The sequence below is a fragment of the Notechis scutatus genome, chromosome 1 (genome assembly GCF_049901735.1).
Source record: "Notechis scutatus isolate UNSWTSFEM ecotype Mainland chromosome 1, rNotScu1.2, whole genome shotgun sequence".
In the NCBI taxonomy this organism is placed as follows: domain Eukaryota; kingdom Metazoa; phylum Chordata; class Lepidosauria; order Squamata; family Elapidae; genus Notechis; species Notechis scutatus.
Genome location: NC_142009.1, coordinates 77,916,396 through 78,060,574, shown reverse-complemented (window position 1 = coordinate 78,060,574; position 144,179 = coordinate 77,916,396). Strand labels below are relative to the sequence as shown.

Sequence of the window (144,179 nt, the reverse complement as noted above, 5' to 3'; positions counted from 1 at the left end):
GATGTTACTTAAGAGAAATCAAATGAAGATTTTATGTAAGTGAACTGCAAAAGTACAATCTGTATATTCCCCACAACTTTTAAGTCAACCTTGCAGAAGGATGGTGGCTAAGTAGCAAAACATGTACATTTTATGCTAAAATCCTGGTTCATTCCTCCAGCTTCTGTAAGCCTTAAAATCTATTGGCAAGCTGTGACAACAGTTCTGAGCTACATTAGACAATTTATTATAAGGTCACTTCTTTTGTTCCATGTGAAGCTTTATTCGATTGGCAGCTATCAGAAGTCAACCACAGGGAGCACCTGTGCCACTGATTCTAGGACATCTGTCCTTAGCCACAGCAGTAGAGGAGCACAGGAGAATGAGGAATAATACATTTCCCAAAGTTGTGCAGAAGTTGCATAGTTATATGCAACCTTGCTGATGATGATAAATAATTGACATCTGTCACTAACTCCAGTCAGCATTAAGTTTAGGTCTGAACAACATAAGCCCAACAACTTTATTGTTGAGGGCAACACACTGACTCTGTAAACCACTAAGAGAGGGCTGTAAAGTATTATGTGTTAGCCAGGGGTGGGATTCAAAAATCACAACAACCAGTTCACTGCCTGGTTGCTGGGTGGGTGTGGCCACGGTGGGTGTGGCCTACCGGAACTTCCTGTTTCTGGCTTCTGGTGGGTCTCCAGAACCCGGGGAGGCTGTTTTCGCCCTCCCAAGGGTCTGGAGGCCTCCCCCGGGCTTTGGGAGGGCGAAAACAGCCTCCCCCAGGCTCTGGAGGCCCCCCGGAAGCCAGAAACAGGCCCATTTCCAGAAGGACCATTCCCCCCCCCCCGAGCCTCCACGCGGACCCTGCACTTACCTTCATCGCATGGAGACTCCTGGGATGCTGACACTGTGAAGCAGTATGTAAGTCTAAGTGCTAGTGCTGTTACATTACTGTTCTGTTTGGTGACAAAGATACTTTGGATAGCTTGGGTCCATTGACCAGCCATTCAGCTTTGAGTTAATCAACATGTTAGAGACTGATTCTGTTATTTATTTATTTATTTAATTTGGTTTGTCAATTGCTTACAAGATAATAGGTATATGTAAAAACATAGTTATGAATACATGGATACATATAAGAAAAATAAAAGAAACAATAGGACAGGGACGGTAGGCACGTTGGTGCGCTTATGCACGCCCCCTAAAGACCTCTTAGGAAGGGGGTGAGGTCAATAGTAGACAGTCTAAGGTTAAAGTTTTTGGGGTTTGGGGAAGAAACCACAGAGTCAGGTAGAGTATTCCAGACATTGACCACTCTGTTGCTGAACTCGTATTTCCTGCAATCAAGTTTGGTGCGATTAACCTTGAGTTTGTATCTATTGTGTGCTCTTGTATTGTTATGGTTGAAGCTGAAGTATTCATTGACAGATAGGACATTGCAATGTATGATTTTATATACCATACTTAGATTGGACCGAAAGCGGTGTAATTCAAGGTTTTCTAGGTCTAGAATTTCAAGTCTGGTGGCATAAGGTATTCTGCAACGAGTAGAGGAGTGGAGAACTTTTCTTGTGAAATATTTCTGGACTTTCTCAATTGTGTTAATATCAGATACGTAATGTGGGTTCCACGCTGATGAGCTGTATTCGAGTATTGGTCTAGCAAATGTTTTGTATGCTCTAGTTAGTAGTGTGATATTACCAGAGAAAAAGCTACATAAGATTAGGTTAACAACTCTTAACGCCTTTTTGGCTATGTAGTTACAGTGGGCTCTAGCACTTAGGTCATTAGAGATGAGTACTCCAAGATCCTTGACAGAGTTTGGATCATCAACAAGGTCTTGATTATTCAGCCTGTATTTTATTTTCTGATTTATTTATTTTTTGCCAATATGTAAGACAGAGCATATATATGTAAGCCACATGGGCTTGAGTTCATCTTTTGCCTCTGACATAGGTAATATTACCGTATTTTGCTTACATTCATAAAAACATGAGTTATGATTCAAGGGGTGCACAACTATTTTTTATCCCTGAGCCTGGTTGTTTTGTTGCAGATCTTTCATTATCCAAGCTAGGAAACACCATCAGTGCTGTCCTTAGCACTGATGATATTACCTAGTTTGGGTAATGAAATGTCTGTAAGAAAACAACCATGAGCTAGCTATGGAACCATTTTTGTACTGAAATAGCTGAGTGCTGAACTAAATGAGACTTGAAAAGTGTGAGCACAATTAAACGGTATGAGCACATTCTGAAGGAGGAGATCATTTTTCTTTCTTTTGCCATGGTCTGGAAGGTGATGCCTACCTGAAACTGGTTTTCAAGGGAAGTTTGGGTAAGCAACTGTTATTTAGAGCAGGCTGAGAATTCCTCAAATTGTACAGATTTTTATTCATGTAATAAACATTGCATTTAATGTGGTTCTAGCTAAAGACCTGAAATACATTTAAAAGGCTCTCCAAAGAGATCTGGACAATGCATTGATGACAAGAAACCCTCTATTTGCTCATAGCACACTGTATAGCCTTTCCCCAAATTGGTACACAATGTGAATTCCCAAAATTCTAAACCATCACAGTCTACGAGTCCATGCACATAGGCTGAGGAAAATGCTCTAAATTGTAAGATAGGCATGACTCCAAAATATTATTTTAAATGCTTCATGTTATATTTATTAATAAAAGTTGCACTTCTAAAGTCATGCCAAGGAACCTTAAGTAAAATGTTGAAGTTATGATTCCATTATCCTATTTTGAACTTTGTAACATCAAAATATCCCTAACATCTGCATATCCTTTGTGCCATTTAGTTTAAACTGGCAAACTTTATATTGTCATGCTTTCAGTAAGTAACACAGTAAACTTTAGTAAACTTTCTTTGGATGTTTTTATTGCTTTTTTTTATTGTTTTATAATTTTAGAATTGTTAGCTGCTCAGGGTCACTTGGCTGAGACGGGTGACTATAAAACATGAATAAATAAATAAGTAGACTCTTAGAATGATAACAAGAGTGGCATCAAGCTAATTTAAGACAAATTGTTTGAACACATTCACTAATTAAAGCAATTTAGCATTGTAGGCTAATCTATTTTCTGACTGGAGCAAAATCAAAGAAAGGCAGAGAAGTATATAGGAGCTTTGATGAAACTTTGATGGTTTAAACCTGGAATAATGAGGTGAAATCAATCATACCCTTAAAATGGACATTTATTGATAAAAAATCTGGAAAGTGCTATTTTTTCATATTAAAAACATTATTGTATGTATTCAAAATCAGTTTAAAAATCCTTATTCTACTTAATGTCTGCCAGTAATGGAAGTAGTAGTCAGTGAACTACTTTTAATGAAGAATCACATATACATCCTTTAAGTAAATAACAAAATAACAAAAATAAAAGGATTTCATTTGCTTTACAAGGAATTCTGGTGATAATTTATAAGGAATTTCATGATAAATGATGTCATTACTGGGAAAACTGAAGGTCAAAGGGCAATTTTAACATCCTATTAAATCATAGATCACCTCACAACCAAATATAACAAACTCAAACATAGGCAAGTCCTGAGTTGTATCTATAATATCACAGAAGAAATATATGCCATTCTATCATGATTAGAAATCTCCTTCATGATTAGAAATTGCTGAATTTGCTTATGAGGAAATTGGGGAACAATTGGGGAATTGGAGAACAATGAAGAATAAAAAAAATAGGATATTATGACTGTAATAGAGAGATGCCAGCCTTGTTCCCCATCCAAGGCATGCCTCAAGCTTGGACAGACATCCTTTTGTGTTCTCTGCCCAAATGGGCACAAATGACTTCATTCCTCCAGTTGACCACAGAGAATAAAAATGGAGTTCACAGTCACAAGGAGATCATATGCAAAGTCTAGGAGTAACAATAATGCTGTCTATTGTATATGACACTGTGTGTTTGTGTGTGCCCACATGCGTGCATGTAAAACTTTTAAAACAGGTTGGTGGGTGAGAATGCTTCAAAGCTTAGAGAAAGTAAAGAAATGGTTAGACTGAGATTAGCATTTCTTTTTGATGCACTCCTAGTTGTCCCAAAATATATTAGGGAGTACTAGTATCACTCCACTTGATATTGCTTGATAGAGAGATATGCTGGAAGATGGTAGGGAGTCAACCAAGGAAGGGTTGGAATAGCAAATAGACTTATACATCACTTCAGTGTTTTACAGCCCTCTCTAAGCAGTTTACAGAGTCAGCCTATTAGGGTTAACCCTAAACACTGTGGGCCTGATTGACTAACACATCTGAACTAGCTTTCATACAGTACTACTCCCACCAATGGCCCATTTAAATGTGTTTTGTAAAACAGGACCCGTGTGCTTTAGAATTAGATGGTGTCCATATATGGTAGAAAAAGAAAAAAATGAGAAAATGGAGGAAAAAAATGAACTGGAGTGTGGGATAAGAGATGATATTTGTGGAATGGACAATTGTGCACAAAAACGATTGGCTCGACAAAGCAGATTTGGGTTTTGCAACTTGGATTCTGCCTTTTCCTTATATGGTGTTTTTTTAGTGCAAATTAGTTCCCTCTTTACATGATTACTTTGTGTTTCTGTGAAATCGATGCAATGATCACATTATCTCAAAATCCCAAATGTGCCCATTAGACCCAAAATGTTATCAGCACTTTCTTTGTAGAAAAAAAAACAGTGAAAAATTTGAAACGTGCTGTACAGTGACAGAAACTAAATCTCGGACAACAAAGGCTTTAGCCATATCTGTATTTCAGTTTTGCTTATACCAAGTATCTAAAGCATAAAACTGTCAGCTTGACAGAGAGGCACAGCTAAATTGCACAAGAACGTCTATACCGAAGTGCTCAGATATAAATCCTTGGGTTGCATGACCAAGCAGCCATCCAGATGGCATCACACCAAAGAACAAGAACAACGCATTCACTGGCTTAAGATGTTTTTTTCCTCTTTACAATATGTCAAGACAAGAAACAAAAGAACTGTTGTTGCTTTTGCCATTGAAAAAGTTGACGAAACCTTTGTTCTTTAGATCTACATCAGTAGGAACCCACACTGGAAAATAGCTGCTATTATTACAGTTCTAATGTTAATCAAATGCAAAAGTTTACTGAAAGACAGCTTCATTGCCATCTAGCTACATAAACAAACTAGACAATTGGAATATATATTCTTGTCTATAAAAATGAAAGCGATTTGAATGTTATGGGGTTGTTTCTTTACTGCCATCTACAAAGAGTCGGTAGATTATACTGAAGTCCAGCACTGCCTACCTGACAACTAAACAGGCACTGTGTGTAAAAAGAATTAAACTACTATTCCTTCCCACAGCAACCCCGTGACCGTCCACATTTACCTCACAGGATGAGTCTAAAATAGAAATCAGGCAGGTAAATGGACAAAAAAGGATAAACATTAAGGATGTGCAGCAATCAGATCTGAAGGGTAAGCTATAATGAAGTAGTCATGGATGCCCATATTGTATCTGTTGGGGACATCTTAAAATGACTGCCCTTGAAAGCTGCTCTGTGATTTCTGGAAAATATGCATTTGATTTAAGGTCAATATAATGTAGGATTTAATAAACATGTAATATTTAACAAATAAGGGCATAGCTGAATTGAGTTGAATTCTGGTCCTGCTTAGCTTTTCAAGGAACCCTCATATATGACCTGTGAAGTATAGCAGGAAGTGAGCTCAGTGCAACTGAAGGACTACTTGAAATATGTTGTTCAACTTATATTATCATTTTATAATTGTCATATTTACACAGCTAGGATAATACAGAGTAAGATATTGATTCAGGCACATAATTTGGGCAGGATATCGTTAGATGTTGTGTTTCAAGTGTCAGATCAAATTTGCTCTTGGCAGCAGTGGTAGCAGAGAAGGGAGGTTCCATCGGTAGCTTTGGCAGCAGCAAAATGACAACCATTTGTATGCCGGAGTGAAGACAGATTAATCACCTTGGGAATTATTAATATAAACATCACCCATAGTGATCTTGAGCACTAATCATTCTAAGTAGGGGGAAAGAACCAGTGGAAACAGTGGGGACAATCTATTGGGAGTCTAGAGGGATTCCTTGTGAAATTGTTGACCACTGGATTAGATAGGTGGTGGGATCTGATCCAGCAGGACATTGCTTATATTATGATGTATTGAAAGATTTTTCTATCTGCATTGGGTGCTTTAGAAATCTCTGAAATTTTAGACATATTTTAATGAATACCTCGAGATGGATATTCCAGGCTCAGGATTAATTGACATGGGAAACCTTCTGGTTCCTGATTTATACTTTACACTTTACCACAGAACCAGAAAGGTAATAAGCAGTCCTAAGGAAATTGGCAACCATAAAGGAAGTTCCTTATGCCCATCATCTCTTAGAATAAATGGAGTTCTACTCCAGTCTGCTATGTAGAGTGTATCTAAGGTGGATATTTTTAAATGGGACACCAGAAGGTGGATTTACAAATCACCTACAAAGGTTCTTTGAAGAGACAAGCAGGACCAAACCTTGTTAGCACTTGGATGAAAGGCCACCAGGAAATATTTGAGCTGGAAAGTAACACAGTAACACAGAGGAAGCTAAAGCTACCAGCATACCCTTGCCAGGAAAATTACAGGGGCATGTAGTCTGTCCTATTTAACTGACTGAGAAATAGTATACAAAGAGGCAACAATATTCTGGTTTCTCTTCAAGTTGTGCAAATCGTTTACATCATGCAAAGACCTCCCTCCCTGGAGAAGGCTCTAATGCTGGAAAAAGTGAAGAGGGTGACCTGCATCGAGGTGGATGGACGAACGGAAGGACCAGGGAAGAGCTGTGGTGGGCAGTGGTTAGAATGCAGTACTGCAGGCTACTTCTGTTGACTGCTGGCTGCCAGCAGTTTGGCAGTTCAAGTCTCACCGGCTCAAGGTTGACTCTTCCTTAGAGTGCCTATTTCTGCCCTAAGTCATCACATGAATTGCTTGGCTTGTGGCTTAGTGCCATGCACGAATCCATCTAGAAGCCTTTGTCAATTTTCTGTCCTCTAGCTCCATATGCTTGCAAGTACTGTGGAGTTTTGTTTTCTGCTTGTGTAGCTCTCAAGGCTCTACCTACTACTCTTGTTCCTTCATACATGTTGCTAAGTGATTGCACTTGAAACCTTGATCTGTACACATACAACAGCCGGGGCTGCTTTCATTTCCTTCTCCCGACATCTTCTCTCCCCCTTCTTGAGGCACTCAAGATGATCCTTTAAAGGAAGAATGGTATACAACTTTAAAATACAAAAATGTAAGCCATGGGTTTGAGAAAATCTAGCTTGTTCGACATCTATTTCTATTAATCAGACAATCAATTCTATGCCAATGTCAACTTTCCCAATAGGAAATAGCTTATTATCTGCAATGTTCAATACCTGTAACTTTATGAAGCTGTTGAAAGATTTGACTATATAAACAATACATTTCAACACAGCAAAGACAAATAAATTAGAATAACTATAGGACTCACAGAACTTTATTTCATTTCCTGTACTCCCATCTTTGTGTATATCAATATATTGATACAGACACACACACTATTCCAGGTAGCACACAAGCAAGTACATGTGAAAGTCATATTCTTTATGGTTATGAGTATGACTCATTAAGGAAATTACAGGTCGCTTTTGCTACTTTACTCCACTTTAAGGATTTGTTTGCCTTCTGCCTATTCCTTTATTAACCTGATGCAGAGGAAAGATTAAAGAGCAGATCTTCATTGATGTAGCATGTTCTACTTGCTGTTTTTAAGGGACAAGGTCATGGTGCCACCTCCGTTTTATCCCTAGGCTGGAAGTAGCCTAGAGCTGTCGTTCATTGTTCCAATTTGGAAGTGGTGTTTTCTGTTTTGACACAAAATTTCCCCTGTGAGCAATTTCAGGTGCCCCAGGACAAGTTTGGAGATGATGCAGTCAAGGATAACAATTCGTTCAGTTCCGTTTGGCCTGGTAAATCAGTTGTGGAAATTTGTCTTCGCTGGAAAAAAAAAAAAGAGGTGGAAACTTGCCTTCATAAGAATAGAAGAGATGGATCCACAACACTTCTGCTTTCCTGTTCACCTAGCTAGGTTACAAGTATTCAACCACATCAAAAGGCCTATTTTTATCTTCATAATTTATTTATGCATAAATACTGACTGCTTTTATGGAAATTTTTCCAGGGCAATTAAGCTTTGTGTGGCATTTAAAAAGATAAATATTACAATGATATATGATCCAAACCTGATAGCACAATTATTACATTCACAGATAATCCAGCATGTTATTCTGCATGTTAGTTCTTTCATGAATCTGAATAGGTGTCTGGCATTTGTGCTTCTGATACATGCATCATGATAAATCCTGTCAGAGTAAAGCATTGTTTTTATCTCTTGGTGTGCCCACAGGTTTTTGACTTTTCCTTTTCTGATTCTTGGGTCCTGCTATGAGAATTTTAAATTTCTATTTGTTTGCTTTCGTGGGAAATAGCTGTGAACTAGAAATGGAGAGAGAACTGTGGCAAAGATATAAACCCATGGAAAAATACAGAAAAAGGACATTTAATATCAGGTGAGAAAAGGGAGGGTTAGCAAGACAGAATCACAGAGTTGGAATAACTGTTTAAACTACTGAGTCCAACTTCCTGCTAAATGCAGAAAAATTGTAGGAAGCTGATTGTCCAGCCACTGCCAGAAAAAGGGAAATTCTATTATTGTTTTCCAAAAGTAAGTTGCTTCATATAAAGAATAAAAAGGCAAATCACTAAAAAGAACAATGAGGCAATAAAAATAGAAAATTAATTCATGAAACATTGTATTAAACTTTTTTTATAATACTAATAAAGTATAAATAGACTCCAGAAGATGGTAGAGGACAGGAAGGCATCCCAAAATCCCCAAAAAAGTTTGCACGAAAATTCCCCACCCTGTTTTCCTACTGATCATTCTTTGCTTGGGATCACAGGATACTGCCTCCAGCTCCCTTCTCAGCAGGAGAGAGAGAGAGAGACTTTTGACTTCATGCAAGGAAAGCAGCAGAAGTAGCAGAAGTCTTCCTTTCTCTCCCCCAAATTCTGCCAGAAATGAGTCTTTGTGAGACTTGTTGCGCTGGCGCAGCCTCTTGGAGCAGGATGCCTTGCAGGGTCCCAAAGACTCATTTCTGGCAGAGTTTGGGGGAGAGAAAGAAAGACTTTTGCTGCTTTCTTTGTGTGCAGCTAAAAGCAGAAGAAGAAAGAAGCGGAAAGAAGCAGCCAGGCGAGGCATGTGGGGTGATTGGGGCAAGTTCCCCCCCTCTGCCCTTTCCCCCCTCCCCTCACTACCTCATGTTGTTTGCAATGTAAGCGACCAAGTCTTGTGTTCCTGAGGGCCATGTGGGCAGCGCAGCCTTGTGTTCCCATGCAGCCTGGACTAATTGCTTTGGGGAGTGCTCTGGGGGTGACATTTCTCTGCGGACCACCAGTGGTCCCCAGCCCTCTGGTTGGCGACCACTGGTCCATGGGGTCACCAACCAGAGTCAGACACGACTTCGCAACTAACAACAACAAAAACAGTATCAGAATGTGTTTTCATCTTCACTTGTGCAATTTTCTAAACTAAACCATGACTGTGTTATTGATTCGGAAAACAGCCAGATGTAACCTGAAACCCTGAACATCTTTGCAGTCATCATAAGGCCACACACAATATGAAGCTTTACATTAATCAATATGAGTTTTCTGAGTTGGTTTCATTGTGTTCTCCCTCACTGAGGAGCCTTGAAAGAAAAGAATCAATGGATGATGAAGTGTTAATCACAACCTGAGTAAGTAATAAATGCTAATGCAAATTATGTAATGAAAGAGAAAATGACCTTTTGTTGCAATGTATGTTTGTAGAAAATAAAATGCAAAGGCATATATATATGATTGCAACTCTGATATAATCCACATCTTTAACAAGTATATAATTCAAGAATATAGAAAGTTTGTTTACTGGGTTTTATAGAAACTGTATATAAGAAAAGGCTATCATAACCTTTCCTGTTAACTGGAATGATGCACATGTTTGGTTTATTTAAGGATTATTCTGGAAATATGTTTCAGTTTGTTCCAGAATTATGTTGTCAGTTGAAGGAAAGCAACTGCCTCAGTGAGGCATGTTGCTATCAAGTCAGGAGTAGCAATCTATAAGTAGTAACTCATTTTTTATCATTTAGAAAAATGGCAAGAAAACTTGTAAATGTGTTTGCTCCAGGTTCTCATGCTGAAGTTAAAACATGGTCCAAGAAATAAACCAAACCAAAAAAAAGTTTGCATATTGTTATATTTAACATTTTTATTTTATTTTAATCTTGCCTTTATTATTTTTATAAATAACTGAACATACCAAGTATCTTTCCTCTTCCTCTTTTCCTCACGACAAGTTTCTAGCCTGGGGCCTTAACCAATAGACCAAACTGGCACTCTCATTAACATGACTGGATTTAGCTTTTACAAGGGATGAACGATATTGATGTCCTTATACTTTTACTTCTAAGTAATAGTGCACTGTATTCAGTATTAAGTCATTGGATTCATATCTGATAATAAATGGTGAACTTATTGACAGCTTTTGCAGAGCATTTTTCTTTGAGCACCATGCAATATTCTACAATACATTAAACAGTATCTAGAACCAATAATTACTGTACCTCCCCAAATAGTTATGTAATAAAATCTGAGGTATTTTTGTATCTTCAACTACATGAATCAGCCTTAATGCACGCTATATTATAGATTTAGCATTGTCCTTCTTAGTCAGTTTTCCATGATATTGTCAAGTAAGAGAGAGAAAAACGGTCCCTATGTATTTACAGGTATCACCTACAGCAGGGATCCCCAACCTTTTTGACGCCGCGGCCCGGTACCGGCATCAGCTGGGCGCCGCGGTCGGTACCGGCATCAACTGGGCGCCACCATCTTTTTTGGCGAAAAAGTGCTTCGGTGACCTCACCGGAAGCACTTTTCATCAAAAAGATGGCGGCGCCAGCGCTCGTGAGCTTTTTCGGGTAGAAATGGCTTTCTACCCGAAAAGCTCACGAGCATGCGCCACTCAACTTTTGATGAAAAAGTGCTTCCGGTGAGCTTTCTACCGGAAAAGCTCACCGGAAGCACTTTTACCAAAAAGATGGCGGCGCCAGCAACCAGCGGCCCGGTAAGAGTTGTTCCGCGGACCGGTATCAGTCCGCGGACCGGCGGTTGGGGACCCCTGACCTACAGCTTCTGGATGGCCACCTCAGGAAAAGCCTTTTCAGCTGAAAATTTGCCTTCATTCTTTCTGACTTGCTTAAGATGGTAAATCTGGCATTTTAAACAGCTGCATCTTCTCAATTCTCATTCATAAAATCAGTTCATAATAAAAGTAAAGATATGTAAAGCAGACAAACAGAATAAAAATCTTGCCCTTTTTATGTCTTCAGACTTTTAGATGAATCTAATTATTTGAAATAGACCTATTAAATATAGACTTTTAATATTTGTCCTACACTTTAGAAGTAATCAGTTACCCAAGAAGGTTGTAAAATTGGAGATTTTGTTACACAGATGGAGAGCATGTTAGAATAGAATAACAGAGTTGGAAGGGACCTTGTAGGTCATCTAGTTCAACCACCACCACCACCACCCCCGCCTAAGCAGGAAACCCTACACCAGTGGTGGGATTCAAATTCTTTTACTACCAGTTCTGTGGGGGTGGCTTGGTGAGGGTGGCAGGAGAAGGATACTGTAAATTCTCCAGTCAGAGGTGGTATTTGTCAGTTTTCTGAACTTGTCAAAATTTCCACTACTGGAACTGGTCAGAACCTGCTGAATACCACCTCTGGTTTATAAGTATAAATACCAAAATCTTTCCTGCAATTGTGATATAGTCACAATTAGGCATGGTGTGGCTTGGTGGGCATAGCAGGGGAAGGATACAGTAAAATCTCTATTCCCTCCCTACTCCTGGGGGAAGATTACTGCAAAATCCCCATTCCCTCCTCACCCCACTAACCTGCTTTCCAGCTCCGTTCTCCTGTGCAGAGCAACAAAAGAAGACCCAGCCAATCAGCTGGGACTTGGGAGGCAGAGAATAGATGGGGGCAGGGGCAGTCAGAGGTGGTATTTGTCGGTTCTCAGAACTACTCAAAATTTCTGCTACCAGTTCTCCAGAACTGGTCAGAATCTGCTGAATTCCACCTCTGCCCTACACCATTTCTGACAAATGGCAGTCCAGTCTATTCTTGAAAGCTTCCAGTGATGAAGCTTCCACAACTTTTGAAGGCAAACTGTTCCATTGGTTGATTGTTCTTACTGTCAGAAAATGTCTCCTTATTTCTAGGTTGAATTTCTCCTTTATCAGTTTCCATCCATTATTTGTTGTCTGGCTTTCAGGTGCTTTGGAAAATAGGTTGACTCCCTCCTCCTTCCTCTCAAATATTGGAACACTGCTATCATGTCTCCCCTGGTCCTTCTCTTTACTAGAGTAGCTATGTCCAGTTTCTGTAATCATTCTTCATATGTTTTAACCTTCAGTCTCCTAATCATCTTTGTTGCTCCTTGCTGTTCTCTTTCTAGATTCTCAACATCTTTTTTATAGTGTGATGACCAAAACTGAATGCAGTATTCTGGGTGTGGTCTTACTAAGGCTTTATAGAGTGGTATTAATACCTCATGTGATCTTGATTGAATCCCTCTGTTAATGCAATTTAGGATTGCATTGGCTTTTTTGGCTGCTGTTGCACATTGTTCGCTCGTATTTAATTGATTGTCCACTAAGATTCCAAGATCCTTCTCACAGTTATTACTGTTAAGCCTGGTTTCTCCCAATCTATATGTGTACTTTGGTTTTTCTTTTAGTTTGTTATAAGACTAAAAATAATACATTTAAAGATTTTCTAAGAAGGTTTTGATTGGCCTATTAAAGCAAACTCATTTGATTTTATTGAAATTCTGGGTCAGCAAAGGAAGATTAGTGAAAAATTATGGAAAAAGTAGGTTTTTGTGGGTGCTAAATCTCTTTGATATTTATCATGTCTAATTAAACCCCACATCATAATAAAACTTGTCAAAGAAAAATTCCATTTGGAAGGTATTTATTTTAACTAGAACAAAAAGAGGAAAATTATCACAAACAAGGCTGACATCTGCAGTATGTATAAACATTACATTTCTTTTTGTAAATACATGTCTGTTTTTGTATCTAGTACTGCCAGTCTGAGGAAAGATAGCTGTTTATATGCTATAAAGCTACTATTATGGTCATTAACAGAACAACTTTTCACTTTATTATGGATACCAAGAAAGATGGTTATAAGAACATAGAACAAGTCTACTAGATATGGAATAAAGGAAAGAAAGAAATCATCTGCAGTGATATATGGGAAAATAACATCAGTTTCAGAAATCAAATTCTATGGTTTTATTGAGAAATCTATCTACATAAAAGAACACGCTATATAACATAATCTTATTGGCGAGACATGCTGTACTTTAATATTCTGTCTTAGTGGAACTTAATTGAATTGGAATCATCAAAGATACATTTTTTACTTTAGCTTGGCATTTCAACTAGTGCATTTTCACAGTAGGCAGTATTGTGAGCTTCAATATCACTTCACACAATAAACAACCATTAGGAACAAAGGTTAACTTTAATTTCAATCTGTAACGAATAGTTTCCCTTTAACTATATCATGTGGTTCACCTATTACATTAAGTCATGATGTTCTTAATCAATGTTTGCTGATTACATCTTCCTTCCACATCATAAGCAAAACACACCAAACCATAATGTATGAATTATAAAATATAATAACTTACTATGACTAGTACATTAAGAAGCTTCATAACAGAGATTTATAGAATCATACAACCAATGCTATGGTGATGTACTACTAATGCAGGCAGGCCTTATATCAACAAAGTGATATAAGTAATGCTGCTGGTTGCAGGCATGGAAGTTCTCTGAAGCAAGACCAAGTAAACCACATTGTAGTTTAGCAAAATGTACAAGTCTATAACAGGGGTGTCAAATTCGCAGCCCGTGGGCTGGATGCGTCATGTGTTGGCCACACCCACACCCGGTTTAGCAAAGAAGGGAAAAGTCACAGTGCGTCATGATGTGCGTCATGATGATGTGAGTTTGACACCCCTGGTCTACAAGCTCCTGATAGCTTCTCACTATCACATGTGATTAGTGTCTATGATAACTGAAGAACAGAATTCCTGGATTTTAATGGTAGTTCAAAAGAGATATTTCAGTCAGCAGGTTATCATTTTTAGGGCTGGGGAAAATCTGTACTACCAAAATTCCAACTTGTGTGCATTTATTAAAAGCTTACGACAATTTCCTTTTGTGTGCTCACCTTCCATCTGGATGTGTGCTTCTAAGGCTCTGCTGTAAAAATAAAATAACAGCCAAAAGATTTTAGCAACTTTGTCCTTTACTGTTCTATCCAAGACCAACCCAGTTAATATGGCAGAGTTTCCAAATACAGCAAGTTCTTTGGCCTTCTTACACAGATTTGTACAGTAATTAAGAATATCAGTCATGTCCATTTAGCTGCACACATTTAACTGGTGGATAGCTGCATAGAGATTCTGTGATATCTCAATGGACCTTCTCGTTTACGTCTTCCACAGCCTTTTAAAAATGGGGTTAAGCTGGGATTTGTATCTGAATAATTTGTATATCAATGTGATGAGCTAGATGCACGGTGAAGGGCTCCTTGTACCAACAAAAGGCTTTTAATTTACCACAGTGTTTTTTTTTTTTTTTGTCTAAACAGGGGAGTAGGGAATCTTCAATCTCCAATGTTCACCCAAAAAGCTATTCCAGAATGTCACAAACAGTAGACAACTCCACATTGACAGCATTTCCATTCCGCAGTCCTTCAAAAACAATTAGAGGTGAACCACAGTTGTCTTCCCTGCTGTCAGTCTCACAACGGGAAAGACAAGGAGCAGAGGAACATTAACCAATTGCTCTAAATCCTGTAGAAATTCCCTTCTCCCCATTCCATATATAATGAAGACACACACAAAAATTACTCACATGGATAACACACAAACTTATACATTTGTTACTTAATATTGTGGGCATCTGTTTGCTTACATGTTTAAAAAAATGGAAAGACTGAGAGGTAGAAGAATCCTCAGTAGAAGAGGATTCTACTGAGAGGTAGCTGTAAACCATCAAAAATAATTAAAGTTCACTGAAGCAATCAGTGATAAACAAAGAAATAAATAAACAAGCTTTACTGCAGTTTCAAGTACAAGTAGTCTTTGCTTAACAACTACATGTTCAGCGACCATTCAAAGTTATGTTGGCACTGAATAAGCGTGACTTATAATCAGCCCTCAACGTTGTGGTCATCACAGCTTCCCCATGCTTATATTGGTTATATAACCTCGCTTTGGGCACTTGGTGATCAATAACGCCCACAAGCAGACTAAGCAGGATTTACTTAACAACAGCAATTAGAACAGTCACATGATTTCTGCTTTATGACTGCATTGGTCAGCAACAGAGTTGCCAATCTCAATTTTGGTCATTAAGCAAAGATTACCTATAAATCATAGGAAAACCCAAAATAAACCATACCATCTATAAAACATAGCCCATGTCTATGATAGGGTCAGAAAAGTCAGAACCAGGGATGAATTTGTTCACTGTCCTTGTGAGGAAATGGCCAAAGGAGAACATTGCAGTGGTAGAGAAAAACAACAAAAATAGTTATTCTTTTTTTTTTCCTATGAAAGCATTCTGACCCTGGTGTCAACAGAGAAAAGGTGAACTTTAATGCTACTTTTTAACTGGATATCTGTTGATCTACTGAAACTACTTGATTTCTGGAAAAAAAACATACAAGTATCAAACAAGTGTCCTATCAAAAGCATATGTTCCTCTTCCTCCCAAGGTGGCTTCTGGTCCCAAGGCAAGGGTTACATACTTTCCCCCATCTTGAAAACTTAAGCAATCTTTTCTTAATGCCTTTCCATAAGTGTCAAGTGCAAAGCAATCAGGAGATCCAAGTAGTTCAAATGAGTACCGTATTTACCGGACTATAGAGCGCATCGGAATATAAGCCGCACCCACTAAATTTTAAAAGAAAAAAATATTTTTACATATATTAGCCTCACCAGACTATAAGCCGCAGATATATACATTGTGAAATGAGATATTTACACAGAAAGAGAAGAATGCTCTTTGCATGCGGCCAGATGTCTCCAACGTCTCACCATTGATTCATTAATGCCAAGCTTACGTGCAGCAGCTCTATTTCCTTCCTGGATAGACAGATCGATTGCTTTCAACTTAAAAGCTGCATCATATGCTTTTCTTCGTGTACTTTCCATGATGAGGGTGCGAAAAATATTTTGCGCTCGTCCGTGTCATGCTGCTTGCGTCGAGTGTGCCAAAAACTACCGGAAGCGTCTTCTTCTTTGCATTGACCTCTTGCGTCTGTCACGTTTTTGCGCCCCCTGATGGCAGTTAGTGAAGAAAAATCTATAGATAAGCCGCATTGTTGTACAAGCCGCAGGGTTCAAAGCGTGGGAAAAAAGTAGTGGCTTATAGTCCGGTAAATACCGTATAAAGATTTAATGCAAGCTTAAACTCTCTACAAGAATCTAAACTTCTAACGGTCCAAGCAAACTGGTGGTAGAAATGAATCACAGGAATTCAAGGTTGGCTGGACCTAGATCTCTTGTGGGTATGAAGGAACTCATAACTGATGAGTCTGAACTCCTCCCTCGGGCTCCCCTGTTCACCTCCTGCAGTAAGTTTTGTTTAGCATTAGCTCCCACTCTAAGAGCACATCTGCATTCTCTGCTTGGCACATCCCTAGTATGGGCCACCCATTGCTTCCTCACTGAAGAAGTGGATGACATAGCCCTCCTCCACACCAAGCTTTGTGGCAAGGCTTGTAGTGGTACTGAGCAGGAATACATACATACAAGGTGGGATTCAAAAATCCCAACAACCAGTTTGCCATGGTGAGCATGGCCTAATAGAACTTCTGGTTCGGCCATTTTTTGCCTTCCCCAGAGTCCGGAGGCTTCCCTTGGGCCTCTGGGAGGGCAAAAATGGCCTCCCCGGATCCGGAGGCCCTCCAGAAGGCAAAAACGGGCCCATTTCTGGACTTCCAGAACTTCCGGGTGTCAGCATTCCAGAAAACTTCAACTCCAACAAAACTCTGAGACAGACATGTTCTCAAAGTTTCCTTTTATTAGAGTAGTAAACTGGCACATCTGGGAAATTCCAAATCTGAAAGTTCTGTGTTTCCCTCCAATAAGTAAAAAATTACAAATCCACCCCCTGCACCCATCATTCCATCACATGCCCCAAACACCATCCGTTCCAACTTGAGACATCCCTTCTACTACTCATCAGCCAGGTGCAGAAATAACATGACCTTGACTTTAAAGAAGAATGCTGTTATGTCTAGCCACATACGCTCCATAAAATTCCCCCCTCCCATCTTCCCATGCTCAAGAAAGGGGCAGTGTGGAAGCTTATGGTGCTAATATGGCTTCCAAAGCTGGCACTGGGAGGGCCGTTTTTCACCTTCCGCAGGGTACAGAGGCTTCCTGAGGGCCTCTGGGAGGGTGAAAACGGCCCCCCCTGGGGTCCTGAGGCCCTCTGGAAGCCGGAAATAGGCTCGTTTCTGGACAGCCCATTTTTCGCCCTCCCAGAGCCTCCGTGCGGACCCTAAACTTACTTGCATCCAAAACGGGCCACGTGGAGACTCCTGGGAGGGGAGGGCTGTGCGGGGCCAGCCAGTCGGTTCAACTACCGGTTTGGTGAACCAGATGAAAATTTAATATCCAGTTCACCCGAACCGGTCTGAACCGGTAGAATCCCACCCCTGAATACACATTGCAAAAGGAATAGAGTGTTTAGAAGCAATTCATTTGCAGCACAACTTGTGAAAATGTCAGGAAGGCTTATCTGGAGAGTTGGCAATAGAGTGGGCAGGAAAGGAGGTAACAGAGGAGGAGATGGGGAAACAAGAGAAAGAATAAGCACGTGCATGACTATTTATTAGAAGCTGAGAAGGAGTAATCCAAGTCAGTCTGTAATCGAATACCACAAAATAGGTTGAAAAGTACTGAGGGATGAGCCAGAGACTTGGTTAGGAACACACCAAAGTCAAAACAAGGCAGGAGACAAGAGCAAGCATTCACAAACTTCAAAGCCAGATGCCAAAGTTGCTTCCACCCAGCATGCAATGCTGAAGCTTTCCATGCTCAGCAGTTGCCAATAATGAGACAAAGAACCTGCTTGCCGATTCAGCATCTTGCCACTTGCTTGCGAGGCAATTACTTTGCTGAGCTGCAGGATTCTCGGGAGGAGGGGTTGCCTTGCTTCTTGGCACCTTCATTAGCTAAAGAAGGATCACTGCTCGCTGAGGAGATCTGAAAAGGGTATCAGCGTTGGATTCAGTGGTGTTGAAACACTAAGCACAGCACCGAGTGGGACCTGATTCGCATCTTGGAGACTGGCTCTGAATCCATGACATCTAATGCAAATGCATCCTATGCGTCCATGTTCCAGTTTTAAAGTACTGGTTCCCGCTTAAGCTGTTTTAAGCCCTTCAGTGTGAATGACCTCCCTTGCTTCATTTTGATCTATTCTAGTACCAAGCCAAATCCAATTGACTGCAGGATCTGAATACATCTCCCCTCCAGCAGCTAGTTACTACCCTGAGCTAACATTTTGTCTTGGACTACAAGACTCTTAAGTTCTCTGCTGGTCATCAGCTCCCCCCACCCCACCCTCTTTCCACCCCTTCCCCAATAATCTTACAATTGAGCCAACCTGAGGTCATCTTAAATCAATCTTTCTCAGTCTTGGCAACTCAAAGATGTGTGGAGTTCAACTTCCAGAATTCTCCAGCCAGCCATGGAAAACTTAGGAAATTCCTCCAGCAGGAGGTATATACAAAAACCATTTATGTTAATCATGCATAATGAATAGCAATTTTTGCATATTATGGCAATGCATAATCTTTTTTTTTTCTGAAAAATATTGAGTCTGTAAACAATCTTGTCAAAGTCTTTTGCTGAATCTGATAGCCTTTGGTCCTGTTGAGCTTTTTAATAAGTATTTATTCAGTTTAATAAATATGGGAAAACCTTATTAAAAAACAAGCCCACATTTTACAAGGACATATGTTCATTCTTAATATAGTATTAACAAACTTTCAAATTTGCTAGTTCAGATCAAAAGCCTATTTAATTTAGCAATGGCCATCAGGAGACTTTTAGAAAAGGAATCTATGAGTCATGGCTCTCTTCCCCCTCCCCCTTATGCTTTCCAATAACTGGCTCTGAGAATCATGCTTTTTTTTTCTGATCATAAAGGTAATATATAGCTTGATATTTACTGACATTCATAGGAGACACTGATTTTTTTTTAATGCTGTTCAATTTAGGATACATCGCTATATCTTATTTAGTTATACTGTATATAAATTCTTTACTTTCATCACAGTATAATACTGTGCATCGCTATATCTTATTTGTCCTTGAGCTTCCATCATTCAGCTTCTCTACCAAAACAGCAAAGAGACTTTATGTACTTTAAAGACTAATATTCCTACTAATACATAAGCTTTCATGGGAAACACTTCATTTTTTTCAGATGCATAAAATCTAGTCATAAGAAAAGATTATTCTAACCCTTTTCCCCTAAACTTGCATAATTCCACTCATCTTTATCATGCCTATTCTATTCTATTTCCATTATGGTGACTAGAGATGCATTAAGGATTCTGAGTGTCATTGCACCATAGATTTGTACAAAAACATGAAGACAATCGTCATTTTTATTCTTATTGTTCTCTAAGTTATTTCCATCGCAGACTTTGTCTTTTATATACCAGCTGCACATTGGGCTGACATTTTCATCAAACTATCTCCCCAAATCTCATGATCCCTTAACTCTTAGTCACTCGCTTCAAATAATTTCCTTATGAAATCCTGGAAGTTTTTGTAATTAAAAAAATCGTTCCTACACGTATCTATGAAAATTATGCATATTGTCCACAGGTATTCATGACATTCTATTGAAGAATTCCATAGCATTACAATATTGATATGCAAATAGAATTCACAAGACACACTAGGATCTTCCATGAAACTATATATTTCACAGCCACAGTGCATACATTTAGTAATAAACATGTGCCATAAACAGCCTAAACCTCTCTATATCTAAGGGGAATCTTTTAACAGCCTGGCAAGCAGATTAAATTTAGGTCTACAAAATAGTAAGGTACTAAAAGCACAAAACTAATATTTATCCTAATTATTAATAAATATTTCTATGTTATGCATTACCCAACCTTAATGCAAAATACAGCATGTTCTAAAATAGGTAAGGGCTGTATTCCCCTCATATATGAGTGAGACCCTGTATGTACACAAAAGCAATAACAACAGCTCTTAGACAGTACTCTCCAAGCAGTTTTCAGAATCTGTATATTTTCCTCAACAACCCGAGTCCTCATTTTACTGACCTCAGAAGGATGGAAGGCTGAGTCAATTTTGAGGTGGTCAGGATCAAATTCCTGGCTGTGGGGAGAGTTAGCCTGCAATACTGCATTCTGACCACCGCATCACCATGGTTCATGCATGAGATATACATCATTATAATTTTTGTCTTTACCAATGTATTCATAATCAGTTACTTAATTCATTAATTGAAAATATTTTAGGTTGTCCTTGAGGGATTTCTTTTTTTAAAAAAACATTCTAACTGTTCCAACTAAAACCTTTCCTTTGATGTTATCTTCATTGCCAGTAACCATAGTCTCTACATTGATGTATTTCGGTTGTATGGCTTTAATAGGATTAATAATGATTTATTTATTTATTACATTTTTGACAACTATAGGCTCCCTTTGTATAACTCAGAAGCAAATATTGTAATGGAGAGAAGAACCACAGCATTTTTCCAGGCTTTTGCTGACATTTTTTTTTTTACAGATTCTATGTAGATTGACTCCACAAGTAGTATTTTCCAAACGTATTAGCACTGTAACTCCCAGATGTCTATGTAAAAGATCTTAATATTATGAAGACACGTATATTAAAAGCCTCCTGACATTACTTTGTTCTCCTTTCCACTACTATCCTCTAACACACAATGTTATGTACAGCATTCTATGTAACTACATGATCAGGACTTTCATATAAGCAGAGAGTCAATGTAGTGTAATAAAGAAGTTACTTGAGTGGCACAGGGGAAACTCAGGTCCACCAACTCTGCCTTTTGCCTTGAATGACTTTGGTCCTTTCTCTCTCAGGCTAACCTACTTCACAAGTTTATTGTTGGGAGGACGGAATTCTATGTATGATGTCTTGAACTGCTGGACAAAGGCAAGATATTTTTTTTTTTGTTTCATAACCTGGATTAAATAAATACATAAATCTTAAGGTTAGAATTGCATGACAAGTTTAGATAATTAAATAGCTGTTACCTCAAGAATTTTTAACTTGGACACTTGAAAAGCTTTTAGGAAACAGCATAACTGATCTAGGTTTATATTGTGTGTTAGCACGCAATTTCCCACCCGGTGTAATTTCTTAGTAGTGAATGAACTGGTCCCTGAGGGGAAAACCACATGTTTTGTGTTTGCTTGCTATATAATCAGATGGAAATGTACAGAATTGGAAAGATTGTAAATAATTCACAGAGGTGGGCCATTATGCATTTGTTACTTCTCCTTTGCCCGTTGGGTGTCCTCTTTTAGAATGTGGAATAACATCCGAAATTTTACATCCAGACAATTTGATTTCCCAAGTCTGGTGTGGTCACCCTTGTTAGTCTAATCAAGTCACTTTGCTTATTATGGGTTCAATAATATGGTGGAAAAGGTGGATAGTTTGCCGGATAAAATTAACCCAAACAAATCATTACACATCTGTTACTTATTAAACAACTGTTGGTGTTGTCAGTGAACATGACCAAGCAAGATGCTAATTTTCCCCATAGCAGAGTTCAAATTACCAGCCAGAGTAATTGAATCTCATTTTGGTATATATTCGTTTGGCATCCTTCTACCTTTGTTAGAATTGTCACTATATCATTTTACTTGATGAGGGATAAGAACATATAAGGAGGAAGAAATGAATTGTATACTTCGTAAAAAGATAGTTTTTTTTAGATAGAGTCTACCAAATGAATTCTGCTTCAAGCGTAATGATTGAATAACACATGGCTCTTATTTATTATTTCTATTCTGCCATTAGCTCTTGTTGTTTTGTTTTTCTCATCACAGCTTGTCCTTCTAATATAAAAGAGTACCTGTTTTTGGCAGAACGGTGATGCATCTGTTTTCTGTACAGCAATTGGACAACCCTGCTATTAAATTAATTTAAATGATGAGCTCCAGCAACAGCTGATTCAGTATCTCTTGTTTGGCTCTCTCAGTTTTAGGAAAAATAAATCAAGATTAAGGCTGTCCCAGGAATATATTTATGTGAAGTACTAAGTTCCAAAACTACAGTACTAATCAAATCTTCAAGTCTTTTCTATCTCATTTGACAATGTCTATGAGCTTCAGAACAAAATAGCTTATTTTTAAAAAAACCTCTGTGTGTCAGTGGTAATAAACAGTCCTTCAGTTTTCATGAATGGGAGTTTTTTCCACTTCCAATATAACACTGCACGTAAGCAAAACAAAGATATATTTGAAAACACAGTACGTAGGTGTTCTACGTGGGCACAGCTTTGTGGCATGAGCTTAAGCTCATGCAACATTCTGAACATGAATAGATGCGGCTCATAATACACTGAGAGCAAGGTCTAGGAAGAGTTATAGCCCAAAAACATAGCTCAGCTTGATGGCAACTGTTGTGAACAAAAGAAATGTAACTAATAAAGATTCATTTGCATAGCAGGATCGTAATCCTGCACTTCCTATTGGCCCTTATAATGGCAAGTTATGATTGGTTAATTCCGAGCAATCTGACTGGCTGTTGGCGGGCCGAGTCCCATTGGACGAGGTTCAGACCCGATAATAACATCCATTGGTCATCCGGATAGCAGTCACTCTATAAAAGGGCGGCCGCTATCCGGGAGTTTTTTGTCTCTGTTATCATGCTGAAGTTCACAAGAAGCAGTTTCGTCTCCGTTTCTACGCCCATGCCTCATACTTAACACTGGCGACGAGGATGGGATGCGGAGACAATAGAGCTGGCTAAACCCTACAGAGCACCAACCGAAGCACGTGGCTGAGAGCGCACCTACATCGACAGGATGTCAGGCGGTGCTATACCACCCGCTCATTTTGACCCAGACAAAGAAGACTGGGAGTCATATATGGAACGTTTCCAGATATTCTTGGAAACCAACAATTTAGAGGACGTGTCCACCAGCAAGAAAAGAGCGGTGTTTTTGACGTACTGCGGGCCTGCCGTATTCCGGGTGGCTAAAGCAATCGCAAAACCGGCTGTAGTAACAGAAATGGGTTGGGACACCCTCGCACCCCTCCTTCAGGCTCATTATGCATCCACAGCTTCAACACTAGCCCGAAGACACGAGTGTTACCAGAGGGAACAACAGCAAAGCCGTATCTGCCCAGTTCCGGGATTAGATGCACGACACGGGCATAGAAGGCCTATGAAGAAAGACAACGTCAGCTTTCCAAAGGCCGTCACCTATGCTACTGCAGCAGAAGAAACCAGGAAGTCGGCTGCTCGAAGGCACCGCAACCACGCACGCCTCGTCAACTCGCCCATGACACTTCACCAGGTTTAGAGAAGTTTCCGGCAACAAAAAATCGCAAACCGAAGAGTGATGAAGAAGAAGTCATCAGGATTCGGGACAATCAGAGTCCATGAATTCTAAGGACTCCGCACAAATGCAAATTCCGCTACGCACTCTGCCAAAGTTGTGGAGCCAACCATAAGAGAAGCAACTGCAAATTCCACTACGCACTCTGCCACACCTGTGGGAAGAGAGGCCACATCGCACGGGCCTGCAGAAGCAAGAGAGAGTCCAACCCAAGCCGAAGGGAGAACACCCTCCGACAAACCGCAAGAAATGTTCTTGTAAACCGGCATCGCTTGGGTAACCAAGAAAACAACCACTCCTACAGAAACAGAGCACTGGCTCTTCAAGCACAACGGGAAGAGGCACACCAAACGACAACCATCGGCCATGCTTCGCTACTTGACGCTCAGAAAATCCGAGTGAGAGTCGCCCTAGAAAACCAACCTTGCCAGATGGAAGTCGATTCGGGATCGTCCCTCTCAATGGTCTCCTGGAAGACCCTCAAACAACTCATCCCGACCATCCGCCGTCAGGACCTCAGCATCCAGAGGATCGTCCTCAGGGATTACCAGGGGAACACGATTCCAGTCGCTGGCTTGACTCAAGTCCGAGTAACTTTCAAAAATCATAGTGCAGCACTCCCATTGACTGTTGTCGACGGAAACCGGCCCAGTTTGCTAGGCCTACAATGGTTCGCCCCACTAGGGATTGAGTTAGCCAGCATTCACCATGCCCAGAGCAACGACTGGGAAGAAGGCATCGTCCAGGAATTCCAGGACATCTTTTCGGACAACTTAGGCAAGTACAAAGGGACCCCTATATCATTTAACCTCAACCCAGAAATAGCCCCTATCCGCCTTAAGCCTCGTCGGGTACCATTCGCCCTTAAACCCAAGATCGACGAGCAACTTGATAAGTTAATAGCCCAAGGGGTGTTGGAGCCTATTGATCATGCCCGATGGGAGACCCCAATCATAACCCCCATCAAACCGGATGGGTCGATCAGAATTTGTGGAGACTACCATGCCACCCTGAACCACGCCCTCCAACAGAGCGCTTATCCGGTGCCGGTGGTTCAACATCTTCTCCACTCCCTGGGGGGCGGGAAGATCTTCGCAAAGTTAGACTTAGCGCAAGCGTATCAACAACTACCCGTTGATACAGAAACCGCAGAGGCACAGACTATCGTTACACACCAAGGTGCCTTTAAATGCAACAGACTCCAGTTCGGAGTGAGTGTAGCTCCCGGGATATTTCAGAGTCTAATGGAGAGACTTTTGCAAGGCATAAAGGGGGTTGTGCCGTATTTTGATGATGTTTTAATTGCTGCCCCTAATAAAGAAGAGCTCGAACAACGTCTCAAACTAGTTCTACATAGATTCAAAGACGCCGGCCTCAAGGTGAAAAAGAATAAGTGTCAACTGTGTACTGAGCGGGTGGAGTTTCTTGGGTATCTCCTCGATAAACAAGGAATCCACCCCACCGAGACCAAACTCAAAGCAATTAAAAACGCCCCAAGACCTAAAAATAAGGCTGATCTCCAGCCCTTCTTGGGACTCATCAATTTTTATAACATCTTCTTGCCTCACAAAGCAACTGTAGCCGAACCCTTACATCGACTTCTCGACAAGAAAGCTATTTGGGTTTGGGGTCACAGAGAAGAACAGTCTTTTAGAAAGGTTAAAGACTTATTAACTTCCGACACTGTGCTAATGCAGTACAACGAGACTTTGCCATTAAACATTACTTCCGACGCATCACCATTTGGGGTTGGAGCCATTTTGAGCCACGTGTTACCAAATGGGAATGAGGCTCCTATAGCTTACTTTTCCCGCACGTTATCAAAGGCTGAACGAAACTATAGCCAACTTGACAAAGAGGCTCTTGCTATTGTATCGGCCGTGAAATGATTTCACAAATATGTCTACGGGCGGCCCTTTACTCTAGTCACAGACCACAAGCCTTTACTTGGCATTTTAGCAGGTGATAAACCAACGCCGCATATATTATCACCTAGAATGACTCACTGGTCAGAATTCCTAGCAGCCTACAACTACGTACTACAGCATCGCCCAGGGAAAGCCATTCCCCACGCTGACGCTTTGAGACGTTCCCCACTTCCGGAAACCGTCAGCGACCCAGCTCCGACCCTCAATATGCTGCAAATTGAAACCCTCAACTCGCCGCCACTAACGGCAAGGGATATCGCCACCGACACAAAACGGGACGCTATCCTCGCAAAAGTTCTCAGTTGGGTCGAACGCGGCTGGCCAGTCGAAGAAACTCCCGCCACTTTTGTACCGTTCAAAAACCGCCAAACGGAACTATTCTCCCAGAAGGGCTGCATCCTATGGGGAGATAGAGTCATCGTGCCAGAGAGACTACAGCGACTCGTGTTGCAAACCCTCCACGAAGGACATCCGGGCATCGTCCGCATGAAGGCTCTCGCTCGAAGCTACGCGTGGTGGCCAGGCATTGATAAACAAATTGAAGCCTGGGTAACCACGTGTAGAAACTGCCAAGAAGTCAGCAACGCCCCACCGACAGCAACCCCCACTGAATGGGAAACGCCTCGAGGCCCGTGGTCCCGCATCCACATTGATTTTGCGGGACCTACGAAGGGACACACTTTTCTCCTAACCGTGGATGCTTACTCTAACTGGCTCGAAATCCACAAGATGAAAAGCACGACTACTGACTCCGTTATTAAAATACTAGATAAATTATGCACAACACACGGTTTCCCGGACGTTCTAGTTTCCGACAACGGACCCCAATTTACTGCTCTCACCTTCAAACAATACTTGGCGGACCGAGGCATCCGCCATGCCTTAACTTCGCCAGCTCACCCTGCGGCATACGGTAGAGCGGAACGAATGGTCCAATTCCTTAAAAGGACACTCCAAAAAATGGATCCGGGGGACATCAATGCTAGATTGAACAAAATACTCTTACTACAACACATTACCCCCCACAGTGTCACCAACAAGACTCCAGCCGAACTTTTAATGGGGCGGAAGCTTCGCTCCCCACCTCGACCGATTACACCCATCTTATGCGCCAGAGAAACCTTGCGGATCCAGCGGAACGTATCGCCAATTCAAGGTAGGCGACTTGGTATACGCTAAAAACCTTTCCGGCGAACCGTTGTGGGTCCCTGCCACCGTAGTCTACCTCACTGGCCCTAGATCTTACCGCCTTAAGACAACAGACAGCAAGATATGGAAACGCCACATAGACCAACTTCGATCTCGTTTACAACCAAATATCCGCGACCCTCCGGACTTCCAAACTCAGGGGGGAGGGAGTGCCGAGGGGGACGAGGGCCGTGTAGACGACGACGTCATCGAGGACAGGCAGCCGCTAAACCGAGTACTCACGCCACCTGAAGGAAGTCCGGGATTGGGGCCATCCTCCCCGCAGAGGAACACCATAGCGGAAACAGGCCCACCTGATCCAGGAATGGACTTAAGGGACTCTGATAGTATCGCGGAAGCAACCCCGGGCGGAAACGAGCCTCGCGTTCCACCGGAACCGAACTTTAAACAAAAACCGGTGGAACAGCGGAAATCAACTAGGCAGGTAAAACAACCTGCATACCTGCGAGATTACGTCACCATGGCCGTCAAACGGAACCCAGGGGGGAGGGGTGTGAACTAAAGAAATGTAACTAATAAAGATTCATTTGCATAGCAGGATTGTAATCCTGCACTTCCTATTGGCCCTTATAATGGCAAGTTATGATTGGTTAATTCCGAGCAATCTGACTGGCTGTTGGCGGGCCGAGTCCCATTGGACGAGGTTCAGACCCGATAACAACATCCATTGGTCATCCGGATAGCAGTCACTCTATAAAAGGGCGGCCGCTATCCGGGGGTTTTTTGTCTCTGTTATCATGCTTTAAATAAAGAGCTGAAGTTCACAAGAAGCAGTTTCGTCTCCGTTTCTACGCCCATGCCTCATACTTAACAGCAACAATTTTCAACACTGTACTTGTTGAACAAATGTTGAAAATTGCATTAAGATGTACCTGTAAACCATTTCAATTAAACATATCAGTTAGTATTCTTCATTGGATAACATTTATGATCCTTATTACCTTAGTTTGCCAACAGTTTTCTACACTTTGAAGGTGAAATTAATCTTATTAACATCTGCATTTTTGCATAAAGTGTTTTGAGATTCCTGAGAGTGTTGATTTTATACACACACACACATACACACACACACTCACACAATGGGTACCTATTTTACTGTAATACTATAAAACAAATGGATATGCTGTTCACTGCTCGAATATAATTTCACCCAAACAGGCTGCAATGCTATTCAATAAGACCTATTTCTCCACCTTGCATTCACTGAGTATATCTCTTATCCATTGTTAACATTAATCTAAACTCAGTACAAACATGATTGAAGATCAGTCCTGGAGATTTTCTTCTCTTCAATGTCATCATGTTTTATATTTGATTATGTACACACAGGTATACCCACATGTACACTCTGAGAAAGGACAAGCATGAACTAAAAACAATCATTCACTTAATAAGGACTGATTAAAATTAATCACCTGTAAAATAAGGGATGTGATTAAATTAATAATAATTAAATTGCTGTATAACTTGACCAAACAAGATGATGAAGAATGGGAGGAAGGCAGGGAATGGAAAGGTGCATTGGATGATGTGAAAGAAGAAAAGGGGGACAAGATTGATGGACAGGATGGGAAGGAAGGACAAACTGAACAGGGAGACAAACAACACAGAGAAACGGGTCTTTTTCTTCTTTTTAGACCTTACAGAAATGGTTAACATTGAGCAAAAAAAAACCTAGCTTCCTTCCAAACAAAGACAAATCTTTAAAAGAATCCATATTTTTTCAATCATGGAAACCGGCTATATGCTCATTTGTCCATTTCTTTGTTTTAACAGCTGAATTCTCTTAAGGCCACTCATCCAACCCTAAATTAATTTGAGGGAAAAGAAAACCTGGTATCCGGCAAACATGGTAGTAAAATCTCCGCTGCAGGTGTATTTGCAGACAATGCAATATGTAACAAATACAAAGCTATGGCCTCCCATAAGAAAAAGGGGATACTGGAAATGGAAGTGAAAGCACCTAGCTGCATTAAGAATCAGGTCGTAAATAGCATTACTGCAAAATTTGTGTGGGACTGATACTCTCTCTCTCTCTCTGTGTGTGTGTGTCTGTTTGTGTGTGTGTGTGTGTGGTGTTTAAAAATGGTCATCAAAACACATTTTTATTTATTTATTTATTTGATTGATTGATTGATTGATTTATATTGCCGTCTATTCGCCCATGGCAACTCAAGGCGGCTTACACAATGTAAAATCATATTTAAAACAAAAAACAAAAATAAAAACAATAAGAACTAACAAAAAGAATCAAATAAATTAGTAAAGTACAATAGAACAAAATTTGGGAAAACAAAAAACAAAACAAAAACAAAAACAAACTCCAGGTCACAAGAACAGCAGGTCACACTTCATTTAAAAACAAATGAAGAGAAAGTATCAAGGGGAAGTTATTAAGAAAACTTTATTATTGCTTACCTTACATGCTAGCTTAATGTTACATCAAAACATTATCATTTAAATGGCATAAATAAAATATTACTCCTTTACCTTTGCACGGAGAAGCCATGGAAATTCTGCTCCACAACTTGTCACAAAGGCCTTGATTGATTCCCCCCCCCCCCCCAGGTCATTGCATCCTGACTTCAAGAGTGACAAAACCTCAAAGATTCTATAGATCTTACAGTTGCCACTGGACTGTGGCAAAGTAATGGGGAAAAACGCACCTAAACACCAATATAACTAAGGATGAGCCAAGCCTGTCTCACTTGTAGAACAGGATAAAAGCAGTATTATGGAAATGTCTATTGTAATTAGGGGCGAGTACAGGAAGACTTTCAGTATAAAGACATCAACATATATTCTCCTGGGAGCCAGCAACTGGAGACTGAACCAATTAACACTGTAGTTAACGGTACCATAATTACACTAAGTTACAGCTCCACTTTGAACAGTCATTTAAAAGGGGCAATATTTCCTTCTTTTATGATTACCATACAAACTCATATTTCTAAACACAACTAGTTTCGGAACACTAAAAATTAAACACAAAGCATTAGAAAAAGGTGTTTTGCAAAGTCTATTGATGTGAGTAAAGCACTGCTCTTCAAAGCTTTAAAATAATTTGCTGAAGATCTGAATGGTTGTTTTGAAGGCTGATGTTAGGGTCCCTATGCCTCTTTTTGAGTTGCCAGCTGACTTAGATGCCTGTATGTCAGCCACCCCAATGGTTATGACTATGCATACATAAAACTGTTCAAATCAGTTTTGGAAGCAACCACACAAATAATTCAAAAGATGTAGGTGCTTTAATGCTTCACGGCACACTAATATAATTTCCAAAGCATTTCTTTCAAAAACTTTGCACTGTGCTAAGAGTAGTGATTCATTATGAGAAAATTAGCAATAAATGGAATGTTATTTTGCTGTTCAAGCCTACTGAAAAGAACAGAAATAAAAGATTTAATCGAGACCTGACAGGATGTCTTGTTTTTCTCGTATAGTTTTAAGGACCATCATAGAAATTAATGTACATTTAAAGAGAATTAGAGGCTTTAAATACGTTTGGAAGCTTTGTTCTCCTGATCAGGGAATGGCATGCTATCAAACTTTCAATGCTGGTTTCCCAAGCTCTTCTCATGTCAATGTTATATTATTTTTAAATGTTTTTTTTTTGAACAAATTTTATTAATTTTTAAAAACATACAAAACATAAACACACAGAAACACAAAACATAAAAACATAAAAAACCTCTTTGATGTATTTTACAATGAATTGGACTATGTATTCACCAATTTAAAGCCTTTTGACATAGGAAATAGCAGGAAAATGGATAATTAAGGAAGAAAGGTCTACAGGTTTGAGCCTTGCATGCAATTCTCAAAATAAGCGAAATAGTCAGAAAAAACTTATTTGGAGTTCTCACTCTGCTGAAAATATAAGCCATGAATTAATGGTGCTCTGTTTATAAGTAATTCAACTGTATTTTGTAATGTCATTCCACATCACAAACTAGCATTTCATATTATAAGGCGACATCGTCTCCACTGAGATGAGGATGCATAGCCTAAAAGTACAGATGAAAGTCCGAAGGCTGAATGAAGTATCCAAAAGACTTAGTGTGGCTCCAGAGACCTTAAAACCCTATTAGAATGTAATTTTTAAACATCTTAAAATCCATAAATTCTCCCCATATTTTGATTAGTTATGCATGGCTAATGAAGTCATAATTTATTTGCCCAAAAGAAGTTAAAGCAAAACACTGGCAATTTAGAAAACTCTGCATTAAATAGATATTCCATCTAGATTCAAATCTAGAGTTTGTCTGCATGGCTGCAACAATAGTACAGAGCAAAAGGAAGGAAACAAGTGTATACCTTCAAAAAAGGAGGGACAGGAAAGCAATATAGGAGGCAAGAGAAGGATCAGAGATATAAGGATCAAGATAAATTGAATTATAACTTCTTTCCCACCATCCCCAGTTCCAATTATAAACAGAGATTAGGAAAATAGCCAGAACTAAAATATCTTATTACCATAAATAAGCACTGAAATGATATAGCTGAGAGAACCCAGGAATAAATTGCCTGAGAATCTCTGCTGAGCACCTTTTTCATTCTGTTGTAAACACCAGGCTGCAATGAGGTGCAGTTGCTTTCTGGGGCATGAAAGCTGGAGAAGAAAACTAAGAAAAAAAGGTAAAATAGCTCTAAAAACCTGTGATCTGCACAATCTATCATTCCTGTTACAACTATTAGTAAACAGCTATTATACGCTATTAGTAAACAGTATATACAATCCCCGTATAAATAAGATGCAGAAATGTTAATCAGCCAAATCTCAAAAGACCCATGAACATTTTAAAATGTAAACCATACTAAAGTTGTTTGTCTGTAGTATCTTAATCAGAGCAGTGCATTTCACTTTTCTCCCATGCTAGTAGAAAGTAGAAATATTGTATATATTGCTGGTAGAAATATTGCACAGTCCCCTCATTCTTAATGTCTAAGGACAGATTGATTGCCCTGGTCAGAATGAAGGGAAGAGGACAAAGACTAAAGAGTGTGGGTCAGGGAGAGGGAGGGAGGGAGATAAATTGTAGGGCACGGGGAATTGGCTTGCAGTGTAGCAAAAAAGCTTGTTGGCTCATATTTTAGGGACTCAACTGTGCAGGTGTATGTGTGTGTGTGTGTGTGTGTGTGCCTTTCTCTTTTGAAGTGTGGAAGTGGATTCCCAATTTAGTTTAGAAATGTCCTAAAATGATAATCTCAAACTATTTCACTATCTAGGCTTCTTCCACAAAGCCCATGCTTTGGGCATTTTTGATTAACTGGGGAAATGGGTTGTGATGAGGGGAAAGAAGAAAAAATAATTAAACTTTATTTCGACCTTACAAGAAATTAAAATAATAGTAATGGAGTTCGGAGTGGATAAATGGGCCACCATCAAAATTATGAAAGCTGAAGGAATCAAAATACATTATGAAAATAACGTCAAGAGTTTGGATGAAGACAATCACTACAAATACCGGGACAAGTTGATAACTTCAAGCACACTGAAGTCAAAAAGAAAGCTAGAAAGTGAATACATCATGAAAGTGAAGAAGATCTTAATGTCCAAATGCACTGGATGAAATGTCAAGGCAATTAACACTTGGGCAATTCCAATCATATAGCTAGAATAGTGTGGGCTGGACTCAAGCAGAACTAAAAGCCCTCAACAAAAAATAATAATGACAATAATAGCAATAGCACTTAGACTTACATATCGCTTCAAGAGTAAGCATATTGCCTCAAACAATCGAGGTCTTCGTTTTACCAACCTTGGAAGGATGGAAGGCTGAGTCAACCTTGAGCCTAGTGAGAGTTGAACTGCCAATTGCAGGCAGCCACAAAGTGATGTTGATAGAATTTGCTTAGCAAGGAAAATGGGTGGTTGTGGAATGTTACAAGTATACCAAGGTTGCAAGTTGAAGAAGAAAAAAGAAGCACCAAAGCTAGGACCCCATAAAGGCTTATTGAATACTAAGGAGAGCAAACTTGTCCACAAGGAAGACCAAACGAAAACTAGAAAAGAGACATGGCAAGGCAAAATATTACAACCCCAGTACATAAAAAAATAGCAGGCAAAGGAGATAACATCAAGATTTGGTAATGGCTAAGAGCAGGAAAATTGATGAATGATGAAAGAAAGAAAAAAAATGGTTTTATTTTTCTCTCTTTTCTAATTTCTCCTTTCTCATAAATTAATGACTGATGTTTTCTCTAAGGACAAACGTTTCCACTAATAATAGTCACAGACAAAATGCAGACCTTTTTATAAGCAATATCCAAACAATATTACATCTTTGTATTATTTCAGAAGAAAAAAATATCAAGTACCACCACATAAATGCAAATGAGATATGATAGTCAACCATACACGTTTCTCCTTATCTTCTATGATTTACAATGAAGAAAATACTCTGAGGGATTATGGCCTTCTGGTGAAGCACAAGCTTTGCACACACAGTAGTTTTCAAATTCAGTCACTGGGAGATGATGAAGCCTTGGAAAGCCGCTGCCAATAATTGTGGCCTCTACAGATCAGTGCTGGATTTTATTTTTATTTTTGTATAAGGAGCTTTAATTGCTCATCATTTCTAATGTTAGTCACGTCTAAGTGCTCTTTACTAGCTTTTTAAAAAAGATTTCCTGTTCTGGTTGTAATGCATGTACAGTTTATAAAAAGCAGAAACAACAGATAAAGAGTATTTCCTTTTTTTATATTTCTGTGATGAGTCAGAACAGCATTGTATTGAAGGTACACAATCATTCCACGGCTCCAGGTGGCCACTGTCTTGAAGCATGAAAAAAAAATCTATGGACACAATCTTTCGGGATGCCAAAAGGAATGATAACAACTGAGAAAATAAGACCTTCTTCTTAAAGAGGAGGAGGAGGAGGAGGAGGAGGAGGAGGGGAAGGGGAGGGGAAGAGAAAGGAGAAGGGAAAAAGAAAAAGAAGAAGAAGAGGAGGAGGAGGAGGAGGAGGAGGAGGAGGAGGAGGGGAAGGGGAGGGGAAGAAAGGAAGGGAAAAAGAAAAAGAAGAAGAAGAGAGAAGGAGGAGGGAAGGGAAAAAGAAAAGAAAAGAGGAGGAAGGAGGAGGAAGAGGAGAAAGGGAGGGAAGAAGAGGAGGAGGAGGAGGAGGAGGAGGAGGAGGAGGAGGGGAAGGGGGAGGGGAAGAGAAAGGAGAAGGGAAAAAGAAAAGAAGAGAAGAGGAGGAGGAGGAGGAGGAGGAGGAGGAGGAGGGAGGGAGGAGGAGGGAAAAAGAAGGAGGAGGAGGAGGAGGAGGAGGAGGAGGGGAAGAGAAAGGAGAAGAAAGGAGAAGGGAAAGAAGAAGAAGAAGAGAGGAGGAGGAGGAGGAGGAGGAGGGGAAGGGGAGGAAATAATAGTAGTAGTAAGGTAGCAATTGTCTACCTAGTAATCATAGTCATTATCTCTTGGCTAAATTATTACTACTCCCACTATTTTATTCACTGAACAATTACCCATATCTGTTTGTTTGTTTGTTTGAGCCCTTTCTGCACATGCTTGTAAACTTAAGCCACAAACGCCCATGGCTTTAAATGCATTTTGCTCCTACTATAAGTATTTCTGTACAGTACAAATCTTTAACAGTAATTAGACTTTCCCGTTTTTTTTTTATTTTCTGTCTTCAATATAAAATATTTTAGTCTATGAGTAAATGACCAAATACATTTTTCTTCTAACCCATTAGTATGATTAACCTATTTTAAGTCAAGATTAGAATTACTGGGTGCCTGTAAGACAATGTGAGAAATTTTAGTAGGATAAGAACCAGAGAAATTATTTATCTTTAGTGTGATTCATCATCATTATTCCTGCAACAATCTTATTTCACACACACATAGCAAATAATTTTGATTGGAAAAACATTTTGGGTAAAAGCCAAATCCAATATACCTTATTGCAATCACTGAATAATATTTAATGAAGTAAAATACAATATAGCATTTGCAACACATGGATCTATTGGTAGCTCTTGATGCAACCTTTCGATCATTAAACATTAGTTTAATGATCGGTTACAATGTCACTAAAAATAGTGATTTACAACTGGTCCTCGCATGTACAACCATCCGCATACTCATGTGATCAAAATTCGAACACTTGGCAACCAGAATGTAATTACGATGGTTGCTGTATCCTGAGGTCATGTAATCACTATTTGTGACCATTCTAACCACTTCCAACAAGGAAAGTCAATGGGGAAAGTCAGTTTCGCTTAACAATCACATGATTCACTTAACAACTGCAGTGATTTGTTTAACGAACATGACAAAAAGTAATAAAATCAGGCATGACTCCCTTAGTAACCACCTTGCTGGAAATTCTGGTCACAGTTGAAGACTGCCTATATGCAGAGATAGGTTACAGAAAAGCAAAGTTCCAATTACATTACACTGCCTTATGTTATATCTCCTGAGTAAGTTCAGTTATAGGTTTGTTAATAGGAACAGTTAATAGTTAATAGAATACTTGGAATTGAACAGTAATTGGATGCGGATAAGTGTGAATTTGTCTACAATGAATATTGTTCCAAAATTCTTGTCTGACAGAAGGTGATACACATAGAATTCATCAGGTTGTCTGAGGAACAGAGAAGAAATGACATGAGAATGTTATTAGAGTTTCTATAGAGGTGGCACCATAACAAAAAATAAACCAATGATCCCTCTAGAACAGTGGTCGCCAACCAGTGGGCCGGGGACCACTGGTGGTCCATGAGAAAATTTTGGTGGTCCACAGAGCAACCCCCCCAAAGCAATTAATCCAGGCTACACAGGAACACAAGGCTGCGCCAGCCACATGGCCTGCCCACCTGCTGGCCCCCAACCTTCGGCCAAGCACAAACCTTACCTTAAGTAGAGCCACACAAGCTGGAACTGGAAGGTAAGACCAATGGTGGGGGAAAGAAATCTGCCCTGGGGTGTCTTGCTGACGTTGGTGGGAAAGTCAGTCCCATATTCCAGAGCTGCAGTAGTCACAAGACTGGCCCTTTGGTCATCCCAGAGCAGCTGCTCCTCCACCTGGGCACACTGGCCTGCCATGGACTGGAGGAGCTGCTCCGGGATGACCAAAGGGCCAGTCCTGTGACTACTACAGCTCTGGAATATGGGAGCAACTTTCCTACCAACGTCAGTAAGTCAATGTCAGTCAAAATTCATATTAGTGGTCCACGGGATTTAAAATTATAAGTTTGGTGGTCCCGGAGGTCCAAAAGGTTGGCAACCCCTGCTCTAGAACAGGGGTGTCCAACTTCTAGCCCTCCAGCTGGATGCGTCACGTGTTGGCCATGCCCGGTTTAGCAAAGGGGAAAAAAGTCCCGATACGATATGTGACGATGCCGTGACATTGTGAGTTTGATACCCCTGCTCTAGAACATCCACTCTACAAGGTCTGGCTCTTTCTGAATCTGAATCTCTCTCAGTACTACAGGTAGTACTCAATTTACAAGCATCACTGAGCCCAAAATTTCCATTGCTAAGCAAGACAGTTGTTAGGTGCATTTTGCCCCATTTTATGATCTTTCTGGCCACAATCATTAAGTGAATCAATGCTGCTCTTAAGTTAGTTAGTAAGTTAGTAAGTGAATCTGGCTTCCCCATAAGTTTTGCTTGTCAGAAGCTTGCAAAAAGTGTTCACACAGGACACTGCAATTGTCATAAATAACAGATCATTAGAGTTGGAAGGGACCTTATAGGTCATGTAGTCCAACCCCCCGCCCAAGTGGGAGACCCTACACCATTTCTGATAGATGGCAGTCCAATCTCTTCTTGAAAGTCTCAAGTGATGGTGCTCCCACAACTTCCGAGGGCAAGCTATTCCATTGGTTAATTGTTCTCACTGTCAGAAAGTTTCTCCTTATTTCCAGGTTAAATCTCTCCTTATTCAGTTTCCATCCATTATTCCTTGTCTGGCCTACAGGCGCTTTAGAAAATAGCTTGAACCCTTCCTCTTTGTGGCAGCCCCTCAAATATTGGAACACTGCTATTATGTCTCCCCTGGTCCTTCTCTTCACTAGACTAGCCAAGCCCAGTTCCTGTAACCGTTCTTCATATGTTTTAACCTTCAGTCCCCTAATCATCCTGGTTGCTCTTCTCTGCACTTTTTCTAGAGTCTCAACATTTTTTTTATAATGTGGTGACCAAAACTGGATGCAGTACCCTGTGGTCTTTCTAAGGCTTTATAAAGTGGTATTGATCTTGATTGTATCCCTCTGTTAATGCAATTTAGGATTGCATTAGCTTTTTTGGCAGCTGCTGCACACTGCTGGCTCATATTTAGCTGGTTGTCCACTAAGACTCCAAGATCCCTCTCACAGTTACTGCTATTGAGCCTGGTTTCACCCAGTCTATATGTGTATATAGGCCAGTTGCCAACAGTCCGAATTTTGGTAACATGACCATGGGGATGCTGCAATGGTGTGAGACACTCATATGTCAGTGCCATTTCAGTGCCGTTGTAACTTTGAATGGCGACTAAACAAATGGCTGTAAGTCGAGGACTACCTGAAAATTTCAAACTACATTAGCATAAGAGCTCTGCAGGATTTGCGAACCATAAATTGATGTGATAAAAACAATTTTTGTGACATAAGCACCAGGCGTGTGTATGAATAAAAAATAGCACATCATTATGATACCGTGTTAAGTACACTTTTCTACAAGAGAAGAGGTTGCTATGAAACACCAAACACCACTAATATTCTTACTGGTTTTTCCTAGTCTAAATTATGCTGAGCCCTTTTTTTAAAATTTACACCCGCCTTTGCTTCATTGCTCCAAAATAGTTGCTCAGCAGTGAACATCACTAACAAAAACAACATTCTGAAACTGTAAAACAAACTTATATTTTGAGGACAAAGAATTGAATCTCTATTTTTCTCTCAAGAAAACAGATATGGTGCTAGAATCCCATAAATGGCAGTAAACATGGTATGAGAGATTATTTAGCAAAATATCCATGGCAATTAGAAACATTATAGGTAGTTAGCAGTTACACAAATATGACTCTGTGCATACATGATTGGCCTCATATATATGGCTAAACTCTCCACCCACTCTTTCTTCTGATTTTCCTCTTTTAACATGTTGTTCTAGCTGCTCGTTCCCTGACATTCAATTAACTTTAAACAGTAGACTTCTTGCTTACATGAAAGGTAATACATGCACAAACATATATGTGAAGACTTTATAAGCTGAACAGATAAACAACAATAGGAAGCTGATGTCATAGGAATAATGTCAGTGGTGCAGGGCTTACTGGAACGCTTACATGCGATCCCTCCCAATTTTTGTAGATCTTGAGTCAACCTATTTCTCAGATAAATTTCTATGACTAGCTTTTGTGAAGATAAACTGAATGTAGGGATAAAAACCCGTGGGCCATCTTTTTCTTCATAGAGAAGGAAGGAGACATAAAATTAAAAGCAGTTGTGGAAGAAAGCAGAGAAAATCATTCTCCATGGATGCAAGCTGTTATTTTATGATGCCATCAAGGCTGTTCTATTTATTTAACAAAAATGTCCCTAACCGCTCCTAAATGTTTCCAGCTTTCCCTTTATTCCTATACCTTTGTTTCTTGACTGTTAAGTTTCATATTATTTTAAGAAGTTTATTAAGGAGAAAATCCATGCACTAAGAAGTTTGTCTTTAAAACACAATAATATGCTGCACACATTAGCTTGTTTGTATTAAATCTAATGACCTTTCCTCACTGATGTTTTAAAATGTGCTTCTGTACGTCATAGAACAACAGCATTACATTTGCTATTCTCATTGCCAATCCCTATCCTGCCCCTAAAGCACCTATTCTGGATTGCCAACTGATGGTATGGAGATATAAAGTATGCAGGGTTAAATTTAACTAAGCCATTGGTTAAATCTTCCCTTCCCCTTTCTCCACATTTAAACCCTCCTCCTCATAAAATACTGGATGGTTTGGACTGATGGCTACATTCACAAGTTTATCCTTACATCAAAACCTGGTATTGAAATCACTTATCCCTAGGGATGGTGGGAGCTATCTGTTAAAGTAGCAGAGTGGTGAAAGTTGCCTTACTCATCTTGACATTCTCTTGAACCTAGCAATTGATTTCCAGGTTAGTAGGGAGAAGAAATTAGCTTATCTTTATCTCTCAGCAGTTTTGTCAGCAAGTTTAGAAAATAGATAACAGTGCTTGAAGTTGCACAATGAATGAATGGCTGAGAGGTACTGTTTTTCTAAAATGTAGCCCCAGCACTATTCAGCTGCTTTTCAGGCTAGTTTTAAAAGGCAAATTTAACCTCTTTCTGAAGAAGCACTAAGCTAATTGATCAGCTGCTTTTTAATATTGATATACTGCTTTTCCAGAAGAGGAATGAATTTTGTATTTAATCTGCATTTAAATGAAGCATTTAAATAAATAGGAGGAGCTGTTTTTGTTGCAATGGAAGAATTCCCTTTCATTTCAGTTTGCCATTAATCCAGTCAGACTACCAGTCAGATGTTAGATCCTAGTTAGATGCTATCACATTTTTAAGATCAGGGTCAGCACCCTTTCAAGTGTAGTATTCGAAAGGAGCTTAAGCTATAGCAGACAGACATGTGGGATGACTGGTGGCAAAGAATCCTTTTTCTAGGTCATCTTGTAGCCCTACTGTCATTGGTTAGTTGCTGTTTGGGCTGATTTCAGGTCTCACAGCTAGGAATTGGGCTACAGACCCAGTGTGAGAGAGTCAGGCTGTCCTACTGCCCTGAAAGGAACAGACTTTTGAAACACTGCCTAGGAACTGGTGATGAGCAATCATGCCCACACTTGCTGGGAGTGGCCAGTAAGATACCAAGCTAATTCCAGTCATTTGACTACTAAAATAATTAAATAACTGGTGAAGCATATCATGCTGCACCAGCAAAGCTGTACATTGTCTCCTATTTAAGAGGGCACTCATTATTTAACTACAGGAGTTAAGAACAACTTTGAGCTGCCACAGGGATGAAATGAAGAAAGTATCATGAGAACATGGCAGAAAGAAAGAGCTGGCTAGATGTGTTTTAGCCAATAGAAGCTGGAAAAGGCCCTAGATCAATTGACACAGTAATATTTGAGGGTCAGCGAGGGGTAATGGTTAAGGTACCAGGGTTGAAACTAGGAGAACATGAGTTCTAATTCTGATTAGGATTAGCCATCTGGGTAACCTTGGGAGAGTCATGCTGACTCTGCCCTAGGAAGAAGACAAGGGCAAACCACTTCTGAAAACCTCGCTAAGAAAACTGCAGGGACTAATCCAGATTGTTGCCAGGATACAACACTGAGTCAAGGCACAGACCCTACCCCCATACACACAATGCAGGTGAGGTTCTTAAGATAATATTTAATCTAGTTTGTCCTCTGTAATTATCTATAGGAACTGGGCAGAATTAATTGAAAGTTTGCTCTCACTTCCTTACTTCAACTAACAGCAAAAATAACATGTTGCAATAATGCTCACTTAACTGAATATTATCCTTGCTATTTCCAGGTTTCCACTTTACATTTCTCTCTCTCTCTCTCTTTTAACTACTCTATTTATGGGTTGGGACAAATTTCACATATTTTCTGATTTTTTTTCTAAATATGCAATACGTGAAGTCAATAATTGGTTTAACTTTCCTAGCAAAAGAGGGAGAAACTATTTAAGCCATAAATGTTGTTTGCAGTGCACTAAAATCTGCATATTTTGAACAATAGCATATTTATCAATTTATACCATTCAAAACAACTGCAAAATAAAAGTGCAAAAACACTGTTTTTTGATGTAGAAATAATTGACTGCATCAAACCAAAGCAATTGTCCCAACTTGTATTGTCCCAAATCAAGCAAACATATACACACAAAACCAGAATGAAACATACCTTCTTAAGGAACAATATTTGGAGTTTCCAGTAAGGCTTCTTTATCATTTTTATGCCACACTTAAAAAAATGTCCATGGGTAAGATTTTGAAACCAATCAAACCATCATGGCAAAAACAGCTACCTTTCATTTTTCCTGGTTTTCTTTCTGTGGCTGCTAAACCTTTTTCAACATAACAGACAACGGTCCTCTGCACAGCTGTGGAATTAGAAGCAAATGGTAGGCTGAAGGTAATCCTGGATTCAGTTAAAATGCTGGTGGAGGGGGGGGCATTCAGTGTTCCACTCCCCTTCTTCAGGTAATAGTCCTGTTTATCAGAGAAAAGCGAAGGTGGTAACAAGGAAGCCTCTTAGCCCTGTCTGCATCAAGAGAAACTGCTAAATTATAAAAGGAATCCTTAGAAAAGGAAATGTGAAGGCGGGAGAGAAGAGGTGAGTTGGATGATGCTAAAAAAGCCCATAGAATCTATTTTAGTACACAAAGCTGTAAAATATAACGAGCTATGATATTGCCACAGCAAACCTATTAATGGCGAGAGTTCCAATGAGTCAGCCAAGCACAGTCCAATATGCTTTTTTTTTTTTTCAGGTGTCCTTTGAATGAATGTGTAAGAGTTAGGCAAAAATAAACAAATGCAACAAAATGCGGGACTAACGCGAGAAGTGTATAAATGCAAGTACCAACTTGAGAAATCTATTCATCCCAGAAAAGCTGTAATGGTAGAACAAAGAAAAAAAAAAACTGGGTCACAACACCAATGACTGAAAGTATATTTTCTTTCATTATTTACAGTGCTCTGTATTTCACTGCAAGTTATTCTGCAAAAAGAATTGGGGTAAAAGAAGAGAACACTTAGCATTGTATCAAACCGCATTTCTGAGAGATGAAACACCGAGTGCACATAATTTCACTGAGAAGGGATTCTTTTTGACTTGCTTGTAGCACTGTCAGTGTGATATTCAGTTTATTAGCAATATTTTACATGTGAAGAATGTAGTAAGCCACTGTCACGCTTAATAAAAGACTTGCCTCCTTGAGAAGAAATTTACCACTGGGGATATAGCAGGGAATATATTTAAACCCATGTTTTTCATTCCCTAGGTCAGAGGTCTCCAACCTAGGCAACTTTAAGACTTGTGGACTTCAGCTCCCAGAATTCTCCAGCCAGCATACTGGCTGGAGAATTCTGGGAGTTGAAGTCCACAAGTCTTAAAGTTGCCTAGGTTGGAGACCTCTGCCCTAGGTGATTCCAAGAAATCCTTGGATCCTTGAGTTTTCTCTCAAATGCTGATGCCGGTGGAAGTAGGTTCAGTGTCAGTACAGGTAGTCCTTGACTTAGGGCCATTTAACGACTGTTTGAGGCAGTGGTGATATTCAACTGGGGAAACAACTGGTTCGCACGAGCGCACCAAATGCGCTCTCCGCATTTTAAAAAGCCTCTAATATTTATCTTCAACTGTAGCCTCTGTGAATAAAACAGCTGAGGCGTGGCAAACCGCTCTGCCACGCGAATCAGCTGCGCTCTTAAAAAAAAGGAAATAAAGGACAGGAAAGAGCAGGGGCGGGCGGGTGAACCCACATGCTTGTCGCAGCGAATTGGTTCGGAGCCAGCTGATCATTGGGACAAAGGGTTCACCTGAACCGGTAAGAACTGGGAGAATCCCACCCCTGGTTTGAGGTTACTGTCAACATCCGAGACAGCATGCCATTCAAAGTGCCCACAATGCACTGTTTTGGACTTGTCACGCACACCTGGGGGCGGGGGATTAGTGTCGGGTGATGGGACTCGCGCTGGGAGTGGAGCCAGGAAGGCAAGCCAGCTGCGGTTGGTTCAGAAGCCCTCCAGGCCTGACGACCTGCTGGATCCAGCCAGAGAGCAATCGGGCTTGAAGAGTACTTGCTGAAGCCGGGCCAAAAAAAAAGTTCTTGCTGGAGCCAGCTGGGATCAACCAGGAACAAGAGGGTTGGGCGTGCTGAGTCCGTATAGCCAGCTGGCTAGCAGAAGCCAGTAATGCTGGCTAGAAACCCTTTATTTGTATTGTTCACCACATGCCAAAATGAGACTCTAGTAAAGAGACCCGTTCTGCTCACACCATGGCCTCTTCTTTTGCTGGCTTGGTTTGGAACCATGACATGATGATGCTGGGGGAAAAAAGTGATTTATGGCCAGTCCTCACTCTTAGGACCATTGCAGTATTGCCAGTATTATCATGTGGCTCTTGGCATCGATATGTATTTATGACAGTCGCGGCCTACCAGGGCCATGCAGTTGCTATTTGGGTTCTGATCCCAGAAGGATTCTGACAAGCGAAGTCGATGGGGGGAGGAGCCACATCCACTTAATGACTCCAGCAATGTGCTTAACAACCATAGCAAAAAGGTTCACACAATCAGATGTGACTCACTCAATGACCACATTGCTTAGCAACAGATGGTCTGGTTCCAATTGTGGTTATAATTTGAGGATTTCCTTGAGAAGCACCAGACTAAAGTTTTAAAATAGACTTATTTCTTGAGTAAAGGAAAGCTCTCCCCCTGGATAGGGATTTGTCTATAAAAACTTATCTGATAGTTTACTGTAACTACCCCTGGGCAAATTCTCAGAATTTAAGTTTAAAAATACAGCTGTAGGTGGCTGTTTTTTTGTAACAGTTTCTTTTGTCTATTGTGGATTCTCACTTGTGAACTTGCCTTTTTTTAAAAAAAAAATTATTGCTTTTTAAAAAAAACAGAAAAATAAAAGAAGGGAACAGAAAAAAAAGAAACAAAACATGAAGATAGTTTTAATGCAAATAAATAAAAACCAACATAAAAATGCTTAAAATTAACAAAATACAACAGGAAACAAAAAGAAACAAAATGTATCACTTGTCCAGTTGTCAAATTCCATGTACTGGTATATAGTTCAAGAGAATATTATCCTCTGAAAATGTTTCCTTTTGTCACACAGTCTTGTTTATTTAGTCAACTACTTTCTCCCAAACCTTTTAAGTATAGAACATTGTAAAAACATGTTTTAAGGAAGCATTATTCGTATTAAATCTCCACCGTATTAAATCTCCACTGTTTTCTTAGCTAATCCTTTTTTGTACAAACTATAATAGAGTCCAATAAATTATAAAAATACTAGCTTGATACCCGTGCTTCACTATGAAACTATGTGGTCGGGCTTAGTTTTTGGAAAGGAAAATGGGGGGGGGGGGGGAATTCTGCCTGTCTACCAGCATCCATCGGTATTCATCTAGCTAGCATCCTGTCAGTGTGTGAGAGAGTTGAGGGCTGTTTGGAACAGTATTTGCTGTGTGAGCAAGAAGGAGACAGCAAGGAGCCTGGGTGTGGCTTAGCTCTGTACTAAAGCTGCTTGGTGCTGTGAAACTAAAACTGAAACTGAAACTCCTCTCCTCTGCTTCTGTTTTCCATTTGGAACAGATTTATTTTCAGGTGGGGAGTGGGAGTAAGAACTCCTTAGAATCAGAGCGTGTTAATAATAATATACGAAATACTAATGCTATGATGGTCATTTCGAAAAATCCTTTCTTAGTGAGCACCTAGAAGCCAAGAGGAACATACATGCCAAATTTCAAGTTTGTAGGCTTTACGGTTCTGGAGATTTTGTGGTGATGTGTGAATGATATTTCGCCTTTATATATAGAGAGAGATTTTTTGTTGTATAATCTGTAATTTGAAAGTCCTTTGACATTCTTTCTATAGAATCTATGACACTTTCCCATTATACAGGCAATATAGGAACATCTAATTGTTCATTCCGTTCATTTCTGCATATCAAATTGATTTATTGAGAAATATATAGGGTTTATTTTTTATTTTTAAATAATTTAACCAGATGTTCTGGTATCTCAGATGTCTCAAGAGCTAAAAATGCTGCTGATCCAAACAATGTTGTTAACGCACTGTAAATATTGCCATCGGGTTACATTTGGTAGATATTTATCTCTTAACACAACATAAGTTAATTCATCTTTATCATCTATCAATTAGTTCAAAGTCAGTGTCATAGCTTTCATCCAATTTTTCCATATAACCATCTTTTTCCCAATTTCTAAAGTTGAGTTCCCCATAAAGTTAATTTAGCATGGGAAAAAGGGCCCAATTTTTATAAAATAAATTAAAATATTTTGTTACACATTATATATTCCATGACTTTCTAACTGATGAGATTGTTGCTGGAGATACAATTTAGACCTTAATACTGTCCAGTGGAACCAAATGTATATGTTTATTTCAAAGTTCTTTAAATTGAAAAATTAATACTGATTGTTGGCTATTTAGCATTTAATACTTGACTATAGGTAAGCATGATGATGTACTGTAACCAGATTCAGAGAACCAAATCTTCCTTCATTAATTGGTAATTACATTTATTGTAAACATATTCTTAGAATCAAATCCAAGAATCGCAATCTTCCAAATTCTATCTTTAGTCACTATGCAAGAGATGCTCGGGATTTTCCACTATATGACAATTTTTAACTTTGCTGTCATTAGTGTATTTCACTTTCTGTAGGTTATTCTACTTGATTTGTCTAACATTCATGATCTTTCCATTTTTTTAACAGGTCAGAGAAGTGAAGTCAGTCACTTCTAGGGTATTCTCGTAAATTCATTTCATTGTTGGAAATCAAGATTATAAAGCTAAACTGATACTTTTCTAGGACAAAATATCTTTTTGCATAACAAGGGAGACATCTACTGTCAGTCACAAGACACTGTAAAATTGTTCCCTGTTATATAAATAATTTAGGTAGCTCCTGAGCTCCTAACTAATTCCTCATGATTTGCATGAATAATTAATCATTAATTATTACATTGATATTATATGGCTACCCATATCTGAAATACGATTCTGGGTGGCTGATAACACATTAAACACAAAACAGAAAAAAGAATGTCAGCAAAAATGTAAAAACCAACAATGTTCACTGAGAACTAACATACATAACAGCAACAGTAACATCTCACAGGCCATCTTCTAGCCTCCCATTCATCAGGTCCTGGATCACACCCACATCCTCAGAACTTTGCAAAAGCCCAGCAGCATTGGAGACGATATGGTATTTCAGAGGACATATGCTGTGGTAGAATAGGCCTGCTTCCTAGATACTACAGTATTAGATGGCATTCTTTAATCAAGGGGACTAGGAGCATAGCTCTCCTGTTGGACCTAGTGGTATGAGGTTCTGCTTGGAGCATTCAGACCGCATCTAGAACCAAATATGGAAAAACATTGTATTTGGTGGGCCCTAAAACTAAGAGCCAGAGTTGAACTTTTCTTCTCTGTCCAAATCCCCTCAGCCTCCAACTACTAAGGCAGAACCTTCACAACTTTACTTAGTCAGCCCTGGGTGGAAATATAGAGCTCGATATCATCAACGTATTGATAATTTCTCACTTTGTGCTGTTAGAGGTCCTCAATGAGAGGCTTCAGGTAGGTGTTGGCAGTGGGGAGATTATCAAACCTCAAAAAATTGTTGTGAAATGTGGACATATGACTGCAAATGGCCATAGCAGTTGTGATGTTGTTGAGCACCTAGTGTGGTCATGTGAATATACACAACCCCAACTGTCAGAACTTTGGATCCAGATTGTAAGTCTCCTTTTATATTCACTCTGTATCTTGAATCTTAAATTCAAGTTCAATATTGCAATCTTGGAATGTTAAATCTGAATCAGCTCATTGCTGATTTATATATTCCTTTTGCATACACTCTATTTTCCCTGACTCTGTAGACTGCTGGCTCCTGGCTATCAGTTTCATTCCTTCTTTATTTATATCCCACCCCTTTCTTAAGGAACCCAAGACAGTATAGATGACATTACCTCTTATTTTCTCTTCATAATATCCCTTTGAGGTTGGGTGACCTGCTAGAAAGCGGCTGTTCAAAAATTCCCAAGGAGATCCATGATCAAATGGAGATCTGAACCTAGAACTAATGAGTGCCTTCCCAATACACTAATTGCTATATCAATATGGTTCTCATATATATTTTAAATGTCTATATACTGTATATAGTCTGTTTATTACGTATGGTTTGATCACATTAGCTCTGTTTCTATGCTAGAATATCAAACATGCATTTATAAAAGCCTAAAGGTTACAATACTTTTCAAATGATGGTTAGTCTATGATTATAGGTACACAGGCTAAATCTCATTCACCTCAAAGGTACTTGTGTCTGAGCATTTGTGTCGTTGTTGTCCATGGTGCTGTTTGATTTGAAGGAAATTTGATGGAATAACTCCACCAATTCAAATAAAATTCAATTGCCATTTTTCAGATTAATTCATAAATTTGAACTGGGTGGTTTATTTACCTCTAATATATATGTTTGTACTATAAGACTTTACAAGAATTTGAAATATATACCACTATCCTAAAACATATACAGAGAACATAAAGTAGATTTATATTATCACCAATTTATTTATTTATCAAATTTGCATATTGTGTAACTTCCAGTGACACTGAAGTCAACCTATACTTTTTAGGACACAGTGAATAATCTTGTCAGAAGACTCACTGTTCCAAGTACTTGGGTTTGGGTTTTTGTTTTGTTTTTTGTTTTAAATAAAAGTTCATTTCTAACTGAATTCCACTTGATGGCAGTGTTCTTCATTACATAAGTAAAAGGAGTCGAGATAAGTGAGAAACTGGAACAGCAGTAAATATCCAAATATCAGAGGGTTTTTTTTTCCTTTACCCAAGAGCAAAAAAAAAAAAGAGTAAGCTAGTCACAGCTTTAAATTAACATGAGTCATTGTAATCAGTCTGGCTGCGTTGTTTGATTTTTGTTTTGTTTTAAATAATATTTCTGATAATATGTTTGGAATAGTTCAATAGAATTATATAATCATGAAGTAGAAGTGGATGTTGGCAGGTATAATCCAATGCTACTTGTTGCTTAGACACAAACACAATAGCATATATCTCTGTCCTTCCTCCATGTATCTTTTGGCTGGTCTAAGACAGAGAGGAAAATGGACTAGACTAAACATCAAAGGTACCACGAAACTGCCCATACCATTAGATGAAAAAAGGCATATGTGTTGGATCTTGTGTCCAACCGCCTCTTTTTTTGCTCATAGTGATTAGACTGATCAGCTGGATAGCAGAGAACATACAGCATTATTAATAGCAGAACAAAGACCATTAGAGTCACAAGATATTACTGGGAGGCTCAGCATTCCCATTCAAGGAGCCTCCGGACCACTGGATTTGACAGATTCCTTGGGTCAGAAATTATCTTCTTTGTTATCTCATGCATCATGGGGAAAAAAGGCTGTGGACCTGAGCAGCAGCCGTACACTATATAGCCATATATATCAGTGAAACCCTAAAATACCACCAAACTTTCAGGAGTCCTCTATATTCTAATGAAACCATAATACTAAACAGTATGATAATCTTTGAAATGTTGATAGAGGTAGGTAATAAAGGGAAAGGGACAAATATTATAAGTAAATAGCACACAAATATGTTCTTATAGTCATTTGGTTTCATTGTATCAATTCCAAAGAGTATTTGTATATCCACTGATATACAATTTAATAAAATATCTTGTTTGGAATGCAACATGATTTATGATGATTTGTATATGAACAGAGACACAGCTGTATAAAATGAATATTCAGTCCATCATGGCAAAGGTATACTTTTTCAATTTGTGTAAGTTGTAGGGCAGTATGTAGATGATCATAAATTATTCTGACTCAAGATCCTGTTCTTTCTATTTCTTCCATGATTATTATAGCCAAGCATTTTAATTGTATAGAATCCTTATAAATTTTTATGACTGCAAGATAAACAGCTTGCTTTATTGGGTTGCTACTTGGCAATTGATTTCAAATGGGAAATTTTGTTATCATAATATTACTTTACCAACTGTCAGCATACGAAAAACATATGTGATGCTTAAAAGGAGAGAAAGTGGAATCAGCTAACATTTCTATGTAGGTTAAGAATACCTCTGTTAATAATAAATCAGATCCAGTACCCAAACATATGAAGGGCAATATTTACATAAATTACATTACAACTCTACACCTGGCATATTTGTTTTCCTTCTTGTTTATTAAAGTGGTTGACTACTTCCTCAGAAAGTTCCTAAAACTTACAGTATGAAGTGTTCCTATACAAGATATCAGGCCTCTCTTTAAATGACAGGGCATGGAAGATAGATAGCAAGCCACACACTTCTTGTGCGTGATGAAATAATGAAAGCACCATTTCCAAGTTGAATACTGCTGGGACTTTTCTAAAAAGAGGAAATGTTTTTTTTTTAAGTAACAATTTTAAATCTGTGAACTGTAGTAATAACTTCTATAGAGGTCAACAAAGAAACAAGCTCTATTGAGGCTTTCATTGGTAGGAATGTAAAGCTTTGGAGTTCTTTAAATGGTTGACTGTCTTATTTCATATGCAATTTAAAGAATTAAATGACTGTAGGACATCTGTAGTGGAAGGGTCCATATATAACATGAAAACATAATCGCTTTTAATATTTGAATCTAAGCCTGAGACCAACTGAAGTGAATGAACATCTTTTTTAGATGTATTGTGATGCACAAAGACAAGGGTACTGACTGCATGGTTTGGCAACCATCTTTAACTTCCTCCCTGAACTCACTCCTGCTACTCTGATCTTTCTCCCTGCATGAGGTGGTGATATTCATAGTCTCATTTTTTATGCATTCCTCCTCTCCTCTCATTAAACAATTCCAAAGTTCTCTGAGAAAAAAGGAAACTAAATAATAACCCCCACCCCAAATCATTCTTCCTTTCCTTCTCCTGCACACATCCATTCCATCAAAGAATTTATTGTCAATAGAGAGGGCACTATGAGTGTAAAATATGAAACCAGGTCATGATCTAACATTTATGACAATGGCATCTAATATTGTTTTAATGTGTGTCATAAGCATATATGCAATATTGCTAAACACAAAAAGCATAATACATTGAAAAACCACAGGAAGGGAAAGAAAATCAATATTAATAAAAGCAGGAGCTCCAGGTATAAATATTTGATATCATTAGACATACAGCATCTCTCCTATGATCTCACAGTATGGTATTGTAGAAATATAAGTTAACTGCTTAACTCCTATTAACTTTCCCATCCCCCAGCTTAAAGCTATAATAGGCGAGTCAAAAGATAGGTAGGTTTGCACTATAATCTAAACAAGACTAAAGTGGGGTTAGGTAGTTTGGGTACTCAGCAGTTACCTTTGTGTATCACATGAACCAAATTCCCATGCTAGGCCATTATAAGGTTTATTTGTTTAGATTAGCTGCTACTTCTTCTTTTTTTGAGAACTCAGACATTCTGGTGCTTTCCATAGTGCATCATTGTGCTGAGCGTGCACATTTTCCACTGTTGCTCAACTTTCACTTATTGCATATAATTTTCCAACCTTGATCTGTGCTGGAATCCCATCCATACTCTATGTGTATGTACTCTCTATCTCTCCCTCTGTATAGATGCATTATCCATCAGGAAGTTTCACCTGAGCAACATATTAGTTGTCATCAGAGGTGGGATTCAAATTTCTTAAAAACTGGTTCTGTGGGTATGGTCTAATTTGTGGGCATGGCTTGGTGATCATGTGACTGGCTGAGCATGGCTTGTATGTAAATATTATAAATATTTATGTAAATATTGATTTTTTTTATTAAAAAAGAGCATCTTTTATCCAAAAGCAGGCAAAGTGGGCAGATTGAATTGCTCACAGAATCACGGATTAATTTAAAGATCTATCTATCTGCAATCGGCTACCTGAGTCTGTCACATAAAATTTGCTTGCAAGCAAACTCATAACATTTGCTTGCAAGCAAACTCATAAAATTTGTTTGCAAGCAAACTCATAAAATTTGCTTGCAAGCAAATTCACAAAATTAACTCACAAGACACCATGTATGTAAATATTGAATTTTTTATTTAAAAAAAGAGCAACTTTTACCCCAAAGCAGGCAGTTAGGCAGATTGAGTTGCTCACAGAATCACAGATTAATTTAGAGATCTATCTATCTGCAATTGGCTACCTGAGTCTGCACTGAAAAGCTTCAGTCCTAAGGAAAGTTCGGCTCTGCTTTTAGATTAGCTAGAAGGCCAGAAATCCAAGGATTTCTGGCTTTCTAGCTAATCTAAACCTCCTGGCAGAGCACAACAGCTGATGGCTGTGGGGAAAAAAAGGAAAAATAGCAACTTGCCAAACCAGGCAAGTTGGATGGCTCACATGCCAGGTAAGGAGTGAGTGGGCAGGGAGGGGAGGGGCCAGCCAGTGGAGCGATTTGCCAGTTCTCCGAACTGGGGACAATTGTGTGTGCAGCATTTGCAAGAAATCATCAGCTGTGCCACCTGGACAGCTGACAAGAGCTGCACTCAGGTGTGCAGAGTTTGAAAATCCTCTTGTTTCCTGCTTTTTCAACCTCAGCTGTGTCGCACAAAAAGCCGAGGAGGGAAAAGCAGGGAATAAAGGACAGCCGAGAGCCCGGGTAGGCCAAACACCGAACAGGTTCAGTGTCAGCTGCTCTTTGCAGGTACAGGTTCTATAGAACCGGGCCGAACCAGTAGCATCCCACCCCTGATTGTCATAATCATAAATATAATTATTCTTTTTCTTGAAAAAAGTTTATAAATTTCAGGTTTCGTCCAATAGCTATAGAATCAAGCCAGGCAATACAAGAGAGAAAAATAAAACCATGATTGTGACTGTCCATGCACTGTACTGATATGAATGCTGTATTTAAAAAAAAGATAATTTTCCAGTTCTGGATCACTGTTAGGTTCCAGTCTCACAACCTGGAATTCTGTCCTAATTCCCCAAAGCACGTACACTGTCAGCAAGAGGTTCAATAAATTCACTTTCAGATGAAGTTAATTGGAATAATTCTCTGCAGGCAGCTGCACAGAAATACTCTACTCCATCAAAGGTTGCACAGCATAAAATCAACTGAAATTTGAATGGAAAATCAGCATCTTGATAATACAACCTGACCTACTTTTGTTGTTCATACTGAGCTGGGAGAAGGTGAAAAAAGAGAATGAATATAAAAGATCAAACATTGTTATGTATAATTCTTAAAACAATTTAAAAACAATATATTGGATTATGGTTAGTAAGCAGACATGGGATTTCCCTTAGGTTTATCAATAAATACTGTCTAAATATTTTATACTGATCTCTCTATTGTTGCTGAGTTTAATATTATGCATAGTTTGGAATAGATTATTGTTGGCATGACAACAGAAATGAGAAGAATTATAGGCCTTTGTTCATGAAGGATTGACATACTATATTATACAACTGGATAACTTTTTTTATCTTCAGGTAGTCCTCAACTTACAGTCACAATTGAGCCCAACATTGTTAAGTGAATTTTTCCCCATTTTAGTATCTTTCTTGCCACATTTCTTAGTTGTTAAGTTAGCAACATGGTTGGTTAGTGAATCTGGCTTCCCGATTGCCTTTGCTTGTCAGAAGGTCGCAAAAGAGGATCACATGATGCTGCAACCATCATGAATATGAATCAGTTGTCAAGCGTCTGAATTTTGATCACGTGACCATGGGGATGCCACAATGGTCATAAGTATGAAAAATGGTCACAAGTCACTTTTTTCACTGCTGTTGGTAAGTTTGTACAGTCACTAAATGAACTGTTGTAAATCCAGGACTACCTGGTATTCATTTTATGTATGCATACATATACAGTATATGAATATATATAGTTTTCAGGGCAACATTTACAGAAGTGTTTTTCTTATGCCTTCTTGCTAGAGCCAAGAGAGAATGATGATCCCAAGATCACCAAGATGGCTTCCTGCCTAAGGTGGGAGTAGAACTCTTAGTCTCCCAATTTCTAGCCTGGTGCCTTAACCAATATACCAAAGCGGTATGTGTGCATGTATAGATACACACACATCCATATATAGGAAGTCCTCGACTTACGATCACAACTGAGCCAAACATTTCTGTTGTTAAGTGAAAAAATTGTTAAGTGAGTTTTGCTCCTCTTTGCAATTTGTTTTGCTACAATTGCTAAGTGAAACAGTGAAATTGTTAAGTAAGTAACATGGTTATTAAGTGGCTTCCCATTGACTTTGCTTGTCAGAAAGTCACAGAAGGTGATCACATGACCCCAGGACACTGCAACGCTCATAAATATGAGTCAGTTTCCAAGCATCCTAATTTTGATCACGTGACACACACACACACACACACACACAGGGATGCTGCAATGGTCATAAGTCACTTTTTTTTCCAATCCTGTTGTAACTTACTGTAACTTACTGGGGAGGAAAGTCTTCATTATATATATAATGTATGTCAAATTACTTCAACATCTCCTTTTATAGTATTGGAAATAGAAACAGTATTGATATCCACATACATTTCTTTAATAGCAATTTCCAAATCCTTACTACATTCTCCTAGAACTACATCCAATCCCACATCTTTAATGTAGGTGAAATGAAATAAATACTTCTATATCCTTTTCAAGCACAGATATCATCATCAATAGTATGCAAAAGATGGAAACATAAGGTTTGAAAAATGAAGATTTGTCAGGCACAAAGGGCTAGATCCACATGTGAAGTTTCAATTAAACTGATTTAAGCCTATGCACAGGAATCTTCTCAACTAATAGTCCATGTGTGCTTAGTTAGACAAGGGTCAGCGACACTCAAGGGGGTGGGTGGGACTTAGTTCTCTTGTGGCTATATAGGGATTCTAGGCTGATCTCTCTTTACACTCTACCTCTAGGTTCTACCTTTCCTTCTCTTACAATTATCCTTCCACAAAGAACATTTTGGAATCTCCCAACTTCCTTTCATCACTTTGGCCAATGGAAGAAAATGATTCTCTCTCTTTATGTTCTATTATGTGCCTTGCGTAAACTGTATATGAATGGACGAACATGGATGCATACATAATATATTCTAATAAAGTTATTGAGAGTTGGGCGGCATACCATGGTAATAATTTATTATTACTGACTACTGAGTTATTATAAAATAGTTAGAAAATTATTGATCATACTCCTTGCTTATTGGGGAGGAAAGTCTTCATTATCTTTACTATGCCATTACATATAAGTTGCTATATACATTTTGTAACACATGCCTCCTATATAACTACCCCAATTTTGAGAGAAAGGTATAAGTTATTTGCATTTTTAAACTATATGTATTTAAATGGAATATTTATGTGCTGCCTTTCTTTCACAATATCTACAAGGAAGTTTAGAGTAAAAATAGCGCTGCAGTCTGTATATTAAAACTATAAGCAAAAGAACTTGCTCCCCTGAATACTCAATGTGAAAGAGGAACGATTTAATGCTACCTAAAACTCATCCGAAACTGATAAATTTTGGGAAGGAAGATCTCATAATTTATGTATATAAATTATACAAAATAGATAATATACTAATGACCAGTTGGAAGTGCATTCAGAATATAATTCAGAAAGGAAGGAGCATATGCTTTATACTTTGAAACTTGGTTTCTAACAGAAGCCAGAAGAATTTTTACTCTGAAAATTATCTCAGCAAAGTTATGTGTCCTCTTTGATAAGAATGCTGACAACTGCATTCTGAATAACGCTGACAGCAGTATTGATTTGCTCCATTATGTTCTGTTTGATTTATAATACACACAAGGACACCATGTCCTGAAATTCTCTGAAGAAAATTGAAACTGAATCCTGGAATTATTTATCAATTACGGGTGAGAAGTGCATAATAACAGCAATGTTTGGGGGACAACTGTCTTATTCACAGAATCTGAATTGTGGGATATTCTCTTTGAAAAGACTGGACCAATCCTAACACTAATTATTTAATTTAATTAATTAATTAGGAAAATGTGTATGGCTGCCCACTCCCTCTCAGTGAATCTGAGCAGCTCACTATAATATACAAAGGATAAAAAGACAATAAACCACATCTCCCTGGTGACAACAATCAATCAAACAAGCCACTTGATGGGCTCCATTCTACTCTGTGTTTTCCCCAGGTCCATTGGCAAAACCATGTCTTCAGGGCCTTGGGAAAGAGTGTCAAAGTGGGAGCCATGACAGAGAAGGCCCTTCTTCTGGATCCTGCCAGATTGTTGTGGTTCGCAGGCAGCCTGTGCAGATGGTAGTGGAATCGGACAGTGGGAAAGAACGGGGACCAGTCCGGGAGTCTGGAGAGGACTCAGATGAAGGTTCTGCATCTGATGCAGAGATAGGGCCAGGACCATCTGGAAGTGGTGTGCTGACTCCGGAGCCTCTGGAGTGTGGCAGCAGTGAGGCAGAGGAACAAGGGGAGCCTGTTCCCAGTGCGCATATGTGCAGAGCTGCTAGAAGGCAAGAGCAGCTTGAGACAAAAGGGGTGGCTCGGGAGTAAGGCTTGGAGACGATTGCCCCTCCCATAAGGTATAAAGGACATGCAAAGGTAGAGAAACCTTTGCAGGAAGCAAAGTTGTTCGCTCTGTTCGGATTAATCCTTGAAGCTCTGTGTGGACTTGGTACTTCGGTTGGTTTTTTATAATTCATTTGGCATTTTGTTGGCAGCAATTCAAAGGAAAGAAAGGTGGGACTCATTACAGGCTGGGAATGAACATAATTTCCAGTGTGGAAATAAAACAAGAGTTGTTTTAACTAAGCATGTGCTTAATTACAGTCTCAGGAAGCCTTGGTCAGAATACAGATGTACCTCCTTATCATGTAGTAAATCACTGACTGTTCCAGGAGGCATTTCAGACAGTAGTACTCAAGTTGGCTGATTGAGCCACAGTGCTGCAGTGGTTAGAGTACAGTACTGCAGGCTACAGTACTGCTGCTTGCCGGCTGCCTGCTTTTCAAATCTCACCAGGCTCAAGGTTGACTCAGCCTTCCCTCCTTCTGAGGTCAGTAAAATAAGGACCCAGATTGTTGGGGGCAATATCCTGACTCTGTAAACTGCTTAGAGAGGGCTGTAAAGCACTGTAAAGCGGTATATAAATCTAAGTGCTATGGCTATTGCTATCTCAACAGAACAAAATGGGACTAGAATCTGGTTAATATTTGGATACAGACTTTCAGAAAAATCCAGGCTAGGGATTAAAATGGCAAATTACAATTTTTAATTTGAAATTTAAAACAAACCCTTGCTGGGAGAAGATATTGGAAAAACACTGTTGTGCTATGGTCAAGAAAATAACACAGAAATGTGCAACAGATACTGAACTAAAGTTCTTCTCAAGAGAGAACACATCTCCTCCACCTCCATTTAATCAACAGTATCTCAAATTCTTTTTACAAATGAAGATGTCCCACACATCAAAAACAGTATGACTAATAGAAATACCTCATCTGTAGACTCTTCCAAATCATCATCCATCTTGGTATCATCTGCTGCTGGCTAGTAATTAAAAAAAAAAGAATATTTTTATGATCTAATATAAATCATGTAAACCTTTTAATGCAACACAAGTGTAGATTTTTTTAAAAAAAATCAGGTACTGTTACACAATTATGTAAAAATAATTAATTTTATTTCATTCAGAACAAGTGGGTGATTACAATACTATTACTATAGTATTTTCCTTTTCTGCGGCAAGAAAAGAGCAACATATATGGGACTATTCCATTATATTCTCATAATACTCTTATAAAAAATTCATGAACTGTAGTTCATCATTGTCAATTTTGTGGTAGGGCTGACTAGCTTACAAATTCAAATCCAAGCCTACCAGCATCATAGTCAACATTTTATATCCTTTACCACCAGATTGTGAGAAATAATGTGCACCTGGAGTATCAGATTCCTATTTATGAAAATATTAACCAAAGCTAAGTATTTTCAATATCTTGATTTTACAGGAATAATATTTTCAATCAAATCAAACCAAATGGAAGTTGTTCACTCTTCTCCTCTTCATCTTTTACTATAAATAAAAAGTAAAAGCTTTGTATATGGGATTAGAATGATAATTGTCTTTGGTGAGTATACTTTTTTTTAAAAAAAGATAATAAATTATAACTAAAAGCATGGAACAAATCTCACTATTCAGTAATGCTTACTTCTACATAGGTATTGTAAGAAAATTTTAATTCATGTACTGTATTTAAGAAAATGTTCAATAAAAATAAATCAACAGTAGCAGCTGAAAAAAATAGAATGTAGTACAATGAGGAAAAGGTCAATTTTTAAGCAATTTCATAAAATTGCTTTATGAAGAATTAATGCTTTGCTTTAATCAAGAACAGACTTGCTCAATTATGATGCAAGATTATGAATAATCTTGCAAAACTGAAATTAAGACAGACTGTATTTTGTAAAACTGGAAAAACAACCAAATGTTTGGATGAAGAAAAGGTTATATGTAAAATACAATCAGATTTGGGCATAAGTTATACCATTTGGGCTCAAATTTTCAAAGGACAAGTTCTGAAATAATATATAGTTCCTGAAGCCCTGTTGCAACTTTGTCCCCATTTTTAAGATATAGTACATAAAATAGGAAAAACACAGACGTATCAGACATGCTTTTAGATGTACTGATGGCACAGAATGCACACACATACATACACCCTAAATTTCTGTCTTTGGCCAACAATCCCACTGAATACCTTATACAACTTGGAATGCAACGAACAGATCACTTAAATGCCTAACTTTAGTTCTTTCTGGGGAGAAAAAGAATTGTTTAAAGCCAATACCACTATTTTAGAGATATTCTCCTTTTTCTTTTTCATAAAGAGATGGACTCCTTAATATCGTGCCCATTATAATATATGGATAAAGTGGCAGCAGGATCAAGGTAGTAGATTACAGGCATTTCCTGTGACTTCATAGAAAATACGGCACCAGCACAGAAGAAATACATAGTTCTAAGATGGCTGAAAGGTGATTACATTAGTTTATATAAATGTGACTAATAATTAATAAATAAAATAAAACAGTAGTTCAGGCTTCTTTAGATCAATGATTCACACACATGCACATACATATACATGCATATATACATACACAAACACATTTAGCACCTCCTTTCATAGGTCCCTATGAGACTCCACTCTTACTCTCTATAAACAAAGATGAACCAAATCATCTGAGTGTCATCAACAACTCATATAAAATTGTCAATGTTGTGAAAAGGTAGTAAAATATTAGAAAGTATCATGGGATTCTAAGAAACATTTTATTACAGCAAAATACAAACATTTAAATTTGAGGGCACCCCTGCAGAAGACAGAAATGCTGATTTACTCATTTATAAATGAAAAAGGGGGCAGCAACTCTATTACAGATCGCTGATTCTATGATCCCAGGCCCTCCTGTTTTTTTAAATCATTATCCTGAATGAAGTTAATACTGCTCTCTAAAGAAAAGGCAATTAATTCTATTTTAGGCTTCTCTTAAAAAAGTCTTTCCATCATTCCACAAGTCATGTGAATTTCTAATATAACATCCAGTTCCCTGCTGTAAGTAGTTAAAAACATTTTATCAGACTCTAAAAGTTTTCTAGAGTGAATAAAATTAGCCACTTGATAAGCGTTGAGAGTCTTCTAAATATTTTTTGTTGTTGTGTAATTTGTAATTTGATGTCTGTTGATGCTCTTGCAACACAAGCTAAGACACTCTCACATTGCCTAGGCAATACAGGAATCTTTAATTCTTTATTCCACTCATTTCTAAACATCAAAATATCAAATATCTTTAAATCTAATAGTAGGTTGTTTTTTTTCAGTTTTAAAGGATTTAACCAATTATTTTAAAGAATCAAACAAGCTATTCTAGTATCTCAAGTGTCTCAGAAGCCGCCTGTCCAGACTTCCGGTTTGAAGGGCTTCGGCGACAGACAGGAATCTGTGATCGTGCGCGGTTTCTGCCTGGGCTCGCCGCTGGAGCGCCCCGAGCCGGCTGGTTTCGGGGCTAAGCCACCCCGTAGAGGTGGTGAAGAAGGGGGAGACTGCCAGCCAGGGTCGAGAAGACCCGCATCTCTCCTCCTCAGCTGGTCAAACTCCCTTTCCCGAAGGCGGTAGGAGCGGTGGTCAGAAATGGCCACCTCAAAGAAGTACTCAACCAGAAAAGAACATGCAGGAGGAAGATAAGAAGTGAAAGTTTTGGCTGACCGGGCTAAGTTGAAAAAGCAATAACTAAGGTACCCTGGAATTTAAATTTTACAAGAAATAACATCGCTCCCAAAGAAGAGTCAGAAGCAGCGAAAGAAAGTGAAAAGGGAAAGGTTTGGCTTTTTTTTTCTTCTTTCTCCTTCCTTATATTGACAATTAAGAATAAGAAATTGGAAAAATCCGCTTTGGCATCAACAGGCAATTAAGCTGAAAATATAACTAAATGCCAAAGGGACAATAAAGATTTCTGGACATTAAAAATTGTCCATAAGCAGGAAGGGAGAGAAAAAGAATAAGGGCAGGATCTGGAAGAGGGAGGAGACTACCTGGACTTTAAAAGAATCTAAAGTAAAATTTCAATAAGACTTCTAAAAGATACATTTTAACTGAAACTTTGCAACTGAATAGTAACCCCAGGAAGAAAAAGTGGGAAAAAAAGAAAGAGCAAAAAGAAACAGTTTGTGTGTATTCGGATTACTTGGTGACTTTTGGATTTTTGGCTATTATATTTGAATGACTAAAATCAATCGGGTGGTTGTTTAAATTTTTTTTACAATGGCATCACTTCTCGATGAATTGAAAATGGAACCTAAAACGTACAAAGAAGAGGCACAAGAAGGGAAGGGTTCTTTTGGCTTCGTTTTTCAATTCTTAAAAATGGAGATTTGGAACTATGAGAAACAACAAGACTGCAAAACAAGAAGACTGGGACAAAGAAGAAGCCATCTTTAATGAACAAGTAACTCTATGTGGGGAAGAAAAAGGAAAGGGGGGAAAGAGGATGGAGAATTTAAGATTTAAAAAAACAACCAAAGAAAAGAAAAATAATTTGAAAAATGTATAATACTGGAAAACAACAAAAAAGGGGAATACAGAAGAGGGAAGTAGAGGTAGAGAGATAAAGGGGTAAAAGGGGGAGGGAGAAGAAGAGAGGGAAGAAGGAAAGGAAAAGAAGTCACAAAGGTCTGGAGCAAGATATAAAGAAACAGGACCTATTTAGAGATAATGGGTAAAAATTTAACTGATAGGGGGATTCTGTAAAGGTACATGAGATTGTGTTGTTATATTTGAAATATAAATAACTTTAGAAAATTGGAAACAACATATGATTAGAATGAGGGATAGAATGGTTAGTCTAACTTAGTGAAATGTTTGTGAATAAAGTAAATGAAATAAAATAAATGAGAAAATTGAATTAGGAAGGAATGGGAACACTTTAATTAGTCAATGTTTTATAAAATATAAGTGAAGAGGGGGGGGAATTGATTATGGAAAGTTAATAATTGTTCCCATAGAGGTATGATATTTAATTGAAAAGTAACGTGAAAAATTTCAAGACTTTAATGAATTTTAATATTAATGATAGAATTGAATTGGAATGGAATGTTCTTTTAATTATATACATTTATAATTTTTTCTTTTTTATAAGAATATTGTGTGTAGTTTAAGAATGTACCAAACAGAATCCGAATGGAAGCTATGTATTATATTGAGTGTTATAACTTTAGGGGAAAGATATAAAGGCGTTATACTCCAATCAGTAACTACAGGAGAAATTTTGTTTAATGAGAAAAGATAATAGACAATTGAAACAGGACAGACAAAAAATATAAATATAATGATTTGAATTGAGATGAAATAAATATAATAAAATTGAGGAAATTAAAAGAGGGGAGAAGCTATGTAGAAAATGTAAAATTGTAATAAGATATGGAATAGAATATAAAAATGAGCATGAACCTGAAATTGTGTCTGCACAAAGAAATGTAACCCGGGATTATGCTGCTTTCAAAAAAGATGTTTTAATTGTGTTTCTTTTCTTTTTGTGAAAACTCAAATAAAATTTACAAAAAAAAAAAAAAAAAAGAAGCCACTTGTCCAAACGATGTTGTTAATAAATTTTGTAACTGCAATTATTGCCATTTGGTTATATCTGATAGATAATATTTAATTCTTAACATTGAGACTGTAAACAGTTAATCTTAATCACCAGTCAGTTGATCCAAAGTCAATATCCCTGCTTCTATCCAATTCTTCCATATTTAACACCTTTCCCCCAATTTTTAAAGTTGGGTTTCTCCATAAAGTCAATTTGGCACAGGGAAGTTTTGACTTTAATACATTTGATTGGGCAAATAATATTGGGATCTAAATATATTAAACTCTAGTATCTCTAGAAACAATGTCAGAAAGTTATGGCATGTAGCATTATTCAGAGTCCTAGGCTTCCACTGGCAATGTCCTTGGAACTATCCAAGGTACTGATTTCTGTTTCCCTTCAGTACAATTTGACTTCCAAGAAAGTATCTTCTATCTAGTCACTGAGTAAAGATAGGAACCAGTTTATCATAGCAGGATTCTCCCTCTGAACTGAGAGCTTTAGGGATTATAGATGAACCTACTAGATGGGCTACTTCTATTAACATTTTCCTGAGCTGCAATAAGCCAAAATGTAGCTACCGTATATTAGTCACTGTCCCATAGTTCTTTAATTCATCATTCATTCTTGGCATAAACTCTCAACTAGTTTACTAATGCAGATTATTTTGCCTGTCACAAAATAAGAAGTTTGACTGCATTTAAGGAAATTAATGGCTTGAACTGTCTGATCTAGTCGTTTGATCTGTCCATCAGAAGTAGAAGCAGGCAAATTAAATCGGCTTAAGAACCTTTTAGTTTTTCCTCCATATGTTATGAGAAATATATAACAGAAGAACTACTAAATGTAATTCCATTTATAGTCAAATCTAATGTAGGCCATACTATATTTTGAGCATCTGATTTAGCTCCTGCATTCTTTTTATATATTCCCATCTAAAAATAATGTTTTGTTGAAGAGCATGATCCTTGTGTGGAAATTTGAACATAACACATTTTCCCTCAGAGCAGCAAATTCCCACTTCTGAAGATATTCCTATTAACTTCTAAATACTACATATTATGGTTCAAGACAGCATAGTGTGTAACCATATGAAACAAAATCTAGATGTATTGTAATAGCTCAGATGTATTGTAATAGTGAATGTTGCACACATGAATTTAATTATTACTGTAAAATTCCCAGCTTTTTTAATTAAAAAAATCCTTAGATCAATATAATAATGTCCCAGAAGACAAAAATCATGCTTTCTAAATGTGGATGAATTAAAATATTGCACTTGGTATGCTTGTCACATGTTTACAATCACCTATTACAGGGGTGTCAAACTTGTGGAATCACATTGGTGTCACATGACATATCACAACTTTTTTCCTCTTCACTAAACCAGGGATGGGCATAGCCAGTGCTTTCATATAATGAATAAGAAAGGAACCACTTGTTGAAAAAACAACAATTATAAAGTCTGTTTATTGGCTGCTGAAACAAGTTGATATTTACTTTTAAGAAATAGATGCAAATCTGACATCAAAATGGGAATGTTTCAAAACCAAAGGAAGAATTCCTCAGCTTTTCATGACAATCAATCGGTAACCTCCAGGTAGCCTGGAGCAAAAGAATGATGAAAAAAGGTTCATCAACTGAGCTAGTAAGAGATTAAAGTTAATTTTCATGGTTGAACAAAAACTAAAGATTCTTCCTATATATCATGCATTAATCAACTCCATTGTTTAAAAAGTACGTATCACATCTTATAGTTATTTTGTGAATATCTACTGACAAGATGATAATAACTCATGTTCTGCTTTTTTGCTTGAGTAGCTAGCATTCACACAAACAACAAACAATTCTCCACAAAGATGCATGGATATATATATTCCTACAGCGCAGCACTGCTCCATGAAGCTGGCATATTGTTTTTCACAAAAGCTTAGGTGGCATAAATGTGTTTATTTTTTAGATGCTATTGTTTTTCTTTTGACTTCTGATACTTCTAGAGAACTGCACAGCAGCTATCCTCATACTTCATAAACTGGAGTAGCATATGACAAAAGGCACAAAGAGCAAGCATCTATAGAACAAGAAATTCTACGCTAATATAGGAGTTCTCTTCTTAAAGGTATATTTTGCCTTTGATGTCAGCTTTCTGTGGGAATACTGGCCAAGATAAAGGGTCCTGTGGGGGGGGAAAATAAGTACATTTCTGCCACTGTTTTCTTCTGGAGCACATGTTGCAGAAAACGGGAGTTGTAACCCACCCCATCTGATTAGGGAAGGCTGGAAGCCTGGAAGGCAGTTTCGAAGCGCTTGAAGCAGTTCTTGAGCACCGAAAACTCAACTTTATACGATGCACAAACTCGTGCAGTTCCCGCATCGACCCCTTGCGCAGAAGGAATGCGATGCGGACGGAAAGCAACCGTTTTCGCTGGCGGGGAAGACGTAGAGGCTGAGAAACGGTTAAGAGGCACGAAGTCAATCGCTCTGCTCTGCTGATCCTTCCCCTCCGATCATCTTCTGAACGGCATCAACAAGTGGAATTTCCGAAGAAACGAGGGACGACGCAAGGGGCGCTCTAAAGTTCTACGGAGGTGGGGGGCGTTTGTCCCTCCGCTTCCCCTTCCCGCCTCCCCAAGCAAAACCTCATGAAGCGGTTATATAAATTCAAGAAAGCCGCCCTCCCCCGAGAGAGACTTACGGATTCCCATTCTGCATGCAAGGAACTTGGCGCGGCGCTTCGGGATAGATCATGCCGGGGAGCGAGCTGGGGGCTCACCTCCGTTTCCATGGGCTCCACTTCCACCTCTATTTTTTTCCATAATTCCAGCAAGTGGGCAATAGGCATCTCGGCTGGAGTTTCTCTTTGCCCGAATTGCTCGGGGCCAGGAGTGAGGGAGAGTCTGCGGCGCTCTCGGGGGCAAGAGAGAAGGGCGGAGGCGCACGTCGAGGACTCCGCCGCTCGAGGGGTCGCGGGAAAAAATGGCTTCCTCCGCGACCACCAGATTCTGAGGGGGAAGAGTCTGGGCGCCGCCAATCCCGCCGCTTCGCAGAGCGCGCCGAAAGGAGAAGGGGGGGGGGAAATAGGGGGTGGAGGCGGGAGGAGAGGGAAGACTGAATCGTAGCCCCGCGCCGTCAATCAGCCTGGCGGGCAGGAGAAAGCGACGGCTCGTTCGAGTCGTCTCTCTGCTCTGCTCCACCTGCCGTAGAGTCCTTGGCTTCTTTGCAAGCCCCTCTTAATTTGCTGTTACACACTAACGGGGGGAAAGTTGAGGCTGAGGAGACGGCGCAGCGGCGGTGGGTGCTATAGCAACCGCAGCCCGGGGGGACTGCGGAGCCGCTCTTGCCAGTCCCAGGGGCGACCGCCGTTTAAGACGGACCGGAGCGCGCAGTCGCCCCTCCAGGGGCTCGGAGGAAAGGGCCCGTTAAGAGCTGCCTTTTCTGGGGCGGGAAAGGAAAGCGGCGGAGCAAAGCTGAAAGCCAGCGTTTGACTTCGTTTCCCACATTGCGCTAAGCGGTAGGTTTGATTCTGCTTCAGCTTGTAGGGCCAATCCAGCCCTCAGGGAGGTGTAAATTGCTGGACACGGCTGAAGTCGTGTGAAACCAGCTACTGATAGACCTCGGCTTACGTCCGTACGTTTGGTGACCGTTCCAAGTTACGATGGCACTGAGGGCTTACAATGGGTCCTCATACTTGCCACCCTTGCAGCGGCCCCCAAGGCCACTTGATCAAAATTCATGCACTTAGCAACCTGAATGTGTATACTAGGGTTGCAGCGTCCCGGGGTGTGTGTGTGTTGTGTGATTGCCCTTTGCCGCCTTCCCAGTCAGCTTCTGACAAGCAAAATCAATGGAGGACACTGGAGTCGCTTAATGACTGCATAGTTCCTTTAACAACTGCAGGGTTGAGCTTAACAATTGTGGCTGAAAAGGTTGTAAAATCAGCCGACTTACTTAACAACCATCTTGCTTAGCAACCGTCTTGCTTAGCAATGGAAATTCTGGTCCCAGTTTGTGATCATGGGTCAAGAACTACTTCTGGAGTGTAGTCAGGGAGCCATGGTTATTCAATACAGTCATTTTATTACAGCTCAGAGACCCGCCAGGCATATCAGAACAATTAGGTTAAATGCAGTAACATACAGAGAGAACAGAGGAGAAATACTATATAATACAGTAAATCAATACAACACTCGAGGGCTTTATATAACATGCGGTATTCTACTTTACATGGTATAGCCAATAAATTATGGTTAAATGAAGCATGGATTAATGTCACAGGAATGAGATCATTGACTTCCTCATACAGTTTTTGTTTGTTTGTTTGAGAATTACATGTCTTTATTCTCTTATTTTCACAAGTTGTATGTCTCTGCTTGCTTGGAAACCTTAAAGGAATACTCATCAAGGATTTCTCATTAACTGCAATGAGACATCAAGTAAAATTCCCTAGGGACTGATCTGTTGATTGAAGGAAGGAAAAAGAGAAAATGGTTATCAAAACTGGAAATGAACACAACTGGGTATAACACCAAGAAGATAAAATATGATTCAAAAAAAGCTGGATAGGGTAGGCCCAAAGGTACTTTTTCAAGAGGCAACTGGAGTTCCTTGCTTTTTCTTCAAAGAAAAAACAAGGAAGTCCAGTTGCCTCCTGAAAAAGCACCTTTGGGACAGCCATACCTGAATGACTGAGAATCAAACAGATTTCTGGTTAAGGTAGAGAATAGGATTTAAAATAAATAAGACAAGGAGATTACAGGAGGAATTAGCTGTATGGGTGTCTCACAAAAGGAAACTAAAATCTGATCTTTAATACTTTAGTATAGTGCATAAAATAATGAACATAGGTTACAGAAAAATAAATTGATTGAATCCTAGAAAAAAATATATAATTGTAAAAGCAGTTTGAAAAGGAAAACAATTGAGGAAGGTTCTGAGTTCTTCACTGTATCTGTTCATGTAGAGGGTGGGTAGATATCTGGTGGGGAAACTTTAATTTTGATTCTTCTACTGAGCAGGGAATTTGGATTCACAAAGAGTGGCTTTGTTTGCCACTCTATATTACAATGGATAAGAATTCATTAAGATTGTCTTTCAATAACTGCTTTTGAGTTGCTCTAAATTGTAGTAACAGTGCTGCCACATGGCTAACTTATTTTTTGCTGGGCTCTTTTTTATTGTCTTTATTTTTCTAAGCTTCGGGATTTTTTTTCCAATTACTTTGAAACATTGAGTGTCTAAAATTTTTGACCTTTTTTCATTATTAGTGCTTATTGTGAGATGGCTGGCTTCATCTCATCTAATATTGTAATATATGTTTTTTCTTGCTACCTAAGATATTCTCAGCAATTTCTTCCGGTACCATACAGGTGAAACTCGATAAATTAGAATATCATGCAAAAGTTCATTTATTTGACTTTAAAAGATGAAACTAATATATGAGATAGACTCATTACATGCAAAGCAAGATAGTTCAAGCCGTGATGTGTCATAATTGAGATGATTATGGCTTACAGCTCATGAAAACCCCAAATCCACAATCTCAGAAAATTAGAATATTACATTCAATCAATAAAACAAGGATCGTACATAGAACAATATCGGACCTCTGAAACGTATAAGCATACATATATACTCAGTACTTGGTTTGGGCCCCTTTTACAGCAATTACTGCCTCAATGCGGCGTGGCATGGAAGCTATCAGCCTGTGGCACTGCTGAGGTGTTATGGAAGACCAGGATGCTTCAATAGCGGCCTTCAGCTCTTCTGCATTGTTCAGTCTCATGTCTCTCATCTTTCTCTTGGCAATGCCCCATAGATTCTCTATGGGGTTCAGGTCAGGCGAGTTTGCTGGCCAATCAAGCACAGTAATCCCACAGTCATTGAACCAGGTTTTGGTGCTTTTTAGCAGTGTGGGCAGGTACCAAGTCCTGCTGGAAAATGAACTCAGCATCCCCATAAAGCTCATCTGTGGAAGGAATCATGAAGTGCTCCAAAATCTCCTGGCAGATGGCTGTGTTCACCCTGGACTTATTGAAGCACAGTAGACCAACACCAGCACATGACATGGCTCCCCAAATCAACACAGACTGTAGAAACTTCACACTGGACTTCAAGCATCTTGCAGTGTGTGCCTCTCCATTCTTCCTCCAGACTCTGGGTCCTTGGTTTCCAAATGAGATGCAAAAGTTGCTCTCATCAGAAAAGGGGACTTTGGACCACTGAGCAACAGACTGGTTCTTTTTTCTTTAGCCCAGGTAAGACGCTTCTGACGTTGTTTGTTGTTCAGGAGCAGCTTGACAAGAGGTATATGACATTTGAAGCCCATGCCCAGGATCTATCTGTGTGTGGTGGCTCTTGATGCACTGACTCCAGCCTCAGTCCACTCCTTGTGAAAGTCCCCAACACTTTTGAATGGCCTTTTCCTGACAATCCTCTCCAGGCTGCGGTCATCCCTGCTCCTTGTGCACCTTTTTCTTCCACACTTTTCCCTTCCACGTAACTTTCTATTACTGTGCTTTGTTACAGCACTTTGGGAACATCCAACTTCTTTTGCAATTACCTTTCGAGGGTTTCCCTCCTTATGGAGGGTGTCAGTGATGGTTTTCTGCACAACTGTCAGGTCAGCAGTCTTTCCCATGATTGTGATTCCTACTGAACCAGACTGAGAGACCATTTAAAGGCTCAGGAACCCTTTGCCGGTGTTATGGCTTAGTTAGCTGATTAAAGTGGGACACTTTGAGCCTAGAATATTGAACCTTTTCACAATATTCTAATTTTCTGAGATTGTGGATTTGGGGTTTTCATGAGCTGTAGGCCATAGTCATCTTAATTATGACAAATCATGGCTTGAACTATCTTGCTTTGCATGTAATGAATCTATGTCATATATTAGTTTCACCTTTTAAGTTGCATTACTGAAATAAATAAACTTTTGCACAATATTCTAATTTTTCAAGTTTCACCTGTACTCTCAGCATTCTAAATTAGTTGTTGGCTTTCTTCATTGAAGCAGGCGTCTATTTATTTCATGGTTACAGTCACCATCTCTGGATTTTTAAGCCAAGTAAGATAGTTTGTTACTTAATAGCATCATCTTCCAATTTCTGTAGTGTCTGGTCATCCCCTTGAAAAGTAAGAATACTCAAAATTCTCTTTTGAATATTATCTTGAAGTTACCACAAGGTTGAAAATACACAGGCACATTGTATCACAAACTGGCAATGTTTCCATTTGATATTTTAAAAATCAAAGGAATAATATTCTCCAGTATTGGAGAAAAAAAACCCCACATCATCTTCAGTGAAGGAATGGAAAAATAATTGAAATGCCAGAAGGCTTTAAAAAATTGCAGTATTGCACACACTTCAGGCAGCCAAATATCTACAGTATGGAATATTTTTTTTACTATGTAAATTATCTTTCCCCCAAATTAGTGCATTTTGAAATTAAGTTAACTTAATTTCAAAATGCACTAATTTGGGGAAAGATAATTTACATAGTTCTAGATTTGGGGACAAGCGATCTTCACATTCTGCATAAAATCAGTTTTGCATAAGACTATACACATTTCTGCACTGAATTTGCTTCATAGCTAAATTAATATTTTAAAAGTCATCATCCACATCCAGGCCCAACTCTTCTCTATTACACTGCACCGTGATGTAGCTTTTGAGGAAAAATTAAGGCCTATTTATCTACAATACTTCGTATTTTTCAACACTTTTCATTAGTCACAAATGGAAAATAACCCCTCATTGAAGAAAACTGCCTTGGAAAGGTAAGCTGCACAATGAGTTTTTATATTATTAAACAAAGTTGATAAGAATAGCTTTATTATCTATTGCATAGTTATTAAGCTACTTATTGAGTATACAGTGAAATGAAAACAAAAGTTTGTTTTGTGAGCTCTTGGTAAAAGACTTTCCTTAGTGACTAATAAATGTTTTCTATCCTGCAGAATCCCTACATAAAGTTACCTAGAGAGATGAGTACAAGGCAATTAAGTCTAATATTTGTTCATTTCTTCTGGAGTAATAAAAGCCCCTGAATGAACCATTTGCATATCTGCTGTTACCAAGATACTAAATTATTTATTCTGTAAAGGTTTTATTTTTCATCTATGACTAATGAACAGTATCAGTGTAAAGGTATAACATCATTTAGATATAAATGAGTATCTTTTTTTTTCCTGGGTAGCTGGTTCAGAATGCATTGTAGTAGAGGAAACTATCTTTAATCATGAAGCAAACTCAACATCAGAATTTACATAAGGTTTTGCAAAAACCCATTAATACGGAATTTGGGTTTTGATTGCTCTGAAAGATGGCATTTCAAGACATTCCCATAGAACCAAGATATAAGCACAGTTTCCACAGCTATTTCATTTTCTTCTGCTCCTTTTAGCTTCTTCTGACAGCAATGTACAGTTTAGCCAAGGCTATGCTTATGTCATGATGACATTATTTATACTAGCTGCTGACTGTTGCAGTGGATGGAGAAAAGACTTAAAGAAGAGGATCCTTGCTTTGCTGTGTCACTGTGACTCTGAGGTTTATGAAAAGCTAATGGACAATAAATTAAATATGAATTGTGTTTTTAAATTGCTATTTCAATTTAAAGAATCACAACATAATTGTGGTGGAGAAAAATAGGTATTACAAATAAATGGAGGCTGCCTCCCCTTGCTCCCAAACCTTTGGACATGTCCAGGATCAAACCCAGCTCTCTCTGCCTTATTTTACTAGACCCAATTTGACTTTCCCTATCTTCACAATCCTAAGTAAACCAAATGATACAATGGAAGTCTTTCCCTCCCTCCAAACACAGAGAGGCGGGTGGGAATGGGGGAGAGAGAAACAGGATGAGAAACCATAACATTCCATCTTTAATCGGGGATAGTCCAGTGCACTATCTTGTTAACAACCAGCTTTGCTGAAAAGGGCAGTTTTGCTTAACAGTAATAACACAGTGTAGTCTGACAAAGACCTTTCCAGCTTCTCTAAAAATTACCAACAAATCAAATATCCAGGGTTTCCTGTAGCCCACAATTTCTATAAAAACCTTTGCTTTTCTCATTCTTTTTGGGTCTTCTTTCTTGTAATTCTTGAATAAATGGTTGGTTATTTCTCTTCAGTACTATGTTGTGTTCTTCTGAATTTCCCCTGACAATAATGTCTTTAAAAGATTTTGAATTTCACATTTTACGGAGAATTTGCTTAATTATTTCCCTTATAGGTTTTCATTCTGTCTCCTACCTAAGCTTTCTAATATAGTAGTTATCTCAACATGTGTGTCTCAACATGATATTTATTGCTTATTAAATAGGTTTATTGCATTATCAGCACTTGGTAAACCTTTTGTCATTCCTATAATAGTGGAAAATCAATCTATTCCTTCCATCAACAATTCTGAAGGTGAACATAGTTTCTAAATGTACTACACTGTGGGATAGGAAGGCTTGCATTGTTATTGCATCTGATTTATTTGCAGGATAAGGCTAAGATCTGGTAGGAAAATTAATTTTCTGGTTGCTCTGAATAAACCAGAAAATTAATTCCAGCCCAGTTGCCACTTAGAACAGAACCCTGTCTTTATAATAAGGAATATTATTAGAGTTCATAAACCTAATTGATAACATCACCTGTAGTAAGGAAAACTAATCTACTCTTTGAGAAAAAATAAAGTTTATACTTCTTTGTCTCTTTCCTTCTAACAACTCAATGCAATTTGGAGGTATATTAACTGCACCAGAAACGTTTCTGCAGATTGCTGTAGCTAGCACTTGCTGTACAACCTCTTGTTTTTTCCCTTACAAAAGATGTCAAATAGATTGAAGTACGACTATATGATCTTTCACTTAATTAAATGTTTGTTTGGTTTCTCTGATTTTTAATGGTGAGCAACATTCAGATTAAAACAATAGTATTTTTAAAAGCTAGGCACTGATGCAAACTTCCAGAACCAAGTCTTGGGACTACAATTTCCAGCCAATAATAATGTGATACTCTTCAGGAAATCATTCCTGTAATGAGCAAGCCATTCATATACCAACTGAGGCATCTATGCTTCTGGAAGCTTAGTGAAGTCTCTTCTCCTAAACTAAAGCCACGTATCCATGCCCAGGACTTTTGGAGGCACTTCAGGTACATTATGCTAGGTAATAATGAGATTCCTGCCTACTTGCTTCCCTTTTTATGAATTAGGGGTCATGGCAAAAGGCTCTTCAAACTGGAAAGCTGAACTAGTCCCCATATAAGATGATTATTAAATGAACTGCTATCAGTTTAAATCAAAGGATTTCATAGGCAATTATAACTGCTGGGAGTCATCAATTCACATTTTTTCCAAAACAAGGCAACAATATACATTTCATTTGAAATAACATGTACTGAGGTCAATGAAATGTCATATAGGAAGGCAGAAGATGTACTTCCAGTGAATCTAATCAGGTTTACAATATTTTAAGAAAAGCCAAGACGTATCCTTAATTTGGTCAGAACAAAGAAGCCAACCCAGCAATCAGCTTTTTTGAGAGCAGATCTTGTTTCAGTTATCCACGTGATCTACATACTAGTGGCCTGGCCATCAAACAATGCTCTCTATCCATATTTATTTGACTCTAAGTGATCTCTGCTCAGTCCAGAGAATTTATTAAATGCATGGCTGGATCATTACTATAGTTTCTGAGGAGTTTAAAATAAGTGATGAAAAGCCACATGAAATATGTATACTAAATTAATGAACTGAGCAGGAATTAAAGCTATCCTTGCAGCTTCAACATAAAACTTTCAGCCAAATGCCCTTAGAAAGAATTCTACACAACCAAGTTGAAACAGTCCTGTAGCCAGCCTTAAAGGTAAGCAAGCATTGAGAGCAGAAGAGGGGATGACAAAAAGAAAAAGCAGGCAGAAAATGATCTGCATTTACACACAAGTACAGAAAAGCAAGTGTAGGAGCTGATGCCAGTCAACAAAGCTTTTTTATGACAGATGATCACAAAGAAAGGGAGAGAATGAGAGAAATAACCAGAGAGAGGCTTCATATTCTATTCCTTTTACAGATTGTCACCCAATGTCACACTACAAGCTTAAATGGTAACACTCCTTTGCAAGTCTACTGTCAACTCGCAAAGCATCCCTGAACTGCTCTCAAGTTGCCATGGACAAGGGATATGGGAGAGCGAACTACATGACTATTTTTTTTTTAAGTGATGGCTTTATTTCAGCTGATGATATGCAGTACATTATACAAATCGAAACTATGCTCTTAGAAATAAATGTAGTTGTGTTGAATAGAAGTTACTGTCCAGGAAATAATGAGAGTATTGCATTATTTCTGTTCATGCTAAATGAATAATATGGTATGTACTGCTGCCCTTAATCAGGGTGTAAGTAACCCTTAATTCTCTTTGATTTGCTGGAGATTTGCTCTGTAAACCTTATATGCAGTTCAAGTGATTCTGTCTCATGATAGGGATGCAACAAGGCTACACAGTAGTAGTTGTTAAGGTAGTGACATGGTTGTTAAATGAATTTGGCTCCCTCATTGATTTGGCTTGTCAGAAAATCACAAAAGCTGATCACATGATCCCAGGGTACTGCAACTGTCATAAAGATGAGTCATTTGCCTAGCGCCTGAATTTTGATCATGTGACCATGGAGATGCTGCAACAGTCATAAGTATGAAAAATGGTCCTAAGCCATATCCATGAATATCCTTAGACATAAGGCAGTATTGTGGTTATAAGGTGTTTAGCAGAGTGATGGCACAAGGGAAAAAAAACCTGTCTTTGTGTCTAGTTGTTTTGGCTTGCAATGCTCTATAGTAGCATCCTGAGGGGAGATGTTGAAGCAGTTTATATCCAGGATGTGAGGAGTCTGTAGATACTTTTAGTCCTTTTTCTGGCTCATGAGGATACAGATCTTCAATGGAAGGCAGGCTGGCTGCAATTGTTTTTTTCTGTAATCCTAACTGTCCTGTTTGATTGCTGTACCAAACCAGGCAGTTATATGCTTATCATTTGTTTTGGGTTGTTAAAATATATAATACACGGCTCTTAAGGATGGCCATTTACTGTTCTAATTCTTTGACTTTTTCTTGATGAATTCCTACAATCTTGTATTTGATACAAATATATATACCCCAAAATTTAGACAGATAAATAAATTTGACACGAAAGTTGCAGATCACTAGCAGATTGCAATAATTTTGAAATTGATATTGATTTAAAACACCTAATAAAATTGAGAAAAGTAAAAAATAAATTTTATTGAAGAAAGAGTACATTATATAATATGGACAGCAATTTTAAGGAAACAAGCAGTCATCAATCAAAACACAAAGAAAGCCCTTAATACTAGCTTCACAGATGGCCTTGCTGTATAAATCCAATGCATAATTGCTGTATAAATGCAATGCATAATCACCACTAAAACTTTAAAATGTTCAGATTTCCTAAATTACAACATTTCCAAAAAAATGTTTGTAAGTTTTCATATGTGAAGGGTAGTAAGTCAGAGTATCATTACAAACTGACAGATCTTCCGTTCTAAAAAAGTTGTCTTCAAGTGCAGAAGATAAACCAGATTGTTCCTCTGTACAGTTTCTCAGAATAAACTCCTTGGTAAAGCAGAATTTAATCTGGCCTATTACTTGTAGCTGTCCCTGGAGAAAGAAAATAAAACAACATTATAGAAAAAGTAGTGTAGGGAAGTTTATAAAGGAATTATTGATATCTCAGTGGTTGATAGTTTAGCAGAATGAATTTAATCTTCAGAAGCTAACAGTTGCAGCTGCATGATATACATTTATACCAAACAACACAATAAACTTAATATCTACTACCCTGTTTCTCCAACAATACAGCCTCCCCCAATAGGAAGTCCCAGCATGTTTTATAGGCATGAAATTAAATTAAGCCCCTCCCCCCCAAATTAAGGCCTATATTAAAACATGCAAAATGGGGGGAATGGTGGGGGGACTTGCCATTAGGAAGTACTTTTGTTGCACACCCGGATATGGTGCTGCCTGCATTGACCCCAATACGAAGTGTCCCACCAACGCTGAGGTCAACATCCAAGCCGTCGCCACCCACCCAAAGATGCAAGGGGGGGAAATTAAGTCACCCCCGAAAAGACGGCCTAGCCATTTTTTCGGGGCTCAAAAAAAAATAAGACCCGGCCTTATTATATGAGAAACACGGTACTTGGAATAATGCTGAGCAAGATTTTTTTTTAGATCAGAAATTAGATGGCCAAGAGACAAATTAAGCCTGTATTGACATACAGCAGTAAACTTTATGAACTATTTTGCTCAAAACGGTATTCCCAGCAATAGAAAAAAAATGAGCACATTTGAGAAAACACAATGAGAAAGTCAGCAACCTTTTACAGAAATAAGCTGTATTTGGAAATGCATATTGATTTCATAGATTATATTTTATTGCTGTTAAATTGCATTAAAAGTATTCAGAATGAAACTCTTCCTTGGAAATATTTTTAAAACTATACACCTAAAATAGATAACATAAAAAATAATAGCTTCAGTCAACAGATGCAAAAGGCTATGCATTTTCTACTTAGGTAGAACTCTAGGAAATGTTTTCTCAAGTAGGGCCCCTTCATCAAATATATCACCAATGAGAAATGACAGAATCAGTTTTCCAATGGCATTAGCCAGCCACCTCATCAATGAAACTGGCAAAGTAGCCAAAAATGTCACTGGGTTGAAGTCCAAAAAAGACCTCAGAATTCATATTTTCTAGATCATCTAAAGGTTATTTTAAACCAACTGACCTGCAATATACAAAGATCCATTTGAAAAAGAAAGATTTCATCTATATATTGTCATAAACTTAAATCATATTAAAACTAGCTATCTGCAGTTTTAACTTCCTTTTGTTTTTACTTCCCATTTAAAGCCTAAATCTGGACAGATGGAGAAAGGCGGAGGGAGGGAGGGATTTTCATAATTATTTTTTTTTTTTTTAAAACAAGTTTTATTAAAAGTTTCAACACCAGCGCCATTTCTAGAAATAGAAAAGCTTTTTCCATGCCATCTTTGCAGGTTGCTTTTGTTTGCTCATATTCATCCCTCAGGTCTTCAAAAAGGAAAGCCATTATAAATAAATCTTTTCTTTTCTTTATTCCTCTTTCTTCTTACACCAACCAAATATTCGAGAGAAAGGCAAAACAATCCCAAAATCCACAATCCTCAATAAATCCAAGCAAGCCAAAATTCCCCCTTCCTCTTCCAGGGGTGGTATCAAACAAATAAAAAAAAAGAATCCAAGTCTATATTTTAAAGCCTTATTAAGATTGTATTTCTGTCCTCAAGTCTTCAAGGCATCTCCTCCAACAAGATCCAAATTTATATATTTTCTTTATCCTCTCCCTTCCGGCTTAATTCCGTCGGGAGGGAGAGTAAACTTTCCTTCAGCACCTCAAAATAGCCGCTTTTTTTTCTCTTGTGGAAGAAATCATCAGAAAACCATCTTTTCCAGGAATTAAATTAGATAAATCTCAAAGCCCTGGGTCGACCAAGAAGAACTTTTACTTTCAATAACTTTCTCTTCTTCCTCCTGCGCATACTTGCCCGGCTGTCAACTTCTTTGTGGCGGCCATTACGGACCGCCGCTGCACCGTCCTGGTAACAGGGGTTCTGCCGGCCAGGGAGGGGTCTGCAACACCCCCAAACCCTTCCTCCGGATCCCCTTACCTTCAGCTACCCCTGCAGGGCAGCCTTGCTCCGCACCCGTCCGGGTCGGAGCCCCAAAACGGCTAGCGCGGCAGGGATCGCGCAGCTTCGCGAATCCCTACCGCTCGCGAAGCCGACAAACCGGAAACTCCGGGATTTTCATAATTATTGAAGGCAGACTGATGAGTCTGTATTGAATATATATCTGAAAGAATGATTAAATAACTAGATGTATTTAATCTTCAATCTTCCCAATATTAAAAACAATGTTTTTAGAAAATAATGATTAAATATTAACTAGACAAGCATTAAGAGAAATATGTACCTCTTCAGCAGGAATACACTGAATCTTTGGCATTATATTGTAAAAGCTTTCAAGAGCTTCTTTGATGGCTGTCAGCTGAAGATTTAAACATGAAATAAATAACATAAAAAGAATCAAGCATCTGTTTAACTAAATATGTGTTTTCATAGTCTAGAATTATGAAAACTGCATGAAAGTAAGAAAAGTAGTAACACACAAGTTTTGAGATGAAAGTCTGTATTTATAATAGAATTGTCTCTTTTCATACTTCCCAAACTTAACCCTTAAATTTTCTGAAATGAATCTTGATTAGATATGTTTATTCTTCTAATGGAATTCTTCAGTGGAAAGATTTAATTAGATTCTACTCACCACTAAGTATTATACAATGAAAATTAAAGACTACAATTTTGCAGAATACAATGCAGAGTGAGCTTTTCACTCACCTGATAGTAGGTAGAGCCTGGCTTTATCCCAACTTTCGAGAGAAAACTGAAAGAGAAAGAACTCTTATCCAGCATTAAAAAGACAGAATTCACTACATATAATTACACAACAGATAGGTTCCTCATTATTTTCCTACATGTAAAAGATTAGGTAGAAAAGACATATAAAACTTTAAGAAGTCAAACGTGCTTCAGCTACACAGTATATCTAACATTGTTTGACTAGTATTACATTTTTGTTGCTCATTTTCTCTTAAAATTGTTATAAGACCTATAACTGAAACGTTGGAGTAGTAATGCTGAATTGATAATCCATAGAATAAGTGAAACCTTACAATGTTCACAAAGTAATTTACTCATTTTAGGGCTACTTATACATTGTACGCTGACAAACATTACATGACATCAATTTTATCAATTTTCTAAAAACAGATTGAAAATTCCTACTGTAACTTTCAGGTAATGCTTGGATCCCTGAAAGCTCTCTTACTAATTCTTCATTAGGAAAATGTGTTATGGCAGACAGGCTTCTAGACAAAGCTTCTAGCTTATGTAGTTTGACCAAATGCTGACATTAGTAAAATAATTGTGCCTATTTTACCAAGCCCTGTCAGAGAAGAAATTGAAAAGGAATAGCTAGCAACCTACAAGAACTGAGTATTTACAAAGTATTTCAACTTATGCCAACTGAGACTATTTTTCCAAAATGCAGTGTTCCTTATCTCCGTTGTTCTTCATTATTTCAAGGATACTATATACGCACACATATAATGGTTTCTTGTTTGATTTTTATGACTAATTTAAGGAATTGCATTTCATTTATTGATCCACAGTATCTAAATTTCTCATGTTCATTTAATATTTATATTTGATAATCACATACAGAACAAATGCTTTCAGCCAGAATTGTTTTGGACAGGCACTTAGTGATGCCTTTTTTAATCCTTTCCTGGTTCTGAACTTCATGGATGCTTGAAGTTCAAGCTTATATTACAGAGAACATAAACACATGGTATACCATAATCCCTAGAACTGGAATCTTCTATCCAACACTGAGACTCATGAGAGATATCAGCAATACCAATGGATTCCAGACTGAGTGATGCTATAATGTTTTTGTTATGCAACCGCAACTTCCCTGAACATACATTTTTGAACTTCTAACCTTTAAGGAAGCATTATGCCAAGGCCTCCATAACTGGCAAACTCAGGAAATAATAACCACTTTTATTTCTGTAAATATCTGTAATTCTGGTATGATAGGATAACAGGATCTGGAAAAGCTGCCAAAAGAATTTTCCATCTCAACTCTTAGAATTATTCTGGGTCTCTTTCTCATGTTTCCCACTCCCCAAATTGGAAAGCATGTTTGGAGTAGACCTGCTTCCTCCTGTAACAACTGTGCTCTCTCATTATCCCCCCAGAGCCTGTTAGACACAGGGGTCAAACTCGCCACATCACGTTGCCGTCATGTGACGTATTGTGACATTTTTTTTCCCTTCGTGGAGTTGAGGTGAGCATAATGCATCCAGCCTGCAGGCTGCCAGTTGGACACCCCTGCTGTCACAGTCAATTAAATACTGCATACTTGTTAGCAGATAATCTTACATGTAGTAAGAATACTAGTGACTCTGAGAAAATAATTTTCCCCACCTGTTAAGGTCAATTTTTCTATAGAGTTCCAGTGTCTTCTGAAAATACTTTTTTTGTGAGTTAAGAGCCTCTAATTCAGCTGCACATGTCCCATGTTTTTCCCATTCATGTTTCCTATGTAAAGAAAAAAAGGTTAACAAAAATAACTAGTATCTTCAAGAATCATTGTATTTGGAAAATTATACAAAAATTCTGTAATCTTCTAATATTTATTTCAGAAAAACATCTCAGTTGTGAGCCCAGTCAAGATTCTACCACTTTGCCCACTGCATAGGAAAGCCAACTTTAGTAACTATTCTTCCTAAGAAATACTATTAGATAAAACAGATCTAATGATAGGTAATATCTTTACATTTCTATATAATGCATGTTTTGCAACTATTAACATCTTCTACAGATTATTTACTTATTTATTTACATTTATTGACTGCCCAACTCCAATGAACTCAGTGCAACTCAAACTCCTAAGGGATGCTCTAAATCAGGGGTGTCAAACTCAAGCCCCCTAGGCTGAATCCGGCCCATGGGGGTGCTTAATTCGGGCTTGTGGGGCAGCCATGGAAACGGTGAAGGTCTGGCCACAGTACCTCTGCCAGTGAAAATGTGTGTGACCTCCCTGGGCTGCATTATTACTGGCAGAGGGCTTCAGGAGGCCGTCCAGGCCAAAAACAGGGCTGGCGGAGGGCTTCAGGAGGCCATCCAGGCCAAAAATGGGGCTCAGGGGTCAAACAGAAATGTTTCCCCTTTTGCATTTGAGCATCCAAGAAGGGACAGGAAAGGAGAAAGGGAAAGAGGAAAGAGAAAGAAGGAAAGATGGGAAGAAAGCAAGGAAGGAAAAAGAAGGAAAGAGGGAAAGGAAGAAGAAAGGAGAAGGAAAGGGCAGAAGGAAGGAAAGTCTTGCCTTAGCACTTGGCCACCATCAGAAGGCCAGGCTTGGCACTGGGGACAAGGGTTTGGCACTCTCCCTGGTCTCACCTTCTTCCGCTGGAGACAATGGATCCCCCCCAGCCCCGCCTGGGCCACCACAGATGCCTATGACATAAGTGATGTCAAGAGTTCGCTATGACCATCCTGCCCACACCACCCCCACCACCCCACCCCCAAGGTCAAATACAACCATGATGCAACCCTCAACGAAATTGAGTTTGACACCCCTTCTCTAAATTGGTACAATGTGTATTTCACAAACTCCTGTGACATGTATATATAAAATTATCTCCTTAGTATATAGAAAATATTTGTATATAAAAAGTCTCTTGGGTAGAAGGTCTTTTTCTGCTGAGAAAAGGATTTCTTTTGATGAATAATTTAAGTTAAATGACAAGAGAAGTGAAGGTGTGATGGTTAAGACACCTGAAATAGTTTGAAGTCTTCTGAATTTGCTTTTCAAAAGCAAGAAAACTTAGCACTTGAGAAAACACATGCTGAAGTCATGTTTCATGTGGAATTGGAAACTATGGAAACCACAAAGTGTAAAGAAAAGCTATCTTTTGTTTTTATTTTGTCAAATGAAAAGAAAATAATCTTGTCCTTGTACCTAACAAATATTCATTTTGTGGCATATCAAGGACATTGCTACCAACTTGACACACACATAGAATAAATAACAAAGGTTAATTGCTGAATATGTTTTTTCACTGAAAAAAATGTCAGTACTGAAAGGTTACAAATCAGAAAAATAGAAGCAATTCTAGTATAAAAAAGAAGACAAAAAAGTTTATATGTTCAAGTTTTAAAGCATTCTTTTTTTTTCTGGTGGGCTGTATTAAGGAAAATATATGGCATCTTATAATGTAGTCTGCATTTTTCATTCATCATTCCTCAATTTCAATGCTGTGTTCATATATTTCTGCTTTATGGTATTGTGGTTATTGCCAATGTGGAATTGAATTTGCCCTGCATATGGGCTACATTGCTGCAATGTGGTTACTTGCAAACTGCTTAGAATCCACTCAAACTAAGATAGTGTGCATGTTCCATAAACAAATAATATTTAAATAATTACTTAGTTGCAACTGAAAGATATGCAGCTGTATAAATGAGGATAAGAAACAAACAGCCATTTCTCAAAAAAAAAAAATATATATTAATTGTTATTTCATGTTAGGGCTCTGTAGTATTTCAGAAATAATTTGGAAAATGAGCTTTGTGGTTTATGAATATAGTACTTGTTTGCAGTGTTTAAACCAGCTTCAGTAAATTGGAAATAGATGTCATGTTTACACTCCTGTATTCAATAAAGCACGTGCTCCAGGGATTATGTGACTATACTCTATAGTGACTCTGATTTGGGAAAGTTATGGCTCTTTAAAGAGATACATACTAATAGGCTATATATTGTTGGGAAATGCCTAGCCAGGCAGTCTTAGTGGTGGATTAGCCTTGAATTGCTGCACAGGTGCAAGAGATAACCCCCCCTCCACTTTAAGCTCCATAGAACCTTATTTATCTGTTCCCATGAAAAGGCAAGCAGTCTGGGGTGATTTTTGTATAGTAGGGAGAATATAATAAAGTATTAACTCATTTTCCTTTAATTCCTAGATTGGGCTTTTGTTATATTTCTATTTTAAACAGAAAAGCTACAGGCGAAACTCCAAAAATTAGAATATCGTGCAAAAATTCATTTATTTCAGTAATGCAACTTAAAAGGTGAAACTAATATATGCGATAGACTCATTACATGCAAAGCAAGATAGTTCAAGCCGTGATTTGTCGTAATTGTGATGATGATGGTTTACAGCTCATGAAAACCCCAAATCCACACTCTCAGAAAATTAGAATATTACATTCAATCAATAAAACAAGGATCGTACAGAGAACAATATCGAACCTCTGAAACGTATAAGCATGCATATGTACTCAGTACTTCGTTTGGGCCCCTTTTGCAGCAATTACTGCCTCAATGCAGCGTGGCATGGAAGCTGTCATCCTGTGGCACTGCTGAGGTGTTATGGAAGACCAGGATGCTTCAACAGCGGCCTTCAGCTCTTCTGCATTGTTCAGTCTCATGTCTCTCATCTTTCTCTTGGCAATGCCCCATAGATTCTCTATGGGGTTCAGGTCAGGCGAGTTTGCTGGCCAATCAAGCACAGTAATCCCATGGTCATTGAACCAGGTTTTGGTGCTTTTGGCAGTGTGGATAGGTGCCAAGTCCTGCTGGAAAATGAACTCAGCATCCCCATAAAGCTCGTCTGCAGAAGGAAGCATGAAGTGCTCCAAAATCTCCTGGTAGATGGCTGCATTGACCCTGGACTTAATGAAGCACAGTGGACCAACACCAGCAGATAACATGGCTCCCCAAATCAACACAGACTGTGGAAACTTCACACTGGACTTCAAGCATCTTGCAGTGTGTGTGTCTCCATTCTTCCTCCAGACTCTGGGTCCTTGGTTTCCAAATGAGATGGAAAAGTTGCTCTCATCAGAAAAGGGGACTTTGGACCACTGAGCAACAGACCAATTCTGTTTTTCTTTAGCCCAGGTAAGATACTTGTGATGTTTGTTGTTCAGGAGCGGCTTGACAAGAGGAATACGACATTTGAAGCCCATGTCCAGGATCCGTCTGTATGTGGTGGCTCTTGATGCACTGACTCCAGCCTCAGTCCACTCCTTGTGAAAGTCCCCAACACTTTTGAATGGCCTTTTCCTGACAATCCTCTGCAGGCTGTGGTCATCCCTGCTCCTTGTGCACCTTTTTCTTCCACACTTTTCCCTTCCACGTAACTTTCTATTAATGTGTTTTGATACAGCACTTTGGGAACATCCAACTTCTTTTGCAATTACCTTTTGAGGGTTTCCCTCCTTATGGAGGGTGTCAATGATGGTTTCCTGCACAACTGTCAGGTCAGCAGTCTTTCCCATGATTGTGATTCCTACTGAACCTGACTGAGAGACCATTTAAAGGCTCAGGAACCCTTTGCAGGTGTTATGGCTTAGTTAGCTGATTAAAGTGGGACACTTTGAGCCTAGAATATTTAACCTTTTCACAATATTCTAATTTTCTGAGATTGTGGATTTGGGGTTTTCATGAGCTGTAAGCCATAATCATTTCAATTATGACAAATCACGGCTTGAACTATCTTTCTTTGCATGTAATGAATCTATCTCGTATATTAGTTTCACCTTTTAAGTTGCATTACTGAAATAAACGAACTTTTGCATGATATTCTAATTTTTTGAGTTTCACCTATATGTTCATGTAGTCTCCTAAAATCAGGTTTGACTTGGGAAGCTTTTACCTTTCTTTGCTGGGAATCAATGGATATTACATACTAGAGCTCTGAAAAGATTCAGATTTGTTTCCAAAAAGTTGCTTTGAAGAGTACGGGAATATGAGCATAGAACCTTTCTCTGAAACATATGAGTTGTATCTTTTTCTGGAATTGTACAGTAGCTGCTAAGGGCAATTTATAATCCTAGTTAAAGATATAGCTATGTTAATGTGCCAAGATAGTATTCGTCATGCTCCAAAGTAGCTTTATGGAATTGAAGCCAAAGTACTCACAGTATAGTTTATTGTACATATTACAAGCTTTAATGAGTTTATTTTAATAATCAACGTACTGGATATTTTACAAAATAAAATAACAGGACATAATTAGGCCAAAAACCTTTAACTGAATGTTCTTAAAGATGAGTTTGACTGAAAACATTAAAACTGAATTCTACTGTTAAACTCCCGTGAGAGACAAAAATACCATATATGCCTAAATACAGTATATTATTTGAGAAAGCATTAATGTTGAAACAAAGTAATTGTCAGAAATCCATAGTTTGCATTATCTGCATATCTGACTCCTATTGTTACCTAGGATGTTTCATTTAGAAAGACAACTAAAATTTTGCAAAGCTAACAGTAGGGTTAAATATGACACAACTCACCATAAATAAGTATGGTTTGTATGTAGTATATCTGGCCAATATTCTTTCATGTCTTCCATTAAATCCTAGCAATATAAAAAATCCTATAAAATTAAAAAGCAAGTATATGTTTCAAACTTCACCTAGATTTCCTCACTGAGTATTTTATTTTATTAGATCTTGATCCCTTCATTACTTTATAAATAATTGAAGATGGAAAACACAACCTTTTCCCCACAACAGCCCTATGAGATGAGCTGGAATGAAAGAGTGTGACTGCCCCACTTTCATGTGTAAAGCAGGACTAGAACTCATAATCTCTTGATTTTTAGACCAGCACTTTAACCATTACATCCAACTGGCTGTATAAAATAGCCTCGTATCTATAAAATACTTCACATAACAGCTTTTGATAACATGTTATTATTATTTTAAATATTTGTCATTTTTATTTTTATTATATAAAATACAAAGAAGAAAAGAAAATAGGAAATTAAGGGAGAAAAAGGGAATGGCGAAAGAAAAGGGTGTGTGAGATATAAGGGGGAAGAGAAAAAGAAAGAAAAGGGCGTATTGACTTCCAACTCTTCCTGGCACAGTACAAGATAAACACCTTCCAACCTCAACTTTTATGCTTTACACATTAATATATAACAAGCCATTCCTATAACACCAAATCTTTATAATCAACAAAATCAAGGTCAAAGTTTCATTTTTTCTTCTTCACAAGGACAAATTCCAGAAGTATCCAAATAAGAACATATAAGAACATATTCTCCTCTTTAAATAAAGCAATCAATGTAACCATTCCTGCTTTATCTTCCTTGCTATAATGTGTATTATGATAATATTTGAACTTATAGGCAACTCTGCAAATTATTTAAAAAGGGACTCAAGAACGAAACCTATCATCCTCTTTCTCTAGTGCCTGGTTAGGTAATAAACGTTCACTGATTGAAGTGTATTAATAAATAAAACTGCTTTGGCAGAACACCCTAAAGCTTTTCTGAGTCCAGTCAAATTCTTGACTTAATTATTATTATAGTTTTTCTTCAAGTACTCAGTACCTACAATTTATTTGATTCATACCTTAAGCTCAGATATATTGAAGTGCCAACTTCTATTACATTCTGAAGCTTTATCAGGCCTGGGGAAGAAGCAGAACAAAAGAGTGCAAAGGATGAATACCACTGTTCTGAATAGTAGTGGATTGCCTTCTCCTTCTCTAACATGTATCTTGTAAAATGGGAGACATTGCAAGGTTGTCTTGAGGAGGGTTAAGGACAGATAATATAGTATGTACTGCTTTGTTTGATATTATAAAAGTTAAAAAAATAGAGAATATGGAAAAAAAGTTACATAATGTAAATCTCATGGCAATTTAGCATAGAGATGTATGATTAGTGATTCTAGAACTTCTTTTCTTGGGAGACAGACAAATTCCAGTAAATAAATCAAACTATTTATAAATATGAAAGAAATATTAACATTTAATTTACCTAGAAATCCTGGTATTATCATATAAGTATTTTGATTCATGGATTACCACAGATTATTTATAATAACAAATCCTTTATAAAAATCATTTATCATATAATAAAATTTTTCACCTTCTATGGGCATCAGACCAGAATATTTAAAGTATAAGATACTAAGAGCTTAGAAAGAACCAACCTCTTAAAATTAGCAATTCAAGATTTTTTTCTTCCAAATTTACATCTTACCAGAGTCCATGGATTGTCCAGTACATTGGTGGATCTTTGCATTCATTTTCATTCATCTAGAGAAAATAATGGATTATTAAAGGAAAACAATTTTTATGCAGAATGGGAAAAATAGGGTCTGATTCAGCTTAATCTCCGAATGTCTCTGAATACTTTCACATTATTTTGAAATTGTCAATTTTGTTTATAATATTGGAAAGATAATTTTTAGTTTTGAAATGTTTGCTTTTTATTTTGTTAATATTGGCTGCTAGCTATGCAAAACTTTCTGATATAACATACAGATGCAGCAAATAAGTGCTTTGAAATTGTATCTTTTTTTCTATGAAATTAATAAATTTATTTTAAAAAGTTCTTTCCTGAATATAAATGCTTTCCTATTTTAAAAAATGGCTGTCGCTGGCTCTTATGTGAGAACTATCACATAAGAGCCTCAGTGGAACAGTGGTTAGAATGCAGTGTTGCAGGCCACTTCTACTGACTATAGGCTGCCTGCAATTTTGCAGATCGAATGTCATCAGGCTCAAGGTTGACTCAGCCTTCCATCCTTCCAAGGTTGGTAAAATGAGGACCCAGATTGTTGAGGGCAATATGCTGACTCTGTAAACCGCTTAGAGAGGGCTGTAAAGCACTATAAAGCAGTATATAAATCTAAGTGCTATTGCTATTAATTGAAATCCAGATATGGAGAACATGTAGGTTGAAACCATTTTGGTGGGGAGGAGAGGATTAGAATCCCATCTAGGTCAAGTATAGAAAAAAATATGTCATTAAAAAGAAACCTAAACAGAAAATTCTGACCTTCTTGCCTCTTCCAGAATTTTTCAACTCCATCTTTCCATCCCTTGAAGCCCCTACCGTTCAGAGAATTCAGTGCACCATCTAGGTACCAGTTGTAAATTGTATCACAACTGGTTTTTTTCCCAAAACATTTTGTCAAGCTACTTTAAATATGAGTCATAAAATGCTGTTTTATGTATTCACCAATATTTCATTGAACTAGCAGAATACCCTTCATTAAAAACAAACTCAAATCCATTTGCAGTCAAGTGTTACATTTATCTTGGCAAGAGAAGAGCGGGAATTCAGCCAATTTTGCAGTAGAAATAAGTGGAAAAATTCACTGCTTTCAAGAGCTCAGTCCTTGACACTTAAGAACAGAAAATCTTCATGCTATTTCCAAGTATTTCTGATCAACAGTACAGTTCAGAGAAGCAGCTATGAAGCAATGGCATTTAGCTTCACAAGAAGTCTAATGGAAAGATTTGCTCACAATAGCCAGTAAATGGAGATATTAGCTTGGCTTTTCTACAGTGTAACCAATATTAACACGTGGTACCTTGTAGGTGTTGGGTATCTCAATGTCTATCAGTGCTGAACGATACAGCAGGGCAAATGTTAACGTTCAGCACAAGTTCTATTCCAAAAGAATATAAAGACTCTACTTTCATTCCAGCTTTTGTATTAGGTTAGTTGTTATATGTATCTTTATAATGGAGATTCTAGCAAATTCCCACTGAAATACTCAGTAAGTGTTTCAGCTCTTAATATTAGCAATCCCCAAGATGTATTTTCTGCTCACCTGAAATTCACATATTTTAAAAATTGCTTCATATCTTATAGCAAAAACAAAAGAAGATGCAAGATGACTGAATCTTAACTTCCTAATCTAAGATGACAGAATTTTCCCTGTACAGTATGCGCTTCTTTTTATGAGGTAAAGAAAGCAAGAAGTTTCTAACGGCCCTTGTTTTTTTTATTTCACCCACCAATAAAATAAGTAGGAGCATGGTTTCATTTATAGATGGATTTGTTTGAACCTAAACACTAGACTTTCCTAAGAAAGAGGTAATTTGAAAGATTGTTCGACTGCTCATATCAAAAGCTACAAGAAAAAAATGAAGGTGCACTCTGCACAAACAATAAATTTATTAACTGAATGTAACTATAGTCTGCATCTGCAGACATTCCACAAGATGCCCATTATTTCCAGTAGATATGTCTTCAGGCCAGTACCCATATCTTGTCAACACACTGTTAGGGTTTTGGGAATTAACCCCTAGAAGAGTATTGCAGCAGTAGTCAAGCCAGGAAGCCAAACGAGAGTGGAAGGGCCCCAGAGTATACACACACTGAACACAAACACTGTTTGTAGTTTAAATAGTTTTTAATCCAGTTAGAGTTTAAGCATTGTCATTCAGTCCATTAAGTCATTCACAGTATTTCCATCCAGTAAGACTCACTAGTATAGTCCAAGTTAAGAGTCCTTGCAATATCTTTATCAGCCGATAAAGATATCTTCTCCTCCTCCGGTTTCACTCTCCAGAGAAACAAACGCTGGATATTCAGTAGAATTACGCAATAATCAGCAAACAGTAGCAAACAATAACAGTTCAGTCACAGGCACTCACAGTCAGTAATCACAGTTAGTCACAGCAGCACACAGTTACAGCAACAGCTCACAGTTACAGTAACAGACAGTCAGACAGTAAGCTTTCCAGCTTCTAATGCTTCCTTATATTGTAACTTCTAACCGCACCCTTAATCGGCTAATTGCCTGCTGCATTGTGCTTAAAGTGATAAGCACTTAAACCATGATATCTAAGTTTTATATATTTATTCACCCAAACCATATTTGGTATCAATGTTATACCTAACACACACAACTGAAGAAATCGAAAGATGGCTTAAATCCTGAGTCTCAGCTCAAGAACTTCCATCTAGATAACCCAAGGAGATAGCATGAAGTGATTTAGTAAGTAGTGGCAATCTGCTCAGATCCAATTTATCTGGTAGCTCTGTTTTAGGACCACTTCCTTCCAAATACTGGCTGTGCTCAGTGCCTATTCTGCAGTATGGATTTAGCTGCAAAAGTGACAAGAGATTGCAACTTCTGGGTCCCCTTTTTCCTTTTCCTATATAGATTGAATTAATAAAACCCTGAAATGGACGAATCTGCCCTGGGCTTAACACGTGTAATTGAAAACATAACTAAAAGGACTCAGCTGCTACGCTTCTGTCACCTGATGGTATGAAAATTTCCTACCCATTGGAAATCCAGAAAACCACTACATGGCAATCAAGATATTAAAAACTAATTTTCTGGTATCGCTTTGTGGTCTATAGATCAAAGTCAACTGGGTTTACCCAAAGTTATAAGGAATAAAAAGAATTCAATTGGTCAACACTATAACAGCAGTGAAAAGTGGGGTGGCATTTCAATACAGTACACACAAACTGTTCATATGCACACATACACATGCACATTGTTCATATGCAGCCACACGTGTTTTCAAATCAGTTTTGAGTCCTGGCAATTGCATTTTTCTTGGCAAAATTTCAGGAGTTTGTAACTGCCTTATTCCTAAGGCTGAGAGAAAGTGATTGGCCTAAGGTCACCTAGCTCGCTTTGTACCCAAGACCGGACTAGAACTGACAACCTCCCAATTTCTAGTCTGGTACCTTAAATCACTACAGTAAACTGCATCTTGTGTACTAACTAAGGAAGCTGTCATGTAGTAAGATGATATTTGTAGACCTGGAATTTCAGCCAAGGGAATCACAAATCACGGCCTTTGAATTATGTGCATTACACCTGTATGGACAGCAGTGTAATATGGACCTTTCTGGGATTGCAGTAAGGATGTTCTTGGGGTTAGTAAGATTTTAGGCTGGATGATTTCCTGCTGGCTCTGGAATGGGAGCATAGTAAAGGAGTTGTATGGATTTACTGTTAAGTTTTGTTTTGATTATATCTGTGAACAATCTGCTTTCATGTGTAGCACTAAAAGATAGATTTGAAAGAATAATGGTGGCTAGCCTGCTGCTGTTTCTAGCTTTATGAGTTTTTAGGAGGTTTATTATGCTGATATGGGGATAGGTTTTATTAGGTTTGTTTTTATGATTTGTATAATATCTAAGAATCTGATACGCTATAAAAATATGAATGTGACTATTATTATTATGTGATCCCTTCTTATAGACACATTACCATTATTACTTTTATAATAATAAATGTAACATTGTTTGTGCTGTAGTATTAGGACATTGCTTTTTCTTATGTCAAACAAATGAAATAAAAACTGAAAACATGACACATTTTCTCCAACTTCAGAAGATGGTATTCTGAGATCCTGCTCTTCTCACATTACTTCACTGTGATAATCCTTTTTGAATTTATGTAAGTCAGTGACAGGAAACTATTATTTAAAGGTGTACATGTGACCTTGAAATTGAGAAAAAGTGGCATCTAGCTTTAATAAAGAATACCTTAAAATAATTCTTTTAAACATTACCTTCTTTGCATAGTCTGATTTTTAAATTATTTGAAAATTCAGAAAAATTTCTCATAGTTGAACGTAGATCTTTTAGTCATGTGCAGTAGCTAAATGTTTAAGATCTCAGTAATACTTCCCACTCTTGCACCCTTTTCAGGATACAGAAAAATACATATTTTAATATAGGTATAACATACAGACAGCAAAATAACTACATTGATTTAAGAAGATCTTACCATGCATACAGTCACTGGCCAATGATGAACTAAGTATAATTTTTCCCACTTATGAAACACAATACTGAAACATAAAATATTTAGACTTAGAATAACTTTATTGTCATTTTAAATGTACACGAATTGACATAAATTCAAATGATTTTTTTAAAAAATACTTAACATTCCAAAGGCATAACATTTCATTAGTAACAAACTACCCCTGCATTTTTCCTGGTATAGTTCACACATAATGCTTTATCAAGGGTTTTTTTTTGTGTGTTTTTTTTTGCATAACTGTAAATTATGAAGTTAACTACAAACTGTGGCGTTTGGCAATACAGTTCAAATTAAAGTTTTATTTCAAATTGGTTTACAATGACTGGCTTATTTAAATAATGGCTTTTGTCTGAATCCAAAATACTGATATACTCCACTCCTTTTTGTTTCTATCTGTCCTAACCTTTGATGTGTAACATAAAATACAGAAACCCAGCAATTTCTCTCCAAACTACTAAACTCTTTCTGGCAATAGTATTTTAAATTGCATTAATCTCAGAGTACAAGACAACAGTGGTGCTATGACTTTTAAAAGCCAAATCACATAAAGTATTATAACATACTGGTACTAGTTTACATATGACAAGCTAGTTGTGCTCAGTAGAAATGCAGACAAACTTTATTCTCCCCCCCTCCCCCTAATCACAAGGCAACTTAAACATACGTTTCTCACCAAAATCCTAAATTTTCCTAACACAGTAGCCCCATTCCTAAAAACCTGGGCAGGTTAGTTGGATACTGCCAGTTGGAAGAAAATAGATAGAATTTGATTACTTTGTTTTATTAGAAGTCTTACTCTGGCTTATTAAACAAATTCTCATTAAAACATATCATGGAATAACAGAAAATATAAACACTGTAAGTTTTAGCAAATATTTGTTAGAAGAGTACATATAATCTTACAGTGCATTGTGGGTGGTGGGGTTTGCTTCCCCATAATGTAGTTATATCTATTCAGTGACAAAAATCATGAATAAAATGAAGTTCATTTTGATTATAAGTGCTTACACTGCTGAAAATATGAGATGATTAACAGATAGTCTTTATGACCGGAATTGTTGCTAAGCAATGCAGTATTTAAGTGAGTTGTGCTCACGTTTAGAACCTTTATTGCTGTGTTCATAAGGGAATCACCATGGCCATTAAGTGAATGACATGGTCATTAAGTGAATCCAGCTCCTCCCCCAATTGACTTTGCTTGTCAAAAGCCCCCTGGGAAGGTTGTAAATCATGATCACGTGACCCAGAACACAACAACTGTTGTAAATACATGCCAGTGGTCAAGTAGCCTAATTCTGATCACATGCCACAGGGATCATATGACAGTTATAAGTTTGAGAACTGGGTGCAAGTCATTTTTTTCAGTGCCGGCATAATTTTGAACAATTGTTAAAAGAATAGTTGTAAATCAAGGACTAATTATATATCTCTTCATATGCAGTTTCCAACAATGTCAACCTTTACAATGGAAACCACAAAGATACTGATGAAGATGTATATGGATATATGGATCAATAGAATTAAATTTACTCAATGTGCTAAGTCATAATGAGTTTGACATTATATATTTACCTTTGACTTAGCTTGTAGGTAAATCCTCTGTAGTGTCTTATGAACCATGTTTAATTGTTTTCATGTTGTATGAATTATGATACTGTAGTTTGTTAATAAAACTGAGATTAAGAAAACTGCACAGTGAATTGTCATGTTATATGATTATAGACTAAAGTTGTTAGATCATGTCACAACCATTTATTGTCATATTCATACTGAAAAAAACCTGAAGTATTTCATTTTATGATGGAAAAAACATAATGCAATTCAATAAACACATTTTTTCAATTCTACATGAGCCTTATTCATAAAACAATAATTATAGGATCTTCTGTGCTGATAGTTTTTGGTGAAACTAATACTGTACTTGTAAACAAAGTATAATGGTATTTGTTCTATAGTGTTAAACAATTTTAATAATAATCCATTATACAATTAAAAATACCCTTATTGGAGCACCCCTGAGCAATGTATCAGAAAATGTAACCTGGATACATAGAGTATATTTTAGTTTACAGCCAATTGTTTTAACCACAAAGAGCAATTATTTCCTCTTTCAAGGCCTCTTGAAAATTAGGAATAGAAAACATATAGCCTTCAGATATTGTTGAACTCTAGCATCTAACTAGCATACCTAAAAACATATTAGTTTAGTGCCATAATGTCTGATCAGCCAATTGTGTTGTAGATATAGTTCTACATTTAAACTACATTTAAGAAAAAGGCAGAGGGAAAGGAGAACTAATTTCCACAAATGGACAAACTATCTGGAGGTTAAGTGTTAGGGATCTGTTTGGTTACTGGATAAACATTTTCAGGACTTCTTGTAAAATTAAATGCCATTGTCTTTAGAGTTTTCATTTCAGGTTACTTACCTATCAGCCAATAAATGTGTAGCAGATCCACAAAACAGAGCAAACCAAAAACATTCAACAAGCAAACCATAAGTAGTCACTGGTTTCATTTTTATTTACAATATATCTATGAAGAAAGAAAAAAAGTAATACTGATGGTTATTTTCTCATTCATTAAGATGGAAAGCAAGTAGTTTGTTTTCCATCAAAAAATCTATATTACCACCTTTTTAAATAAAATATCTAAAAAAGGTAAAAAGTTATATAAAGTAAAGTTACATGTTTTCAGTTTCTAATTGGAAATAATGATTAGGATTATACGATAACAATCTGAAGGAGCCTGGTAGTATATTTTCCAACTAACAGATTTTGTTAAACGGTACAAATAGTAATTGGACTGTAATCTTGATAGTTAAGTCATGTGGTCATAAAGTAATGTCATAAAGTGTGATGTGATTGCCCCACTTAATGATAGCAGTTCCTAGTTATCATTGTTAAGCAAAGGTCATGCAGATCATTAAGTAAGGACCTCACATAATCACAACTTCTGATTTCTTGAAGGTTTCTCCCTTGACTCCATTGTGGGAATCCAACAGGGAAGGTTGCAAATGGTAATCATTTGACCATGGGACACCGAGAATCAAAAATCACAATCATGTAACTGACTGCAAAAGTGCTGTGATTGTTCAAGAACTGATCATAACTACCACTCCTTCAGTGCTGTTACAAGTTTGAAAGTTAGATGGATTGGTTGTTAAACAAATACCATCTGTATAAGCATCCAGGAGCAGAATTTTATCAGATGCAAATAGTGGATGGACTGATTTAAATTGGAGTGAGGTGGAGGTGAAGATAGCTTGGTTATGTGGATACAGATTACACAAGGGTTTGTAACATTGCCTTTGGTGTAGAATAGATGTTGGGGCAAAGTAGGTAGCTGATGAGGTAAGCTGTAACTTGTGAAAGATTATGCCTTTTAATAAGATATGTTAGTCGGAAAGATCCAGTCAGATGACTCCTGATTTTTTTGCTGCAATAGATTAACATAACCGTACTCTTACAATGAATAATCTCTGCTAACTCACAATTAGAATGACAATTTATGCAAGAACATTTTAACACTTTACCATAGTTATCTGAGTACATTTAAAAGAACACTGATAAATAAGGAAAAGAATCATTTACATGACTACTTCTTACAACTTATCATAAAGGTTCTTCTGGACAGTAGATTAAACAGCAAGTTTTTCCTCATAAAATACATTAATAGTAATATCTACTTAAGAATGTTTATTAGAAATACCTTATATGCAATGCCCTTCTTTATAAGTTTCCTTGGATATTTAGACACTCAAAAATGTTATTACAGCACCATTGTATTGGTACACATTCTAATCCTACTGCAGATATGCAAATCTACATGCAGAGTGACATCATGGAATATAATAAGCTTCTAGTTTTCCTTCATTTTGCAGGTTATGGAGTATTACATGAAAAGAAAAACTACAGACATATCTGATTCCTTTGCTCAGATGGGCCCTGAAAATGGTATGACAATATAGAATTGAGGTATTTGACTAGAAATTGAAGATGTGATTGGCAGGGTTGGATTAAGGGCTCTCATCATTTGACATATTCTGGGAAGATATCCCAATAGAGAGAAAGGAAAAAGCATTCTTACACATATCAGATATCACACCTGTATGACCAATGGCCCAAACAGTAATATGGTTTGTGTAGAATACTTGTAACTATATAGCTTTCAGATGAAATGCAGAAAACTGATTAAGGCTCCAGTGCTGCTATGGATAGACTGCTCAGAAAACAGAAGAGGAACTTTTATCTATGCATGGTGTACATGGAACAGATTGTAACATATCTCTAATCAGGTTTGTGGGTGAGAATAAATAAAGGTTTAATTGAAAGGATGTAGAGAAAAATGTTAAGTCTGCTGGGTATTGGCAGACTTCACTTAAATAGCACTGTAAGCATGCAAACACAATACCAATTATAACAGATGTTCTGTTTGTTTTGTTTAGCAGTCAACCTCTGATCAGAACATATGCTAAAACAGAATTATTTTCAAACACAATGAAACATTAAGGCAGAAACAATTCCTCTTATTCATAACTTATTGCTGTGCTGTTTGCATTTTTTTATATTCTTGTGTTCTCTATTAGTCTGACTAAACTAATTGGACAGACCTTTACTGCATTGACTATACTGAAAGTAGTTTCCTCAAAATATTAACATTACTGACTTGATCTTGCAAATAGTCTTTCACAGATAGAAGAGCATGAGCTACTTTTCTATGGGTTGAAGAGAGGAGGATTTCATTCTTAATTAATATTTCTAATACTGCTTCTATGATTAGTACTGAAATGCTGAGGCATGCATTCAATATTGTTTTGCTGATTCCCTAAAAAAAGGAAAGTTTCAACTTCCTCTTTCTTGTGCAAATAAGTTAATCCTGATACTTTTAGCATTCATTCTGTTTCCTCTTTTTCCCTGAGATGCATGTAACAATATAGTTTATGTCTTAAATCGTAAAATAGACAAACATTAATAACAGTTATTAATCCACTGCTTTGGATAGGTTCATTAAATAAATGCTACAAACTTAGTATCTTTAAAGGATGTTCAATTGTTTATTAATTTGTCAAGAAGCTCAATAATGATTTAAGGTCATTAATCTGTTCATTTTGCTTCTATATGATACCTGTTCTGCATAATGCTTTTTGTAGAAAAAATTAGTAGAGTTAGACCAAGATAGTTTTGAAATGTTATTGCTTCATGTGCACAAATGGTAGAATAATCTTTCAAAATAACTTGGTCTAGCTCTACTCAGTGCCTAGATGAAAGCAGCCAGAGATATCATAGATTGTATCATATATTTTACAGAAGTACATATATCATTATGTTATCTATCTAAAAACTGAAAGTTCTATGCAAGAATTATGCACTAGTTCTTATCCAGGTTTCAGCTAAACAAAACAACACAGAAGAGTTTTGTCAAATTATACAAAACAAAAACTCAATGCATATTTATTCAGAACAGTATCCTGCATATTTTAAGAAGACATAATGGAAATTAATTTCCTAAAACATTAAAACAGATCAAAGTATCAAATTCTCAAATATTATCCAAAGATTTAATTTCTGATTTCCATGTTTTTTTTTTGCTTCAAATGAAAGAAATAATTCACACTGAAGCAACTGGGCTGTTCACTAAACAAAGGCAACTGTACAGATTCTAAACAAACAAACCTGAGAAACCCTGTTTCTTTTTATCGAGACTTAAGAGTGGTTTATTCAGAAGTTATCTCTGATAAATAAAGCATTGGCTGTTCTTCCGTCCGAAATGAGTTCAAGAAAAACCAAAATACAAATCTTTCAAGGATCCATTTCTTACAGCCTATTCCGGATAGTTCGCTGTATTTCTCGACGGATATATTCTAAGATAGGGCAAAGTACCATGATAAAATTTTTCGATACAAAGCCAGTTTTAGGTGCTTTATAATTAACCAATCCGAATTCCAATTTGTTTTGAAACAAAGCCGCACACTAATCAAAACACTTAAATTATCCCTAATTAAAAATCCACTTCAAAACAGAAAGACTTACTATCCAAGATACTTCAGGAGCTGGCTTTTAATCAGAGTCAAAAGCCTCGCAACTTTGTTTTGCCTGGGTTGCGAAAACCAATCAGGAAAGCTCGCGTCCGTGTTAATTTTCGCTTCCCTGTAGGGGCCAGAACTTCCGCTGCGGTATTAAATCCCGCCCACTTAACTTTCTTTCCGTGCTGGTAGAAGACAAAGAAAATGGGTTTGTGTTATACATTGCCTCTCAACATTGCTTAGGTTCTAATGGCTTGTCTTTCGTTTGATTGATATAAACATATATGTAAGACTAAACCTATGTACTTATACATGTCCTATATCCCTGCTGTAGAAAGTAAATAGGCAATGAAACACAGTAATACCATAAGCGATTATACACTGATCGTTTGAGACTTTTAAACCATCGATAACTTAAATTTATTAAATCAGACTCGGTGAATAAGGGCATTTTAACTCCAGAGTGAGTGTATATCTGATATAGGTCTAGGAAATACCTCCTCTAAAGTTGGTGGAACTTTCAAGCAATCCTACTGAAACAGTCTGATCACATGTAATTAGCACACATCAACTCTAAATCAATGGGCTTTGCCAAGTCTAATATCATAATTGCATATTTGGTATATTTTTGTGAAACACTTAAAGATTATAGGTTTAATCTATAGAATGCTGTATTGGAAATATTCTATAAATTCTATAAATATTTTCAAATATTTAAAAATACCCAAGTAAAAGAAAGACAAATGCCTTGTATCCAAATGTGTTATTCAATCCTTGCAAGTTTGATTAGTATTGAGCAAACTCGGCTTAAACAGAAGCATACTGTATAAATATAAACTGCATCTGATTAGTTGCAAGCTCATAAATCAGAATGAACTATAATGAAGGTTGTCCCAAAGGTGTTTTTTTTTCAACAGGCAACTGGACTTTCTTGTTTTTCTTTGAAGATGTTTCGCTTCTCATTCAAGAAGCTTCTTCAGCTCTAGATAATGAAGTTAATTCATTTTTTATAATGGAGATCCTTTTGACACAGAAATGCTGGATTTGTTCAGCAATATTTGTGATTTTCCAGATGTTTTCTAAATATTTTGAGAAATGTATTCAACCTTTATTTATTTTTTTACAAGATTACTGTTGTAAACATGAAACAGCCAAGTACCTATAGAACCCATGAATGACCTCTAAGGTATGGTCACAGTCATCACAGGCCTCAGTGTTTCATTATTTTCTTTTATTATGTAATATTAAGGTTGCTTAATCATATAACAAATCCTGATAAATTTAGTGGAATCTGGGGAAATTGGAGGAAATGGCACCAGAACATACACACAGAATTAGTATCATTACAAACAATCTATTTACAATCCAGTTTGGAAGAATAAAAAAATATAAACAAGCAATACTTCATTACATATAGAGTTCAGATAAAAAGTAATACAAAACAAATTGTCTCAGAAAGTTTCAGCTAGTAAATAACCTTTATAGTCAGATTTCTTTGACAGACTACTTTGAAGACTGTTGCTTTTAAAGATTTGGACATGTCTTTTTAGTGCCACCTGCAGCATGATTCTAGAAGTAATTATCAGAAAGATAAAAAACACATTAAAGGGTTTAACTTTCATTATCCAGTACAATGCAGAAAAATTAGACATATTCCAGTAGTGTAGAGTTAATCTACACTACTGCCTTTGTGGGAGGCATTTCCAACATTGTATTGAGACACACTGTTTAACACAAATCATTTCAGTTTTTGTTAAAGACATTGTTAAAGACATCTTACACAAAGTTTACATTGCTAGCAAAAGATGGTTCTTCTGGAAAAGTTTGTTCAAGCTTGTTTGTACTGATGAACATTTTTAGAATGTGCACTTCAGGAGCAGCAAAATCCAGAGGAACTTTTAACATTTTGGAACTAAAGGCAGTTGATCAATCTGGTAAATAATATTCATAGTCAGTTAATTTTTTATTAGGCATTCACTTACTGGAACAATTCTGCTCTTTGCAGTTAGCAAGTTCATTTATGGATCTTTAATTTAAACTATTATTTTGTGATACCACATTTTTCCCTTATGTCTTCAGCTATTATAAAATTGTAGCACAATACTTAAAGATGCTAGACACAACCAATCTATACATATTTGAAAATATATTAAATATAGTTCACGTCACATCCATTACAGTGCACATTTTCAACATGAAAATCTCAACATACCTGAAAGTTCAAATCATTGTGGCCTATACTTCTAATATTAGCTTATTAGTTATTTTTAAATGTTTAATTTGCTGCTCATCTTTGTTAAAAATGGAAAACACAAATAGTAAAATTAAATACATATTAGAGGCTGGAATACTACTAACTTGAGAATAACTCCAATTAAATTATTTGTTGATTACTTCAAAGTATAATATTCCTGACAGCAGATAGAGGGTTGAAAATATGTGTCGATTTGCATTTAATACTTCAGCAATTTATTTAGGGAAAGTTTTTTTAAATATTGTACAGGTACTCATTTACTTATAATCATTCATTTAGCAACGCTTCAAAGTTACAAAAACACTGAAAAAATGACTTAAATGACTTAAACCATCTTTGCATTTAAAATTGTAACATTTCTATGATCAAAATTTAAGCGTTTAGCAACCAGCATGTATTTAAGATGTCGTATCCTGCAGTCATGATTGTCATTTGCTTCCAGCAAGCAAAATCAATGGAGGAAGCCAGATTTATTTAACAACGGATGATTCACTTAATAGCCATAGTGATGTAATTTATTTATTTATTTAATTTATGTTGCTGCCTATTCGCCCATGGCGACTCAAGGTGGCTTACACAATGTAAAACCATATTTAAAACAAAAAATAAAAATAAAAAATAATAAAAACTAACAAAAAGAATCAAATAAATTAGTAAAGTACAATAGAACAAAATTTGGGAAAACAAAAAACAAAACAAAAAACAAAAACTAACTCCTCCCCCGCCCCAACGACAGCAGATCACATTAGTCATTTGATGGACTCCATCCCTCTCTGGGTTCCCCAGGCCCGCTGGCAGAACCAGGTCTTCGGTGCCTTTCGGAAGAGTGCTAGAGTGGAGGCCATTCTAATCTCTGGGGGAATGATATTCCAGAGAGGGAGCCACCACCAAGAAGGCCCTTCTTCTGGGTCCCACCAGGTGTATCTCCCTTAGGGGTGGAACCTGCATCATTCCCTGCCTCCTCGCTCTAATGGGTCGGGTAGATGTGACTGGCAAGAGATGTTTCCTCAGATAACCCGGCCCCAAGCCATGAAGGGCTTTAAAGGTGACAACCTTGAATTGCACCCGGAAGCAAATCAGCAACCAATGCAGCTTCTGCAGGAGAGGTGACACATGTGTACACTGGGGTCTGCACAAAACCATGTGGCCACTGCACTTTGCACCAACTGGAGCTTCCAGGTGCTCTTCAAGGGCAGCCCCATGTAGAGCGTGTTGCAATAATCAAGACGGGAAGTGGCCAGGGCATTAGTGACTGTGAGTAGGGACCATTGATCCAGGAAAGGGCAGAACTGGTGCACAACCGGCAGTTGCGCAAAGGCCCTCCTGGCCATGACCACTACCTGCTCTTTGAACAGGAGTTGTGAGTCCAGGAAAACCCCTAGATTACACATAGGGTCTGTTTGGGGTAGTGCCACCCCATCCAAGATTAAAGGTGGTAATTCTCCCTGATTTGCTTAACAACTGCACATTGCCATTACTTTCGTATCATTGACAAGAAAATTATTTGCTAGTATCTTTTTTCCCTTTGACTCCCACTCTTGGCTTTGGAACAAGTGCAAAGAAGAGCAACTAAGATGATTAAGGTTCTGGAGACTAAAACATATGAAGAGAGAGAGAGAAAGCAAGCTACTTCGGTTCTTAGGAAAGATATATTTGAACGAGAATTCAAGCTGAAGGAGGCCACCCAGGACAAGAGGGGAGGGGGAAACATTAACCTCCCCCATGTCTCTTTTTTCTAGGGAAGGGATTGTTATTTTGCTGGAAAAAACACCCAGCCACCCTGGGCTGAATATCAATATTCCACTTCATCCAGCTGGCGGGACGTCCCATGTGGAAAGGCTGAGAAATTGCCTTCGCTCGCGCAAACCCAAACCGAACTCCATCAAAATTCGCCGCTTTGTAAAAAAAAAAACTCCCGCCTCCGCGCCTCTCCAGCCAATCGCAGGGCTGGGTCCCCAAGTTGGCCGTCCGCACGTTCGAGGCGCCAAAGAGCGCGGGCTGCCCGCACGCCTCGCGCGGGTGACGCTTCCCCTTGGCGCCTTCGGGTGGACGGGAGGCCGGTTGGTCACGTGCTTCGACGAAGCCCCTCCCCTTCCGAGCAGAGGAACGAATCTGCGAGGCTGGGCAGATCGCGGCTTACAGTTTAGCCGGTTGTCAGGGAGAAACAACATGGCGGCGGCGGAGGAAGATACAGAGCTGAGAGATCTCCTCGTGCAGACGCTGGAGACGAGCGGGGTGCTCAACAAAATCAAGGTGAAGGGGGCGAAGGGCGGGGCTAAGCCTTAGGTTTGAAGAGGCGGGGGAAAGAGACGGGCGAAGCGCGCGGGGCTTGCACGCTCGAGAGAGAACGGGCGCACTCTAGAGCGAAGCTGCCGGTCGCGCGGGCCGCAGAGGAGGTCGAGGACACGCCAGCCGTACCAACTCGTCTGCCGCGACCATCGCCGCTTTCAAGGGAGGCGAGCGGGGCGACGACGCTTTGCGCCGCCCTCTTTTAAAGGTGGATGCGTCGAACTTTTAGTAGGGGGTCGAGAGGTGGACGGTGTGAGTGGCCGTTAAGAAAGCCGGACTGGAATAGATAAAGGCCTCCTGAAGCCCCAACATTCTGTTTCCATGGTTTCCAAGGGGTGGTCGCGCGTGACCGGTCATTAGCAGCACTTAGGCCGCTACTTCTGACCCTGCAAATAGCCTGTGGTCATCGAGTGGAGAATGGCAACTGTTAATAGTCGTATCTCCAGGACGCTTTAAAAAAAACAAAACCCGTTTTTTAAAGTTGTGAAGTTGGGGGCATCACGCCGTAAAAACGACTCATTCCTGTTACACGAGAAAGGGTTTCCCCTTTGACTGCCCTGCCACTTTGGCTGTCCAGTTTCATTAAATGATGATAGGGTCAGTCTTCTCTATCCAGACCCTTCCAGGTGTTGGACAATACTACTCTGGTTAGAATTATATGGGAGCTGGAAGGCTCCCCCCCCCCTATTTTCTAGGGTATTGGGATAAGAAAGTCTGCCTCAGGTTCACAATGAAAAGAAAAATTAATCCTACATCTTACAGTTATTTTCCTAAGGAACCCAAGGTGATGTACTTGATTATGCTTCTCCCCTGCTATCTCTGTTCTCACAGCAATCTTATGGTCTAATCTTACAGTCTAAATTAAACTGAAAAGTAGTGACTGCTACCAGATTATCTGCTACACTTTGTGTCACAGATCAGATTAAAATACAGGTGGTTTTTTTTTTCTGTCGCTATGTCCCAGCATTATAATTTTATATTCCAGGAAATACCAGGTCTGCTGGATAGTTAAAAAAAAAACCAAAGAAGAAAATGTTCCATGAGAAAACATGTAGCTTTTGTGACAGTGCTGCATGGACACTAACATGAAGCCATCAGGAATTGTACCTGAATCCAATGAGATTTTTTAATTTTAGCTATCTTTTGTGTTCTTATATTAAAAGGTGCTGGACAACTCTGCAATACCTTTATAAAAGATTTGATTATTAGAATGTGAACATATTACATCCTGTTTCCTGTGAAAAAGTAGATAAATGTAAAAATTTCCCATTTTAGGGAAAGAGTCAGTTTGCAGCTCCAGAATGTCTCAAGAGAATACAGATTATTTGGACCCCACATAAGAATCTGGATGCAAGGAGATCCAGGATCAATAAGAAACTTCTTCATACAGTAGTGTACATATGTAATCATTTCATTCATGGCAATCAGTTCTATTAAGGGCCACCCATTAGTAGGGGATTTGATACACTCACAGAGGACAGGATTATCATTGGTAACTAGTCTTAATAGTTATACTGTCGCCAGAATTGAAGGCACAATATGATGGGCACCACAAAGCAGGGTTTTAGGCTGATCTCTCTTCTCCCACCAACATTGATTTGAACTTGCCGCGCCCCCCCCCCCCCCCCCCCCCCCCCCCCCCCCCCCCCCCCCCCCCCCCCCCCCCCCCCCCCCCCCCCCCCCCCCCCCCCCCCCCCCCCCCCCCCCCCCCCCCCCCCCCCCCCCCCCCCCCCCCCGCCCTTCCCCCCCCCCCCCCCCCCCCCCCCCCCCCCCCCCCCCCCCCCCCCCCCCCCCCCCCCCCCCCCCCCCCCCCCCCCGCCCCCCCCCCCCCCCCCCCCCCCCCCCCCCCCCCCCCCCCCCCCCCCCCCCCCCCCCCCCCCCCGTGAGCTTTCTACGAACTCACAGCCAAAGAGGCGCCCCGCCCGGTAGCTTGTTACCCCCCCAAGGCCCTGCCCTAGGGAACAAAGAACCTATTCAGCAGTGTGCCTCAAATTCTCTTAGAGCTGATCTAGAAGGATATCAGGATCAATGGCATTGACAGTTTCTAAGAGATTGCATGATGCACCACCCATCCCAAGCTCTCTAAAAATTTATCTACAAGTGCAATCAATACCATCTCAGTATTGTAACCCAACTGTGGGATCCAAATAATCTGTATTCTCTCGAGACATTCTGGAGCTGCAAACTGACTATCTTTCCCTAAAATGGGAAAATTTTAGATCAAATAAAAATTGTATAGTATTGTTGGATAAGGGACAATGTATTAGAGAGGAATGGGTCACTGCCTCTTGCTGGGAGAACTATTCCATCCCTCAAGGATGATTTAACACCAGCAGGATCCAACAACAGATCTCCTTAGAGGCTTTAACCAAGAAGGAGTAATATAGATGTTAATTAGTTAATAATTTATCTTCTAGTTTAGCCTCCCTGCTCAAGAGGGAGACCCTATATCATTTCAGACAAGTTGCTGTCCAGTCTCTTCTTAAAAACCTCCAGTAATGAAGCACAGACGATTTCTGAAAGCAAGCTGTTCCACTGGTTATCTTCATAGTAGCCTTGCAAATGTTTCTCTAACTCTACTTCCCCAGGAACAAATTTAAAAAAACATGACTGGATAGTACCAGCTAGAATTTTTGTTTTTGTTTTATCACAAGACAGAGCTTTTGCTATGCACATTGAAATCTGGATCTTGCTTCTGTTTTGTCTTAATCAGTATTTTTTAAAATTGCTTATTGTATGTGTATGTATGTATATATGTATGTATGAATGTATCCATGTATGTATCCATCTAAAGTATATGTGGAATAAGAAATGGTGTTATCTCAACATAAAAGCTAAATTTTAGATTTCATACAAGTCTGAGGAAAGTCATGTCTCCCAGAAAAAATGGTTTTAAATGAGATTGTTTTAATGGTAATATCCAGGAACTATAAAGTTTACTTTTATGATTGTTTTATTTGATATATAGATTAAAATTTAATGAAATTGTTTTGTAATAATAAAGTTATAATTATTTGATTTCTTGCTCAAAGTTGATAGTTTGATTGTGTAGCATTAAGTTGGCTCCAACTCTCAGTGACAGCATAAAGTTTTTCCGTTATGATCTGTCCCTAGCCTGATCCTTCAGATGTTCCAGTGATGCAGCCAAATCCACCATAATTCAGGCCTTCTACCTTGCTGCTGGTCATTCTTTTCTTCTCTTTCCTTCCACCTTTCCCAGCATTAGAACTTTCTCTAGAGAGCTAGAGAGCTATACTTTGTATAGTATGTATAGTATGATAATTTTGTTCAGGTGAGACCTGTATATGTTTAAAATATTTCATTTTATTCTTCAGCCAAAAGGTTCCTGGAGCACTTTATAATAAGATTAGCAGGCTCATCCCTGTCCATAAGCTTATAAACTCACAACGTTAGGCATAAAAAGGTAATGGAAATATGTTAGTTCTTACAGTTTCATATCTCAAGTAATTGAGAAGACAATAGATCAGGATGTGTAGTGGAGTAACTAATGATTATAGTTGAACATAAACCATGAGCAACTGAATTGTGAAAGAGCAGGTGAAAATCCAACTGCTTCTTTGTCCCTCTGTCACTTCACATGTGGCTTGCTTGTTATCTTAAATACATCATCTTACACAAAACTTTCATTATAGGCAGAATTGCGGGCAGCTGTATTTTTAGCACTTGAAGAGCAAGAAAAAGTTGAGGTAAGACACCAAAGTAAATGTTTAAATTAGTTGTAATGGTATACATCAGGGGTGTCAAATTCGATTTCATTGAGGGCTGCATCAGGTATGTGTTTGATCTTGGGGATTGGGGTGGGTATGGCCAGGGTGGGCGTGGCCAGCTTGACATAACTCATGTCGGCACCTGTGGTAGGCTGAGCACTCTGCCAGCGAAAGCAGGTTCCTGATCTCTTGTTTTCAGTCGTGACAGCCTCCTGTGGCCTCTTGCCAGTGAAAACGGAGCTTGAGTGGGCCACACATGCCTCTCTGGGCTCTGTTTTCAGCCGTGTCAGCCTCCTGCAGCCAATGAAAACAGAGCTTGGGGGGGTGCATGTGGCCCTCCCAGGTCCTGTTTTCAGAGCTCCCTTGTTAGCAGAGGGTTGCAAGAGGTCGTTGTGGCTGAAAACAGGGCCCAGAGAGGCATGTGCGCGTGCCCCAAGCTCTGTTTGCACCCCCAGCTCCATTTTCACTGGCAGAGATACCGCTATTTATCTAGTTCTGATGGTTGTTGAACACTTGGATCAGCTTGGTATTTCTACTAAACCATTGACTGCTCTCTGATTCTGATGATGGACCAAAAAGATGCTCATTTAAGTTAACAGAAATATTCATCTGTTATTTGCCTCTTCGGTATAAATCCCATCATTACTTATTTATTAAATTCATATGCTATCCATCTCATTGATAAAGCAACTCTTGAGTGCTTTATTGCTTTTATTATATTGCTTTGAAGTACTGAATATTTTGCAGTGTGGGAAAATCTCTTTAACTCTTTTCTTTCTTTTTTTGAGCAGAATAAAACTCCTCTGGTAAATGAAAGTTTGAAAAAGTTTTTAAGCACAAAAGATGGTAAGCCTAAAATTACAATATGTGTTTCACAAAAAGTGATCATGTGACGATGAAAGGGAGAATGTAGGGAGCAAGGAAACAACCTTGACAAAATACTGCAACAACCATTTTCTAGGCAAAAAGAGCTGAAACATTTTTTTAAGTCTGAAAAAATTAGATAACAATTGAAAACAGCTCAGGTTCCTCCTTTCTAATTCACTGAAATATGAGAAGGGCAATTCTGTTATAGCCAATCTCAGGTAAAGATGTTTAGCCTTTCTGCAGAATATTTTTTGGGTGTGGTCTACATAGTGGAACTGACATGAATTGAATGAATTACTGTTGTACTGAACTAGCAGAATTATTTCATTTTTTCTTGTATGAGATCAAAAAAGAAATCTAATCTTTTATTGCTCCTTGAAAAAGTTATTATTCACATTCTTTCAACATGGCAAATGAAAATTATAATATATCCATATCCATAGGTATTCAGTGAAACCATGTGGGTCATTGTAATAATGTACATAATGTTATTATTGGAAAAGATGTTTTTGGTAAACAACTTTAATTAAATTTAAACAGAAATGCCAAGATTCAATATTAAAGATCGGTTGCAAAAAACAAGTCTGCTGGTGATCTAGCTTCACCATTGAAAAACAATTTGGGAAGAAAGGTTAAATATGAACTAAAGACCAATATATATTCCTTTATGTTTTAAAAATAATAATTATAACTTTTATATTTTTATATGTATTACATTTAGCACTAAAAATACTCCAGATTCTTCACATGTTGGCCTTATAAAGATGTAAAAATTTTAGTAAAATAAAGTACTGTATTGAGATTTCTGGGTAAGGAGGAGAAATCAGGCTTACCTGAATCATCCCAGGGAATATATAACATACTGTAATTCATGATAAGGTTACATTCAAACTGAGAAGTCCTGCTTCATAACTTAAGACTACAGTCTTTTTCCACTTATGAAATAATAACCATTGAGTTCATTTGGAACTGTGATGTCATTCTCTTAAGTGCTAAGCTACATTAGTTTAAGAATATACGGGCCAATTAGAAAATGTAGCCTTGTAAAGTTATTCATTTATTTAGAATATGTATATGTTCTAAACATGGCTTAACTCAAGCAATAAATGACTTCATGAAGCATACAAAATAAAAAAGTAAAATGGAACATGAGCCTAAAACAAAACGATTAACTGGTGATCAGAAACTAAGATTTATTGTACCACATGAAATGGGAACTCAGCTCATCTTGACCCACGTGCCAGGGGAAAGAGTCCCAATTTCTTTTTTTAAAGTCTGCATATAATGGATGGCCAAAAGCCTTCTCCGAGAAAGGACACTTCCTGGGTTTCACAAGGTAACATTGCTTCAAAAACGGGACCCAGAGCATCACCTCATTGGAGCATGTAAGATGGACAGAAAATGTTAAGAAAAGGCAGTCATGCAAATAACCTGGCAGTGTGCCATGCAGGGCTTTGTAGATAATAACTTTGAATTAAATATTTATTACTTAATGCATCTTGGAAATACTTAGATCTAGATCAGACTAAGCACCATGGTGCCTGAGGGATCCACTATTGGTGCTTATCATATTTCCCATTCTGACTTTTTAAAATATATTTAATTAAAAATTAATTAGGAAGATGTCATAAAGCAGAGGTGGGGAACGATGGCTCCTTCATGACTTGTGGACTTCAACTCTCAGAATGGCTGGCACAGTCATAAAAGGGTCCTTGCTCCCCACCCCTGTTATAAAGCAAAATTCTAGGTTCTTGCTGTAAGGACCAGTCTCTCTCCCCTCAAAAAATAAGTATGAACTCTTGAAACCCTAACCCCCTCCCCCATAGTCCGATGTGGATTCCACCAATCCGCAGGTGCGAACATGTTATTTTCCCCTCGTCCCTGGGAAAGCAACGAAGGAAAGGTTCCCAGGAGTTTTCTACCGGTGTTGGAATCTATATGAATCCTTCTCTCTTTCAATCTCTCCAAGAGGTGAGATATTTAGGTTACATTGAGCGGAAAAGAATTAACTGTATCAAAACCACCACCACTCTTTTCTTCCATCGAAGAACGACCGATACACAGATCTGACACTTGCATCATATTTATAGGAATGCCTTAGAACCCCCACTCCCACCTTAATTTCCACTGGAATTATATCATGGAGTTTAAATAGCTACTTTATGAGAATGTCCATGTCCCATCCTGTCAAGTATTTTGCAAATAGGCAAGCATCCCAAAGGCAGTCATTTGATTAACAGGCCCACAGTTGTATTCTCAAAATTCTAATCTGCTTCTGTCCATACTGTAGAACATTACTGAACTTGAAATGCTTTTCTGTTATATTAAAAATCCTAAGTTCCTTTTGAATATTAAAATCTTTTATTTTTTTTAATCCAAAATGTATTTCCTAAATTAAATTATGTGACTTAATTAACAGTTGTAATTAAAAGACATTTAATATGCTTTCTTTAAAAGGCCGATTGGTGGCTAGTCTTGTTGCTGAATTTCTTCAGTTCTTCAATCTTGATTTTACTTTAGCTGTGTTTCAACCTGAATCAAGCACAGTAAGCATTTTTAATATTTTTATTTCAACATTATACTCTGATATTGTTCTGGTTTAATGGAACCTGAATTCATTTTTAAACTTAATTAGTATGCTGTTTTGGCAAATCCTGAACGGGAATATAGTCATGCTCACTATAGATTAAATGCAGGAGAAGTTGAATCCAATGTTTCAGTGTCTCATTTATGCTGTGATGCTATAATTAAATTACAGATTTCTGAGTTTTTGTTTATTTGACTTAGACCAAGATAGAAGTAAAGAATATTCAGTTAAGTAGCCTATAACACAATGGTTGTCAATCTTTTCTTCACCATGGACCCCCTTTAAATATATTTTGTGGCCACAGACTCTCAAGATTTAACGCAAAATTTAAATCATAACATTTCTTTAAGCTTGACAACAAGCTTTTGTTTTGGATAATTCAAAAACAAGCTTCTAGGTTTAGAAAACAATTTGCATTTTCAATATCACAAACTTTAGTTGCTCTATAAAGACCTACATCATATATGCTATAGATAATTCTGAATGGTTCTGGGTGACGTAGTGTAGTGTAGTATAATATAAAATACAATACAATACATTTATTTACTTACTATAATTGGAAGTTATACTATAACTTGTGGACTTCAACTCTCAGAATGGCAGGCACAGTCATAAAAGGGTCCTTCCATAAATGAACATTTTTTCCAGTACAACCATGGTTGGCTATGTTTGTAGTATCTGGTAGAGAGCTCATTTACTTAGCTTAAAATTTAAGCTGGAGAAGAATTTGGAAGGTGAGAAAGCATAATACCTGTCACACCTCAAGTTCATTTGTATAGAAAACTGTAGAATTAAATAACAATTCTACAAGACCAATGAAAAATGGGAAAGTTAAAAGAAAAAGAGGACATTTGTGGCACGGACATCTGCATATTGTAAAAAGGAATTTATGACTATGAATTTTGACATGAAAATGTTTTATATTCAGTTTGCTGTAAAAAAAATTTTTTTTAGAGAACTACTAAATTTCCTTTTGGCTTAGAGTTGCATATATGTGTACATGTGTGTGTATCTGTGTTTGTGTTTTTGCAGTCAAATGGACTTGAACCTCGAGAAAGTTTAGCTCAGGACTTGGGCATTTTAGAACCTAAAGCCCCAGTAGAGGGGCCCTTGCTACTGGAAGTGGTCAGAAGATGTCAGCAGAAAAAAGGCTTTTCTAACAGTGGAGATGTAAGACTGTTAACATCCTAACCATGTTAATGAATTCTTCATTTTGATGTAGGTACTTTGAAGAGCAAATTACTGTTGAAATAGTGATGTTTATTTAGAATGTTTTGTAGTGTTTCCTTTTGGAGAGAGTATGTCAGTACCGTTTTTGTGTGCATGTCCAAGTCAATCTTGATTCCTAGTGATTAAGCAAACAAGTTACTTAAGTTTTCTTGGCAACATTTTCAGAAGTGGTTTGCCTTTGCCTTCTTCCTAGGGCTGAGAAAGAATGACTGGCTCCAAATTGCCCATCTGGCAGGATTCGATTTCCTTAGTCCTGTTCAAACATCTTAACCATTGGACCATACTGGCCTTTATATCTCTACTGCTTAATTGTATTCTAATAAAATCATATTTTATATTGACTGGTTTTCTACATTTCTATTTAGGTAGCTCCAGTAATATCTGAAAATGTACATTCACCTCCAAAATCATCAGATGAAAAATCTAATATACTTTCAGTGCCAAGTAAGGTAAGCTGGAATAGTAAAACAAAGCATATTTTTAAAAGTGATATTTCTAGAATCTAATGTTAGTCTACAAATTATTTGTAATATTACCAAGGTAAATATATATTACCGTAATAGCTATACCACAAATATATACTTACATTAAAGTTATAAATTTATTTTATAGAAATAATTATGGAACTTTATGTACTGTATGCACATACAGAGCAATTGCAGGTTGATCCTTCACTGTTTTCAAAAAATTGCTGACTTGTGGTTGTCAAAACTGGAGATGAGAATGGCTTTGACAAGCTTTTCAGCCTAGCAAATCTTTGTTTTAAAATTATTTGAACTATCCTACTGCTGAAAGCTGTTTTGAGGCCTAATCACTGGCAGCTTATTGAGATTTTCATAGTTGCAATTGAAGCTCCACCTTCCCTTGGCATTTCTTTTAGGGATGAAGTTGTAAAATAGCTTTGGACAGAAATTGCTTAATGGGTTTGATTTGGAAAATATGTCTAGGGCACTTGATATTTTAAAGCAAAACAAACTAATGTATAGTTAGCAAAAACATACAAATAGATTTTTATACAATCAAATATTAGAATTGATGGTAGGAAGCACCAATATGGCTTTTTCAATAAATCATGAATAAAAATACCCTAAAATTAAATTGTCTCTGATTCTTAAGTATAGTACCATGTTATTGGTCTGTGGGAGAATTATTCAGTAATTTTATTGTCTTAACAATCCAACTTCACTCTACTGGGGGTCCTCGGCTTACAATAGTCCATATTGTGATTATTCTGAGTTACAATGGTACTGAAAAAAGTGAATTTCACACTTACAACTATTGCAGCATCCCCATGCTCACATGATCAAAATTCAGGTGCTTGGAAGCTGACTCATATTCATCATCTTTTATAACTTCTGACAAGCAAAATCAATGGGGAATACAGAGTCACTTTATAGCTGTGTTATTAATTTAACAAGTGCTTCACTTAACTGTGGCAAGAAAGGTCATAAAATGGCGCAAAATCTACTTAACAAATGTCTCGCTTAGCAACAGAAATTTTGGGCTCAATTGTGGTCCTAAGTCGAAGACTACCTGTATTTCGTATTTCTCCTATTTAATTTTTATCTTGTTAAACCATTCTTGACCTTTTTTAGATTTCTAATGTTCATGTTCAAAAATTGTTTAATTATACAGATGAAGTTTTTTTTAGGACATACTGTTTTTTGTTATACACAGAAACTTAGTGGGGCAGATTTTGATAGTGATATCTGAGCAAGTAATCAATAGTGTTATAAGTTTTAGTAGGTTTACTAAAAAAAAGGAGTACAGGATTTTCAGAGGGAAATATGCCAGTATTGTATAGCATTAAAATAAATATTGAATAAATATTAAATTGACTGTTTAATTTATGATTAAGAGATAATTAATTTTTCTTTCTCAGAGGGAGTGATGCCCAGATATTTAAATAAAAAGCAGTGATACTATTAAACAAAGATAGGGCAAATATGAAGATGTGGCTCCTGGGATTCTTTTGAATTCTTCTGTTCATTCCATAGGGATGCAGAGAAGAGGTCTTTTTCTGGAATGCTTTTTCCACAACCCTCACCAAATTTGGCCCATTTAAAGTTAGGTCTTTTCACAATTTTTCCCACAATTTTTTGTCCCGTTCTGTTTTATTTTCAGAGACCTATACTGCTAGAGTATGGCTAGACAAAACAGACAAATTTCAACCTTGTTTATGTAATTTAGTTCCATCATTCTATTGGTTTGGAAAGTTTTTTTTTTTAAAAGAATCCTTCTTTTGATCATGAAGAGGTTGCTATCTCAAGTGAAAATTCTAGTTAAAGTGATTAAAAAAGAAATAGTTACAAGCCCAGTTGTATAGTATTTGGAAGATACTGACTACCAGTATCTGAATCCATTGCCGTGTGCCTTTTAGCCAGGATATTTGATTGAGTTTGTTTTTGGTTGCCTTGGTGGGAATGTATACCAGGATCTACTGTATATGAGAGGAAGTCTGTCTTTTAATTTTCTTCAGTATACTTAATCCTTGCTTATCAACTGCCTTATTCAGCAACCATTTGAGATTACAATGGTGCTGAAAAAAATAACTTTATGATCAATGGTCACAATTGTGACCCTTGGAGCATCTCTTAGACACATGATCACCATTGTACTCATTGCTTGTTGCCCTGGGCTTGACCTGTTGTAAGCAGGCACACTTTGAAAACAATGAGCTGGCAAAAACAAATGATTCTACATTATGTACCTGCTTCCTCTCCAATAAATGTGAATTCAAACATTAATCCCATTCTTGTTCATTATCTCAGCACAGGGGAACATTCCAAATGGCAAGGAGTAGTTACAAGGCAAACAAAAGTCAGTGTCAAACTGATTAGTCTTGTCAGTTTTGAGCCAGCTATCCCAGTGTTGCTAGCTCCAAAGGGTGGGGAAGTGGGGAGAAGGAAAGCACAGTCTCTGTCATGTGATTTCCTACTGAGGTACCACTTCCCTTAATGATCAAATTGCCAGTTGCAATTTTGTTAGCTAAACAAGGACTTTATGTATTTGGGGGTTTTGACAATATTTTCTGAAATTTGAGAATACTATTTTGCAGGTGTAGTTTTCTAGGTCAGGCCATGTTCATAAGGTGGTGTTGTGAGGCTGCTATTTTATATACACATTGGCCTTTAGCATTCTATAAGATTTTATTTTGTCTTCATACTGTATCTGCATAAATTGTGAAGTGAGATCAACTAGAATAAAAGATCTTGACAAGTCATTATATATTTTGAAGAAAAAAGAAATAATATCGATTCAAATATAGGTTTAAACGAATATAGAAAATACACTTTTTAAAAAGAAAAAATATATAAATAAAACACAGGTGTATAACTAACAGTTTTAGCTAATGTTTACCATCTGTCTCTAAGGATGTAATCAATAGTGTCATGTTCAAGGATGATGTGTATAAGGAAAAAGTTCAAATGAAATCTAGGCAAGAGATAAATGGTCACAAATTGTTACACGTGGGATAGAAAAGCAGATCAGGAATGTTTTTAATTTCCAGCAGTTGACAGTTATACAACCTTGGTTATATTAGATTAATCCAATGTGCTGTATGTAGGAGTACCTTGAAGAGTGTCCAAAAACGTCAGTTAGTGCAGTATATGAGAGCTGAACTACTCACTAGTAGTGCATAATAACAGAAATCATGCTTGTACTGGAGGAGTTTAGTTGCTGTTCAAACTGTTGATTTTATTCTGTGCATAAAAAAGTTTTAGGGCAGAGGTGGTATTCAGCAGGTTCTGACCAGTTCTGGACAATCGGTAGTAGAAATTTTGAGTAGTTCGGAGAACTGGTAGTGGAAATTTTGAGTAGTTTGGAATACCACCTCTGACTGTCCCTGCCCCCATCTATTCTCTGCCTCCCAAGTCCCAGCTCATCGGCTGGGTCTTCCTTGGTTGCCCTGCACAAGAGAACAGAGCTGGAAAGCAGGTTAGTGGGGTGGGGAGAGAATGGGGGATTTTACAGTATCCTTCCCCTGCCACGCCCACCAAGCCATGCCACGCCCACCAGCCACGCCCACAGAACTGGTAGTAAGAAATTTTGAATCCCACCACTGGTTTAGGGCCTATTTATCTGAGTGACTTAATATGAATCTGTAGAGAAACTAAGTTCGGCAAGAGAGATCTCCTTGAAGATAACTGAACTTTCATTGTTTGATGGATACACAGAAGCGTTTTTCTGTATGTAAAACAGAGAGAATCTTTTCAGTATAGTTAACATGTCTACTGAAGAGAGAAAGGGTAACAAATGATACCTTGTTTTAACCTGAACGTAGTGTTTTGGAAATGGAGAACATAGATCCCAGTGACTGTTTAGAACCAATACCATAGATCAGAACTTGCAACTAATATGTTACGTATAATTGAGCTGTATACAGATAGTCCTTGACTTACAACTAGTCACTTAATGACTGTTTGAAGTTATGATGCACTTGAAAAATGCTACTTACTGCCTGTCCTTGAAGTTACAACTGCTGCATCAGTCTTTTACCACATAAAGTCATATGATTGCATTTTGGGCACTTGGCAACCAGCTCTTATTTATAACCAGTTGCAGCATCCCGCAGTCATATCACATTTTGCTACCTTTTTTTGACGTTTCCAACAAAAGCGTCCATTGAGTAAGTGGATTTGTACTTACTGGATTTGCTTAACAACCATGGTAACTTGCTTTATAATCACCATAAAAATAGTCATAAAAGTGAGTTTGGTCAGGTGGTGGCTCAAGTTACAACTGCAAGAACAGCAACTTACAATTGCAAATTCTGGGCTCAATTGTGATTATAAGTTGAAGACTACCTGTAATTGCAAATCCAGCAATACTCTATAGCAGTGATGGCTAACCTTTTCCACATTGCATGCCAAAAGTGCGTGCACATGCTTGCGTGCCTGCACCCATGATGCAATGCACGCGCAACTCCCCCTGTCCCCTGCACATGCGTGTGTGACCCCCGCATGCTTCTGCGCATGCATGCCCATCTCCCACATGCACGGCAGATAGACAATCAGCTGGCTGGCGGGGGGCATGCGCACGCACAGTGGGGCTCTTCCGGGCAACCTCTCGTGTGCTGGCAGAAGTGGTTCTGCGTGCCACTTCCGGCATGCGTGCCATAGGTTCACCATTACAGCTCTATAGCATGGAACAGCCAAAAAAAAGGGGGAGGGGAACTATTAAACTCCATGAGAGCCTGAAAATGAATTATTCCCTTCCCTCTAACTTATATTCCAAGTACTTAAGGTAGAGCCAATTTGAGTTTCTTTTTTATATTTTCCTCATTTTCCCAAATTTAATTCGTGTTTTTAAGCACTTTTCTGTAATGTGGAAAGGGAAGAGAAATTCATGGGAGACATTTTTTATTCTTTCAATCTATATGAAGAACATATTTTCTGCAAGGAAGCCTTGAGCAATCAGAATCAGTTAAAAATGATAGTATCTGTTTCCATTTTCCAGTATGTTGCAGAGAAGAAAGCAAGATGGCACTATATGCTATAAAATTGCATCATGAAATTCAACCGGATTGTTTTTTTATCAACTGCTTGTTTCAGTTTTCAAGAAGACCTACAATACAAAATGTTTTAATAATACAGAAGTCTGTTCCATTGATTAGAGAGTTATATAACAACACTTGTATTGCCTAGCATGGTTGCAATATTTTTCTACATATAAAGGGCTTGTGTTGTGACAGCAACATTGCCAGTGCTGATTGACAGGAGAACTTTTGGATTTCAGATTTTATGACTCAGTTTTTCATACTTTCTTTGATTGGTAACTAATTGGATGATACTGAATACTTTAAAATGACATCTACTTGAACTATTCTAAATAATCAGGGATGTGTGTATTTAGGAAATGTAACTATGTAACTGATACAGCTAAATTAAGCTAACATTACCTATGCTGCCTTAAACAGATAAATGGTGCTTTTAATGTATGTACAGTAGCATTTCATAATGAATTATGAATAAGTTTTATTCAAATGATGTTGATTAGCCTGGATGTACCGTTTGAATTTTCAATTCAAGTTGTATACATTATGTTAATTTTAAGGATAATTTTTTGAATAGTAATAGAAACTATATAATCAAAGACATTTAATATACTGCAACCTGGAGCAGTATGTTTTTTGTGGCAGAAAAATAAATGTATTCTCTATTTCAGAGTTGAAACTTTTCTCCTCAAGGCTGCAGTTTATTATAGAATTGTACATTGAAAATTCTATTCAATAAATGGGCGTGATCAGGATAGAAAAGTAAACTCAGATAAAAAAGTGGTGGACCCAAAGCAACATTTACAGTTTAAAAAGCCCTAGCAAAACAAAACAAAAATCATATACCGTGTTTCTCCAACAATACGGCCTCCCCAGTAGGAAGTCCCAGCATGTTTTATAGGCATAAAATCAAATTAAGCCCCTCCCCCCAAATTAAGGCCTATATTAAACATGCGAAATGGGGGGGAATGGTGGGGGGGGCCCTTGCTGTTAGGAAGTACCGTATATGCCGGCGTATAGACGACCCGGCGTATAAGACGACCCCCAACATTTCCACTCAAAATATAGTTTGTTATATACTCGCCCCTCTTCCGCACGCCTTCCACTTTTGCACTTTTTTTTTTTTTTTTTTGAGGCACTTTTGTCACGTGGAACGAATCCCGTGAAGCTGAAAGGAGCAGCCAGCCTTCTCCCAGCTCCCAGGAAGCGAGGCTCGACCGCCCGGGCTCCGCTGAGGTATCCGGCTGGGGCTGTCAGGAGTTGTTACCGCTGGCGCGGCTCCGCTGCTCCAGTCCCGCGTTGCCTCGGGAAGGGAAAGGCAAAAGGAAGAGCCGCGGCGGCGCTTTGCAATGGCAGCAGCGGCTCCTGGTTTTGCCTTTCCCTTCCCGAGGCAACACGGGACTGGAGCCGCGCCAGCGGTAACAACTCCTGACAGCCCCAGCCGGATACCTCAGCGGAGCTCGGGCGGTGCGAGCCTCGCTTCCTTGGGAGCTGGGAGAAGGCTGGCTGCTCCTTTCGGCTTCACGGGATTCGCTTTCCACGGTGCGCAAAAGTGCCTCAGCCGCGGGCAGCCGCAGTGCTTCCCAATTACTATTTGCCGGCGTATAAGACGACCCGGCATATAAGACGACCCCCAATTGGAGGCATCTTTTTCAAGGCAAAAAGTCGTCTTATACGCCGGCAACACGGTACTTTTGTTGCATATCCGGATATGGTGCTGCCTATGTTGACTTCGGCGTTGGTGGGGCACTTCATATCGGGAGACCTTCCGCCACCGTTGCTTTCCCTTCTCCCCATGCTGCCGTGGCATTTAGAGCAACACTGCGGCGTTTGGCGTAGCCACGTGCGGCCAGCCAGGGCTCCTCCCTGCAACCGGAGCCCGGCAGAGACACTCGGCTTCAGGCACTCCTGTCGCCGCCTTCCCTTCGCCTCCGAAGGCAAAGCCAATTCTTTTAAAAAACGACGCCCTACTACCGGTACAACAAAGCCTCCCCTGCCCAAGAGGGCAGCCCAACCTCACGTGGGGAGGCGAATCTCCCGGGGTCGTAGCGCAGGATCGGCCCACCCTGGCAGAAGTGCCCAGCCGCCATCCCTGCCTGGCGCTGGGCAGAGCGCGAAAAGCTTCGCCTGGGGCGCCCAGCGCAGCTGACAGGCGGGCCCTTTTGCCCGGCGGAGCTCTCGCCAAGGCAGCGAGCCCGAACCTGAAGGGGCCACCGGGAGAGGCTGCCCAAGGCAGTGATAGCGCCCACCTGTCTGCGGACAGGGAGACGAGGCGACGGCAGCGCTGCTTCCCTGGCTGGCGGGTCCAGCAGAGAGAGCCCGAAGCCGCCCATCCTTTCCACCACTCGCCCATCCTGTCCCCGTCCCCACGCATCTCCAAACGCTGCAGCGGCAGCTCCAAACGCTGCAGCGGCATGGGCATCGGGCAGAGGCGCTCACTCGGCGGGGCTCAGCTCGGAGACGGCCTAGCCGTTTTTTCGGGGGTCAAAAAAAAAAAAAAAAGGCCTGGCCTTGTTTTGTGAGAAACACGGTACTTAAAGCCCTCTCAAACCAGTATTACAATGTTTTGCCAGAAATGGCAGCAATATTATAAAAGTTTGAGATAATAAAAGAGTAGATATCACAGAGTAACACTTCCACTTTATTTAGGAGATAAATTATCAGTATCAGTTTTTAAAAGTTTAATAAAAAGTAAGATCCAGTTTGCATAATGGATTTATTTTATTTTATTAATCAATTTTATATGGCCACCCCATGTAAAGTGACTGAGCAGCATACCATAATGAAATATAAAAAGAAATGGAGAATGGTCAATTATTTTTCAGCAATACTGGACTTAATTTCATTTTTGCTTACAGAAGGACATCCTAGATAAACATGACACTGTAATAGAAACACTGAAATGCACTGGACAGTAAAATAAATTAGAAAGTTGACTAGAAAAGAGACTATCATGAGCCCAAGTGGAATGCATGATTCATTCCATATCTAATAAGCTTTGCAACTGAAGAAGTCAATTAGTTTTTCCAAGTGAAAGAGAAAAATTGCAAATGGAATTGCAAATGGTGGTGTTCATTTACAGTTCATGTGCTATTCGACAAAATCAATATTTTTAATACTAGGATTTTAAAGGTTTTTTTTAGTAAACACAACATAATTTTGTATATTAGTATTTAGTTTTACATGATATACCCACATACAATTTATTTTCATTTTTATGCCATTATTTTATTCTTATGTTCAGATACCAAGGTATAAAGGACATCGTAAACAGAAAAGGTGCTTGAACACAGCTGAGCAGGTAAAATGCATGAGCAGAAGAATCTGGCAAGTGCCTCTGTTTCTAACTTGAATAAAAGAGCAGCTTGCACTAAAAAGTAAATGCAACTGGCTCAGTTGTATTTTGGTAAACTAACTCCACATATATACAGGTGTAACATGTACTTTGAAATACACAATAATCACAATTATATGAACATTTAATGAAATGTATATAATTAAATTAGGTTGGCAAATACTTATAAGGTGCCCATTTGTCTGGCTCCCTAATAAGTTAATAAGTGTTTCTACATGCTAATGCTTTGTGTCAAGTTTTACATCTGAATCCTTAACATACACCTATATTTATATAATTTAATTGGTATTGTTCATGAATATCAGTTCTTGATTTTTGTAAACTAATTCATGTATAAGATTTACTATGAATAAATGCAGAGGAACTTGGAAAAGTTTGAAGTACTTCCCCAATCTTGTTTGCAGGTTGGCTTAGAAATGAGATAGGAAAGCTCTAGGTTGAGGAGGGTCTTGGATGAAGCAAGGGAGAGAACCTTTTCAGTCCGGATTCAAAATGAGCTATAGTAGTGAGACATCATTGGTTGCACTTGTCAATAACCATTGAAAAGCTTGGGATAGAGGTTGGGTGTGTGTGTCCTGAGTCTCTTGGCAGCTACTGATATCACTGACCATGGTAACTTCCTGGACTGGCTCCGCAAATTGGGAGGCGCTATTTGAGGTGGTTCTCCTTTCTCTGTGGCTTGTACCAGTCAGTTGTGGTGTGGGAAGTGATATGCACCCCTAGGGCTCTGTCCCTTCCTGTTTAACATCAAAGCTGCTAGGAGAGATCCTCAGTACACCGATTGTACCCAGTTACACATCTTTAATCCATGCTGGACAAGTGGTGCTGTTCAGTTGCTGGCTCTGCACCCAGAGGCTAGAAGAGCCTGGATGGGGAAAACTGACTGTCTCAACTCTAGCAAGATGGATTAATTGTGGGTTTTGGGCTGCCCAGGATGAGGAGTTGATATCTCTGACTCTGGATGGGATAACACTCACCTAGAAAGATCTGGTGTGCAATTTGGGTTTTTCTTCTGCTGTTTGGGTGTTAGTTTGTTTTTTCTATTTGGGTCTCATCCTCATCCTCTGATGTCTCATCCTTTATAAAAAGCTATTGTTAATGATATGAAAACTGCTCAAATGTCCAATTTGCAAAATGTAGGCTGCAGACATTTTTGCAGGTAGTAGCTATCAGGGATTGTGTATCAGGATCATTTCATTTTTACTTCATCACCCTAAGGTTAAGTGTTACTTGATCTTACCAATAACAAAGATAGTATCAAAACCAGGCTTATCTCTTGAAGGAATGTAATGCAAACTTTTTCCTACAATGAGTGGAGTTGGTTCGGCTACTCACTGAACCTCAGGAAGAGAATGTTGGTGATTAACCTGTTTTAATCCTTGCTTCTTCCCAAAAGACACGTAATCAAAAATGCTTATAATACCATCTCCTTAAGACCATAAAACAAAACATATTACTTTGTTATTTATCCAATCAATCCCTTGTATCTAGATGTAGTAAGCCAAGGAAATGAACACACATGGCTAACTGAATCTCAGGCTGTTCTTGTTCTTAGATGTTAAAATTAACATCCATCCAACAACTCCCTTTTTACTCCCTATTTATGATCTTGTAAACCCTTAATTTAGAGTAGAGTCGAGATGACTGGATGGAGCTGAAACATCCATCCAACAAATGGACTTGAATATTTTCACTGACCGCTTTTGACAACAAGTGAAAGTCCTTGAAACCACTGAAAAAAGTGACTTATGGTTGGTCCTTGTAACTTATGACTATTGCAGCGCACTCACAGCCACATATTCAAACTTTGCACCCTTGACAATTGGTATAGATTTATGACAATTGCAGAGTCCTGGGGTCACATGATTGCCATTGATGAGCTTGCCAGCTGGCTTCTGACAAGCAAAGCCTGATTCACCTAACAACCATGTGATTCACTTAATGACCACGGTGATTTGCTTAACAACCCCAGCAAAAGTCTTAAAATTGGTTATTCATTTAACAACCCCCTTGCCTAGGAATGAAAATTCCAGTTCCAATTGTGATTGAAAGTCAAGGGCTACCAGTAGTTGAAGAATCTCAATTATGGTGGATATGCATCATTTTATATGATAGAATGTCTTACTAGTAATAATTTTTTTCATTTTTATACTCCATTCACATTATGTAGAATCAATACATTTTAGCATTGAACTTGCAATCTAAAGGAGAGATTTCTTATCTTTTTCTATTGTGATTTTCAATATAGTTTAAAAATTTCATGTTCTTCTATATGTTGGAAAAATATATATTTAGCAGGTATATGATTATGGATTTTATTTTTAACTTATTATTTATTTACATTTTCCATATTTGTAATCATCTCACTGTCACACAGTTCTTGGTGGTTTATAAAGTAAATGTTCTACTCCTTTTTTCCTTGCAGCAAATTATATATTTAAGATGCTGAATGTGGTAATTTAGCTATGAAGATGTGACAACTTGTAGAAATAATTGAACATGTTGTTTAATGCTGCTATACCTGACTATAGTCAAGTTGTAATTTTATATCTTTGGTATTTTTGAGCAAAAAAATAGGGATGGTATTCAAGCATTTTTTTCTAATTTCTAATATCCTTTGCAAAGAAAAAGTAAGACCATGGGTAATTTTTTTAATTTAGATTTTTTAAAGGTTATTTATGAAGTGATTGTGTAGCAATGGGTATTCAGTGGTTGGTTTTTTGCCTTATCTATAAATAGTTTTTTCTATTCACCATACTTAGACTCTCCAGTATTCAAAGCAGAATTATATATTTTACAAACATCATGTTTACCACTGAAGAAGTATCATACTGGGAAAATATTAATAGGGGAGTAGGAAAGAATGCTTAACCTCTCCTTATTATTCATTTATTACTAATTTGATTTTTTATTTTTACATGTCAATTTGTGTAGTATTACAGATTGCTGTTTATTTTCATTGTGGGAGTATTGGGTACCTTAAAATAAGTAGAAAATTGTTCTTAATTTTACAAGATTCTGGAATTGGGATCACTTCTTATACCTGCAATATAACAGACTGTGGCATTATTTAAGAGTTGTTTAATGTTGTTTCTTTAAGGTTATTGAAACCAGTCATAGTGATACAAGCATCTTGTCTGGAGAAGCAAAGAGCAAAGACAGCATTCATTTCTTACCAAATGAAATAAAAGTAATTTCTGAACCAAACAAAGAAATAGATACCAAAGAAAAAAATAATCTAGCAACAGAGGAGGATGCAGAGGGTGATTCTTTCTTTGATGATCCATTACCAAAACCAGAACAGTCATATGGTTGGTAAGTTAAATATACTGATCTAATGTATTTATTGGAATATTTTTATTTGAAAGATGCTAAATTTATTTTTACAGTAAATAAAGGACAGGCTTTTTAGAAGCTTTTTTTTTGTATAAAACAAATGATAAGTAGCTTGTTCTGCGACCTATTTTGCACTGCAAATTTTTTTTATTAAATTCTCCAAACTATAGTTATACTGCTAAAACCTTTATAGTATAGTATACTGCTAAAACCTTTATAGTATAGTATAGTATACCTTTATAGTATTTATAGTATTTCCTGCCTGAATAAAGTACAGAACACATTTTTTAAAGAAATAGAAAATATATTTTCTATTTGTAGTAGAATCTTTTGACTTGGAAATATTTACACTATATATGGAAATACATTTGACCATAGTCAAGCTATGATTTCTTCATACACATGACTACAAAAGATGCCACAATATTAGTGTTCCAGCTTGAAGGATCCTGTAATCAGCTGTGTACTTGCAAGGTATCTTCAGAATATGTTATACAGATTGTCCTTGATTTGGGACAAATTCTTTAGTGGCTGTATAAAGTCATGACAGTACTGAAAAAAACAACTTACTTATACTTGAGACTGTCACAGCATTCATGGTCACATGCTCATGATCCAGGCACTTGGAAACTGACTCACACTTATAACACTTGCAGCAACCTGAAGTCACATGATTGCCATTTGCAAATTTCCCAGCTAGCTTTTGGCAAGTAAAAAGGAAAGCTGGCAGGAAAGGTCATAAATCGGGGTCATGTGATTTCTTGCTTAATGACTGAATGACCGCACTGCTTAACAATGAATTTGTCAGGCCAAATTGTGTTTGTAAGTGAAGGACTATCTGACTATTTAAACTTTTCTAGAAATTTAGTTTGGTACTAGGAACCGCTATCTACATGGTATAAAATATATGTTCAGAATGATAAGCCGTGAAATGTGCTTAAGCCTTTTCATACACTAAATTGTCCTCTCATTTTGCAGTTTTATTGTGGTCATTCCATTTTGTATATGCAGTTTTTTCAATTTCAGCTAAAAATTGAAACAGTCAAAAGGCTGTTAATGAAAACTACTTTTTACAAGTTCAGAGAGTTAATCTGTCTATGAACTATGTTCTCAGAATTGCCTTCTGTGTTAAGAAAATTTGTAACTAAATCCAGAATTCTAGCTTAGTTGTATACAGGTTATATTACAATGTAATCTCTTTTTTCGTACAACTATTGATGTTGGACAAGGGTCTTCAAACTTGGCAAGTTTGAGACTTGTGGACTTCAACTCCCAGAATTCCTGAGCTAACATGACTGGAGGAGGAATTCTGGGAGTTGAAGTCCACAAGTCTTAAAGCTGTCAAGTTTAAAGACCCCTGATGTTGGAGATCAATAATTTTATAACAAAAATGTTTTAAAGCAGAAGTATGAGATTAAGTAAGAAATGAATACAGAACTTTGCATTCCTCACTTTGTAAAAAAAAGTCATTCATTTTGCTAGTTGTCATATTTTATTAATAAGTAAATGGTAAAGTGGTTGGAAGATGACTGCATTTTCCACCCTTTTTTATTAAAGGAAAAACGATTACAACAAAACAGCAAATGTTGCATCTCTTTCTGATTCATTACCTATAAAAAGTGGTCTGAATTCTTTGAGTGGAGTACCTCCATTAAAGGAGTCTGAAAGTAAGTATTTACATAGATATCTTGGCTGTACTAAACACAGTGTAATCCTAAATTTCATGGTTAGCTTGTATTACGTGATCAGACGTTAATCCATTTGTCATTTCTATTATAAGAAAAATGAGAGAATGGGATACGCATGACCTGTGATAGCTAATGCTTTGCAAAAAATACAGAATTGATAGCTGGCAACAAGATGTATTGTTTCACTGCTAAACTGAAGTAGCTTTCCTCCAAGTAGCTTTTCTCCAGGTTAAGTGTTAAAAATGGGATAGCAAAAATGTACTATTTGTCCTTTAGACACAAGACAGGGATTCTTTCTTCTTTTGCATTCCCACTGCATACTTCCCTTCCAAAAGCAGGAATGGATAGTTTGAACTCATTAGTCCTAAGCAAGCAGGTTTGAGGCTCTCGTACCACCAGACAGAAGAGACATCCCACTGGGTGAAAGTTGATCCAAGATAATTCCCATTGTTTAAAAAAGATTCATAAACCCCTTCTGGAATAGATTTTTTACAAATGTAGAGAAAATGAAAGTAAAAGATAGATTTTTGCACCCATTACTAGTCATAATAGCAATATATTAACCTAAAATAGGATTTAATATTAATAATGTTTTAAAACTCTTATGATTTATAAAGTGCAACCATCATTTTAATCTAATTTTTTTTTTTTTAAAAAAAAATTAAATAAAAATTAAAAAAAAAAACAACAAAAAAATAAAAAAATTTTTCCCCCTTCCTCCCACATAAAAACCCCATTTTCATATTTATTTTACAGATGCAAATTCAATTTTGAAAGATGTAAAGATGGTGAATTCTAAACTTGGATCACTTGAACTGGGCAAGTAGCTTATCTACAGAAGCACAGTTAAAATTCGTATATGTAGTTGCAGAATGTTTTTTCTAGGAATTAATATGGTTTGCCCTTACAGGTAATCCTCGACTAACAACTGTAATGGAGCCTGCTCGTTATGGTTGTTATATAATGATGTGCATAAAATGGGTCATCGTGTGGCAGACTAGATTTTATTACCTTTTTTGAGGTGGTTATTAAGCAAATAACCATAGCTGTTAACTGAATCTGCAGGTGTTAAGGGAATACCGCAGTTGTTAAGCAAATCCATTACTTTCCATGGGGCATTTTTTCCAAAAATTGGAAGTAAATTCAAGTTTCGGGCAAAAATGTCATAAATTATAGTTATGTGGGATACTGCAAATGGTTGTAAATGCATGCAAATGCAATCACATGACTTTGGGAGGCAGCCATTGGAACTTTAGAATCGGGTCATAAGTACCTTCTGGGAGTCCATCCATTGAATGGTTGCTAAGCAACTGGTTATAAGTCAAGGATTACCTGCTAGCGGTATACATTAAACATGTGTTATTTTCAAACTTCATTGTTTTCCTCAAAAAATACTTGCATTTTATAATAATATATATTAAAATATTACATTTATATGCTACCTGACTCTCAGTGACTGGGCAATTTATAATTGTTAAAAACATTTGAAAACAGAACAATACAAACTACAGCAGCACCAAAAAAAGAAAAAGAAAGAACAAAGATGGTAGAAAAAAATCCAGCAGAGGAACAAGGAAAAGGTAGAAAGGGGTATTCCTTACCCAAAGCCTGGGCAAAGAGCCATATCTTCAAATCCTACTAACTATTGATGTTGATGTCAAATATACTGTATAGTGAAAGGTTCAATTTCAAGTCTTCTAATTTTTCATTTAATTGTTTACAAACAGGAGAGGAAGATGAATATGTTGATGATTTCAACAGGTAAGAGAAAAGATATTAAAATTCTTAGGTTATTAATTTTCAGGAAGACGGCTATAAATGTATTGCATCATTTGAGAATAGGTCTATATTGAAGTCACTCCCTAGGAAAACTCCCAGCTTGTAGAGATATTATGTTTGTAATTTCACATATTTCTAATTAAGCTTACATTGTTTCTATTTCCCTGCCTAGTAATTTTAAAAAATGTTATGTGAAATAGAACCTCTTACCTATTTGGTGCTTTCAGGCCTGCCATGATTGAGTACTTCAAAAGGAGAGAGATAACCCTTGAGCTAAACTGAATGGGGAAACAGCTAATTAAGAGAAGCAGCTGGAGGAAAAGCTTATTTTTCGAAATCTAAGTTCTTATTGGGCTATGGTATGCACAGGAATACAAAATAGAGGCCTTGTTTTCCAGGAAAACACAGTACTCACCTAAATCTCTTCATTGTTCTAATTGTTTTCTGCAGTAGCACTATTCAATTCACTCTAAAAGGGCTTTGCACTTTAAAAAAAAATGGTGCTGGAAAATTTGTATACGCCATATGTTTATACCTAATATTTTAAACATTTTGTAAAATTGTAACTTTGGCTGTTTTTATAAATACTTTGATATCTGGCAATTCATATGTCATTAACTGTAAAGTCAATTGACATTGCATCTAGTTACATGCTTAGATGAGTTTTTAGGAGCAAACTATTTGTAAATCAATATTAAATTGGATTTGATGCCAAGTTATGAACTTTGTTTAAAGTAGTCTATGTATCATTTTATATGCACAATATTCTATGTAGGAATAAATCCTTTATAATATATTTTATTGCCCAAATACTAAATAATCATTTCAAAAGAAAATCAGGAATTTATGTTATTGTGTAATAAATGCTTCTGGCTTCTTATATCTCGATTACAGATTTTTCTTGTAGAGCAGGGTGTCAAATTCAAAGATACAGCCCGTGGGGTGCTTAAATCTGGCCTGCGGGGCCAGCCTGGAGATAGCAAAGGACCAGCCTGTGGTGCCTCTTGCAGCCAAAATGGGATGCGGGAGGGGAGCATGCACCCCACCCCTCCGTGTCCCATTTTCGGCCTGGATGGCCTCCTGCAGCACTTTGCTGGCCAAAACGGTGCCTGGAGGAGAACTACAATGCTGATCTGGCCCTCAAATCTAGTTTGACACCCCTGTTGTAGAGGTTTCAAAATAAAGAATAGATGGGACTAAATACTATTTCCCCCCAATGTTTATTATAATGTTATAAATAATATATTGCACTGTTTCAAGACAAATTTCAGTGCAGTAATATTTATGTAATATGATTAAATATGAACATTTAATTTTCATATTTTAATTTTTGCTTTTGTTAGCGCCAGCCATCGATCAGAGAAAAGTGAAGTGAGCATTGGTGAAGAAATAGATGATATTTCTATGGAATTAGAAGACTTCATTACTAGTGAAAAAGTATGATTTACTTTAATTTAACACTCTAATATCTATATAGTATATAGCAAAATAAACCATTACTGGGAAAGGAATTAATACCACAAATTGAAATTTATATTTCTTTTAGTCTATATATCGCTTTTGATCCAGAACTGCTCCCAATAAAATATAATTGAGCTGGCTATTGAATATCAGCAGATTTCAATATGGGATATGTTTTTTTAAAATATTAATAAAGGTTTGAGACAATCATATGGTACAGAAAAGGGAAGGAAGATGAGATTTTTGTAGCTGAATTGAGAATATTAACCCAAGATAAGTGAACAATTCCCATACCTGTTTGTGCTTGTCCCCAGTTTGTACAAAAATATGAAGTAGGAATTGCACAAATACTGATCATTAGAAATGCATATGGACTGTTTGCTTCTGTGTGGCTTTTCACATTAGTGCAAGCAGTGCTAAATAATCAGAAACTCAAAGGTTAATATGATGCACAGGTCTAAGATTCTACCTGATTTTACTTCTTTCCGTCCACAATTTATACGCAAAAAGCAGATTCTCATTTATGATCTTAAATGTAATAACTGGGGTGTGAATACCACCATACATAACTGTTGGCATGAATGGGAAAAGCTAGAGAAAAAGAGAACACAATGCATGCCCTGTTTTTTGCAGTGATCTATACAATTGCAGCTTTTAATAAAGCTCACAAATAACAAAATGAGACAAAGGGGGAAGGCTAATGAGAACAATGACCATGAGTGTATCATCTGTATACTCTAATACAGGGGTTCCCAACCTGGGGTGCTCGTACCCCCTGGGGGTGCAAGACAATATTCCAGGGGGTGCGAGAAAAGTCCAGGTAAATAATAGGTTATTGGCTATATGTTGGCATTTTTATTTTATTTATATTCCAGGGGGTGCGAGGTTCGAGTGAAATTTCTTTAGGGGTGCGGGGCGAAAAAAAGGTTGGGAACCACTGCTCTAATATGATTGCATGAAAAAGAAAACCTGCTGCTTTAGAAAAGATGGGAAGGTGGGGAGACAAACACAAAATCTAGTCATATTTCTTCCATTGACGAAGTAGGAAAATGCTGCACTGAAAAACTTGGCCATAATTTCATTAGTTAGTTAATTTAGCCCCAGATTCTAGAATAGCATATTTGAAGTGGTTGATGGCCAGATATTCAAGATATCTTGAATATCTCAAAGTGTGATAAATTTACCTGAAGAATAGCAATAGCACTTAGATGTACATACTTCTCCATAGCGCTTTGCAGTCCTCTCTAAGCGGTTTGCAGAATCAGCATATTGCCCCCAACAATCTGGGTCCTCATTTTACCGACCTTGGGAGGATGGGAGGCTGAGTCAACCTTGAGCAGGTCAGAATTGAAACCAGGCTGTGGGCAGGGTTAGCTTGCAATACTGCGTTCTCACCACTGCGCCACCACAGCTCCTAATAGGCATGAGCATTTTAGTTCAGTTTATTTCTGACTGCCAATTCCAAACAAAGTTAAGGCTAGTCTGAAACTTTGAATCAAGGTTGGATTATGCCACATTGTGAATGGGAACCTTTCTTCAATAACAAACATATTTTGCACTGTTACAGCCTTTATAAAAGGAAAATATTTAACAGTTAGAACATACATGAACCTGAATTTTAAGATTAGTAAAAATTTTCCCATTTTTTTCTCTCCTTAGCTCGAAGACCTCACACAAGACTTCACTGTTTCTCAATTAAGCGTTGAAGCAGATTACCTAGAGGATGTTGCATGAATAGAGAGCAGAAATCTTAAATGGTGGGACTGTCGACCTTTGTAGACTGTATTTTAAGACAATCAATCTCCTGAAATATCCCCTCACAAATCGTGCCTTCTATTTCAAGAGAAAAAATAAAACCACCCAACAAAACTGGAGAGGGGAAAGGTTTTAAGCTCGCAAAGAATGGAGTTTAATACTGCTGACTAGTTCAACTAAGGTAGTAGTTAGGTCCCAGAGAAATGTCTGTTGCAGGCGACAGACACGCCACCATTTGATTTATAAACATTCATAAGGGAAGAAATCCATAAAGCATATGAAGAATGGCAGACATGGTTTGATGTTATGGCAACTATCTGGTTTTTTTAGCTGAAGAAAGTAAGAAAATTCAGCAAAATTGCTATTTTGTTGACTCGGTTTTCAGTATAATTTATCTTTTAGCTACTGAAGTTATTTTAGTTGACAGGGCATAATTGACAAGATTCTCAAAATGGCAATAGAATACCTAACTTGATTACATGTTAGTTCTGAATTATGAATCCCTCAGGATTTCTAGCAAGTTGACCTTTTTTGCAGCTTTAAGTGTTTAGTTCTGTGTGGCCAAGATTGCTAAGTACTTCTGAATATTGCCGCTGAAATATGAGCCTTAACTTTAAACCTATTTTTATATGTATTAAAACATTGTTACCATTTTGTTTAATTTAATGAAAATTATAAATGATTATTAGCATGTTTTTTCTTTGAAACACAGGTGAATGCAAAATAAAAATATTTCCAAAAAAAACTTTAAAAGTTGTGATAAGAATCCTTTATTTAAAATAATCCTCTTTGTGATCCATGTTTTTTACAGAAGGATATGAACCTTGTTTAGCCTGCTTCTAGGCATAAAACTAACTTAAGTAGTCTGAATTTCAGTATATTATATACATGGCCATACTTATGATTAAATGCATATGTTTATAGATAAGCTTTGTGTAAGGGTTTTAATTGACACTCAGCAATATATTACCTATGATATGAAATTATATTTAACCTCGACCATTTTCTTTAGCATCTTAGTGCATATTAGTAAAAATAGACAATTTTCTTTCTAAGTTTTTTGGAATTAAAATCATCCCAATTACTATCAGCAAACTGGTATTGCTATCAGCAAATTGGTTGTGATTTGCAGCCTTCCACCAATCTGGTGCTTTTTAGGCCATAATACCTGTAATTCATATGAATTATAGCCAAGCAATTGATAAAGTATCAATAGAAAATGTTGCTTTAGATTGTCTGTGTTCTACGTGTTGAGTATGTTTAATAACTAAGTGATCCTTTTCCATACAAACTGTTGTGGAAACATTGTAAAGTTAAATTTTGGGCTTCCCCACTCAAACCTTGCTTCTGTAGTATCATGACTGGATAGAGTTCTAGAGAAGATAATTCAACACTTGAATATACTATTTTGCCACTTTAGTTCTAGTAACCCAACGATGGATTTCTGTAGTTTTTCATGAATTAATACTATTATGGTTGCTGAAGTCCATGCAACTGTTGCTATTTTTATGTTGAGCTTTGATGGGGTGGAGTCAAGTGGGATAAAATAGTGTTTACCAAGAATCCCTACTTAGCTTAAAAAAAAAAAAAACGTGTTGAAACTTGTAGACCTTGTGTTTTCATTCTGTTTTGTCCTTTTATAGATACAGTAGTTGCAAAAAATCTATTTCCTACCTAGACTACTGTTTATTGTAGGTAGATGGGAAAAAGAATGAGGATAACTTCAAAGGACTCACACAAAAAATTCCAGAGTTTTATAAGTATGCTTTTATTAGGTATTAGGAAAAGATGGATCTATTGAAGGTTAGTATAAAATCAGAAGTTTCCATTGCAGACTCTAGCCAAATTCACTTTTCCTATCAAATCATAAGCTGTGATTATAGTGGCTCACTTAATACCAAATACTAAGCCAGTGGTAGGCAATATTTGAAAGGCCCTCACCTAGCTCCATATTTACATCCAGTGATGTAATTATATCATCGAAAGTTTTTAATTATTTCTGGTATTGCACTGTACTTCCCATGTGCTCCAAGGGCCACAGAAGTTGTGGTCCAAGCTTCCTAGGGAGTACTAAAGTTGCAGTGTACTAGATTAATTTACCTGATAAATTGAGTTCAGTGGGACTTACTTTGAGTATTATACACAACACAGGATTGCATTTCAAGAGTATGAAACAGTAAGACTTGTAATGCAACTACACACACACACACACGGTGGGTGTCAAACTGGCGGGCCAGATGGGACATGCAGGCCACGCCCACCCCAGTTCTGTGAAGGGGGAAAACATCGCAAAAGTCACGTGACGGCAATGTGACACTGCAAGTTTGACACCTGTGGTATAATATCATTATCATTGGTTACTTGTGTGCAAAGCGCACAGAGCAGCAAACTTATTCCAATGAATCCTAAACACAGCAGCATCTTTGGCATATTCCCACTTGATGTCCATTGCAAGTCAGCTTTTAACATCTGTTACCTTGTTTTGTGTGGTCTACCCGATTTCCGCTTTCTGACGGCTCTCATACAGCATTTTTCAAGTATTGATGTTCTGGCAAATAAAGAATATAGTCAGCTAGGCACATCGGATGTTCTGTCCCAATGGTCTGCAATTTCCTGGATCTACTTCACTGCAAAATTTCCTCATTGGTGACATAGTTGCACCAAGTGACACCCAGAGTTCTCTGTAGGCAACATTGATGGAACACTGAGCTTTTGTGCTTTGCATGCTGTTATTGACATAGATCACTGTTGGTACAGCAATTGTCTTGTAAAGCTGTAACTTGGTCTTGCCTATTGGTAGAGCTGACTAAATAGGTCATAAGTGCAGAAATACTGCTATGGCTTTACCAATTCTGTATTTGACATCTGCATCTATGCTGTCATTTTGTGATGTTACTGAACTAAACTGTCGGACATGCTCTATTGGTTGTTGGCCAGTTGTGATTAATTTGTTAGGAGGGTGACTCCCAATCAACATGACTTTGGTCTTATCTGCACTAATATGTAGTCTTACTATTCTAGTCTCAGTGTCAAAGTTGGTAATCGTGTCTTGCAAGGAGGTGCTAGTTTCTGACAACAGTGCAACATAGCAAAATCAAGGTCTGTGAGCCTGGTGTGATTCTTCCAGGGAATTCCAGTGTTTGACCCATTCATTGCTTACCACATAACAGTCTATGGCAAGGAGAAACAAAAGATGGCATTTTTCAAATAAAGAGTAATTCCTTATTTCTATTTCCTTTAAGTTGAATTGTTATTTAAAATATTACAACATAAATCTGCAGATTTATTCAGAAATGTGGTCGCCTATTTTGGGCTTAAATGAACTGTTTTGGAAAATGGTATCCTGTCATATGCTGAGTGACCTATTTCTCAGCTACTGCACTGGCTTAACAAAATGACAAGATGACAAGGATTCTGCAAGGGATAAATTCTGATGACTGATGGGATTTTACAGCCATATAAATTAAATAGATATACTCTCAGAACATATAAAAAGGCAATTTGTACCTGGAAGCATATTCCTCCTGGGGGAAGTAGGAAATCAATCTTTCTGACTAGAATAATAATTTTCTAACAGCTATTTCTCATTTTAAGAAAAATAACCAACAATTGATAGCATGTAGTAGACATTTTTCTATCCAATTATCACCTTATATTCTCATCATAGCAAAAGGAAACATGCTAAAGGTACCCAATTTTTGGAGCTAGGATAAGTACGAGCTTAGAAAAGACAATGACTACAAATAAGAGACTGAACTGTCTTATGCATAAGGAATGAATGTAAGTACCACTGGCTGTTTGTTATACAATGTTGGCTAAGATTATGTGGAAATAATTGAATGTTAACATTTTTCTGCTCCAGCAATTTCATTTTGAAGGACAAGATCCTTTTTTGAGATTCTTTGCTAATGTCAGCTTTTAATCTTCATGACATCATTTCAGCAATTCCAGGCTATCTTTTTGCAATTCTCTCAATCAGCGAGAGTTTCTACAAAGATGTCTGCCAATGCTAGAATTGTAAATAAACTGTGATTAATAGTACCTGGAGGAAGTTAAAACATATAAGAGACATCTTCCTTGACTGTTGTTGTATTCTCACTCAATCTCAGATGATTCTCTAGCTTAAAAAAATAACATTGGAGGAAATTGGCTTTTTTAGACAAGCATAGTGATTATCTGAACTACCTATGTTTATAAGAGAAAGGAATGGTCACAGGTGCTCCTTTCCCTGCTGCAACGAGAAGAATCAGCCAAGGTGGTTGCAGGCCCTGGCCTGGTACATGATTTGGCTCAGCTCACTTCTGCCATTTTTAGTGGTAACACTAAGCTCAAGGGCCCAAGGAATGCATAAAGGTGGATATATAAGGCTTCTTCAAGTTCATAGACATATCCACATGGTTTTTTTTTTGGCAACAATATAGAAATAGCATTGTCTCCTTTAAGAGTACGTTTTCAATTTTGTAATCTGACCTACAGATATCCTGGTAGTCTCCAATCCTGACCCTGCTTTGGTTTTCTTTAAAGAAGCTAAGGTCAGCTAGCCACTGATACCTCTTACAATAAAATTTAATTTTTCTGTTTATGTAATCTATTACATATGATCAAGCCTTCTTTATAGTCCTACAAAGTATGCTGTCCTGGCTTTGTGTATGGTAACAGATGCCATGACACTTCATACTTTTTTCTGGAACATGACATTACATATCAATCTAAAATTTATATATATATATTTCTTAAGTTTTCACGGGTATTTATATGTATGGTATTCAGCTTTGTTTGGGTATTTTCCCACGTCATTCTAGTTGTGCTTTTAAAGTTGTAGCAACGTTTCGGCAGAATCTCAGAGTCTAGACAAACACTATACAGAAGCCTGATGATGGCAGATGAGATTCTGCCGAAATGTTGCTACAACTTTAAAAGCACAACTAGAATGACATGGGAAAATACCCGAACAAAGCTGAATACCATTTATATATATAATTTTGAGTTTTCATTAAGAGTTTTCAATTATATGGATTACAGGTTACTGTAGATGCTTTAACTATTGCTAATTATTACTGCATTCTGTAAGCTGATGAGTCAGGGTGCCAGTTTAATAATAGCAATAGCACTTAGACTTATATACTGCTTCACAGCCCTTTCTAAGCAGTTTACAAGAGTCCGCATATTGCCTCAAATAATCTGGGTCCTCATTTTACCAATCTCAGGATCGAACTGCCAGCAGCCAGAAGTAACCTGCTGTACTGCATTCTAACCACTGTGCCACCACATCAGCTCTGTTCCACAAAATCAGACTACTTTTAGTCAGAAACATTACATCCTCCTTCTTTCTTTTTTACATTCCATTTGTTATTACATGCCATTTATCATTTATTTTCCTTACATTCTATGTTGAAGCCTTCTGTATATCACAGTTGGGCCCACAGACATTGATCTCAATTGCCCATCATAGCTTTGATCAACCAAAACTCTCACATAACATCTTTCCAGTAATAGAGAAAATATAGAATTAAGTGTCTTCTCCCCCCAATACCACATGCAATATTTCCTGTAAATGGTAAGATTGGGACCAGTTTGAGCACATTTGGGCCAATCTGCCACAAGTGCTACCAAATACTTGCACATATTAGGACATATTTGCTGATTATCCAGAGGGGGCTTCTTGGCTACATGTGTATAGGTAGTCCTAGACTTAGACTTAACAGAAATTCTGGGCTCAATTATGGTTTTAAGTAAAAAATGGAGTTTTGCCTGATTTTACTACTTTTCTTGCCACATTTATTAAGTGAATCACTGCAGTTGTTAAATTAATAACACGATTGTTAAGTGAATCTGGCTTCCCCATTGACTTTGCTAGTCAGGTTGCAAAAAGATGATCACAAGACTCCAAGACAAAGCAACTGTCATACATCTGAAACAGCTGTCAAGCATCAATGTAAATCACATGACTGTGGGGAATGCTGCAAATCGTAAGTGTGAAAAATGGTCATGTCACTTTTTTCCGTGCCGTTGTAGCTTTGAACAGTCACTAAATGAACTGCTGTAAGTTGAGTACTACCTGTATACCTGCAGCATTTGCACTGCTTACATGGTGGTGAAAGGGAAAGAGGCATTCCGCAGAGCTGTGACTGTACCAAGCAGCATCTCAAAAGAAAAAAGATTTTGTTGGGCTTTTTACACAGCATTTATAAAGGCAGTGTATTCATTTAAGAAATGGCTTTGTCGTTTTTCTATTTCTATCATCCCAAGAAGCTGTAACTAAAAATAAACAATTTACCCACAGCTTTGCATGTTCATGATTATCCCCACTGCAAGAACAGAAACGGAGGAACTGAGAAATAAGTTGATGACGATTTTATGACTTTAAATATCTTGGCGGCCCTCCAGAGGTGGAACTCGTAATTACTCTTGCGGAATATCGTTGCCAGTAAGGTCTTTATTTTATCTCCCACTTTGACCATCCGACAGGTTCGTGTTGGAGTCTGGGAGTCCGCACCATTGTTCTCACGGAAGGCTCGATACGGTGGCAGCGGCAGCATCACCTGGAAAGGGACGGATTTTATAAGGGGTCACTCCGACCTTGCAATTTCGCGCCGGCTGAAAATTGAAAGGCAGCTTTCAAAACCGCCATTCACGGATGTTTCGCCGTTCCGACAGCCTTTTTTTTTTTTTTACTACGCCTGAATGCTACTGAGGCCAAGCTACCTCCACAAAATATAAGCTACCTCCACAAAATCAGCCTCGTCGGGGAATGGTGGTTGCTTTCCCCAAAGGACCTTTTTCAAGAGGCAACTGGACATTCTGGTAGTGGTTGTTTTTGCTTCTTTTTCTTTGAAGAAGTTTCGCTTCTCATCCAAGAAACTGCTTCAAGCTCATTTCTTGGACGAGAAGCGAAACGTCTTCAAAGAAAAAAACCAAAAAAAAAACAAAAACCCAGAGAGTCCAGTTGCCTCTTGAAATAAAAGCTCCTTTAGGACAACCATGACCTGGAGGGCTGAGAATCTCCATATAGACGGTGGTCGCTTTTCCGCTTCCACTTCAGTGCTTTGTAACGCCCGGGCCGGCCTCGTTGGACTCAGAACAAAAATTGCCGCCCATACAGGAGAAGCCCCGCCCTTCACAGTTTCCCGCTCTATTCCTGCTGCCTCCGATATGGAACTGCGGGGCGCCTTAAGTTCGACGCTCTCCTACCCCACCCCACCCCACTTTTCAGGAGCGTTCTTACGTCATACGTCACAAAGCTTTCGCTTTCCTTTACTGGAGCCGTGGTCTTTTTCAGAGTCAGCGTCCTTCCGCTTGTGGGGGGGGGGGCATTTGGAGGCTGGGCTAGGTGAAAGGTGTGTAAATGTGGGCGGTGGAAGACCCGAGCTTCGCAGGGGGGTTGTATCCCATAATAATGGGGTGACCCACCGTTGTCTAGGCTAACTGTTGGGAAAAGGAGGGTTACGTAATAGCTTGAAGAGGAGAGTAGCGGTGGCATTATCGTAGGGCATAACGAAAAGGAAGATATTAAGACAGGCACACAATATGGGAGGAGGAACAAGATGGGAACTGAATTGGACTTGGTATGATATTGTCTCGCGCAGGATTAACTCTCTTCTGCTGAAGCACATTTATGGAGAAACTCAACTTTGAACTGATTTCGCCCCAGAGGTTTTGGCGTTGCTTAAACCTGTGTTATTTAAGAAATCCTGTTGTTAACACTTAATGGCTTTGGAGATTCTCAGATCTTGGTTGTCCCAGAGGTGCTTTTCCAAAAGGCAACTGGATTTTGTTTTTCCTTGAGGGATGTTTCGCTTTCTCATCCATGGTCAGAACTGAAGAAGCCTTTTGGATGAGATACGTAACTTTGTTGTTCAAGGAAAAACAAAGTCCAGTTGAAAACAGCACCTTTGGATTGTTAACACTTGTTAAAAGATTATTGGATATTCCTATACTTTGGGTAGAAACGAAACGAAGTAGGTTCAGTTGATTATTTACACGATACTTTTAAACTGGTAGCATATTCAGAAAACCAAAACGATGCTTTTGAGCACCTATAAAATGCATTCATTAGGTAAATTAAGATCTCCTGCCTTGAACAGGAGGTTGGGCTAGATAGAAGACCTTCGAAGTCTCTTCCAACTTCATTCTATGTTCTAAATCAGAGAATTTGACTGTGATTTTATTGTTGGACAGAAGTTATTTTGAATATTCAAAAACATGTTCCACAATTGCTAATTTTTGATGTAATGGTCGCAGGGCTGTCAATTTACTTTTTAGTAATAAAGATTACTTGCAGGTTTGTATAAGAACATGCCTGAAATTATGAATATTTTATGTGTGGGTGAGGAATATGAGTAGACAAAAGAATTGAATTCCACTAAAAACTATGCTGTGCAGGACATGAAACAGTGGACAATATAAGTATTACAATTGGTGGACAGGCATCCTAGTTTGAACCTGCGGGTACTCTTTCTTTTCCATGAATCACTTGGAAAAGGAAAGAAAAGATAACACATGTTTGGGGTTGTATAAAATTAGATCACAGGTTAAATGTTTATGTTCAGATAGGTGCCCATTTTGGTTTTAAATAAACAATAAACTGCTACAATATTTCTTTTTAAAATACTATGCAGATTTTTGAAGGCAGCAACTCTGCGCTTATTCAAATTAAATGCATTTTTGTGCAGCAGCTGTATGATTCCAGAATAAAGTGTAGCTGTTTTAAAGACTTGCAAACCAATGCTGCGTTAAGCCTTGGCATATTCTAAAGCATTTCTTTATTTTCTAATGCCTAAATAGCCCTACTTCTTCCACTTTAAATGAGCATAAAATTACTATCTGCATCTTTCTAAACTGTAAGACAATATGACAATGAAGGTGTTTGTGTGTTTTTAATAAAATCTATTCCCTCAATAATTTTTTATATCTGTTTTCAGGCAAAAAGAATTTTAAGAAAAAGGAGGAACCAATATTTGCACTAGAATCATTTCATAATCTCTGTATTTTTCCTCTTTGAACAGATATTCTATATATAATAAAGATAAATAATTTTTCTGTAAATAAGCTGAGTCAGGTAAGTGCCTTGATATACTAACACAATAACTCTACTTTGTGTCTTGTATATGTGTGTACAAAATATTTAAAAGTATATCGATCCATAGATTTTAGGAAAAAAATATCAGCTTTCTTAAGGGACGGTTTTCTCTCAGAATTATATTCTCTGCTTTTATGAAAAACCAATTTATAATTTTAAAGTATTTAAAGTTAGCAAATAGAAGTAGAAGATATTTTAGTTAGCTCCTATGCATGCTTCAGGAACATTTGTCTGACATTAGAAATATTTGTAAGAGATGACCAGGCTGAGCCTGAGGTCAAATGCATCATAAGACAAAAGTCATTGCATGCCCACAAGAGATCTAAGTCCAGCCCACTTTGAATGCTTCTCTTATCTTTTATTTATTTCCCTTGACTGTTAATGGGTCAGATTTTTGTAGAAAGGGTAAGCTTGCAATAAACCTTTATACTCATGTGAACTTCCTGAATCTCCTGATTTCTTCTGGGGCTTGACAATATTAACGGAAACAAGGCACTTGTAAAAAAAATCCCTTTACACCTAGCACTTCTCTAATAGTCAAATATTCACTGATAAATGCAATTACTTTTATAGTGTTATAAAATTAATTGTGAAATTATGCTTGTAGGAATTGTCATGTGTAATATCTCTTAGATAACTTATGAAAAGCTGTAAATAAATAGTCAAGCCAGCTTTGCCAGTGGGCAGTACAGGTAGCTTTTTGGATTATGAAGACAATTAGGATTGGAATTGCTATTGGTAAGCAGTGCAGTGGTGCATTTTCACTGCTGCTGAGGGAGGGTAGTCCCAGTTGCCATCATTAAGAAACCACCCTGTGGATCATTAAACAAGGACCTTACATGACAGTGATTTCCAACTTCCTGCTCACTTCCCCATTTACTTTCCTAGTCAGCAGGAAACTTTGGACATTGCACTAGCATGATAGCAGCTTGCTGCGACATTGCAATTGCAAACCGGCCGCCAAGCACCCAGATCTCAATCTTGTAACTGCAGAGACGCTGCGATGGCCGGAACTCTGCAGACCAATTGTAAGTGCCCCTGGTTAAGCACTGTCACAAGTTTGAACTGTTGCTGACATGGTCGTAATGCAAACACTTGTATGTGTACATGCTGCTTTAGTAAGAAAAGTCTGCTTATTGGACAGGTGTGCTGAATCTTTTCTATTTGAGAGATTAGTAATACATTTTTTTTTGTTTCTACAGTTCTTTGTTCCCAGTCATGCCTACTTTAAATAAATTTCGTGCTATGGTGAAAAAACGGGGATTAAGAAGAACATGTACTTTGGATGAGATCAGTAAAGATATCTCTTTTTTACATCCCCCTCCGAATGGGGGCTGGGGCTGGGTTGTAGTCTTAGCTGCTGCTACTCACGGCTTGCTTGTTGGTGGATTTCATAGCGCCTTTGGTGTTTACATGATGCCCCTTCTTGACACTTTTAAATCAAGTAACTCACAGATAGGTAGGTCATTGTTACATTAAGATTTTCAGCATAGCTTTGATATATTGTACTGCAGTTTTGTTTATAATTGTATCTTGCTTAACAGTCTGTAAGCAAATGGTTTAAACCAGGCTTGTCCAACCCGTGGCCCGCGGGCCGCATGTGGCCCAGGTTGCCTCGTAATGCGGCCCAACGCCCACCCCAACCTTCGTGAAAGATCCAGCAAGGAGGAGGAGGAGAGGCAGGCGCGAGGCGGGGCGAGGCGAGCAACAGAAAAGGCGGGCAGCTGCAGCCCAAAAGTCCCGCCCCACCACCTCCTGCTGTTGCCGCCGCCGCTGCTGCTTCTGCCGCCGCCACCGCCACTGCTGCTTCTGCCCCCGCCGCCACCGCTGCTGCTTCTGCCCCTGCCGCCGCTGCTGCATTTGCAGGAGGAGAGGTAGGCGCGAGGTGGGGCGAGGCGAGCAACAGAAAAGGTGGGCAGCCGCAGCCCAAAGTCCCACCCCGCCACCTCCTGCTGTTGCTGCCCCTGCCGCTGCTGCTTCTGCCCCGGCCGCTGCTGCTTCTGCCCCCGCCGCTGCCGCTGCTGCTTCTTCTGCCCCGCCGCCGCCGCTGCTGCTTCTGCCCCCACCGCCGCCGCTGCTGCTGCTTCTGCCCCTGCCACCACTGCTGCCGCTGCTGCATTTGCAGGAGGAGAGGTAGGCGCGAGGCGGGCGAGCTTTCTTTCCCCCCTCCCCCCACCCCGCAAAATTTGGCTGGAAAATTATAAAATAAAAAATAAATAATTTTTAATAAATAATAAATAATAAAATTTAATTTAATTTAATTTAATTTAATTTAATTAATTTAATTTAATTTAATTAATTTAATTTAATTTAATTTAATTTAATTTAATTATTTAATTATTTAATTTAATTTAATTTAATTTAATTAATTATTTTATGTGCGGCCCAAACTAAATTTTCATCTTCTAATGTGGCCCAGGGAAGGTGAAAGGTTGGACACCCCTGGTTTAAACTATATGTCAGTGCTGTTGAAAACCACAAGAATGAGAGTCATTTCCATAATAATACAAGTGATTTGATATTATTGTTTTTTTAATATGTTTAATTGAATATATTTGTCTTTTTAAGCTTGGATTGGATCTATCAGCTATGCTTTCATTATGATATTTGGTCCTGTTTCTGGAAAACTTCTGGTGAAATATGGAGCTATAAAAGTGGCGCTAATTGGAAATCTAGTTACCATAGGTGGTCTAGTGTGGTCATCATATACTCATAATTTACCAATGCTGTTTTTCACTCATGGAATCATTGTTGGTGTAGGATCAAGTCTGGCCTACACTCCAGGTAACGCTTTACAATAAAATCATATTTTGTCACATTTCTTCTGGTTTTGAAAATGTACTTTTGCTTTGCTTTGCTTTTGTGGCAGAAAAATAATGCTATAATATAGGCAGCACTTTTTCATGAGAAAATAATAACTGCGTTCTTTATTTTGAAAGATGTAATTCATAACAGTACATATATAGAACAAGGTATCATGCATTTTAATTTCCTAAAATAAAGAATTGGAAATTGTAAAAACTGGAAAAAAAACCTAATGTATAAAAATAGTAAAAAAAAATAGAGAATAAGATTTTGTACTTGTACAATCCTACTGATACTCATTATTTTTATAGTTTATTGGGCTTTGTTCAGTTAAAAACATGCACCCTAAACACAGCTTCACATTTTTTCAAATCATTGTATAAATAATTTCACAATAAACACTAGAGCACAAATAGAATATTTGATTTTAAAACAGTTTTATAAATAGCTGGTTTGCTAAATGTGATATTTTATCAGAGGGAGATATACATTTTGAAAGTGCATCCTATGTAGTATGAAAAGTTAAAGTTCTATTTGTAATTTACAGTGGAAAAACAATTTGCTAAGGCTAGAAAATAATTTCTACCTGGAGGCGCTTTTTATATTCCATGAAGAACTGATTATATATTTTCTTTATCATTAAGAGATATGAATTCAGATTGATGCAAATCAAAGTTAACTATAAGATATACATTTTAGCAAATACGGACCCCAGTAAAGAAAACACATTAAAACTATTAAAACTACTTTTTTAAAAAGGTAGACATTTCCACATCTGTGCTTATCTGTTTGCAAACTGAAGGAGCCAATGTTAGCTGAAGCTGCCACTACACCCCTTTCAAATTTAGTTGAACCTAACCCAAACTATTATTTTTAACATGTCTAATCTAATATTCCACCTGCCAGTCAGAGCTAATTTGTCTCTTAGTCCAAGGAATGCTGAGCAGCCATATCTTAAACTAGGCTTTAGAAAATTTACTCCTGGGTTACTATTTTCTACAAATCCAGAATGATGTTTCCATCATATTAAAAAAGGTGCAAAATGCCTGAATTTAATTTGATTTTTTAAAAGTTGAAATAAATGTAGTAGGTCTGTTAAGTCTCGAAACTTTAACATGCCTGTTTTAGCCCTTTTCAGTCCATTGGTATTTGCTCTAACTGGATTTGAAAAGCTAGGAAATGGCCCACCAAAACTTTGCATATTTATAAAATCTCATCCTACCCATCACAAAGGGAGTATAAATCCCAGTTATTGCATTCATCAGATTTAAAATTAGTTTGGCTTGCAAATGACCCCAGCATACATGCAACGGAGAGCAAGCCCCATTAACTGTAAATAAAGAACAGTAATGGACGTATGTATAAGCTTTCTCCTTTCCCTGGTATCTTTATCATGTTAAATAAAACGTGTGACTGAACTTCAGTATAAAATAACTACTTTAAATTACTGTTATTTCTTGATAGGGATGATAATGGTTAGCCTTTACTTTACTACAAGGCGTTCATTTGCCACTGGATTAGTGATGGCCGGAGGAGCTGCAGGAATTTTCGTACAGAATAAACTTCAATATTATTTAATTCAGAATCTTGGATGGAGAGATAGTTTGCGTGTATATAGTGGAATTCTATCCATATGTATTATAGCTGGATTTGCATACAAGCCTCTTCAAAAACGTATGTAACTGCTTTAGGCATTTTTAATTAAATATCTCCTTTTTCATGGGGGGGGGGAGGGAATCCATATTAGGTAAAATAATAATACAAAATAACACAAAGAATTCTTTTGAGGCTTCTGAATTCCCCTACAACTATTGCAACCAAGTTTGCAATTTGATCTCAATCTGGGATGCATGTTATAAGCTGAATGCCCCAATGGATAATGTCATATAGCAAGTGGAAATTATGTAACAGATACAAGAAATTGTGCATTGCTTAAATTAAAAAGTGACCCTACATTATTTCAGCATCCCTTCATAGACCATTTTTCAAAGACCCTTTCTCATTTTATTTAAATTGGGGCAAGTCTTTAATAAGATAATACATAACCATCAACTATAGATGGAATTATAGCAATAGCATTTAGATTTAGATACTGCTTTATAGCCCACTCTAAGCAGTTTATAGAGAGACAGCATATTGCCCTCAACAATCTGGGTCCTCATTTTACCGACCTCAGAAGGATGGATTACAAATCCTTCCCAGGACTGTTTTGAAAAGGTAGATAGATATATGTTTAGTTTCCCTCATCTTGTAATATCTAAATCAATTTTTTCTGCATCTGGATGTGGGTATGATGTAGCAGCCAATAATGTGGAATAGAATAGAAAATGAATGTCTTGTAAGTCATAAATTCATTGGACATGTGAATAGATAAGAACTTGACACATTTTAAGTGTGCAGTAAAAGTAGGTTTCACAATCATGTATTTTATTAAATTCAGATTCTGGTCAATGATTGTAGTGACATTTGTCTGTCAGGGATTATTTCAGGTTGTTCAGTCCCTAAATCCCATCTGACCCCTGGTAATCTCACGGACCATAGCACCTCCGTGTCTTCTCTTGTCCTCCATTGTCTCACGGACTCTTCACTATGCCCACTGCGTCAATGACACTCATCCTCTGCTGTCCCCTTCTCTTTTGCCTTCAGTCTTTCCCAGCATCAGAGTCTTCTCCAATGAGTCATCTCATTTGGTGGCCAAAGTATTTGAGCTTCAGCTTCAGTATCTGTCCTTCCAAAGGAGAATCAGAGTTGATTTCCTTTAGGGTAAAATTATTTCAAGAAGCTGAATATAAATGCAAGATCAGACCCATATAGCCTGGCAGTAGCTAGAAAGGAAGTCAACATGTTTGCTGTCTGTCTGTCTGTCTGTCTGTCTGTCTGTCTATCTATCTATCTATCTATCTATCTATCTATCTATCTATCTATCTATCTATCTATCTATCTGTTTCCCAGATCTCAGAGGTATTCCACTATAGATTTTTTTGATAACTTTTACTCTTCCAAAATTACCTTTATCACCATTCTCATTTATCATTCTGCCTGCAATCTAATTTGGGTATTCTGTTGATAAGAATTTAGGAAAGGTCTACCTCAGCTATTGTCAATAAAGAGACCTGTTCTGTCTTTTATAATTACTGGTTGAATATAAAGATAGACAGACAACTCTATAAAGGCTTCCATACAAAGTTTCTTTTATTGGTTCACCAGGCATCCTCAAATATAACTCACGTTTACGTCGAGATTCATCTAATGTCCAATTCTTTGCATAGCTGGCTTCATAGTGTAAAAGAATAGTGATCTTTCATCCCATAACGAAGGAGCAAGGGGATGAGGCACGAGCATGCTGCTGGAGTCCAGGCAAGAGTGAAGGAACCTCCCCCAATCCAACCAAGGTTCAATTCAGTGATCAATCAGGATTACAGATGTGACCGCATGACATGAACTTTGGTCTTATCTTAACTACATTTACCATGATGCATTCCCTTAAGGGGACAGCTCCCAATTCTAACTTAAATAACTCAATTCCCATTACCTATATACTGTCTGGACAGCACACTCCCCGCCTGGAATTATAAATTCCACTACTAACTAACTATCAATTAACTATACAACTAAGATAAACAGTAAACAGTAATATAGCATCAAACAAAGCAATGCATGCAAAGCTTGAGGTTCAATCTTCAAGTTTAGCTTTTCTCTGCAGCAACACTAGGTCGGTGACCGGTCTGGTGTAGAGCTTCTTGGTGAAAGTCTGCTGGTCACTTCTGGCGGCCTTGTAGGGTGGACAGGTACTCTTGCTTCCAATGGTTCCAAGGGGTGTTGGCAAGCTTTTGGGATAGATGTTCTGAAGACATTTGCCTGGGATGGGGCCTGCAGCCGATCGATGCAGACTATCCCTGTGATCCCCCATCCTAGCACTGTCTTGAAGGCAAATGGGGAGCCTGTTGGGCCTTTGACTACTTCAGTGTGAATGAAAGCGTCAGGTACGCCTACTCCCAACAAGAGCAAAATCTTGGCTACCGGATTAAAGCAGGAAAGTGATCAGCCATGTGCTTCAGGTGAAGTATGTTGCTTCCTACCTCTGGTGTTGCAATCTGGCTGCGGCATCTGGTATCCCATCCCATTCTAACATAGGCAGCAGTGGGAACCGTCAACTCCCACCTAGTCACGCTATACAGAGTCTAGTAGCTCTCCTCCCTGCCGTGCTTCATGGTACAGTGTATGTTGATATCGTGAAGTGCATTTCTTCCTTTGGAACAGCGAAGAGGTTGAAGAATGTGGATCTGGCCAGCAAGCGAGTGCTCTGATTATCCACTATTACACAAAACTTCACTGCTTCTTCTGGGCGTCCATTGGGGTAGATGTTGGCTAAGCAGATCTGATGACACAAATGAGGGAATAATGTGTTGTCGCACACTGCAGTGCAATTGAAACTCACCACTGGCTCCAGGGGTGCCTCTGGCACGCTGAGGCTCCTTGGCCAAGGGAGGGTTATGAGTTGTCTGCTGTGGTGACTCAGAGTCTGGTTGTAGAGCGGCTGGATGCTTATTGCTGTCAGCATCCTTCTAGGCATGACGTTCTGGCTCGAGGGCATGTGTTGTATGTAGACGGTTCGTGGTTCTCCTCAGAGTACTTTATGAGGAGTTCATGATCCATTAACACATGCGCAGGTAGACTGTCTTGCTGCTGGGTGTGGGTATCACATTCGTCTTGCCATACATCTGCATTAGAGTTGCCTGCAGGGTGTGGCAGGAACTCTTTTGCCTGTGGATTGAGTGTGGCAACTGTAGCTGCTTGCATGCCTACCTGTTGAGAAATCTTCATAGTAACTGGTGGGCTAAGTTGCTTGCCCTGTAGGTCTTGAGACCTTGGTGTGGGTTTTTTGTTTTCGGGAATGGAATCTCGAGTTTTAGGTCTGACTACGTCACTTTTTGGAATGTCATCTAGAGCCTGTGGTTGAGATTCTCCCCTTCGATCCCTAGTTTTAGGATACTGCTAACTGTGCCAGTTTTGCCTGCTCGTGTCGTAGCGAGTGCTGCTCATCCATGTAGGCCTTGACACGTTTATCTGGACTCTCTCTTTCCAACTCTCCACGGTGGAAGTTGAGGGAGGCGATGTTGGCCACCTTTTGTAATGCTGTGGCCCATGCTGTCTTTCTTGCTGTGTCCCTTTGACGTTTGAGCAACTCCAATTTGGCCTGAGCTTTGGCCATTGCTGCTTGTTGGCTGGACTGGGCTTCTGCTTGAGCTGCTACTGCCTCCTTCTGCCGTGTCACTTTTTCTGTTGCACATAGATCTGTGTCTGCTATTGCAGCTTCTATTTCAGCTTCTGCAGCTCGGTCGGCATAACTTGCTGCTTTGGAGGCCTTAGATGCGTTGCTGC

The 144,179-nt window shown here is 38.0% G+C and overlaps 3 protein-coding genes across 6 annotated transcripts in view; 2 read left to right on the top strand and 1 right to left on the bottom strand.

Annotated features, from left to right (window-relative positions):
- Positions 1-73,071: 73,071 nt before the first annotated feature.
- Positions 73,072-95,239, bottom strand: RNASET2 (ribonuclease T2). Its single transcript, XM_026675222.2, has 10 exons — positions 95,095-95,239; positions 91,492-91,597; positions 89,024-89,087; positions 84,511-84,566; positions 83,876-83,933; positions 82,808-82,872; positions 77,927-78,040; positions 76,274-76,319; positions 75,849-75,923; positions 73,072-73,492 (listed from the first exon to the last, which is right to left on the bottom strand). Exons 2-10 carry the CDS (start codon positions 91,578-91,580, stop codon positions 73,283-73,285), a joined length of 777 nt encoding a protein of 258 aa, XP_026531007.1. The 5' UTR covers positions 91,581-91,597; positions 95,095-95,239; the 3' UTR covers positions 73,072-73,282.
- A 4,175-nt stretch (positions 95,240-99,414) lies between these two features.
- On the top strand, positions 99,415-127,666 carry CEP43 (centrosomal protein 43). Of its 4 annotated transcripts, XM_026675218.2 has the most exons (13): positions 99,415-99,594; positions 103,284-103,337; positions 104,150-104,204; positions 106,683-106,771; positions 107,845-107,982; positions 108,408-108,491; positions 116,784-116,840; positions 119,995-120,209; positions 121,788-121,897; positions 122,675-122,737; positions 123,646-123,679; positions 125,041-125,134; positions 126,818-127,666. In XM_026675218.2, the coding sequence occupies exons 1-13, from the start codon at positions 99,511-99,513 to the stop codon at positions 126,890-126,892; spliced, it is 1,152 nt and encodes a 383-aa protein (XP_026531003.1). In that variant the 5' UTR covers positions 99,415-99,510; the 3' UTR covers positions 126,893-127,666. The 4 variants fall into 4 exon arrangements, with proteins under 4 accessions (XP_026531003.1, XP_087824994.1, XP_087825002.1 ...); XM_087968868.1 differs by lacking the exon at positions 107,845-107,982 and having other exon boundaries at positions 99,428-99,594; XM_026675219.2 differs by lacking the exon at positions 116,784-116,840 and having other exon boundaries at positions 99,432-99,594.
- A 6,582-nt stretch (positions 127,667-134,248) lies between these two features.
- LOC113417083 (uncharacterized) overlaps positions 134,249-144,179 on the top strand; it is a 22,114-nt gene continuing 12,183 nt past the window's right edge. Inside the window, exons 1-5 of the mRNA XM_087968842.1 lie at positions 134,249-134,478; positions 135,919-135,971; positions 137,195-137,451; positions 138,561-138,776; positions 140,262-140,471. Of these exons, the coding sequence (XP_087824968.1) occupies positions 137,211-137,451; positions 138,561-138,776; positions 140,262-140,471 (667 nt within the window). The 5' untranslated portion in view covers positions 134,249-134,478; positions 135,919-135,971; positions 137,195-137,210. The remainder of the gene's footprint in view (positions 134,479-135,918; positions 135,972-137,194; positions 137,452-138,560; positions 138,777-140,261; positions 140,472-144,179) is intronic.

Bases quoted from the DNA above. Each gene is read 5' to 3' on its own strand.
- RNASET2 (XM_026675222.2), bottom strand. From the start codon at position 91,580: ATGAAACCAGTGACTACTTATGGTTTGCTTGTTGAATGTTTTTGGTTT. The intron at 78,041-82,807 runs GTGAGTTGTGTC...TTCTTTACATAG, and splicing joins ACAAACCATACTTATTTATG to GAAACATGAATGGGAAAAAC. The intron at 73,493-75,848 runs GTACATATTTCT...TTCTTTCTCCAG, and splicing joins AGTGTATTCCTGCTGAAGAG to GGACAGCTACAAGTAATAGG.
- CEP43 (XM_026675218.2), top strand. From the start codon at position 99,511: ATGGCGGCGGCGGAGGAAGATACAGAGCTGAGAGATCTCCTCGTGCAG. The intron at 103,338-104,149 runs GTAAGACACCAA...TTTTTTGAGCAG, and splicing joins AAGAGCAAGAAAAAGTTGAG to AATAAAACTCCTCTGGTAAA. The intron at 107,983-108,407 runs GTAAGACTGTTA...ATTTCTATTTAG, and splicing joins GCTTTTCTAACAGTGGAGAT to GTAGCTCCAGTAATATCTGA.